Here is a 102,382-nt window from a genome sequence, read left to right on the forward strand (position 1 = left end):
ATATGTTTGCTTTTGTTAATGAGTAGTATATTTGGGTATGTGAATTGGTTAGATGATAAGAAATAATTGATTCCTTGCTTTGTTTCACACACTCTCTCTTTCGTTCTTCTAAAATGGGTATTCATGACTTCATGTATCTCGAATTTTCAGATTTGAAGAGTTTTTGTTACTCATTTGGTTATTTGGTGTGAGACTGCCCATGGTGCTTTGATGCATGTCGTAGTTCTTTAATTTTGCTTTTGGCAGTAGTAAAAGTAGAGGAAGTTATTGATGCACTGCAAAAAAAAATGATGAGATTTGGTTCGATTATAATTACAACTTGGTTATCTATTAGCTTATTGAATGTTTGAAGAAAGTCTTAGAAGTCAATCTGCATATGATGGTCAATGCACAAATGTATTCTACAAACTCATGCAAGTAATATTCTTAGAAAATCAACTATTCTTCTTCTTTCTCTTTTGACTGTTTTTCAATTCTAACTTTACCTCTTCCTATAACTTCAAATTTCTTTTAATTTCATCATTGCTTGCATTTGAATTCATCCAAAGTTAGGCTAATTTGGTTAAATGCTTTGTCGGGTACCAATAGATGTGTTGCTAATAAGAACTATATTCTAGCTCAGTATTGACTCAAAAGGTAAACTTCACACCACATAAACTAATTTCGACATCAAGGCTTCAAACTTCTAGATGTTTGAATTCTTGGTTAGTATTTTACTATATTTACATTTTTCTATTTAAATTACTGATTTACATTTGAAAACACGATGCACAACTCATTTTCTCTCTTTGATTTGAAAATTAATTCTATTAAATTCGATTTTTTTTTTTCCACAGTGAGCTAGTGTAGAAGAAAGGAGAAAATGGGTTCAAGGCAGCTCAAGTCATCAAGTTTGTTTCAATATAATCTACCAGGGATTCATTGTCGTCCTCCACCAAAGGGATTTTTCTGATCAGATTGATTTGAAGTAATACTGCCAACAAATTTGAGAAGAAGTAAGCCTATTTTTATTTTATTATTAATGAATTCTCATACTTATCTTATGTCATGAATATTAATATAGCTCATTATTGGAGTAGCAAAATGATAATGCATCTCATTTAGTCAGCCCAGAAGTAATGGGATTTCTTCTTTTGTTTTGGTAAAAGTGATGGGATTATGAGCTATTGACGACCTATATTAGATACCGATCGACACAAATTAATTCGGGCCACAATCGCCAACACGGATACAAATTGTTGCTTTTTTTCAAAATATGTACTTAGTTTCTTACAGAGTGAGAGAAATCATGCATCTTCTATGGCATATTCCTCCCAACAAGCTCTTTCTAAGAAGCTCCATGCTTCCCAAAGGTAGGCTACCTTCTTCATTTGTTTTAAGTTCAAATATCAATTGCCCATTTTTTCAGGAAAAGTCAGCTTAATTATTATTCTATAGCTCAAATGTTTGTTCAAATATCACTGGTCTGGACACACCTCAATACCACATTGTTTCATGAGTTACTAAGCTGATATCAAATGCAGGTTTATTTTCGGAAGGACTTGCACCCGTAATGTTTTCTAGGAAAGTACAAACAACCACCTATGAAATTGTGAAAGGAAGCTACGTTCCTGCCACCCGAGCTATATATATATAAGTAAATAAGGTGTGTCCATGTAACATAGAATAAACAAAATCTTTTTGACTTAGAGCTTTTGTTTCTGTATGGATATGACTTTGATATTCATATATATATATATATATATATATATAGTTTTTTACCCTCCCTTTCAATATTCTTATCAAGGAAACAACTCCTGTAACAATGGAAACTGTTGGTGCATTTCAAAGGTTACCTATGGTGAAGCCTCCACTTGATATTCTTTATTCAGCACTGAAGAAGGCAAAAAAGGTCCCTGCTTCAAAGGGTAATCACCTCATTAGTAATGACAACATTTCATTATTATATGAAAAGGGGTAGGGGACCTCTCTAACAACCTCGCTTACCTACCAAAAAACAAACTACATTTCTAAATAACGTTGTGGTCATTGTGTTAGTCGTAAGCAGAAAACTTTTACCCAATATTAGTACCGTGCACGTCAATCTATGTTAAATGCTATTCAATGGAGTGCATTTATTCTTGCAAGCTAAGGGTTCCTTTGAAAGGACAATGCATTTTGACAGTGTTTAAATTTTCGTACGGTGTACCTTTGTAGAGAGACTAATAGTTAATCTCACTATGGGAACTATGCAAATGCTTTACTCCATTAACATTCGACTTTATGAAATTGTACTTAGAGATAAAATTTGTGATGCTACTTACAAAAGGGGAATGCATATATAATCCCGTTCTTATAGTTTGATATTTGTAGTGGATTAGAAGTTGAATTGTTAGGTTCAAAATGTCTTTTTGGCATTAAGTCGTGACAACTTGGTTTAGTTTAGACAAAAACTCACATGTTTTAAATAAATAAATTCAATCAAGCCACCCATGCTCTTCAAGGGAAGGACAATCCTCAGATGATATGACTCTGTTAAGCAGGTACAAGTGATTGTTCATTCAATTCACTATAGCGTTGAGACCAACCATTTGAGAACGTGATTCATGGAAACTAACCTAGATTCCTAAGTAGATGACGTTACACAAGAAAGAACCATAGCTGTCAGGTACACCCGAGTTTTCTTATTTGTCGTGTGGTTATAGTTTTATAGACATTGCTCAGGAATGGATTCATGTAATAGACGGTTTCTTTGAATACCCGTTCTTTCCTTTATGATTTTCGATTCATTCTGCGCCATTTGATCTAACATGGGGTTCTTATTTGATTCATAATTTATTTTTCTCAATTGAAATTTGACTTTTTCGAATATCCATTCCCTGTTTTTCTGCATCTCATTTCTTTGACATTTGATATTCTGTACGTGTCTTCTCATTGATTCTCTCTAAAATCATATCAATTTTTTGGATTAGTGATAAAAATGTTGAAATTTTAACAAAACAACCCTCTGTCAATTCATTCTCTCACCTCTCTCAAACCATTTTCTATTCGGTTCCTTAATTTCACTGCTCTATTGCCAGTATGTTATCTTTCAGATGGTACCAATCATCTCGAGCACTCCGACACCATTAAATCATTTTCTTAATTGAAGAGACTGTTTGCAAAATCCAACAGGTAATTTTCCAAGCTTTACAACTTTTGAATTCAATTCTATTTATTTCCAACATGTAGAATTTATTTTTCTACTCTTCTTGATTCGTGAGCTCCTTTGCTTTGCATTTAGAATTATGTGGATTTCCTGTAAATGGTAAATGGTTTCAATACCCAAACAAAAGATAAAAAAAACAAAACCCCGAAAAAGAGAACAGATATACCTTTACATGATCACTAATAATGAGGGGTAAGATTTGCGAGTAAAGTAGTTATGACTTATGAACGACTAATTTTTTTTTATCAAATTCAATTGGTCTTTTGAACTTGGCAGTTTAGTTGTATTTTTAAGCACTTCAGGAGTCTATGGAACTTTAAGTTTTCTCCTACACTACTACTCATTTTTAATACTCTATATCTCCCTCTTCCGGTGTCTCTGTAACTTCAATTTTCTTTTAATTTCATCATTGCTTGCATTTGAATTCATCCAAAGTTGGGCTAATTTGGTGGAATCACTACTACAGAATGACACATATACCACGGTCAATAAGAACGTTTATACCACGGTTCTTCCAAAAACTGTGGGAAATACTTATATACCACGGCGGAAATTTCTTTGGTCATTGGTTTACTAGTATATACCACAGTTACATGAAAACCGTGGGATAAGTTGGGCCATATACCATGGTTAGTTTTTTTTTTCAGCATGAGAGTACTCCACATCCCCACTACCTTAAACATAAACAGTGGTATATAAATTTTCCACTTTCTACCGTGGTTTATGACTTCTTTATATCACCTCTCTCTATATTAAAGCATAGTACATCTGACGTGGATAATTTCTATCCTAGATGGAACTATCCCATGAGAGAGTGAAGCCACGTGGAAAAGGGTTTTAGAAACCGAAAGTCTCGCCTCTTTTAAAAGTTAAAACTTCTAAAAGTTTCACGTAAGTGGCCTCTCTTAAAACTCTCAAAACCGGTAGACCTCCAAATATTTTCCATACCGCCTTTGAATCTCCCTCTAGAACCGGTTTTAGTTTCAAACTCTTCTAAATTCAAAACTTAAATTCTAAATTTAAGACTTTCAACTCATCGGCCGGAACCGCAAGTTTTAAGTTTTTTCAGTACATGCATCAATTTTTATTTTTTTTTCTTCGGGATTTCTTCTGTTTATTTGACAATGATGGAGATGGTGAGTACGTTCTTCCTGTGTCCTATGTTTAAACTTCAAACTGTGCAGTTATTTATTTCATTACTCTATGTGAACTGTCTGGTTTGTATTAATTACTTATATGATGGATACACACAAATAAATCTTCCCTTGAACATTGTATGCAATATAATCTTAATACATTAAAGTGATCCCTACTGTCCTATAACATAAAAGCAGAACATGAAGTGTGTTAATTAAGCAAGTATGTCCTGAATTCAACTATATTTGTCTCTTCTTTTTGGTATTTCTGAATTATTTCCAATGAATTGATATGCTCTTTAGGTTACATTACTATTGAGGAGCTAGCAAAGTCATTGGATCAAAACCTAGCGCAGTGAACTCAAATGAGATGATTAGCGAAGTTTTAATATGACAAGCTTTAGAACTTTGTTGATGTCGAGAGCAATCATGACCGACAACAATGGTAAAAGTGAGCCACACAAGAATGCCAAACCTGATGCACAAGCCACCTTCCTTCATAGTGTTCGGTAAGGTTTCATAGTCATTGTCATCGTCCACGCTCTTTCTTCCGATCCTCGAAATCACCCTCATCAATGGAGACCTCGAGGCGACATATATAGCAATTCCGTTCTTTGGTGACATCCCCTCTCACAAGAGGGCGATTCTCCAGGTGATGTTGCATAGACGGATCCTCTTTTGGTTAGTTGCTTCTTTGCCTTGGTTTTTCTTTGCTGGGGACGCCAATGACAGCAAAACAAGCATGGAATTGGTGTTCATCTTATTAGCTGGACTAGGAATGAATTCAGGACGGATACTCTCTTGGCCAAACAAGTGAGGATCATAGTTTTTTGTTTGACCTACCCCCTCAATATCTCTCTGAGTAGCAAGTGACACATATTCTCCAACAGCCGTGCTACAAGCACTAGCAACAGCAAAGAACAACTCCTACCGGGGATCATATCCCACCAATCCTTGCTTTGCAGCTGCCATACCAAGCATAAGTGAAGTAGTAGAAAGCGGTCCATCATTTGAACCAAGTATAGCGGCTCTAAGCCATCAATTTAAAAGCTGAAAAAAGCTTTGAGTATTTGATAAAGATCAAAATGGCTTCTTCATATATGCTAATGAGGTAAAACTTTTTCTACTACGGTGTATGTAACGTTTTAGCTCTGTTTCGTTAGTTAATCACTTCTACTAGCTACGTAAAGGTATCGATCATTCAGTCCCATTGGACGACCATTTAAATTGTAATGTCTGGCTTCTTAAAGGTCATTAAGTCATTAACATCGTTTACACGAATTACGTTTAATTGGAAGAAAGAAATTCCATGTGCTTTTGCACGCTGTGTTGACATCATACATATTTCGTGTTGATACATACCAATAGGAAAAGCATCAGTCAATTCACATTGTTCAAGTCCAGAGTACCTTTTGTTGTACCTGACAACTCAATACAATTGAACTTCTCAAACACAAGAGTTAATGTTTTAATTGACAATAAAAATCATATAGGTAACAATCAGGTTATACAAAGCATATAAAGAAAGCTGGAAAGGTTCAGATCAAAGCAGGGTGGTTTCTATCACGCATGACGATCTCTCTATTAACAATATCTGAAATTAGTTTCAGAGCTGCATGACAGTCCTCGCAAATCCGAAGGTTCTTCATGATTCTAATTGGTGTGCCTGGAGGCGTATTTATCAATCCAAAAGAAACTGTCAACTTCTCACTATGGTGATACAAAACATACATGCTCCTTTTTGTCCTCATCCATGTCCAGAAGTACAACTATGATATCTGGGATCATATATACCGAAAGTATATTGATACATTAATATCTTACCATTCTGGCATTCTGGCAGGTTGAAGTTATTTCTCTTGGCAACCTCCTCCATCCTTATTTGGCTAAATTGATCGGTTACTGCATTGAAGGTGATCAACGGGATGTTAGTGTATGATTTCATGCCTAGAGGAAGCCTGGAGAACCATCTATTCGAAGTATATTCTTTGTTCACATCTCAATCACTTGCAATATTGTTTACCATATAGTTCTTTATCATTGAAGGTGATCGATCAATGGGATGTTAGTGTATGATTTCATGCCTCGAGGAAGCCTGGAGAACCATCTATATATTCAAAAGTATGTTTTGCTTTAATCTTTCTAGTTTCTTCGATTCTCTTTCAATCCATCTATTCTCAAACCTCTTGGCAGCCATGTGTGAGGTGAAAACCTGTATGTACAAACTATGTGGGAGTGAATCATGTTTCGCTTAATAGAACGTAGCTTAGTTTCTATTGGTTGTCTCTAAACCTTGTGAATTAAATGTTTTGCATTTATCTTATTGTGAAGTGCGGTCCTCATATTGCAAAGGGTTGATGGGAAACGAGTTCCGCTGAAGTGGGACAAGATCAAGGTAAACAAATCATACACATTATTGTCTTTTTCTTTGAAAAGTATATGTTTACATATGTTGTGAGTCTATATGTTAGGGCCCATATCAACCGGTGGCATGAGAGTGTGGGTATTATACAATGAAGTTTATGAAGGAAATAGTAGAAGCTTGTTCAATTTGGATCATTTGAAAATAAGGTATTGAAAGTTTTGACAAACACTTTATTTGGCTCAACGACTTAGCCTTTATTCTTATATAGTAACTCCACATGTTGTGCTTTGACTCATCCGGATAACAAATTTAGAACTGAAGGAGACATACACGCAAGATGAACTTGACGGTGTTCGACTTGATATTATTCAGTTCATCCAGAAAATGGGGTGTTTCAAATGGAAGTGAATAAGGATGAGTTTTAGCTATGTTGGACCCTCCGGTTTAATTTATGAGTCTTACCTTTTAATTTATGAAAAGGAATTTGAAGTTTGTTTTTCGGTGCACTCAAAAAATTAATGGAAGTTTTTTATTATTATTATTATTATCTTTTTTGCAATGTTTGATAGTTTATTGTACATTTTGAAATTTGTTGGGAAGATGGAAATGTTGTATGTAGGCGTGTCAGATAAATTTTGTTATGCAGGTTCGGGTTTTTACTAGCATTATTATTATTATATATATATATATATATATATATACCACGGTTTGGCATAAACCGTAGTGTTTAGTATAACTATATACCACGGTCTTATAACATATACACTAATATAAACCACGGTTTCAATAGTTTATATGCCACGGTTATGTTGACAACCGTGGTATATAATGGGCATTACAAACCACGGTTCTTTGAAAAATCGTGGTATCCGGTAAACATATATACCACAGTTTTGCTATTATTATATACCACACCACCTATTGTCACGGTTGTATAACAGTGGTAAATATATTTATACCACTTAAAAACAGTGGTATAAGTGTCATTCTGTAGTAGTGAATGCTTTGACGGGTACCAATATATGTGTTGCTGATAAGAACTACATTCTAGCTCAGTATCGACTCAAAAGGTAAACTTCACACCACATAAACTAATTTTGACATCATGCTTCAAGCTTCAAGATATTTGAATTCTTGGTTAGTAATGTGAGTTGACTATATTTACAATGCAAAGGTTTAGCGTTGAAACTTAATTACCTCTCCCGTAGTTAAAGAGCAAGTATCAATTTCTTTCTCTCCCATAGAAGACAAAATTTAGTCACATATTTTTTGCAATTCATCTCAATCCATCGCTGGAAGGTATGTACTCACAAGTAAATAATCTCCTCTTATGTGTTTTGTTTTCACCTGAAAGTCTAAACCCAATCAAATGTATACTGATTGAGTTATTCTTCATCGAACTCATGATTACAAATCTTTTGTTGCAAGAATTCTTGAAGAAAGTGAAAAGGTTCAGGTATAAAATGTCAAATGCTTTATTACAAATATAATTCGTGTTCTCGCCTCTTTTTTTCTGGAAAACAAACAGTTCATTGTGCGAAGGTGTTCAAAAGGGCCTACAATTACCGGCATACTGCACTGGTAGGTATGCTCCCACCGTTGAGAAAGCAATGTTTCATTGCATGTTGTTTGAGTTAAATACTAATTTATGTAGTTATTTGATGTTTCATTAAGTACATATTCTATGCAAATCACATGTATATGATTAATTCGTTGTATAAACACCTAATTTTCGTAATTTTAGTGTAACCCCCAATGCATACCAAAAGTTTACAAAGCTTTTGATACTTGGTTAAGTTAAAGATTTTGGATACTCGGAACTTTTATAGACTTTGAGTTCTGTTTAATTGTCATCCGAGTTGAATTCTTCACACCAACTTTAATTTCTTTAACTTAAATGTTTAAGTACTTTGCTCTTCGCTTGAAAGTTACCTTTTAAATATTTTCCTATAATAATTTTCCTTCATCATTTTCATCTTCTATTTCGATCATTTACATTTATTTTGGTTCCAATTTGAAATTGCATACATGTAGATGGCTGTGATTTTGATCGTATGACCTTAAGTATATAGGCTTTTTTTTAGATTGACAAGGATTCATGAAATTCATGCTTTTCGGTTGGAGAACTATAAGCAAGGGAAGCGCAGACACTAATGGTTGTTTGAAGGTGATTTGCACTAATGTGGAGGTTAGTTCAGACTCAATATAAATATGCTTTGCAGGATGGTAAGTATACTAACATTTTTGTAAGGGTAGATTACCATATAAAGATTTTTGGACAAAGTAAATCTATTTTATTTGTTGAATAACTTTGATAAAATGACGCCTCACACTGTATAGAGGAACTAATAGTCATGATGTAAATTATAAAATGTATTTAGTACATTTTAGTCATGCTAGAGAAACTAATGCCTTCTAAGGGAAAGAACTAAATTGTCTCGAGTATGTAAGGGTTATTTAAGCGTTCCCGACATTCGCCGAGACGGTTAAATAACTGGATTAAACAATGAGATATCTATATTGTTATGATTTTCAGATTATGACAGGATTTAAGTTTATGAAATGTTGAAAATACGGAGGAGACTCTCACGAAATTTTTTGTAAGATTATTATGTTTTTTGTTTAGTTTGGGTTTTGCTTAGTTGGTCCGATCACGCCCCGAAGTTTCATAATGACTGTAGATGTCATGTGTCTTTGGTAATCAGTCATTATGAAATTTGGGGCATGATATAGTTGATGGCAGATGACATGCACCTTGGTATTATCTTAATATGGTAAAATATATAAGTAGGAAGCTAGCAGTTACATGATTCATCATGGGTTAGGGGGTAACGAATCAAGCAGTAGCTAGACTTGCTAGCAATGTTTTTGAGTGTGGTTGATGATGCTATTTTGAATTTTGCCCCTCTAATGAATGTATAGTGGAAAAAACTCTTTGGGGTATTTAATTTATGATACAAGTCATTGAATGCAGCTGACAAGGTGTTCCTCTCTACCTATATTTTCTTATACTACAACTTTGGCTATGTGCACAATTAATAATACAATTAAGATTTGATCGACTTACTCTTAACTCTTAGGAACAATAGTTGTACTCAAATAGGAAACAATCTTCCAGAAATAATATTTAGGAAATGTACTCAGAAAAATCCCTTCGTTTGATCGTTTCAAACATACTAATAGAAGACGATGCATGCTTTCTCCTTCCTCTTAAATGTTTTGCTTCTATATCCTTCTTCTCTCTACGCTCCAAGCATCTTCAACATGTGTAGTTATTTCACATATTAAATTAACCAATCGGTAATACTATAATTAACTTATAGCTAGGCAGTATTAACCATATAATAAGCTAGCCCAAAGCAGCTGATTGTTTTATTGTTTATCAAATAAACATTACATGGGTAGTATAACTCATTATACTAAGTTAATGTATAGGTAACTTTTCAACTTTTGGGATCGAGATTAAATAGCACTTTTAATTGCTATGCAGTTGCGTACAAGTATTTAGTTACTTTGTACTTCGGACAATTATGGGTTTGTAAACCAACCATAAAGAGAGTAGGCGGCATAGTGAATGAGGTATGCCCAAGATATCGCTTGTGAGATGGTTCAATAGACCCACCCTCCAATGGTCTTGGCCACTAAGCTGCCTCCAATATTTTGCTATGCTAACTGCAATCTGCTATGTTCCGTTCTTCAGTTAAAGTTGGGAGGTTGTCAATTGTCATATTATTTTTACGATAACTAAGCGAGTAAATAAAATTTTGTAATTGGAGTTTTCTACTCTTTAGTTATTTTGATTTTAAAATATGTCATGTTGAGATTGTTGATTGTTACAATGTTATTGCCAGTGGTGTTAAGTTATTCACATAGTATAATGACTTTGCGTTTACTATGTTATTGTGTGGTAAAAGTCTTTGATTATGTAAACTGTGTAGTAAAAGTCTTTGATTATGTGTTGTTGATTTTCTCAAGTTATGTCTGACTAAGTCCTTTGCACCCATTGTATCCGACTTAGTGCCAATTGTAAAAGTAAGGCTACTTTCAAAAGGTAGCAAGAATGAGTTCCTTCTTGAATTGTATTAGAATTTGAAAGTTCCTGTCCATATACAACTACTAATATCTAGGCATATGAACTCTCATTAATTAATGATCTCATTGTGATTTGACACAATGAATTCACTAGATAATAGCACATTTGCAATGAGATGTATTTACTGATTCTTGGTCGTCTTAAACAATTATAAAGTTTAATTGTATTACCTCTGTTTGATAATAGCACATTCACCTAATTAATTAATTTTAGTCATATAGCTTATGTAGATATACATGCATGGTTAGCATTGGCATATTACTTTGTAGATTATTAGTCCATAGTAGTTTTTCCTCATCCAGATTTAGTAGCTTAAGTTATGAGTCATTAGTTTTGAGGCTTCAATACAAACATAACTAATAGAGACATCGTCTATTTTGTCCATTCAAGTGATTACATAGCACACTTTAACTTATAAAGGTAACTGCTTTTAAGGGGGTCTGTATATTCTTATACCAATGACTCAAATAGTGAATAAGCAGTAGCTTTGAGGGCATGTTAATATCATAGCACACATTATATTACTTATGAAGCTAACTGGGTCTGTATATTCATATCATGGATCCCCAAGATCAGTTTTACTTTTTACACCTGATGTAAGTTGATAAAAGTAATTATTACAATCCTGATACTTTATTAGTCTTACATTGTTTAATTTTTCGGTATACTTTTGTACATTTATGTTTTGTGTTGAAAACACAACCTTGCACGTCGGAAGGATCAAACATGTAGGCACAGTTGAGTCAGATTCAGGAGGAACTTAAGAACTCGAAAGATCAGTTAAGCATCTGTGGAGAAAGAGAATGCTTTAGCTCTTGAGGAGTTGAAAGCCGCGGAGAAATTGGCTAAGGAGGCTACTGAAAAGATTGGGAAGCTTTAGTTTCTCAAAAACGAGTGGAGGAGACTGCCGAGATTGAGAAGTTCTGGGCTACTCACAGGAGTATATACAACACAAAAGAGGATAGAGGAATGGTAGAACTAGATCACTGTTGTCCTACTCCAATATGATGTCGATGTCACATCCCTTTTGTCTACTATCAAACGAATGAAACATGAGATGCCCATGATGAGTGATGCAAATAATCAAGCATTGAGCCATGCCGATGATGCGACCAAGATTGCATAAATTCATGCCGAGAAAGTGGAATTGCTTTCTGCGGAGTTATGTCGTGTGAAAGCCTTACTTGATTCCAATGTTGAGTTAAAATCCAATGAGAACACTGAATTGATGAAAGAGCTGAAGTCCGAGATAAAATTCCTGAAAGAATAACTTGAGAAAGCTAAAGCTGCCGAAAAAGGGTCACAAAAGCTGAAGCTTTGATTCAACAACTAAAATAAGAAGTTGACTTCATGAAAATGCAGAGTTGGTAATGCTATACAATTACCTTAAAAAAATTGTTCTATCTTCTATTGCCCAAGTCATTGTCGTGTTTTGTTCATGAACTTTCATTGTTACAATATTTTGTACATTTGTGATTGCACACTTTCTTTTAGTAGTAGTCATGTGGGGAAGGAAGTAAGAGGTCGGGTGGCACTATTCTATACACTTTTTTTTCTTTTTTTTTTTTTTAATTTGGATGCATGCATTGGTTGTTTGACTCAAAACTCAAAAAGTCACTGCAGCTACTACAAACCCTAAAGGGGACTCAATCGATTGTTATAGAATAGTGCATGGTGGAACCCATGCATGCATCCAAATTAAAAAAAAATGATCTGGGCTACCACAAGGATATCCCTATAGGGATGAGTGTTGCGAGACCGTTGGATTCGAGATCCAACGGTCCGAAAATCAAAAACAAAAAGGAAGAGAGAGAATATGGGTTTGTTTTTATTTTGGACCGTTAGATCTCGGATCCAACGGTCTCTACCGGGCGCCTCTATAGGGATATCCTAAATGGTAAACTAACTCAACAAAATATATATATATATAACAGTTCCTATTCGATGAATGGGTCCAAAAATCTAGTAACTACTTATATGTCAAACTCATAAATTTTTCTATCTATAAATTTATCGTAAACTTTAGAAACATGGTATAATCTTTAGTCACAAAAACTGTCTACTTACCCTCTCGTCCCGATTTTAAACTGCGGTTTTACGGGTCCGCGCTCTCTAAGTTTGGGTGCAAAACTTGATTAAATTTCCTCACACAATCAAATTATGTTTTTCCAGGCTTGTAAAGATCAAATCTATGCGCCGAGATGTATGGTCCATTACATTCGCCACTCATCAAGGGGTGGTGTGTATTTCGAGGCAGAAACTTTTGAAAAAAGGCGCGACCGCGCGCCTTACGACCTGCGCACTGAAGAAGTGCTCTGTAAAGATGGGTTTTTTTAACAAAAAAGTTAATGATCCAAGTTTTAAAAGAGGTCATGGTTAAAGCAACAAATAGTTCACGTTGAATTTGTTGATTAACTAACAAAATCAAGTACGTACAGAACCAATTTTTGTAGAGCTGTAAAGAGATAAAAAGAGAATAGTATAAAGAAAGTGGTTTTAGTGTTTGGGTTTAGTGTTGAAGAGTGGTTTTGACGTTTGAAGAGTAGCATCCTATTTGATGTGCCTCGTCACAATTTTATGCATTTTTCATCAAAAACGACTAATAAATTGGGTTGGAAAGAAGGGTTATTCAATTATTTAATCCCTCTTTTATAGTTACTTTTTTCTTAAGTATGTAAAAATATATAATTGTTTGCAAAATATGTGGCGCTCCGAAGACGCTCTAGATCATGGAGCTTTTCAAGTTAGCCGCTTAGGCGATCTCACTCCCTCTCACTCCCGGTCTCCCGCTCAACATTCTGGTGACGAAGGGTATAATACTATAATACCTTAGAGCCAGTATTCTTGCCAACTAGCCACCGCGCATGATGTGCGAGATTACAATCTATTTCTTCGCGGCACAAATTCTAAGAAGCACTACCTGAATAGCTACACTTATCTTTGTAGTCAAGTTGTATGAGCATATATGGACTGCATCGATATCATTCCGAACTTTTTCCAATTGCAACTTCCCAAATGATTAGTCCAGGCCCTAGACAATGGTTCAGGATTTCGGTTTGGTTGACTAGAATGAGTACTGAAGTTGGGTTGTGTATTACAAAAATTTCATCCAAAGAATACAAAAGGAACATGTGCCTCCCCGAAAGAAAGTAGAAACCCTAAACCGATATCTGGGCTAGTATAGTTCGACCCAAATGAAGCTCTCTAACGAATAGCGGTTGTGTAAGGCCGACCGAAATCTTTACAACGGGAACACATCAAAGATTATAAATGTTGTGGGATAACCGGACCCACAATTTTGGGATAGCAAAACTCAATTCACGGAAACCCCTGAAAACTTGGAAGGTCCATTTGAAAGATTTGCATTGAATCCAATAATTTCATAGCACTCGGCCAGGGCCCAAACTATTTGCATCTATAAGCGATGTCTCTTTGTTATTTTACAAAGTCTAACTTTGGAAATGCAGGTCCAATGGCCCAATCTATTTGATGTGGAGAGCATTGTAGTCACCCACTACCCTACCCTAACTAGATTTTTTTTTTTTTTTTTTTTTTTGTTTTTTAAAACTTAGGCTGTATTTGATAGCCCTACTATTCACTTGTTTGCACTAATATTTGATGTGTTTTTTTTAGTCATGACAATTTTGTTTTTGGATTTGACACAAGTTGTTATTTGCCGTGATTTTGGTGCCAAAATTTACTCTGGGGTCAGTAAATTTTGCCACGACAATTTTGTACACAAATTTGCCGCCAATCAAAAAATGGAAAAAAAAAAAGCCCGATAACATCTCTCTCTCCCCTTTCTGGTTCACAGTCTCTCTCTTTCCTCTCTCAATAATCTCTCTTTAATCGATTTGGAGGGGCGAGCTATTTCATCGATTTGCACGGCTCAGGTACGTTTATCTCTCTCCATCTCTCATTCTTTGTTTATTCTTTTTCTTTTCTGTTTATTCTTTAGATCATTAGTTTAACAATTTAATTGGATGTATTTGTTCCCGATTAAAGTGACTGATGCGTAGGAGAGGATGAAACCTAACAAGAATCGTCGATACCGGACAAGTGGTCACTATTTGTTCCCGATTAAAGTAAGAAATTGCTCCTGTTGTGTATGAACTTCTAATTCGCCTATGCCATTTCTGATTGCTTCAAAAGTTAAAGATTATTGAGCAATTTTGTGTAAGGATGTCTAAATTGTTTCTCCTTGTTATCTTGATTTTACAAGGTCTTCTACGCTTTCTTAACTTCAACTTGGACACTCAAGTTTCCATCTGAGTATGTAGTATCTTGGATTATTTATTTATATTTAATGTCGTTGCTATTTCTTTATTGTTATTATAATTAGTATTAATTCTAAATCCATAGTTATTCATTGTTTATTTTTATATTCTACATGCATTCTTTTATAGTATTTCTTTTGGTATTATCTTAGTCTAATACTCTAATAGATATTGGAGCATAGGAATTGTTACTTTGATTATATATGGGTTGTGTTTACTGCTTGTGTTTATTTGAGAAATCAGTGAGAAACTAAAAAAAGTCAAGACTTGGTTGCTTGAGGTGAGCATGTTGTCAGGAACTAAGTTAGTTAGCAATTACTTGGTGTTGGTCCGATGAGAGTGGGTAGGAACATATGGTTATATCTGGTGGTGTAGAGGTATTATAAGTTAGAACAAATTGAAGCAAACATTAAAGGTTGACACTTGAGTGAAGTGTTGTTAAAAGAGAGAGTTTGAACTAGTCAAGACTAGAGTCCTAGTAACTTGGGACTCTTGGAACTAAACTTGAAAAATGGGATAACGGCAATGGGGTCATGCATACAGGGCAGTTGGTTAGAGGAAATATAGGCGAGCAGAACAATTAAAAGGAGATGAATGCTTTTGGTGATAATCTCTTGGAATGTTGAACGAATTGCTGGGGGTATTGGGTTAAAGTAGTTTAGTTGCAGTTCGTAGGCACGATTATTCATAGCTTTACTGAAGTTATCCTTTCAATTGAATTCCTATTGATCTAGTTCTCATGAGGTGAGTTGTACTTCTCTTGTTGTAGTCACTAGATGATTTTAGTATGATAATATTATCCCTATGTAATTTCTGACATGAAAGAATATTTAGTTTGAAAGTATTATGGCTATGTTAGTCAAATGATATTGAAATTGGTGTTTTTCCTTCCTAGAAACTTTTGGATTATGTTTTCAATAAAATAGGAGGGATTATATGGACTATTACTTATTCAAAGAAGTATTGAAACAGATTTTGTTTGTGAGAACATGTCGGTAACCGTTGTTATTTCATTTAAATGAGTTGTAAATATCATGCATAGACTAGTAATAGATTTCAGTGTAGGTGTGTGTGCTTGTTGAGTCCCTGTGTGCGTGTGTAGTGGGCTGGTGTAGGTGGTGTGTGTGGTAGTGTGTGTGTGTTGTTGTGTGTGTGGTAGTGGCGGACTGTGTGCAGTGTGTGTGGTGTAGGTGGTGCGTGTGGACTGTGTGCAGTGTGTGTGTGCTGATGTGATTTTTGGTGGAGTGTGTGTGTGTGTGTGTGCTACCTCTGTGGTGCGGTGGTCTCTGTGTTGCTGTTGCTGCTGGGTGGAGTGTGCTGGGTGCTAATGCGGCTGCTGCTGCTGCTGCTACTGTTGCTGGGTGTTGTGCGCTGCTGTTGTTGTTGTTGCTGCTGGGTGGAGTGCGTGCTGGGTGCTGCAGTAGTTGCAACTAGTAGATTACAAAATAACGGATCTTTAACTCAAATGGTAGAGCACTTGGGAGATTGCATCTTCATGTATCCCAAGGTGGTGGTGGTTCAAATCCACCAAGATCCTTCATTCATTGGTCTTTTATTATGTAACAATAGTGTTAATGGATAAAATTATATGGTTGAATATGTTTTTAGTACTATTTTACACAATAGTACATAAAAATTATTTAGTATTGTGTATGTTATCGTTGGTAGATTGTTGAGAAGTTCGAGAGAGATATTGTTTATAATTTTTATTTTTATTTTTGCTTTTTCTTATATTTTATTGAGTTTGAAAACAAAAACAAAAACTAAAGGTTGAAATACTACTTGCCGTGGGAAAAAACCACACAAATAAAACCATATTCAAATAAAATAAATTTACTAGTAAGAGTAGCTATCATTTTTAAATCTTAAATATTTTAAAAACACGAAAAAATGAAATATTTGCCTCGACAAATTTGGATAATCAAATAGCCGTAAATGGTTGCAAATCAGAGCAAATGATATTTACCACAGTATCATTAAACAGTGGTAATTTAAATTTGCCACAAGTTATTTGCAATTGTCACATTACAAATTTGCCAATGATAAATGGTGACAAAATTTGCCTTTGCCACAGCTCCAATCAAACATAGTCTTATTATCTGAAGAATCCACCAGATCAGGATATATTAAATGTTCCATGTCTTGGTTCGGAGACAAAACTCGATAATGGGCTGGGCAGAAGGCCTTGGCACACAGCCACACGGGAATCAAATAATTGGGTTGAGAGCCTAATTTTCTAATTTTTTTCGCCTCAAGTCCATCTTGAATTTTCATTACGGATTTAAAAAACACGGGCTTACGATCAACAACGTATATGTAAATTTAAATTTATACATGACAACTATGTAAATATAATTTTACAGACTTCTTCAATTGCGAAAAATACTAGGCAAATTTAAATTTCCACATGTAATGATGTAAATGTACATTGTCATATGCAAATACAAATATACATATGTAAAATACTGTGTACATTTACATTTACATAGGGTAAACAAAATTGTGTAATTTTATATTGTTATATGTAAATACAAATTTACATATGATGACATCAGTCCAGTTTGTTATTGAGCCAAAATTATTAATGAAGATTTGTCATAAAATCGAAATTATTAATGAAGATAATTGACATCGGATTTACCTTAAAATCCGTAAATTAAAATTTAGGGTGGACTTGGGGTAAAACTATTATTGGGCTTTGTCCTTTGGTCTTAATCCCTATACAATAATTGATTATGCTGGGCTCACGCTGAAAGGTTAGACTGCATCAGTGCACCACTGTTGTGTAGTTGTGTGGGATACATAGTTGAATAAGTGCAATTGGCGCAGTTTAATTAACGGAGGTTACGGCCCAAGGACAAAGCCCAATAATAATTTCGCCATAAGTCCAAAATGAGCTGACGTTATTACACATCATAATTTTTTACTTCCCTTCCTAATATAGTGAATAAAGATTTTCCACTATAACCAAAATGAAACATTGAATAAGGTGTGAACTTCTGCCATGCATAACTTCTAGCTCGGTGTTCCGATTTAGGTGTTCAACCACTCTATTTGGGGTGTCTCGAAATGCGCGCTCGAAAAGATGAGACACGAATTGAGAGCAACCGACTTAAGATTTGACTAGAAGTAGACTTTATTGGCACGTAATGTTTTGATATGTTTGGACCTCCAATTTGGCATATTTTAGTTCATAAATATCACCCCATGACACATAGCCCCATGGATTCCAGTCCAGTTCATATAACCCCCAATTACGCCCATACCTATAAAACCTCCTCGTTTTTTTATCACTCATCAAATAACCTCCTTTTTAAAAAAAAAAAAAATAGCAATCATAATATGGTCTAATTTTGTTTTTCCTAGTTTTTTTTATATACTTATTTTCCATTTAAAAAACAAAACATTTGTTCAGCTTGGATTAACACGATTTATCTTCTCATTGTTTCACCATTGAAGAAATCATTAATTTTCAAAAGATGCAATATTGAATATGCTAAGTTCATCTTCAATTTGTGAAGTTCTTCTTCTTCAAATGGTGGGTTTCTATTGAATTTGCTAACTTCATATTTCCAATTCTTTTTAATTTTTAAATTTTATTCTCTCTTAGATTTTTATCTTTTTTTTTTTTTTTTTCAATTTTTGCTTTAAATTGGTCTTTACAATATATAAATTTATTTTCTCATACAAATCGACTATGCAAATTTAATTTTACATATGTAAATTATTTTTACATACAAATATCACTATGCAAATTTAACTTTCATTACATATGTAAATTGATTTTTACATACAAATATCACTATGCAAATCTAACTTTACGCACATATGTAAATTGATTTTATTATTATTTTTATTTTTTCATAAAAAACTATCACCGATTGAGGTGCCATTAGCAAAGAAGTCGGTAAAAAGAGTGGTGATGATACTAGAAGTGCGGAGGTCGACCCCCTTCAACATCAAAAGATTCTTGATCTCATTTAAAAGCGAACTGCTAAAATAAAAAAAAAAAAAAAATGAAAACAAAAAATAATAATAACTACCTCATTTTGCATATATAAAAGTAAGATTTTATTTTTTTGCTTTTAAAAACTACCTCATTCTCAAAAAAAAAAGGAAGAAGAAGAGATTATTTGTAATATTATCGTTTAGATCAGTCCTTATGAAACCTTACAATTTTTTAATTTTGAAATCGCTTTTCTTTTTATAATTTTTAAGCTAAGATCTGTTTTTCTTTTGTTCTTTTTTCAATGAAGAAGATGAAAAAAATCTAGTTTGTTAACTACGGAGGGTATTTTTGTCTATTTTTACTTTCTTTTTAAACCACAAAAATAAGGAGGTTTGGTTGGTATGTTTGCACCCAGTGGTTTTTTAATACAAATGTTTTTCCGTACTAGGGAGATTTATCCTAAAATCTGCTTTAAAATTTCATGTCATCAATTTTATTAAAACGGAAATTTTTTCCTATTGAAAAAAAATTTAACTTTTCTAATTAAAAGCAGGGAATCATTATCATCATATTATAATGAGAATTCCTCTCCTATTGAAAAAAAAAAATAAAATAAAAATCTAATACTTCTAATTAAAAGCGGAACCCTCTCCAAATTAAAAAAAACTGTGTTTTAAAAACTTAATTAAAACAATTTATTGAGAAATTAAAAGCGGATTAGTATTTAAAAACAATAATGACAACAATTTGTTAAAATTTATATATATATATATATAGTTATGATTTATCATGAACAAGTTTTTAAAAAGCGATGCATATGCACCCACGTCTACTTTCTAATATGAATTAAAAGTGTACACTGGGCATTAAAATTTTAACCAATCCTCACTGTATAATGACAGGCAAAAATGTATCCTCAGTCCTCACAGACACGCACACAAAACCAGTAAGTTACTACTAGGAAAATTTGAAACCTGTGAATTATTAAAGTAGTACCATGCATAACTCCGTAAGTCCATACTACTATCCTTTTTGTTACTAAAGGGCTAGAAATACTAGAAATACCCAATCAAGAATAATGATGTTTTCATAAAGTAAAATTTCCTTTTTATCACAGGTTTCTCCCTTCCTCCTCTACTCATCTCTTATTGATTGATTCTGAAACCCATGTGATGAATGAAGACAATTACCCACCTTTCTCAACTAAAACCATGCATTTCACCAGACGCTCCTTTTAGCTGTATTTTGTCTACATTTAACTACCACTAATAATAATGCTTTTTTTTTTTTCATAAAGATTTCGATTCTTTACCCTTTTTCTGAAGTTCATAGTACTTTGGGTAATGTGAAAACGTAACAAATTGACAAAATATTCTCTCTAAAAGATGTTAAGGTTTCTTTTTGTTTCAAATCAAGTTCCTAGAAGAATTATTTCTTGTACGGTTTATATGCTGAATCATGCATAACTGCTATTGTACTGATTATAAATGATACGACAGTTAACACTGTATCATATAATTTGCCGCGGAAAATTTTTTTCTTTGAATTTGAAATAGTGCTAGGAGCCCATGACAGTATGACACTAGACAGTCGACAGTAGTCTTGAAGTTTATAACATAGTCTAATCACTAAAGAACAGTGAATTGAAGTTAGAGGGAATCTGCCGCATCTAACCAAAAATGACGTCAAAAGTGGGCCTTCGTGCGTTTAATTGTAGGACAAAGAATAGAACTGCAGCAGTTTCCGTACTTGAAAGATAATGCTATTTTACATTCAAAGGGAATGAGTCCTATGAGAGACATGTGATGTGTACACTAACAGTTTTAATTCTTCTTACTCTGTGTGCAAAATACAAATCTGAAAAACGGACTTAACTGGATGGAGATGGCATGGTAGCATGTACGTGATTTTCTTATCTGATTAATTATTATTTGATTAAAGAATATAAATCAATGGCAATTTTATTACAAGTTCCATATATGGTCTTATTTCGATTTGAATTCATATTGTTTTGGCAGTATGTATCTCCAGTGTTTACTTGACCACTTGGGTGATGCCTATATTTCATTCGGAAGGGTTTGACGCATAAACAAAGACTAGTGCAGTTAGTTGGATTAAAACTTTAGAAATGGAGAGACGTTATAAAACTTTAGGGTGTCATCCAGGGACAGACCAAGGTAGGGCAGAGTTGAATCAACATTGTCAAATATATAATCTACTTTCTAATAGGACCAATCAACAAATGTTATAAGCCTATGCTATTCTTTCCCAGTTTGATAAATTAGAGAGAGATAAATTTGAGAGAATATTTACTTGATTGATTTTCCACTGTTTACACCTTGTTTATATAGAGTTTACAAATTTCCTGAAATCCGTGCGTATTGTTCTTTATCTCTCCGTTAATAGAAATCCCTAAAACAAATAGAAACAAAGCGGTACAAATTGGCGAGAGTAATTTACTGGAAAGAGCAGGTGCGGAAACACTCTAATTGTACTTTCGAATAGAGGCGTGCGCGATACATGAAACTACTTCTAATACAACTACTTAATATCATCTGAGTTATTACATCTATAACTACATACCTATAAAAAAGTGACTACATCTATAATAGAAATTTTTGTATGTTCTAATTTGGAAGTTTCTCATGTCTGATGTCTCCAAAGTCAAACAGCAAAAATTATATTACTTTCAAACATTTCCAACCAATGGAAGTTTTCGAAAACAAAGGATTGTAAAAACTTTTTCTATTCGAGTTAATTTTCATTCAGATGGTTGAATTTCTCAAACAAAAGGGAGGGGAGTTAAGAAAAGCCGATAGATGGAAATCCCCAAAGAGATAGCCCTAAACAATTCAGAAGAAAGTGTCACGATGTGGGACGTGATTGCTAACCATGACTCGAGAAATTGTCCCGAGAAAATAATAATGCAATCTGCCGATTGTGGGTATAGATTTATTCAAAAACTCTTTGATTCTAAATGTTCACTAGTTCTAATGATATTTTTATCCGCATACCATGGACTTCATTGATGTCCGGACTTGTTAAGAGTGGTTTAGATATGGCAGCCTTGTTAGAGTTTTATCAAGTGTTGTTAAGTTGAACTGCGGTCGGTGGGTTGTGTTCCATTGCATCATTCCATTGATAGTATCTAATGTTGTCCGCTAGCTAGGCTCTAGATAGGAAACATCATAATGATAGACCGCGCTTTTTGATAACTTTTCTCCCTTTTTATTTTCAAATTTTAATATTGTCGGGTTTAGGTTACATTTGGGGAGTTTAATTAGATCGAAGTTCTAATCTCATTGATATTGTAGAAAAGAGAAGTATGGCTCAAGGAGAAATGGAGAATGAGGCAAAGCTTTGCTTTAGGTAAAAATACCGCCTACTCATCCGCTCGCTTCCACTCACCTTTGCATCAATCGATCTTCTCTTTTTTTCATCATTCTCTCATGGGTTATGTTTCTATCGCATACGCTCCACAAGATGCCACAAGATCACCCGCCATCTTGACTATGCACCATTCAAGAAAGTGCGCCAAAATTGAGTTATTAGCTATAACGGAGAAATTGTCGAAAAGAGCTGTAGAAAAAGCGTAAGTGTCGTTAAGGTGGAGAAGTTGAAGAGCTGAAACTTGGAGGAAAGGCTTGAACAAGCCAAAACTAGGTGCGCAGTGCTATACTTGTTGCTAATTCATTCGATGTGCTTAAATGTTGTAATACGTAACAATATTTGGGATTGCATAAAGCATTTTGATGTGCTTATTATAAATGTTACCGTTGTTACAATAAGCGCGTCTTAATTTGCAATTTTGTTCCGTAAGTTGATATGATGTATTGATGCGCATACTATACCACCAAAGATAATGCCAACGCTTGTCAACAACAAATTTACCTCAACTCATATGATCATCAATGAACATCAACACAAACAAAACCAAACCCATAAATTGCCAAAACATCAACATCAACGATATGGACTTAAGACGGCGATATCGCTTTGATTTGATTTGATAAAAAAATGATGGTTGTTGATTTGTCCCCAACGCATTGCCACACCGCTTGGCCTTTTAGTACCAAACGGGTGCGCTATGCCGCTTGGGACAAAGTCCAAACAGACACTCTATTTTTTTGCAAGTTCAAAGTCCAAACGACATGGGCAGATTGCTTATCTTTTGTCCTAACGGCATGGCCACACCGCTTGTCCTTAGTACCAAACGGTGGGGCTATGCCGCTTGGGACAAAGTCCAAACAGACACACCACCATTTTTTTGCAAGTTCAAAGTCCAAACGGCATGGCCACACCGCTTGTCCTTAGATCAAAATCGCGTGGGCATGCCGCTTGAGACTAAGGCCAAACGGGGTTATGCCGCGATTTGAACTCTTGCAAAAAAAGCGCAGGTCGTTTGACTTTGTCCCAACGGCATGGCCACACCGCTTTGACTTTGTCCCAAACGGCATGGCCACACCGCTTGGTACTAAGGACAAACGGTGGGCTATGCCGCTTGGGGACAAAGTCCAAACGGTGGGCTATGCCGCTTTGGGGACAAAGTCCAAACAGACAAACCATTTTTGGCAAGTTCAAAGTCCAACGCATGGCCACACCGCTTGACTTTAGTCCGAAACGGCATGGGTTACAACCGCTTGTCCTTAGTACCAAACGGTGGGCTATGCCGCTGACAAAGTCCAAACGGTGGGTACGCCGCTTTTGGGGACAAAGTCCAAACAGACACGCTTTTTGCAAGTTCAAAGTCCAAACGGCATGGCCACAACCGCTTGGTACTAAGGACAAACGGTGGCCATGCCGTTTGGACTTTGAACTTGCAAAAATGGCGGTTCGTTTGATTTTGTCCCAAAACGCATGGCCGCATTTTTTGGACTTTGTCCAAAACGGTCGCCACAACCGCTTTTCGCTTAAATCCGCGCCAAACGGTGTGGCCATGCCGCTTTGTACAAAGTCCAACGGTTCCGCCATGCCGCTGGGGACAAAGTCCAAACAGACACGCCATTTTTGACGCAAGTTCAAGTCCAAACGCATTAACGCCATGCCGCTTAATGCAAGTTCAAGTCCAAACAGCATTACGACATATAATGCATGACGCAGTTCAATTGTTAGATTACTACATTGTTTGTAAGCATTTCAACCGATCAAGCAATGTATACTAAATAAGCCCGAGTGAATATACTAAATAAGCCCTGAGTGAGAATGCCAAGCTTTCCAGATCATAATTTCAAGATGTGACCGCTATGCTATCAAGGTCTTACTCTTTATTCCTTGCCAATCTTATTAATGAATTCATCACATGAACAAGGTTGATAATGCCCCGTAATCCCTATACATCACCTGTCACTCGTCCGCTTTAATCACCCGTGATTGTGGGCGTAAAGCATATATGGAAACATACATCCACGTGAGAAATAATTCAGTTATAAGACCATCGAATCGACAGATTACAAAATGTAAGGAAGAATTGTATTTCCATTATTTCAAAGTAAAACATATGAGTCCACAAAACTGAAGTAAAAAGCCGGATTATCATATTTTTACATATTGATCAAGAACATAAAACCATATGGAGGTATCGGTTACAAATGTCTTAACCCTTTTCTTTGGTAATTTACACGAAAAGATAATCTTTGACAAAACCTAAAATAAATGACTTCGACAAAGACTCTATCACAATAACCTTTTCCCTACCAAATTTTACTTTTCATCATGCTATTATTATACCAATGAGAGCACCCCCAACCGCGTGCAAAGATCGCATCAATTTCATCACCGCCCTCCATTTCGAAGCTACAAACAAGATAACATAAAATTCAAATTTCAAATGCAAAATCATGATTTCTAAGATTTTCATATATATGCCATTGTCCAAAAATATCAAACTCATAGTTTGGGAAATTATCGCTCATGAGAAGTGGCAGCTTCACATTGAGTAGACTAACTACACTCTAGACCCCTGTAAATACATTAAGTAATTGCTGATCATGAGAAACACCAATCGTTACATGACCTAATCAAGACTTAACACTATCATATTTAAGTGATCTAAGAATGACAAGTCGCAATCCTATGCTCAACATTTTCAAGAGCAAAAATGAAGCAATTGATGTGATACTAGGGAAGTGACTATATGGACACCTACATATAGGACAATGAGATTCTCCCATTCCACTCATTGCCCAAAACACACACCAAAAACAAGATATATGGCCACAAGCTGCAATCCTATGCTCAACACACCAAAAACAAGATATATGGCCACTAAAACCCTAAACCCTAAACTAACCAAACTCAACATACCTAAATCCTATGCTCCTTCACGATATCGTCCCGCCAAATGAACTTGCACCGTCAAATTGTATGCCTCCATGAACTCGCTTCAGGCATCCTCGAATCGCAATTCCACCCAATTGCAGTGCCTTGATTGAGCAAGCGAGAAATTTCATCGACGACGGGTGGTGGTGTCAAAATTAAAACACAAAACTACATTAGTATATACATTTACATTTATAAAATACCAAAACAAAACAAAACAAAACAAAAATTAACGCTTGTAAGATATTAACTCACCGATTATGATATGGAAGACTCTCAGAGGAGTAGTGACTAAGATGATCGGTTTATCATTCTCATATGACTATTATTTTCGCATCAACTCATGTATCTACTAACACACCCCCATGGATAAGACGGAATGGGTCCGCTGTTGTTCAAGTTGAATCAAGTGATTCCGCCAATTACTCCAAAAGAGGGAAGACGCAATATTAAATTTTACATCATACCCGTCCGAAGTAGTTCGCCGAGCTCTTTTGGTTTTGGGGATCCGAGGGTACAAACCGCATATGACCCAACCGACGCGACAACCCTCGCAACATTGTAATCGCCGACATTATCAAGAAAGCATATAAATCCCTCGAAAATGCTATTTCATCCACCGCCCGTAGCTCGACTTCAACATAGGGATACCATTCAACCTCACAAATAGCATATGATCGAGGAAATTAATCATTAATCACATACTAATAATATTAATTAATAAATAAAACTATTTACATACAAAAATACTTACATCGGTACAAGTCATATTATCAATGGTGGCTCGGTATACTTCAATGCAAAATTTGTTGTGCTAGCATAAAAGATCGAAAAATCGAAAGTACCTATTAGCATCGACATGCTCAAATGATAGTCCTCATTTGGGTATGGCCTGAACACTGAAGTACTCATAAATCCATGCCTACATTAATATAGACACCGAAGTTAATATTGTAATAGATAGATAAAATTGACATTGAAAAGAAAAACAAAAACTAATACCGTAGGAGAGTGAAATAGCCCGAACACCTTTCACCTTTGGCACTTGTGGCAGTCCCAAGACTTCCCATAAAGTAAGCCGCGAAGGTCGCACCCCACGCCAGAAGTCTCTCGATCTCGCAAATTTCGAAAGCGCCTCAGATAACAAACGGAACCGCAGTTCCTGACGCCTCGGTAAAGGCGTACATCCAAAGAAAAATAACAGATAAGCTCTCACAAAGAACCGCACTCTTTTGGGTTGACGCCTTCTTCACAACAACCCCATTTTCATCACGAAATCTTCATCTCTTACCTTCCCAAAGAAATCGCTTCATCAAGAAATCCATCCTAACTTTGGAAGTGAACTTATTGGATTTCATCTCCGCGATCTATCTTATCCACGGGTATGCCAAGATTTTTGTGGAGAAGTCTTTTGTTCTGTTTCCAAGGTCAAATCGTTGTCCCCACCACCGCTTTTGCTCGATCGGAACTCCTAAGAGTTGAAACATCATCCAACGTGATTGTCATCTCTAAGCCCCACGGAAGATATGAAACGTGTTGGTCTCGATGCCACCTCTCCACAAACGCAGAGACCAACACAGATCCTCGATGCCTCAGATACACCTAAGACCGTGAGCACATAAGCCGGGTCCTTTGAAGCTCCACGGAAAAGTAGAACAAATCAACACTCTCTCTCCGATATCCCATTGACCAACTTGTTGAGGGTGCCCATGGCACTTCAACACCCCTCGCCCCGCCTTAAAACAACAAAACTTAGTATTAATGTATGCACAAGTTTCAGAATACAAAATTTAAATACTAATAGACACTATATGATAATATTACCTGCCCCTCCCAAACATCGCGAGCTACGCGGTAATCGCATAGTCATACAATAGATGTGACACACGAGGGCCACCTCCATAAACACCTCTCTGGAACTCCAAGTCATTGTTGGACTTTCTCACAATATTCACTGGAGGTACAGGTACAGGGACTTCAGGGACTTCCTCGTCATCATCCTCCTCCTCCTCCTCATCATCCTCCGGCCCTCCTCATCCTCCGCCATCAACACCCTCTTCGGCCATCTTCTTCATCATCACCTACAGCTACACACTCTTCCCACGATCCATATTTACATCATCTACATCTACATCTTCATCTTCATCTAAATCTAAATCTAAATCTACATCTACATCTACATCTAAATCTACATCACTCATAATTGTTTGTTTTCTTCTTTTTGATTTCCTAACTCTACACCACTTACTACATTACCGATCATCCGCTTCCGATCCCCTCTACGACTGATGCCGAGGTAGTTGTTGCCCTTTCTTTTTTTCTCGTGGCTCCTCACCCGAACTACTACTCCCCACCTAACAACTTCTTAGCACCCGCGGAAAACACTTTTTGCTGCATTCTTCACATTCAGATTCTTTGTTCGAGGCATTGCTACAAAATAAATAGGAGTTAAAAATAAGACATTCAACTAATTCAAGCATGCTAAATCGACTAGGAAAACTTTACAGAAACGACTCATGTAAAACTTTAAAGCCGCCATGGAGATAATGAACATCGAAAAAGAAGCACATTTGTAAAACGAAAAATAGTCGACGCATAAGAGAAAGACAATATAAGACATGTGTGATTCGAAAACTAGCAAGTCGTAACCTCTTTTAGTTTGTACGCTGCGTGTGAGTTGAAATTTTACAACATCTAAACTTAAAAGAATTTCTTAGGCCATAAGCTTTTATTAAGGGTGGGACTTTTTCAAAGCCTTTAAAGCTTTGTGGAATATCGCTGCTAGCAATCAAGGTATGTCATCAAGCATCAATAAACCAACTTTGAAAGCCCGGGCGAAGTTCAGCTTATTTATTTGAAAGCCCGCCTAATCACTTGAGATGTCAGGGTGCCCTTAGAATAGAATTCTAAACCAGCGGGCTTTTGATCAATAGGAAGAGGATCACTCCGCCATGGTGAACGTAACTCTTGGCAACTTCCATCTGCCGAAGAGAAAAACGCCTCGGCTTAAGCCCGACCTTTAGGAAGGCCTATATGAATGAGGCTAAATGCAGGAGCTTACTCTCTATCTTTCTTTATGGTTTAGAGAGGCGCGATACTATATCTTTTATACTTATTTTGGCGATTTCCTATTGTGAGTAGTGATTCATTTCCTGCAATATAGTTCGCCCCTTCCCTTTGTTAGAGTTGGAGTCGCGAGCTCGCCCTAAGTCCCTGAAGCTCTCCGTAACCAAGCGCTCTCTCTACCCCTAAGGGTCGCTTTTCGCTTCTATCGACCTAAGAAGTTAGTGCTTTAGAGAGAGTTATGAGAAAACTTCTCATCTCAAGACCTATAAGTATAAGCATAGTTCTCCATTCTCCATTAGTTAGTAGCTTCGCTTTTATCTTCGCCTCAAGAGCTTTCTGTCCTCTCCGCCCCTTTCCTTGCTTACCACTGCTCAACTAGGGAAGCGTCCCCCGCATGGGTTACATACAGATCCAAATGATTATATAAGATATAAGATCCCCCTGCATCGCCCCCTCGGTCACGCCACGACGAAAAGAGTGATTGTGGGGTCACCCTTTAGCTGAAAAGTCGCAGCCCTTCTCCGGCTTTTAAGATTTTGAAGTCATCGTGGATGGCATGAGTTGAGGAGTAGAATAGGGTAGACGCGTTGAAGGCTCTCTTTCAGAAAAATCCCTTTTTGTGAAATAATAGGTTCTCCCCTATTTACTTTTATCGTGCAAGCTACTTTCTCGCTTCACCCCTTTTATACACGAAAAGCAAGAGAAATTGAGTCTATAAAGAACGAGCTTGATGACCTAAAAAACCAGAGCTTCTTTCCCTAACCGTAAAGAAGATCGAGGTATACAAATTTTCGCATCAACGAAGAACGACACAAGATAACCTAACAGTTTAACGCTTAACGTAGTCCCCGCCTTTGCTTGAATAGGACTCATAATAACAACAAAAGCTTACTCCAACTACGCTTGCAAGAATGACAAAGCCAAAGCCTGTTCGCTCACTTTACTCGGTCTGACGGCTAAACCTTGCTTTAAGACAACTCACGAAGCACAACTAAAAAAGAATGTGCCTGAAGGCACTCTTTCGGATATTGCACTTTTGAACACATATATCCTTATATGTATATATAACGGTAAAAGTGCCTCTAAGGATAAAGTCTATCGGAATCCCTAAACCGATAGAGCTTAGACAAATTATGCTTGTTTAGATGCGGTAGCTACGGAGCAAGCGTAGCCTTGAGGTCATTAGGTAACTAGCCCACGTCAACAACGCAACCGAGACTGGAACTTCGACTTCTCCTTTTTTTCAATAAATAAATAAGAAAAACAACAACGAGGTTGGAGAGACCTATCGGGCAGCACTTTCTCACTTATTTAGTTAGAGAAGTGCGAATAAGCCTCCAACCGAAAAAATAACGGCAGACAGTGGAAGGCAAGGAGCCAGAGATGTAATCTCTTTCCTTTGCTTTCCGGGGGGAGTGAAGTGAGAGGAGACAACCAACCCATTTTTATTCCAGCCGAGAAGACTAGTAAAAGGAAGGATCCAGAATGTCATATATCTCGGAGCTAGATCGGTTCCCCGATAAACAAGTAAGAATTGCCTCAACCAAAATTGATGGAATTGGACCTAAAAAAGCCATTCAGTGTTCGTTATCGATTAGGTATCATCGGGAACATCAAGATAAAAGAGTTAACTAAGTATCGATCGATCAAATGGAACAAAATGATAGGTCAAGATCATGTTGTTCATTGGGAATTGAAGAGGGGAGAACGAGCAGACATCGAACGATTCATTTCTATTTCTCGTTATCGTGGAATTCGTCATCAAGATGGATCGCCCTTACGTGGTCAACGAACTCATACTAATGCACCTCAGGTTTCACTATCGAGCTATCAAAAGAAAAAGTAGATCATACTCTTAGACATTACGCTCCTCCCTCTAGATAGAGGAGGGACCTCGCTTCACTCCCCTTAGAGAACTGCAAGCTAGATAGAGAAGTGAAGTTTGTGCTTGTATTTATTTCCTATTACACCATTCTAAATGGTGTCACAAAGAGCTTGTCTAACTTCACTTCTCTGATTATCAACTCCATTTATCCTTCCCGAAGTTTGGTGAATGCAAAACTTCGATATCATTTGATGTGGATCTTACTTTAACGATCTCTATATATATCCGCTATACTTGCGAAAAATATAAATTTTGTTATACTCAAATCTTGTGAAACTTGTGTTAGATGGATGACCACTAGCTAGGTTCAAATTTTATTTTGGTTTTCATGCATTCTTAACTTCATTTTAAGAATGGGTGATATCAACGTAATGGGTGATATCAACAGGAAAGTACAAAATGGGTGTCTAGAATTCAAAAGAATTGAATCAAACATAACATTATATATATATAAAAAAAGATAGAAAGATAGAAAGCTAGCATACAAAACGAGAGCTATATATTTATTTTGAATCAAGCAAAGCAAGATCTCCAAATGATATGGCCTCAAATAAAAATCTAGTGATATCAACAGAGAGACAATAAGTTCATAACTTCATTGTTTGATTTAATGATTTATTTATTTTGAACTTGGATAAACATAACATTGATGTCTATGTCTCCATTTCTATAAATCGAAAAAATTAAAAATATAAATAACTTAAATAAAAAAAAATAACAATGTACATAAACAAAGTGTAAATAACTTAAACATCTAAACTCGACAGAGTTCAAAACTCGACGAGTTAACCAAATATGCTACTTCATCAACTCGTTAGAGTTCAAAACTCGACAGAATTCAAAACTCGATGCAATTTAGAACTCGACAGAATTCGAACTCCGACAGAGTTCAAAACTCGACGAGAATTCAAAACTCGACGAATTTAGAACTCGACAGATTTGAACTCGACGACAGAATTTAGAACTCGACAGATTCACCGAACTCGACGAATTCACCTAACTCGACAGAATTTAGAACTCGACAGAGATTCATCAACTCCCGACAGAGTTCAAAACTCGACAATTCATTCAACTCGACAGAATTTAGAACTCGACAGACTTCAAAACTCGACAGATTCATCGAACTCCTCGACAGTTCAAAACTCGACAATTCAAAACTCTGACAGAATTCACCGAACTCTGACAGAATTTAGAACTCTGACAGAGTTCAAAACTCTGACAGAATTCAAAACTCTGACAGAGTTCACCAACTCCCACAAATTCACCTAACTCGACAATTTTAGAACTCGACAGAGTTCAAAACTCGACAGATTCAAAACTCGACAGAGTTCACCGAACTCGACGCAATTTAGAACTCGACAGATTCAAAACTCGACGCATTCACCTAACTCGACAATTTAGAACTCTGACAGAATTCACCGAACTCTGACAGAGTTCAAAACTCTGACAGAATTCACCGAACTCTGACAGAGTTCATCAAATATGTTAACACCTAATTAAACACATTTAGCTCCTTGAACTACTAAGCATAAGAGTAGTCGACATTTCAGCAGCTTAAAACGACTCTAAAGCTAATACAAATATGGGTGGTGTGGTGTCGAGTATTCAAGGATATTGGATAGGTTAGTTGTTGCTTCTAGTCATATTGCATTTGGATCTTCCAAATAATACAGTAAGCAAAATGCTCGAATCCAATATTTCTATCAGTTATTAGTTGTTGCTTCTAGTCATGTGACATAGATGCAAGTTAAATCACATCCACTTCATAAGTAAATTTACATTCTTAAAACAAAAAAGAATATTACTGGTTTAATTTTTATTACTAATAAGGTTCAGTTTAATATAAGTTAAAGATATATGAAATGCTATCGAAAAAAAGGAAGTATCAAGACTAACCTTTTGATTTCAACGCTGCGCATCTTGAGCCACCAAATATACCGCTGCAACAAAAAATAACCTTTTTAGAACCTAACAACATAAACGGAAAACAGATCTAAATTAGATGTGGTGAATTAGACCAGTAAGTTCACATACCGCAGCAAAAGAAGAGATGGAAATCAAATCTGACAAAGCAATATATGGTTGTTTTTGTAGATCGCTCAGATTAGTCGATCCCTCTCTTTTTTTGGTTAGATCGGTCTCTTTTTTTGGTTAGATCGGTCTCTTGGTCTTAATTTTTGGTTAGATCGGTTTTGAATTTCGGTTTTTTTTTTTGTTAGATCGGTTTGAACTCTTTGGTGAAGATCGGTTTTTTTTTTTTTTAAGAGAAGATCGGTTTTTTTTTTTTTAAAGAGAAGATGATGAAATATCGAAATATCGGTAAATATCAGTAAATTGGGTGAATTAGATCTGAAGATCTAGAGGGCTCGATCGGACGGCTCAAATGAAGAGTGAGATAAGGGTGGCACTCTAAGAGTGGCACCCTAGACAAACCGATATATATATATATATATATATATATATATATATATATATATATATATATATATATATATATATATATATATATATTTTTTACCCTCCCTTTCAATATTCTTATCAAGGAAACAACTCCTGTAACAATGGAAACTGTTGGTGCATTTCAAAGGTTACCTATGGTGAAGCCTCCACTTGATATTCTTTATTCAGCACTGAAGAAGGCAAAAAAGGTCCCTGCTTCAAAGGGTAATCACCTCATTAGTAATGACAACATTTTATTATTATATGAAAAGGGGTAGGGGACCTCTCTAACAACCTCGCTTACCTACCAAAAACAAACTACATTTCTAAATAACGTTGTGGTCATTGTGTTAGTCGTGGCGAAAAACTTTTACCCAATATTAGTACCGTGCACGTCAATCTATGTTAAATGCTATTCAATGGAGTGCATTTATTCTTGCAAGCTAAGGGTTCCTTTGAAAGGACAATGCATTTTGACAGTGTTTAAATTTTCGTACGGTGTACCTTTGTAGAGAGACTAATAGTTAATCTCACTATGGGAACTATGCAAATGCTTTACTCCATTAACATTCGACTTTATGAAATTGTACTTAGAGATAAAATTTGTGATGCTACTTACAAAAGGGGAATGCATATATAATCCTGTTCTTATAGTTTGATATTTGTAGTGGATTAGAAGTTGAATTGTTAGGTTCAAAATGTCTTTTTGGCATTAAGTCGTGACAACTTGGTTTAGTTTAGACAAAAACTCACATGTTTTAAATAAATAAATTCAATCAAGCCACCCATGCTCTTCAAGGGAAGGACAATCCTCAGATGATATGACTCTGTTAAGCAGGTACAAGTGATTGTTCATTCAATTCACTATAGCGTTGAGACCAACCATTTGAGAACGTGATTCATGGAAACTAACCTAGATTCCTAAGTAGATGACGTTACACAAGAAAGAACCATAGCTGTCAGGTACACCCGAGTTTTCTTATTTGTCGTGTGGTTATAGTTTTATAGACATTGCTCAGGAATGGATTCATGTAATAGACGGTTTCTTTGAATACCCGTTCTTTCCTTTATGATTTTCGATTCATTCTGCGCCATTTGATCTAACATGGGGTTCTTATTTGATTCATAATTTATTTTTCTCAATTGAAATTTGACTTTTTCGAATATCCATTCCCTGTTTTTCTGCATCTCATTTCTTTGACATTTGATATTCTGTACGTGTCTTCTCATTGATTCTCTCTAAAATCATATCAATTTTTTGGATTAGTGATAAAAATGTTGAAATTTTAACAAAACAACCCTCTGTCAATTCATTCTCTCACCTCTCTCAAACCATTTTCTATTCGGTTCCTTAATTTCACTGCTCTATTGCCAGTATGTTATCTTTCAGATGGTACCAATCATCTCGAGCACTCCGACACCATTAAATCATTTTCTTAATTGAAGAGACTGTTTGCAAAATCCAATAGGTAATTTTCCAACCTTTACAACTTTTGAATTCAATTCTATTTATTTCCAACATGTAGAATTTATTTTTCTACTCTTCTTGATTCGTGAGCTCCTTTGCTTTGCATTTAGAATTATGTGGATTTCCTGTAAATGGTAAATGGTTTCAATACCCAAACAAAAGATAAAAAAAACAAAACCCCGAAAAAGAGAACAGATATACCTTTACATGATCACTAATAATGAGGGGTAAGATTTTATGAGTAAAAGAGTTATGACTTATGAACGACTAATTTTTTTTTTTTTTATCAAATTCAATTGGTCTTTTGAACTTGGCAGTTTAGTTGTATTTTTAAGCACTTCAGGAGTCTATGGAACTTTAAGTTTTCTCCTACACTACTACTCATTTTTAATACTCTATATCTCCCTCTTCCGGTGTCTCTCAGAACTTCAATTTTCTTTTAATTTCATCATTGCTTGCATTTGAATTCATCCAAAGTTGGGCTAATTTGGTGGAATCACTACTACAGAATGACACATATACCACGGTCAATAAGAACGTTTATACCACTCGGTTCTTCCAAAACCGTGGGAAATACTTATATACCACGGCGAAATTTCTTTGGTCATTAGTTTACTAGTATATACCACGCTTACATGAAAACCGTGGGATAAGTTGGGCCATATACCATGGTTAGTTTTTTTTCAGCATGAGAGTATACTCCACATCCCCACTACCTTAAACATAAACAGTGGTATATAAATTTTCCACTTTCTACCGTGGTTTATGACTTCTTTATATCACCTCTCTCTATATTAAAGCATAGTACATCTGACGTGGATAATTTCTATCCTAGATGGAACTATCCCATGAGAGAGTGAAGCCACGTGGAAAAGGGTTTTAGAAACCGAAAGTCTCGCCTCTTTTAAAAGTTAAAACTTCTAAAAGTTTCACGTAAGTGGCCTCTCTTAAAACTCTCAAAAACCGGTAGACCTCCAAATATTTTCCAATACTGCCTTGAATCTCCCTCTAGAACCAGTTTTAGTTTCAAACTCTTCTAAATTCAAAACTTAAATTCTAAATTTAAGACTTTCAACTCATCGGCCGGAACCGCAAGTTTTAAGTTTTTTCAGTACATGCATCAATTTTTATTTTTTTTTCTTCGGGATTTCTTCTGTTTATTTGACAATGATGGAGATGGTGAGTACGTTCTTCCTGTGTCCTATGTTTAAACTTCAAACTGTGCAGTTATTTATTTCATTACTCTATGTGAACTGTCTGGTTTGTATTAATTACTTATATGATGGATACACACAAATAAATCTTCCCTTGAACATTGTATGCAATATAATCTTAATACATTAAAGTGATCCCTACTGTCCTATAACATAAAAGCAGAACATGAAGTGTGTTAATTAAGCAAGTATGTCTGAATTCAACTATATTTGTCTCTTCTTTTTTGGTATTTCTGAATTATTTCCAATGAATTGATATGCTCTTTAGGTTACATTACTATTGAGGAGCTAGCAACAGTCATTGGATCAAAACCTAGCGCAGGCGGAACTCCAACAGATGATTAGCGAAGTTTTAATATGACAAGCTTTAGAACTTTGTTGATGTCAGTAGCAATCATGACTGACAACAATGGTAAAAGTGAGCCACACAAGAATGCCAAACCTGATGCACAAGCCACCTTCATAGTGTTCGGTAAGGTTTCATAGTCATTGTCAGTCGTCACTGCTCTTTCTTCTGATCCTCTGAAATCACCCTCATCAATGGAGACCTCTGAGACGACATATATAGCAATTCCGTTGCTGGTGACATCCCTCTCACAGTAGGCGATTCTCCAGGTGATGTTGCATAGACGGATCCTCTTTTGGTTAGTTGCTTCTTTGCCTTGGTTTTTCTTTGCTGGGGACGCCAATGTCAGCAAAACAAGCATGGAATTGGTGTTCATCTTATTAGCTGGACTAGGAATGAATTCAGGCCGGATACTCTCTTGGCCAAACAAGTGAGGATCATAGTTTTTTGTTTGACCTACCCCCTCAATATCTCTCTGAGTAGCAAGTGACACATATTCTCCAACAGCCGTGCTACAAGCACTAGCAACAGCAGCAACAACTCCTACCAGGATCATATCCCACCAATCCTTGCTTGCAGCTGCCATACCAAGCATAAGTGAAGTAGTAGAAAGCAGTCCATCATTTGAACCAAGTATAGCGGCTCTAAGCCACTGACGAAAAGCTGAAAAAAGCTTTCAGAGTATTTGATAAAGATCAAAATGGCTTCTTCATATATGCTAATGAGGTAAAACTTTTCTACTACAGTGTATGTACGTTTTAGCTCTGTTTCTGTTAGTTAATCACTTCTACTAGCTACGTAAAAGGTATCAGTCATTCAGTCCCATTGGACGACCATTTAAATTGTAATGTCTGGCTTCTTAAAGGTCATTAAGTCATTAACATCGTTTACACGAATTACGTTTAATTGGAAGAAAGAAATTCCATGTGCTTTTGCACGCTGTGTTGACATCATACATATTTCGTGTTGATACATACCAATAGGAAAAGCATCAGTCAATTCACATTGTTCAAGTCCAGAGTACCTTTTGTTGTACCTGACAACTCAATACAATTGAACTTCTCAAACACAAGAGTTAATGTTTTAATTGACAATAAAAATCATATAGGTAACAATCAGGTTATACAAAGCATATAAAGAAAGCTGGAAAGGTTCAGATCAAAGCAGGGTGGTTTCTATCACGCATGACGATCTCTCTATTAACAATATCTGAAATTAGTTTCAGAGCTGCATGACAGTCCTCGCAAATCCGAAGGTTCTTCATGATTCTAATTGGTGTGCCTGGAGGCGTATTTATCAATCCAAAAGAAACTGTCAACTTCTCACTATGGTGATACAAAACATACATGCTCCTTTTTGTCCTCATCCATGTCCAGAAGTACAACTATGATATCTGGGATCATATATACCGAGTATATTGATACATTAATATCTTACCATTCTGGCATTCTGGCAGGTTGAAGTTATTTCTCTTGGCAACCTCCTCCATCCTTATTTGGCTAAATTGATCGGTTACTGCATTGAAGGTGATCAACGGGATGTTAGTGTATGATTTCATGCCTAGAGGAAGCCTGGAGAACCATCTATTCAGAAGTATGTTACTGTTCACATCTCAATCACTTGCAATATTGTTTACCATATAGTTCTTTATCATTGAAGGTGATCGATCAATGGGATGTTAGTGTATGATTTCATGCCTCGAGGAAGCCTGGAGAACCATCTATATATTCAAAAGTATGTTTTGCTTTAATCTTTCTAGTTTCTTCGATTCTCTTTCAATCCATCTATTCTCAAACCTCTTGGCGACCATGTGTGAGGTGAAAACACAGTATGTACAAACTATGTGGGAGTGAATCATGTTTCGGCTTAATAGAACGTAGCTTAGTTTCTATTGGTTGTCTCTAAACCTTGTGAATTAAATGTTTTGCATTTATCTTATTGTGAAGTCGCGGTCCTCATATTGCAAAGGGTTGATGGGAAACGAAGTTCACACTGGCGGGGACAAGATCAAGGTAAACAAATCATACACATTATTGTCTTTTTCTTTGAAAAGTATATGTTTACATATGTTGTGAGTCTATATGTTAGGGCCCATATCAACCAGGTGGCACAGAGTGTGGGTATTATACAATGAAGTTTATGAAGGAAATAGTAGAAGCTTGTTCAACTGGATCATTTGAAAATAAGGTATTCGAAAGTTTTGACAAACACTTTATTTGGCTCAACGACTTCGCCTTATTCTTATATAGTAACTCCACATGTTGTGCTTTGACTCATCCAGATAACAAATTTAGAACTGAAGGAGACATACACGCAAGATGAACTTGACGGTGTTCGACTTGATATTATTCAGTTCATCCAGGAAAATGGGGTGTTTCAGTCGGAAGTGAATAAGGATGAGTTTTAGCTATGTTCGGACCCCTCCAGTTTAATTTATGAGTCTTACCTTTTTAATTTATGAAAAGGAATTTGAAGTTTGTTTTCTCAGTGCACTCAAAAAATTAATGGAAGTTTTTTTATTATTATTATTATTATCTTTTTTTGCAATGTTTGATAGTTTATTGTACATTTTGAAATTTGTTGGGAAGATGGAAATGTTGTATGTAGGCAGGCTGTATAAATTTTGTTATGCAGGTTCGGTTTTTTACTAGCATTATTATTATTATTATATATATATATATATACCATACCACGGTTTGGCATAAACCGTAGTGTTTAGTATAACTATATACCACGGTCTTATAACATATACACTAATATAAACCACGGTTTCAATAGTTTATATGCCACGGTTATGTTGACAACCGTGGTATATAATGGGCATTACAAACCACGGTTCTTTGAAAAATCGTGGTATCCGGTAAACATATATACCACAGTTTTGCTATTATTATATACCACACCACCTATTGTCACGGTTGTATAACAGTGGTAAATATATTTATACCACTTAAAAACAGTGGTATAAGTGTCATTCTGTAGTAGTGAATGCTTTGACGGGTACCAATATATGTGTTGCTGATAAGAACTACATTCTAGCTCAGTATCGACTCAAAAGGTAAACTTCACACCACATAAACTAATTTTGACATCATGCTTCAAGCTTCAAGATATTTGAATTCTTGGTTAGTACGTAGTTGACTATATTTACAATGCAAAGGTTTAGCGTTGAAACTTAATTACCTCTCCCGTAGTTAAAGAGCAAGTATCAATTTCTTCTCTCTCCCATAGAAGACAAAATTTAGTCACATATTTTTTGCAATTCATCTCAATCCATCGCTGGAAGGTATGTACTCACAAGTAAATAATCTCCTCTTATGTGTTTTGTTTTCACCTGAAAGTCTAAACCCAATCAAATGTATACTGATTGAGTTATTCTTCATCGAACTCATGATTACAAATCTTTTGTTGCAAGAATTCTTGAAGAAAGTGAAAAGGTTCAGGTATAAAATGTCAAATGCTTTATTACAAATATAATTCGTGTTCTCGCCTCTTTTTTTCTGGAAAACAAACAGTTCATTGTGCGAAGGTGTTCAAAAGGGCCTACAATTACCGGCATACTGCACTGGTAGGTATGCTCCCACCGTTGAGAAAGCAATGTTTCATTGCATGTTGTTTGAGTTAAATACTAATTTATGTAGTTATTTGATGTTTCATTAAGTACATATTCTATGCAAATCACATGTATATGATTAATTCGTTGTATAAACACCTAATTTTCGTAATTTTAGTGTAACCCCCAATGCATACCAAAAGTTTACAAAGCTTTTGATACTTGGTTAAGTTAAAGATTTTGGATACTCGGAACTTTTATAGACTTTGAGTTCTGTTTAATTGTCATCCGAGTTGAATTCTTCACACCAACTTTAATTTCTTTAACTTAAATGTTTAAGTACTTTGCTCTTCGCTTGAAAGTTACCTTTTTAAATATTTTCCTATAATAATTTTCCTTCATCATTTTCATCTTCTATTTCGATCATTTACATTTATTTTGGTTCCAATTTGAAATTGCATACATGTAGATGGCTGTGATTTTGATCGTATGACCTTAAGTATATATGCTTTTTTTCGATTGACAAGGATTCATGAAATTCATGCTTTCAGTTGGAGAACTATAAGCAAGGGAAGCAGACACTAATGGTTGTTTGAAGGTGATTTGCACTAATGTGGAGGTTAGTTCAGACTCAATATAAATATGCTTTGCAGGATGGTAAGTATACTAACATTTTTGTAAGGGTAGATTACCATATAAAGATTTTTGGACAAAGTAAATCTATTTTATTTGTTGAATAACTTTGATAAAATGACGCCTCACACTGTATAGAGGAACTAATAGTCATGATGTAAATTATAAAATGTATTTAGTACATTTTAGTCATGCTAGAGAAACTAATGCCTTCTAAGGGAAAGAACTAAATTGTCTCGAGGCGTAAGGGTTATTTAACTGTCCTGACATTCGTCGAGACGGTTAAGTAACTGGATTAAACAATGAGATATCTATATTGTTATGATTTTCAGATTATGACAGGATTTAAGTTTATGAAATGTTGAAAATACAGAGGAGACTCTGCCGAAATTTTTGTAAGATTATTATGTTTTTGTTTAGTTTGGGTTTTGCTTAGTTGGTCCGATCACGTCCCGAGTTTCATAATGACTGTAGATGTCATGTGTCTTTGGTAATCAGTCATTATGAAATTTGGGGCATGATATAGTTGATGGCAGATGACATGCACCTTGGTATTATCTTAATATGGTAAAATATATAAGTAGGAAGCTAGCAGTTACATGATTCATCATGGGTTAGGGGGTAACGAATCAAGCAGTAGCTAGACTTGCTAGCAATGTTTTTGAGTGTGGTTGATGATGCTATTTTGAATTTTGCCCCTCTAATGAATGTATAGTGGAAAAAACTCTTTGGGGTATTTAATTTATGATACAAGTCATTGAATGCAGCTGACAAGGTGTTCCTCTCTACCTATATTTTCTTATACTACAACTTTGGCTATGTGCACAATTAATAATACAATTAAGATTTGATCGACTTACTCTTAACTCTTAGGAACAATAGTTGTACTCAAATAGGAAACAATCTTCCAGAAATAATATTTAGGAAATGTACTCAGAAAAATCCCTTCGTTTGATCGTTTCAAACATACTAATAGAAGACGCATGCATGCTTTCTCCTTCCTCTTAAATGTTTTGCTTCTATATCCTTCTTCTCTACCGCTCCAAGCATCTTCAACATGTGTAGTTATTTCACATATTAAATTAACCAATCAGTAATACTATAATTAACTTATAGCTAGGCAGTATTAACCATATAATAAGCTAGCCCAAAGCAGCTGATTGTTTTATTGTTTATCAAATAAACATTACATGGGTAGTATAACTCATTATACTAAGTTAATGTATAGGTAACTTTTCAACTTTTGGGATCGAGATTAAATAGCACTTTTAATTGCTATGCAGTTGCGTACAAGTATTTAGTTACTTTGTACTTCAGACAATTATGGGTTTGTAAACCAACCATAAAGAGAGTAGGCGGCATAGTGAATGAGGTATGCCCGCATATCGTTTGTGAGATGGTTCAATAGACCCACCCCTCCAATGGTCTTGGCCACTAAGCTGCCTCCAATATTTTGCTATGCTAACTGCAATCTGCTATGTTCCGTTCTTCAGTTAAAGTTGGGAGGTTGTCAATTGTCATATTATTTTTACGATAACTAAGCGAGTAAATAAAATTTTGTAATTGGAGTTTTCTACTCTTTAGTTATTTTGATTTTAAAATATGTCATGTTGAGATTGTTGATTGTTACAATGTTATTGCCAGTGGTGTTAAGTTATTCACATAGTATAATGACTTTGCGTTTACTATGTTATTGTGTGGTAAAAGTCTTTGATTATGTAAACTGTGTAGTAAAAGTCTTTGATTATGTGTTGTTGATTTTCTCAAGTTATGTCTGACTAAGTCCTTTGCACCCATTGTATCCGACTTAGTGCCAATTGTAAAAGTAAGGCTACTTTCAAAAGGTAGCAAGAATGAGTTCCTTCTTGAATTGTATTAGAATTTGAAAGTTCCTGTCCATATACAACTACTAATATCTAGGCATATGAACTCTCATTAATTAATGATCTCATTGTGATTTGACACAATGAATTCACTAGATAATAGCACATTTGCAATGAGATGTATTTACTGATTCTTGGTCGTCTTAAACAATTATAAAGTTTAATTGTATTACCTCTGTTTGATAATAGCACATTCACCTAATTAATTAATTTTAGTCATATAGCTTATGTAGATATACATGCATGGTTAGCATTGGCATATTACTTTGTAGATTATTAGTCCATAGTAGTTTTTCCTCATCCAGATTTAGTAGCTTAAGTTATGAGTCATTAGTTTTGAGGCTTCAATACAAACATAACTAATAGAGACATCGTCTATTTTGTCCATTCAAGTGATTACATAGCACACTTTAACTTATAAAGGTAACTGCTTTTAAGGGGGTCTGTATATTCTTATACCAATGACTCAAATAGTGAATAAGCAGTAGCTTTGAGGGCATGCTAATATCATAGCACACATTATATTACTTATGAAGCTAACTGGGTCTGTATATTCATATCATGGATCCCCAAGATCAGTTTTACTTTTTACACCTGATGTAAGTTGATAAAAGTAATTATTACAATCCTGATACTTTATTAGTCTTACATTGTTTAATTTTTCGGTATACTTTTGTACATTTATGTTTTGTGTTGAAAACACAACCTTGCATCGCCGGAAGGATCAAACATGTAGGCACGCTTGAGTCGATTCGTGGAGGAACTTAAGAACTTCGAAAGATCAGTTAAGCATCTGTGGAGAAAGAGAATGCTTTAGCTCTTGAGGAGTTGAAAGCCGCGGAGAAATTGGCTAAGGAGGCTACTGAAAAGATTGGGAAGCTTTAGTTTCTCAAAAACGAGTGGAGGAGACTGCCGAGATTGAGAAGTTCTGGGCTACTCACAGGAGTATATACAACACAAAAGAGGATAGAGGAATGGTAGAACTAGATCACTGTTGTCCTACTCCAATATGATGTCGATGTCACATCCCTTTTGTCTACTATCAAACGAATGAAACATGAGATGCCCATGATGAGTGATGCAAATAATCAAGCATTGAGCCATGCCGATGATGCGACCAAGATTGCATAAATTCATGCCGAGAAAGTGGAATTGCTTTCTGCGGAGTTATGTCGTGTGAAAGCCTTACTTGATTCCAATGTTGAGTTAAAATCCAATGAGAACACTGAATTGATGAAAGAGCTGAAGTCCGAGATAAAATTCCTGAAAGAATAACTTGAGAAAGCTAAAGCTGCCGAAAAAGGGTCACAAAAGCTGAAGCTTTGATTCAACAACTAAAATAAGAAGTTGACTTCATGAAAATGCAGAGTTGGTAATGCTATACAATTACCTTAAAAAAATTGTTCTATCTTCTATTGCCCAAGTCATTGTCGTGTTTTGTTCATGAACTTTCATTGTTACAATATTTTGTACATTTCGCACACTTTCTTTTAGTAGTAGTCATGTGGGGAAGGAAGTAAGAGGTCGGGTGGCACTATTCTATACACTTTTTTTTTTTTTTTTTTTTTAATTTGGATGCATGCATTGGTTGTTTGACTCAAAACTCAAAAAGTCACTGCAGCTACTACAAACCCTAAAGGGGACTCAATCGATTGTTATAGAATAGTGCATGGTGGAACCCATGCATGCATCCAAATTAAAAAAAAATGATATGGGCTACCACAAGGATATCCCTATAGGGATGAGTGTTGCGAGACCGTTGGATTCGAGATCCAATGGTCCGAAAATCAAAAACAAAAAGGAAGAGAGAGAATATGGGTTTGTTTTTTATTTTCGGACCGTTAGATCTCGGATCCAACGGTCTCGGCTGGCGTCTCTATAGGGATATCCTCGTGGTAGACGAACTCAACAAATATATATATATATATAACAGTTCCTATTCGATGAATGGGTCCAAAAATCTAGTAACTACTTATATGTCAAACTCATAAATTTTTCTATCTATAAATTTATCGTAAACTTTAGAAACATGGTATAATCTTTAGTCACAAAAACTGTCTACTTACCCTCTCGTCCCGATTTTAAACTGCGGTTTTACGGGTCCGTTTGGGTGCAAAACTTAAATTTCTCTCAAGTTTGGGTAAAGATGGCAAAACTTGATTAAATTTCCTCACACAATCAAATTATGTTTTTCCAGGCTTGTAAAGATGGGTTTTTTTAACAAAAAAGTTAATGATCCAAGTTTTAAAAGAGGTCATGGTTAAAGCAACAAATAGTTCACGTTGAATTTGTTGATTAACTAACAAAATCAAGTACGTACAGAACCAATTTTTGTAGAGCTGTAAAGAGATAAAAAGAGAATAGTATAAAGAAAGTGGTTTTAGTGTTTGGGTTTAGTGTTGAAGAGTGGTTTTGACGTTTGAAGAGTAGCATCCTATTTGATGTGCCTCGTCACAATTTTATGCATTTTTCATCAAAAACGACTAATAAATTGGGTTGGAAAGAAGGGTTATTCAATTATTTAATCCCTCTTTTATAGTTACTTTTTTCTTAAGTATGTAAAAATATATAATTGTTTGCAAAATATGTGGCGCTCCGAAGACGCTCTAGATCATGGAGCTTTTCAAGTTAGCCGCTTAGGCGATCTCACTCCCTCTCACTCCCGGTCTCCCGCTCAACATTCTGGTGACGAAGGGTATAATACTATAATACCTTAGAGCCAGTATTCTTGCCAACTAGCCACCGCGCATGATGTGCGAGATTACAATCTATTTCTTCGCGGCACAAATTCTAAGAAGCACTACCTGAATAGCTACACTTATATCTTTGTAGTCAAGTTGTATGAGCATATATGGACTGCATCGATATCATTCCGAACTTTTTCCAATTGCAACTTCCCAAATGATTAGTCCAGGCCCTAGACAATGGTTCAGGATTTCGGTTTGGTTGACTAGAATGAGTACTGAAGTTGGGTTGTGTATTACAAAAATTTCATCCAAAGAATACAAAAGGAACATGTGCCTCCCCGAAAGAAAGTAGAAACCCTAAACCGATATCTGGGCTAGTATAGTTCGACCCAAATGAAGCTCTCTAACGAATAGCGGTTGTGTAAGGCCGACCGAAATCTTTACAACGGGAACACATCAAAGATTATAAATGTTGTGGGATAACCGGACCCACAATTTTGGGATAGCAAAACTCAATTCACGGAAACCCCTGAAAACTTGGAAGGTCCATTTGAAAGATTTGCATTGAATCCAATAATTTCATAGCACTCGGCCAGGGCCCAAACTATTTGCATCTATAAGCGATGTCTCTTTGTTATTTTACAAAGTCTAACTTTGGAAATGCAGGTCCAATGGCCCAATCTATTTGATGTGGAGAGCATTGTAGTCACCCACTACCCTACCCTAACTAGATTTTTTTTTTTTTTTTTTTTTTTTTTTTTTTTTTTTTTTTTTTGTTTTTTAAAACTTAGACTGTATTTGATAGCCCTACTATTCACTTGTTTGCACTAATATTTGATGTGTTTTTTTAGTCATGACAATTTTGTTTTTGGATTTGACACAAGTTGTTATTTGCCGTGATTTTGGTGCCAAAATTTACTCTGGGGTCAGTAAATTTTGCCACGACAATTTTGTACACAAATTTGCCGCCAATCAAAAATGGAAAAAAAAAAGCCCGATAACATCTCTCTCTCTCCCCCTTTCTGGTTCACAGTCTCTCTCTCTTTCCTCTCTCAATAATCTCTCTTTAATCGATTTGGAGGGGCGAGCTATTTCATCGATTTGCACGGCTCAGGTACGTTTATCTCTCTCCATCTCTCATTCTTTGTTTATTCTTTTTCTTTTCTGTTTATTCTTTAGATCATTAGTTTAACAATTTAATTGGATGTATTTGTTCCCGATTAAAGTGACTGATGCGTAGGAGAGGATGAAACCTAACAAGAATCGTCGATACCGGACAAGTGGTCACTATTTGTTCCCGATTAAAGTAAGAAATTGCTCCTGTTGTGTATGAACTTCTAATTCGCCTATGCCATTTCTGATTGCTTCAAAAGTTAAAGATTATTGAGCAATTTTGTGTAAGGATGTCTAAATTGTTTCTCCTTGTTATCTTGATTTTACAAGGTCTTCTACGCTTTCTTAACTTCAACTTGGACACTCAAGTTTCCATCTGAGTATGTAGTATCTTGGATTATTTATTTATATTTAATGTCGTTGCTATTTCTTTATTGTTATTATAATTAGTATTAATTCTAAATCCATAGTTATTCATTGTTTATTTTTATATTCTACATGCATTCTTTTATAGTATTTCTTTTGGTATTATCTTAGTCTAATACTCTAATAGATATTGGAGCATAGGAATTGTTACTTTGATTATATATGGGTTGTGTTTACTGCTTGTGTTTATTTGAGAAATCAGTGAGAAACTAAAAAAAGTCAAGACTTGGTTGCTTGAGGTGAGCATGTTGTCAGGAACTAAGTTAGTTAGCAATTACTTGGTGTTGGTCCGATGAGAGTGGGTAGGAACATATGGTTATATCTGGTGGTGTAGAGGTATTATAAGTTAGAACAAATTGAAGCAAACATTAAAGGTTGACACTTGAGTGAAGTGTTGTTAAAGAGAGAGAGTTTGAACTAGTCAAGACTAGAGTCCTAGTAACTTGGGACTCTTGGAACTAAACTTGAAAAATGGGATAACGGCAATGGGGTCATGCATACAGGGCAGTTGGTTAGAGGAAATATAGGCGAGCAGAACAATTAAAAGGAGATGAATGCTTTTGGTGATAATCTCTTGGAATGTTGAACGAATTGCTGGGGGTATTGGGTTAAAGTAGTTTAGTTGCAGTTCGTAGGCACGATTATTCATAGCTTTACTGAAGTTATCCTTTCAATTGAATTCCTATTGATCTAGTTCTGCGAGGTGAGTTGTACTTCTCTTGTTGTAGTCACTAGATGATTTTAGTATGATAATATTATCCCCTATGTAATTTCTGACATGAAAGAATATTTAGTTTGAAAGTATTATGGCTATGTTAGTCTGCGATATTGAAATTGGTGTTTTTCCTTCCTAGAAACTTTTGGATTATGTTTTCAATAAAATAGGAGGGATTATATGGACTATTACTTATTCAAAGAAGTATTGAAACAGATTTTGTTTGTGAGAACATGTCGGTAACCGTTGTTATTTCATTTAAATGAGTTGTAAATATCATGCACAGACTAGTAATAGATTTCAGTGTAGGTGTGTGTGCTTGTTGAGTCCCTGTGTGCGTGTGTAGTGGGCTGGTGTAGGTGGTGTGTGTGGTAGTGTGTGTGTGTGTTGTTGTGTGTGTGGTAGTGGTGGACTGTGTGCAGTGTGTGTGGTGTAGGTGGTGCGTGTGGACTGTGTGCAGTGTGTGTGTGCTGATGTGATTTTTGGTGGAGTGTGTGTGTGTGTGTGTGCTACCTCTGTGGTGCGGTGGTCTCTGTGTTGCTGTTGCTGCTGGGTGGAGTGTGCTGGGTGCTAATGCGGCTGCTGCTGCTGCTGCTACTGTTGCTGGGTGTTGTGCGCTGCTGTTGTTGTTGCTGCTGCTGGGTGGAGTGCGTGCTGGGTGCTGCAGTAGTTGCAACTAGTAGATTACAAAATAACGGATCTTTAACTCAAATGGTAGAGCACTTGGGAGATTGCATCTTCATGTATCCCAAGGTGGTGGTGGTTCAAATCCACCAAGATCCTTCATTCATTGGTCTTTTATTATGTAACAATAGTGTTAATGGATAAAATTATATGGTTGAATATGTTTTTAGTACTATTTTACACAATAGTACATAAAAATTATTTAGTATTGTGTATGTTATCGTTGGTAGATTGTTGAGAAGTTCGCCGAGAGAGATATTGTTTATAATTTTTATTTTTATTTTTTGCTTTTTCTTATATTTTATTGAGTTTGAAAACAAAAACAAAAACTAAAGGTTGAAATACTACTTGCCGTGGGAAAAAACCACACAAATAAAACCATATTCAAATAAAATAAATTTACTAGTAAGAGTAGCTATCATTTTTAAATCTTAAATATTTTAAAAACACGAAAAAATGAAATATTTGCCTCGACAAATTTGGATAATCAAATAGCCGTAAATGGTTGCAAATCAGAGCAAATGATATTTACCACAGTATCATTAAACAGTGGTAATTTAAATTTGCCACAAGTTATTTGCAATTGTCACATTACAAATTTGCCAATGATAAATGGTGACAAAATTTGCCTTTGCCACAGCTCCAATCAAACATAGCCTTATTATCTGAAGAATCCACCAGATCAGGATATATTAAACGTTCCATGTCTTGGTTCGGAGACAAAACTCGATAATGGGCTGGGCAGAAGGCCTTGGCACACAGCCACACGGGAATCAAATAATTGGGTTGAGAGCCTAATTTTCTAATTTTTTTCGCCTCAAGTCCATCTTGAATTTTCATTACGGATTTAAAAAACACGGGCTTACGATCAACAACGTATATGTAAATTTAAATTTATACATGACAACTATGTAAATATAATTTTACTGAGACTTCTTCAATTCTTGAAAATACTAGGCAAATTTAAATTTCCACATGTAATGATGTAAATGTACATTGTCATATGCAAATACAAATATACATATGTAAAATACTGTGTACATTTACATTTACATAGGGTAAACAAAATTGTGTAATTTTATATTGTTATATGTAAATACAAATTTACATATGATGACATCAGTCCAGTTTGTTATTGAGCCAAAATTATTAATGAAGATTTGTCATAAAATCGAAATTATTAATGAAGATAATTGACATCAGCCCGATTTACCTTAAATCCGTAATTAAAATTTAGGGTGGACTTGGGGTAAAACTATTATTGGGCTTTGTCCTTGGGTCTTAATCCCTATACAATAATTGATTATGCTGGGCTCACGCTGAAAGGTTAGACTGCATCAGTGCACCACTGTTGTGTAGTTGTGTGGGATACATAGTTGAATAAGTGCAATTGGCGCAGTTTAATTAACGGAGGTTACGGCCCAAGGACAAAGCCCAATAATAATTTCGCCATAAGTCCAAAATGAGCTGACGTTATTACACATCATAATTTTTTACTTCCCTTCCTAATATAGTGAATAAAGATTTTCCACTATAACCAAAATGAAACATTGAATAAGGTGTGAACTTCTGCCATGCATAACTTCTAGCTCGGTGTTCCGATTTAGGTGTTCAACCACTCTATTTGGGGTGTCTCGAAATGCGCGCTCGAAAAGATGAGACACGAATTGAGAGCAACCGACTTAAGATTTGACTAGAAGTAGACTTTATTGGCACGTAATGTTTTGATATGTTTGGACCTCCAATTTGGCATATTTTAGTTCATAAATATCACCCCATGACACATAGCCCCATGGATTCCAGTCCAGTTCATATAACCCCCAATTACGCCCATACCTATAAAACCTCCTCGTTTTTTTATCACTCATCAAATAACCTCCTTTTTAAAAAAAAAAAAAATAGCAATCATAATATGGTCTAATTTTGTTTTTCCTAGTTTTTTTTATATACTTATTTTCCATTTAAAAAACAAAACATTTGTTCAGCTTGGATTAACACGATTTATCTTCTCATTGTTTCACCATTGAAGAAATCATTAATTTTTCAAAAGATGCAATATTGAATATGCTAAGTTCATCTTCAATTTGTGAAGTTCTTCTTCTTCAAATGGTGGGTTTCTATTGAATTTGCTAACTTCATATTTCCAATTCTTTTAATTTTTAATTTTTATTCTCTCTTAGATTTTTATCTTTTTTTTTTTTCAATTTTTTTGCTTTAAATTGGTCTTTACAATATATAAATTTATTTTCTCATACAAATCTGACTATGCAAATTTAATTTTACATATGTAAATTATTTTTACATACAAATATCACTATGCAAATTTAACTTTACGTACATATGTAAATTGATTTTTACATACAAATATCACTATGCAAATCTAACTTTACGTACATATGTAAATTGATTTTATTATTATTTTTATTTTTTGCATAAAAACTATCTCAGTTACAGGTGCCGACTAGCAAAGTCGGTAAAACCTTTGGGTGATGATACTAGAGGTCTGGAGGTCGAACCCCTTCAACATCAAAGAGTTACTGATCTCATTTAAAACAGGCTTGCTAAAAATAAAAAATAAAAAAAAATGAAACAAAAAAAATAATAATAACTACCTCATTTTGCATATATAAAAAGTAAGATTTTATTTTTTGCTTTTAAAAACTACCTCATTCTCTCAAAAAAAAGGAAGAAGAAGAGATTATTTGTAATATTATCGTTTTAGATCAGTCCTTATGAAACCTTGCAATTTTTTTAATTTTGAAATCGCTTTTCTTTTTATAATTTTTAAGCTAAGATCTGTTTTTTCTTTTGTTCTTTTTTCAATGAAGAAGATGAAAAAAAAATCTAGTTTGTTAACTACGGAGGGTATTTTTGTCTATTTTTTACTTTCTTTTTAAACCACAAAAATAAGGAGGTTTGGTTGGTATGTTTGCACCCAGTGGTTTTTAATACAAATGTTTTCCGTACTAGGGAGATTTATCCTAAAATCTGCTTAAAATTTCATGTCATCAATTTCTATTAAAACGGAAATTTTTTTCCTATTGAAAAAAAAAATTCTAACTTTTCTAATTAAAACAGGAATCATTATCATCATATTATAATGAGAATTCCTCTCCTATTGAAAAAAAAATAATAAAATAAAAATCTAATACTTCTAATTAAAACGGGAACCCTCTCCAAATTAAAAAACAGGTTTTTAAAACTTAATTAAAACAATTTATTGAGAAATTAAAACGGATTAGTGACGAAAAACAATAATGACAATTTGTTAGAAAATTTATATATATATATATATAGTTATGATTGCCGAACAAGTTTTTGAACAAGTTTTTAAAAGAGCCGATGCATATGCACACGTCTACTTTCTAATATGAATTAAAAGTGTACACTGGGCATTAAAATTTTAACCAATCCTCACTGTATAATGACAGGCAAAAATGTATCCTCAGTCCTCACAGACACGCGCACAAAACCAGTAAGTTACTACTAGGAAAATTTGAAACCTGTGAATTATTAAAGTAGTACCATGCATAACTCCGTAAGTCCATACTACTATCCTTTTGTTACTAGAGGGCTAGAAATACTAGAAATACCCAATCAAGAATAATGATGTTTTCATAAGTAAATTTCCTTTTTTGATCACAGGTTTCTCCCTTCCTCACTCTACTCATCTCTTATTGATTGATTCTGAAACCCATGTGATGAATGAAGACAATTACCCCACCTTTCTCAACTAAAACCATGCATTTCACCAGACGCTCCTTTTAGCTGTATTTTGTCTACATTTAACTACCACTCAATAATGCTAATTTTTTCTTTCATAAAGATTTCGATTCTTTACCCTTTTTTCTGAAGTTCATAGTACTTTGGGTAATGTGAAAACGTAACAAATTGACAAAATATTCTCTCTAAAAGATGTTAAGGTTTCTTTTGTTCAAATCAAGTTCCTAGAAGAATTATTTCTTGTACGGTTTATATGCTGAATCATGCATAACTGCTATTGTACTGATTATAAATGATACGACAGTTAACACTGTATCATATAATTTGCCGCGGAAGAAGTTTTTTCTTTGAATTTGAAATAGTGCTATGAGCCCATGACAGTATGACACTAGACAGTCGACAGTAGTCTTGAAGTTTATAACATAGTCTAATCACTAAAGACAGTGAATTGAAGTTAGAAGGGGAATCTGCCACATCTAACCAAAAAATGACGTCAAAAAGTGGGCCTTCGTGCGTTTAATTGTAGGACAAAGAATGGAAACTGCAGCAGTTTCCGTACTTGAAGATAATGCTATTTTACATTCAAGGGGAATGAGTCCTATGAGAGACATGTGATGTGTACACTAACAGTTTTTAATTCTTCTTACTCTGTGTGCAAAATACAAATCTGAAAAACGGACTTAACTGGATGGAGATGGCATGGTAGCATGTACGTGATTTTCTTATCTGATTAATTATTATTTGATTAAAGAATATAAATCAATGGCAATTTTTATTACAAAGTTCCATATATGGTCTTATTTCGATTTGAATTCATATTGTTTTGGCAGTATGTATCTCCAGTGTTTACTTGACCACTTGGGTGATGCCTATATTTCATTCGGAAGGGTTTGACGCATAAACAAAGACTAGTGCAGTTAGTTAGTTAGAAACTTTAGAAATGGAGGAGACGTTATAAAACTTTAGGGTGTCATCCAGGGACAGACCAAGGTAGGGCAGAGTTGAATCAACATTGTCAAATATATAATCTACTTTCTAATAGGACCAATCAACAAATGTTATAAGCCTATGCTATTCTTTCCCAGTTTGATAAATTTGAGAGAATATTTACTTGATTGATTTTCCACTGTTTACACACTTGTTTATATAGAGTTTACAAATTTCTAATCCGTACGTATTGTTGCTATCTCCGTTAATAGAAATCCTAAAACAAATAGGAAACAAACGGTACAAGTGGCGAGAGTAATTTACTGGAAGAGCAGGTGCGGGCGCACTCTAATTGTACTCGAATAGAGAGCGTGCGCGATGCATGAAGCTACTTCTAATACAGCTACTTAATATCATCTGAGTTATTACATCTATAACTACATACCTATAAAAAAAAGTGACTACATCTATAATAGAAATTTTGTATGTTCTAATTTAGTTTCTCATGTCTGATGTCTCCAAAGTCCAAACAGCAAAAATTATATTACTTTCAAACATTTCCAACCAATGGAAGTTTTTCGAAAACAAAGGGTGTAAAACTTTTCTATTCGAGTTAATTTTCATTCAGATGGTTGAATACCATCGAAAAGAATTCTTGGTCCGCCACTGGTATCATCCTTAATCATTGTTTTGAGTTAAGTGACAAAGTTGAAGGCGTCAAGCTAGGCGCCTAACATCCTCTAAACAAATGTAAAAAGGCCATTTGAAGTTATATATATATATATACTTAGCTACCAGCACCTGACTAGAAACATTTCTAACAGCATCTTATACAATTGGACATGGTAGTATGCATGGACACATGGTGAGGTAGTATGGTACACAGTAGCCACTTACCAAATCAGTTGGCAATCAATTTGTGGGCTTCAGAGTACACCAATTACCTTTAGGGCTTTAGGAGTTAGTTTCCGAAATCTGAACAATGCCAGAGTGACCCACAAATGCAATTGAAACAGTCTGTTTAATACCCTGAAATAAACTCAACAAATGTATCTAGAACTAGAATTAAATATCTAAAGAAGGTGCACATGGTCATGAAATGTATTGGCAGTTTGGCACATCTAAGAGACTTAATTTGAAGTTATTATATTTGCATCTTAGAATTCATTAATAATAGATTTGATTACAACCTTGGACTTGACAGGGCTATTTAAACAAGTAAAACTTCAAATTTCCCAAATTCATGGAAAGACATTTCAAATCTAATATATAGTTCAAACTAGGTAATTAAGTCAATCGATATAGCACTGTTGCATCTAGGCTACTGTGCTAAAATCTAGAAGAACATGGTTAGCTACTTAGCTGCCAAAAAGAAAAGAACATCAAAGAATCTAGTCTAGTACTCTAGTGTCCGAAATAATGAAACTATGAATATAATAGGATAAATGTTAGGGCGTTGAGGATCAAAATAAAACATATGAAAAAAAATCCTTTTCAAACTATCAATTAATACCAACAGTAACATGTACATAAGTACATAACTAAAGTATGGAAAACATAAGATGATAAGATTATTGGAAAGAAAAAAGTATGGAAAACATAATTTGTGGACTGTTTTTAAGGACGGTATCTTCTTAAAGTCAAAAGAGATAAACAGTAAAGCAATTAATGATAGTATCCTTTTTACGTAGATACTCAAGAAATCATCAAAGGTATATGGAACTGTGAGTAACACGTAGGGAATCTAGCCCATTTTTAACCATGGTCAGGGTGGAGGGCCTGTGGAGGGGGGGGGACAAACGCGCTATAGACATTTCTTTAAAACTTTCCCTTACCATAGATCTATTCATATGCTCCTCAATCTATTAAACATTTACATTCCTTATATCAAATATGTGCCACATCTCCAATCGAGATTTAGTTGGACATGCGAACTCTACCACGTTTATAAAAGCACCCGAGTGTAGAATACATGAGTAACCTTACAATGTACATGATCACAATCATGGGGGAGTTGTGGACATGAGAGTGTGGATCCCAAATTACCGGTTAGCATTTAAAACGTAAGAGGAAGAGAGAATCGTACATGGGGAACTGAGCACTAGTGTCAAATGTGGTATGGAGTTCGTGGTAATTTCGTCATCACACAATTCCCAATGAGAGAGGAAAAGAGATTCAGATATTGCTGTTGGTCTTGTTGGTTTTGGTGTTGTGTTGGTGTGAGAAACTTGAGATAAGATAGATAGAGAGTTAAGATACTCTGTTGTTGTTGTAATTGTTGTTCTCATTGATCCGTTTTTCACGCCTACACTTCTCTCAGTCTCATCATGAAAACCTTTTTTGCTTCTCTCCTACTAAACTCAGTTTTCTTTTAGTTTTCTAGCTCTCCTGTCTTTTTCATTGTGATTCTCCTTTTTCTTTTCAATTCAAAAAAAGAGAGAAAAACACCAAGTCCAAGTGATATGGGTAGAGACTGGTATTGGGGTGGTAAGAGTAGCAGTAGCAGTATCAGTAGCAGTAACAGTATCAGTATCAGTAGCAGTAGTAGTACAACAAAGAAGGATGAGATGAGAGAAACTCCTGGATGCATGAGTGGTGTACTTCATCTTTTTGATTTCAATCAGTTCCAGTTCCCAATAAGCCAGCCACCATGCTTCAAAGCTCCTAACTCCATACTTCAAGAAGACCCCACCTTCATCAAAGGTACATTTTCCACTAGCTAGTACTACTACTACTACATTTTTTCTTTTCTTTTATGGTTTCTGTTGAAAGTACATTTGTTTTAGAAGAAGTATTCTGAGGTTGTGCAATTTAGGTGCAGAAGCACCAAGGAATAGCTTGGAAAGAGATGAAGGAAGGATCATGGAAAGTTCATTAATGTCGAAAGAGCTGAATGAAGATTTTCAAATACCGGTAAGTGAAAAATGTTTATATATATATGTTCAAACAATTCATCATGTTCAATGTACTAATAATGAACGTGCAATACGTGTTTCAGATGGAGATTAGAGTTTTAGCTACAAATGCAATGGGAAAAGGAGCTGTGAGAGTTCTTCAAACTAGAACTGATGAATTTTCAGCTTCTTCAGAGAGTTCTAGCTCTCCTGGTCCAAAGACTCCAAATCTTGTAGCTCGTCTAATGGGTCTTGATCTACTGCCTGATTCACTCTCTCCAAGTCCATCCTCATTAACACCAAGCAAGTTATATCACCCAAATGAAGGACGACAAGAGCGCCATGATGTCACACCTTCTAAGCAATCCCATAGTAAATTCGACAACCAGCACAAGAAGAACCGAAGTAACTACATTGTTGAGAATGAAATAAAGTATGAAACTACAGGCTCGCGATCACTGCCAGACACACCAAGAATATCATCAGCAAGGCGATCAGATGTAGATCCAAGATTTTCACTTCAACTCAACAAAGAGAACATGATGCATACTGAGGAGTTCGATTATTTTAGTCGAATTTCAAGAGATCAAAAATCAAGAAAAAGAGAGTTGAAAAATGAGGTCGAGAACCGAAGCCCAGGTCACTATGCTAGACAGATTGTAAAGCAAGTCAAAGAGAGTGTTAGTAGAAGAGTTGGTTTAGATATAACAAACACCAGCAACAACAGACTTAAGTCCAAAGAAGTTGAGGTTCCAATGCTCAAGTCCAAGAAACCAAAGCGCCTTTCAAATATCGGTGATGAATCAAATTCAAATAAGCACTCGACATCTTCCTATTCATCTCGGTTAAGACTACACGAGGAGCGTAAAGGCGAGGCGGTATTATTGGCTCACGATCACGTATCAATCTCTCCAAGACCCTTGTCAAAACCTCGCGCATTACCACCAGAACAACCACCACGGCCATCACCAAATTCGCTCAACTCCAATGGGCTCAAACCGAAGTTTTCAGCCAAGCCAAAATCAAAGTCCCAACCAGTACCACAGCATCAAACAATAGAGAAGTGCAAGAAAGCAAGTTGCGAGCGATTCAGTCAACGTAAAGAAGCACATATAGTACGAGGATCAAAACCACATCTCACTATTTCAGATAAGAAGTGCAACAACATGACTCAGCTACCAAAAGAAATCACTACAATCACCACACAATGCTCTACTTCAACACCATTACCTGAGTCTCAAAATCAGGTGCGAACATTATTTTTATTTTTTTTTAACTTGATTATTATTATTATTTTTATTTTTGAACTACTGTTTTATAACTGAAAAATGATTCTATACGTTTTTAATTTATTTCACAGCAATCAAAACAAAGTTCACGGTTATCTAGTTGTTCGAGCCGGACATGGTGCGTGACTCCCCCGCTCAATGACCGAGACGATATTGTCCTCCTAACTAATTTTGCCGATGAAATCCGGTACGTATCGGATATCCTTACATGTACGGGTATCAAAAAGGGTACCCTCGTTTCTTTCACTAGATGGTACTCTCCTTCTCATCCACTAGACCCATCCTTATTTCACCATCTCGAAAATTCATTGGATTTCTCCATTGGGTCTTCACTGAAACAACGGTGCAATCGAAAGTTGGTATTCAATTTGATTGATGAAATGTTGGTAAATTTTATCAAGCCATATCTCAATATCAAACCATGGCTAGGGTGTTTAGCTGGAGATGACCATTTTCTTCGAAAAGAATTGCGCGGAGATGGGCTTTTACAAATATTGTGTTCTGAGATGAAGAAGTTTCCATCCACAAGTTGTGAAACACTTGAAGACATAGATAGATTGATTGACAAAGATCTTCCTGATGCAAAAAAATGTACGTTGCCAATATTCGAAGAAAGTGAGTCAATAGTAATGGAAGTCGGTCAAGACATCCTCGACTCCCTCGTTCATGAAATGGTCGCTGACGTCATGCAGAAACGGCGCCACAAAACGCCACATGGTACTTCACGTGACGAGATGCTGTCCCCTGTGTGGGACCGCAAGAGTTTGAGATATGAGCCGTTGGATGAGATAATCAAGATGCTGAATGGATGATGTGGGAGGGTGGACCAGCGTTCAGAGAATATAATTAGTATAGTCGTGTATTTTCTCCTCTAGTCCCGAGAGATGACGATTGATGACGTATTGATTTATTATTTATTTTGTTTGATGATATCTGACATGTGTCTGTTCATGTACAACCGGATGACGGTACCTACACTTACTGACTGACCCCAGCTGACCCATTTAATAATTATTATTCTGATGAGCGTTATGGGGGACCATGTGGAGTGTTGAGCGGGGTATTCAAATGTCTGTGTAAATGTGAATATATGTGTTTTTATTTCATAGAAAAGTATTTGTAATCTAAAGTTATGTCATTTCCAGTTACTCATTAAGGTTAGAATCTATTTGGACGGGTACTTTATACCTCTAGGTGGTCCTTTACACAGTCATTAAATTTGACATTTAGCGTTGAATACGTGAATAATGGGAAACGTAAAACAGGAAAAGGGTATTCTCACATGTAGGCCTGTGCTGATTTGACTGAAAAAATTTCTATTTGCACTTGAGCTAGAATAGACTAATAGAGTAGTTTTCAGTTGAAATAGTGCAAATTTGAAAACCACCGAAAAACTAATAAATCTTAACTGTATTTGCATCTGAACTTGGAAGCAGAACACCCCTTCTAGATCATTTTCTACTTCAAAACCATCCCCAAATTTAGACGGAAATTTGTATTGCAAACAAGCACATCCATATTAATGAAAAGAATTAAACAAAACGAAAAAACATACATATAAGAATACAAAACACAGGAGGTGATACCAGGTAAAGCTGTAAAGGCATAACAAAACAGCCGAAGAATTCTTTTTGCAAAATCTTTTTAGAGCACCATGGAAGAGCTTTCTGGTCTACAGCCCTTATTAAGTTATTAGTTATTGCACCTGGTTACAACAACAGCTAATCTCCTAATCTATTATAAAATCAAGGTTTGAATGCTCAATTAGTAGTGGGATGCCCAAACTTACAATTGGCTTGTGCCGTACAACTGAAACAAATTTTTTCTTTCAATCATCCATTGAACTGTAAATGCCAATATCATCATAATCAGTGATTACATTATACTGCAAGGCATAAAGTGTGTTTTACAGAAAAAATATTCAACTAAGTCCTTGGACATTCTTCAATTACAATGAAAGTGGACACTGGAAGTTGAAATAGCAGAGTAGCATTAGAAACAAACAAACCAATACATGGAGTGCCTCACAGCAAGGTTTCAACGGTGCCTAAACTACTATGTTTCTTCCTTGATGGTAATCACCCAAAATGAAACTTCTGATTAACACTTTTCTTATGTCCTGCCATCCACATCAAAACCAGCACCTGTCCATCCAGATCCAGGAGCTCCCCTACCCTTGGAGAGAAAGCCAGTTCCTTTACCCCTTCCTGGGTTGAATACTTTCTTTTTTCCTCCTCCATCAGCAGAGGGCTGCTGATTTTGGCCATTCAAAATAGGTGGATGTCCTTGATTTTCGGCATTTACAGCTAGCTTGTAAGCTGATTCAGTCGTATGAGGGAAGGAGGGAACATCTGGGGTGTTCGTACTGCTCTGTGTGCCTTGCACTGAGTTCTCCTACACACATAATACATAGCTCGCCTCTATCATCATCTACCCCAACACTTGATCCATACATGTAGATATTTCGAGAACTTTCCAGTTTCACTGCTTTTAACAACTCAATTACAAGATATGCAAAATGGAAATGACCAAAATGTACTAGTCCAGGAAAAATATTAGAGAACCCACCCCCCAAAGTTACAAGATCCAATGGCTAAGAGATGAAGCTATGCCTGTTGGATATTGCAGTGGGGGTCATCCTAACCCAAAATAAAATTTATAAAAGTGAAACTTTGCTAATCAGTAAGAACACTGGGTGGGCACCGACATACTAATTACTAAAGCAAAGTGTCCAGCCTCAAAAACCTGATAGGCTGATACAGCCACCTCATATCAGCTGGACACCTGCTTCCAAGTAGCACTCCAAATAAAAGAGGTCAAGAAAGAAGTACTGAAACCAACTCAATTGGCTGGATACTTGCTTGATAAGAAATTTTAAACACATGAGAATGGTCAAAGAAAAAGTGTTTAAACCAATGTCAGCGAGGAGACTACTGGTGTGATCCTACCTTCTATAGGCATTCCACAAGTATGGAACGGGTATGATGGAACATACTAACACTCTACAGTCCCAGCACCCTTAGTTAGTACAAGCCAATTATAAAGAAGTTCCCGGTGTTATGGAAACTGATTCAGACAATCAACAGAGAGAGAAAAAGACATCATACTTTTTTTTTACTGGTAGCTAGAGCTATATTCCCTTATCCCCTCAATCCCATTTTTCCCCGGCGAAGGTGGAACTGAAACTAAGACCTCGGGCCCAACCTCCTAAGTCTTAACCAGTATGCCGCTGTACAACTTCAAAAAAACACCATACAAAAATGTGAAAAATACTTACATGTAGGCCAGATATGGAAGGCCTGCTTGGATTCAGCGCTTCAAGTCGCCGTTTTAGCTCCTCCAATCTAGAAAACTGAGTGGAACTGCTCTCCTGAACCTGTAAAGGCAAAAGAATAATGATATCAATTTACATATTAACAAAAGTCTTTAATTGTAACACGGATAGCGGCATACCAACTGGTTTAGATCATCACAGAGCTTGTTCTTAGTTGCTTCCTCATCTTTCACAGCCTTCGAAGCTTCTTCCCACATCTAAAATGAATAAGGTAAGCCTCAGATCAAACTCTAAAAGAGGGAAGTGCAAAAGTTTCATTTAAATCAACAACTTTCATAACTAATATTGCAAAGCCTCGATATAACTCTCATTTAAATCTAAAATTTCATTTCAATTTCACTAACATAACTATATTAAACCAAAAAGATTGTTAATTATTGATCTAGAAGAACCACATCTGTGAACTTTCAACAATAAAGTTAAAAAGAGTGGACTTCTGGTTTTCTTATAGTACGAAGACCAGCTCATACACTACTTTAAAATAGTGCAGGGAAGTACCCAGAACTACTTCACTAAAAAATTTATTACCAAGAAAGCAACTAGAAGTCTAGAACCAACCTTCCGTGCTTCTTCTTCCTTGATCTTAGCAAGCCGTATCTTCTCCGTTGACACTTCTATTTTCTTTCGCAAGTGTTCAAGTGCTTAAGAGAACAAAAGATAATATGTCAGTCATGCACAAGCTCTAAAGCACGGACACAGCAAAAATTTCACTGTGTCGGTGTCAGGCATGTGTCAGACATGGATGCGGCACATGTGCGTCCCATGTGACACAGCAGTTTGGACGTGGATTAGGACTGGAATGGAATAAAAAGAAATGAAAAATCCCAAAAGAAAGGCCCAAAAGTAAGCCTGAAATGAAAAAAAAAAAAACAATTCTAATTTTGACGACCTAATAATAGTCAGTCTAAAGGACTAAACAAACTTCATAAATCGCCTCCAAAAGTCTGTAAAGTCTCTCTCCCACAACAACCACTCTTTTTATTGTTCTTGTGATTTTGAATCTTGATAGATTATGATGTGACCCTAAACCCAATGCTACATAAATACAAATAAATTTTAAAATTTTATTTAATATTTGCGTCCTTGATGTGTCCGTGTCCTACTTTTTTAAGATATGCATGCGTCGATGTCCACATCCGTGCTTCATAGCGAACAAGCTTAGCTATGCAATGTCAAGTGGAAAAAGTAAAATATGAAAGTCTGAAGTTCTAAAAGTACTAGAAATCCCTGATTATAATAACCTGCTTTCTTTGGTCCAGCAGTGAGTTTCACCTCCAATGTAAGATTTTGTAGCTCCCGTTCAACATCTCGAATTTTAGAATAGTTCTCTTGAATATATCTAAAAGAATCCAGGAGAATGCATTAGAGAAATACAAGGAGTTCTTTGCCACTTATCAAACCACAGTGACAAGATTTTAGAAGACAAATGGTATTATAAGCACTACTAGTTGCTAAAACAATAATAAGAGTCTCTATACTAAATCAAACTCAGAAGCAAAAAACAAAAAGAAATGCTGGTGTATCCATGTGATCACACTTATGTGCCGCATAATCGCATACATGGATGTTTATGCATGTGGGATACGACGACACACAGACATATCGAGGGTTATCTATCTCAGCTTTTCGTGTTTTACCATGTTGGATACTTCATATTTGTATCGAATGCCATGCCGATATAAATTCCCTATTGGCCTGTCATTGTCACATAGGCCCACACAAATGGTTCGTGAAATCAAGCAACCACTAGGTCTACATTCATCATCAGAAATACATTCATTGCAATTTTTTTGATACAACTCATTTAATTCATTTCTAATAAACCAATTTTCGACATATCAAACACACCCTAAAGATGTAAATTAACCTTCCAATATCTCAACCAAATAAATACACAGAGTAATTTAAGCCAAAAAAAAAAAAAAGAGAGAGAGAGAAAGAAGACTTACTTCTTCAATTGATTCTGCTCTTCCTCTATTTTCTGGAAAACAAAATAAAAATAAAATAGTTAGTACATTTTCATATGGAATATTCTATAAAGAAAAAAAAAAAGGGAGAAAAAGGGAGGGAGTAACCATTTCGGTGTAAGCAATAACAGGAGATTCTCTAACGAGACCATCTGGTCCAATTTCAGCAAGGAGAGAAGAAGGGTTCTTCTTATTATTATTCTCCATTATTCTTTCTTTGATCTACTTCTTCCTCAATCTATTTTCTTTCTCCAAGAAAATATATCTCAAATCCAGTCAACGGGTTATTTCTACGTGACCGTAAAGCTAAAATTTTACTACTGCACATCTCGTGCCCCACAAACTCAGGCGTTTCTGCCGGGTGATTTTATTTTCATGCTGTCGTGTTGGGTCATATTGACTTGTGGACTGCATTTTCGTGTGCTTTGAACTTTTTTTAATTTTTTATTCAGCACAAAGTCACGGTTAATCTTGATCACTAAAAGTATGCTCATTCAAGCGGTTACGATATTCAGAACTCAAACCAATTAACCAACTAGCCCGAAACTGGCTAATTGTAATCTTGGGTACATGCGACTCACATTACATAATCCAAAATGGGATTGTTAGATTAAATTAGGGAAAGTGTTTTGTTATTGCTTTTGTAATGAAGTTGGATTTGAGACTTTGAGTTAATATTCGTTTCCAAGCAGCCAACGCCAGGTGCATTTTGGAATATAAACAAATCACATGCCTATGCTCCCCTGGTCGGGTAGTCGCAATCCATATTTTAAAGTCCTAGTTTGCTGCGAAATAAGACACACACACATCATCACATATCAGGCTATGTCCACTTTTCACCAAACTTAAATATCCATCCTTGGAGAGAAAAATCTGAGATTCCAATTTCGATATATCTGGTAACCCCAAATATCTGTATGAATTATTTTGGTTATCCCAGCCTGAACCTATTATATAACCAGTGATGATGATTCCCTCTGATAAAAATTTCAATATGGGTTGGCCATTTCATCTTTCCTTACGTGTGGGACCTGACACAATTACACAAATACTCAAATAGTGACTATGAGACAATAAAAACATCAAAAGAAACATTGCATGGATTACTCCATGGCATCTTCACATTTATTTTTATTTTCTTACGCATACAAGCAACACGAACCTGCCTAAGACCCATAACCCATGCCGGGAATGGATTGTCTTATGCAACCTACTCTTTCACGAGAGAACTAGACACAACTGGAACAAACAGGACAGATACCTTGTTACTTCAGAGAAGAGATCCTATTTATAATATGAACACAAAGAAAATACACAGAAGAGAAGTGGGTTTCTATCTGTCTTCTCATGCAGCAACTTTGGGCAAGACCTGGAGAACTGCCTCTCTTGTGGGCAGTGCTGGAATTGCTCCTCTCTCCGTGACTGTAAGTGCACCACAGGCATTTGCAAACAGAAGAGCGTCTCTTAATCTCTGCTCGTCCTGCAAATAACGAATGACCCTTGTGATAGTTGAAATCAATTATCAGAGGCTAACGATTTAGGTTAACATTTATCCAGTAACAGAATTACACAAAATAGATATGCTCGACATTCAGAATACTAGCAAGTTGTAAAGATTCACATGTATGTTACATCATATGTAAGATGAGGACATACTCCACTCAACTTATCCAAATTTGGCTACAAAAGTTTGGGAGTATATTGTCAAGCATCCCATTCCTAATATTTTAGGACAGTGTCGACATCATACTTACCGGGACCCATGCTTTCTCTAATTCACATATTCAATTCTCGACATGGACACCTTTATTCCTAATATTAGAGGAGCATTTGCTTAGCTGTTTGAATAAGTTAAAAGAGAGAAGTTTCATATGTGTTGTTATAACTATAAATGTGATGGATCTTGTTGGCGGAAGTTTCAACAATGGATGAACATCAATAAGATTTAATAAATCAAACACCTAAATCTAGGGTTTAAACTTTCAAACATGAAGAATTCAATTCACAAAGAATTAATAATCAATAATAAACCTCTAACAATGAAGGCCTAGATGCCTTTATATAAAAACCAACTACTAAACCTGATTGGAAACCAAATTGGAAACTATCCTAAATTCTATTCCTAATTGAATTAGGAAACCAAATAAATAGAAACTACTAATTAATTAATAATCCATGCTCATGCATCATACTCCCCCGCTTGAAAGAAACTCGTCCTCGAGTTTGTTGTCTTGAAAATCTTCAAACCCGTAAAAGTTCTTCATAATCGAATGCGGCACCCTCCTCGGGTTGCAGAAAATTCGGCCTCAAATTTTGGCTTTGTATTGGCTTTCAATCGGAATCAAGTACCACAATGATATTATGGTGTAATTCTTGGAATAGTTGGTAGGCTTCCATTCATGATACAAGCACCAAAAGAACTTGTTCGTGAACCAAGAAATATTCTTTTCCTGAACCGAGACAAAAAATCCACATATTGGTTAAAAGTAACTTATGGAATTGGATCAAATAATTGGCGGACTTGAGGCAAAAGTTCCTTGGTAGTGGACTGGTTCTCCTCATCATCAATAGTAGTTTCCTGTGCTGAAAATTTCACATAACTGCCATTTTCCGCTTTTTCTATGCACATATATGCACTATAAGGCATTATGACCCAAGCATCATCGTCAGTTGGTAAGAAAATAGGACCTTTGGAAACATTACTTGGTTTTGCGGGTCTTATAGTTGAAACTAGTTGTGCAGATAGTGGTGGTAGAATACCATGACAAAGTTGGTGTAGTGGTGACGGTGGTGGGACTGGCTTGGTCTTTTCACCCTTTTCTCCTTCAACTAACTTTAGTTTTGGAAACACGATAACCTCGACAACATTAATGGATAGAATAGCAAGAGACAGTGATGAGCACTGCTGCTGGTTTGAATTAACGTCCCGCACTGTCGGTTGCCAGCATTGATGTTGCTGATTTTGACAGAAAGGTGTTTGTTGTAACGGCTTGTCGTCATGGCCATGGAGATGCTGCAGTTATGTTTCCATAAGACTGAAGGGAAACCTGCTGTTAAAACCAGAGTTCCAAAGAGAAGGTTCATTGAAACAATGACCAATTGGTGAAGCAACAGATGCAACGTCAGTCTGTTTAGCTGCTGGATGTTGACTTAGCAGATTTCCGCTGACAATTTATGCCTGCCCTGCTTGTCTTCTCTCAAATTTTCTGGCCTGTTCTCTTCTATTACGCTCCCATATTCACTTTCTAGTGCTAAAAGATCAATAGTGAGCTGGGGTGGTGGGCTTTGAACATGGGGTGATGGGCGGTGATAACTTAGACCATGTTGTAGGCTTGGAGCAACTACTGGGGTGGGCTTGTCGCATAGGGTTTGAGGAATAAGTTGTGCGCAGGATGATAGGTAGGCATTTTGAAACAAAAGGTGTTGACATTGCCATTCACTTTCATAGGATTGAGGTGGAGGAATTTCCCAAGCAGGTTCATCACAATGGCGAGGTTTTCTTACTTTAGATGACTTACTAAGTTGATCAAAGAAAAGAAGGTGAGGGAGTTCGCTTGACCAACAAAGGTAAATTTTTTGTGTGGTGGTGGTAGTGACAAATTTTAAGAGGGGAAACATCATCCCTCTTTGGGTGCTCAGAATCGAAATCATACATTGATTCGTGGGAAAGAAAATTTGCATCCCTTCTTTGACTTGAATTTTCGTCGCAAACTAACAACCGGTGATGGAAGAGGGAAAGAAGGTTCATACCTTCTTGAAAGAGTAAAACTCTTGCGGCGGCTGCAATCCATATCGTAAGTTTTCCCATAATTGTGATCGGTATGGTACTTCGACCCATGGAAACTTCGATGGTCGGGAGGCGGCGTTAACTCTTTTCTATTTCTCCTACGATACTCCATAACAATTAACCAAGAAAATTGAAGATTTTTTTTTCTCGCAGTGAACCACGGTGAACAGTGCTCCGGTGAATAGTACTCATGAACAGTGTTTCTTGAAAAAAAAAAAAAAAAAAAAATCGATTGACTCTTGATACAAAATTTGATGTATTTTGTTGGCAGAAACTTCAACAATGGATGAACATCAATAAGATTTAATAAATCAAACACCTAAATCTAGGGTTTAAACTTTCAAACATGAAGAACAATTCACAAAGAATTAATAATCAATAATAATCCCCTAACAATGAAGGCCTAGATGCCTTTATATAAAAAACAACTACTAAACCTAATTGGAAACCAAATTGGAAACTATCATAAATCATATTCCTAATTGAATTAGGAAACCAAATAAAATAGAAACTACTAATTAATTAATAATCCATGCTCATGCATCAAAATGTCTTCTGTTAATTCGAATAACACACTTGAGAGGGTTTTAAGATACTCCAAAAACCGGACATAAAAATAAAGTTTATTAATTAAAAGAGAATCACTGTTGCAAACCAATGCCATTAGCAGCCAACCTCAACTGCTGGCTTGTCTCGAGAACTATAGAAACTATAAAGGAGAAAAAGGGAAATTGTAAACACAGAACAGGGCCACCTTCTACTAATAAAGGATATCTACCTCTCCTATGAACAGGAGAGGAAGCAAACATGTATTTTAAAACACACATAGAAAGTGAAAAAGTTTCAGGAAAGTAACTCCATATGTGACAGGACTTTACTCAAGAACCAAGAGATTAAAGGATAATGTTCAAATCATAATTTAAAACCAATTCCACCAAAAATCATGTGAAGAATAAAATGTACCTGATACAGATTTAGGTCAGAAGCCAGACTGCTCAGTATCCCACTTACAAATGCATCACCCGCACCAGTTGTATCAACAGGTTTAACTTTAACACCAGCAACCCTACCATGAAAATTCTGCACCATTTTGAATGTGAAGAGAGATTAGAAATCCAAAGATAAAAGGAAAATCAATATCCACAATCACAAAGCCTCTGTGATAGTGACGCTGAAAAGCAACATTTTTCAAAATTCTATACCAAGATTGCCTATCAGACATACACACAGAATGAGAAAACCCAAAGTAGATCCACCCCTTCTACTAATAGGTATTAGGCAACTCATTTTAATATCAATCCTCAATAATAAATTCGGCCTCCCAGTATCAGTAGGGAAATCATCAATAAATATAGAGTTTTACCATTTTGAAGAGGTGAATCACAAACTCAACCACTGGAACCCTCCATATATTGGAAACAAATAACCCGGACAAAAGTGTGCAACAAGGCCATTAACATATGAAGTCCTTAGATATCATTGTCGGTGACAGCTCGAATTAATACCAGACACCGAGAAGGCTACATATCAAAATTTATTTCACTGCAGAACAGGATTAAAGTTCTCCACTCAATGTCTTGGCGAGTACATCATGCCCCATATTGAAATGTTAATAAGTAAAATAGTTACATGGAGATATTTAATCATAATTGAACAAAAAGCTTTGCTATTTGTTTAATTTATCCAGCAAGATGACTTAAATTAGAATTTGGATAGAATCCATATGCTTACTTTGGTGTAGTATCTGCAGCCATCTGGTCCTTCAGTTACCAGCAACAGCTTTAGATTAGGATGGAAAAGCTTAGTTAACACTACATTATCATCATTAGGATCATCACCTCCGGTCAAAAATGAAATTTCTTCTTCACTAATCTGCACCGCCAAAAGAAAGATGTAACAGAACAAGGGGGAAAAACACTTTTTACACTTCAACTTGTTTGCATTCTGGGGTGCAGTAGTTTTGAAACTTCAGAAGTGAATTGACGATGGCATACTTTGTTGTACCTTTATAATATCTGCTTGGTCCCAAATGCTCATGATGCCTTCCCGAGCAGCCTTTGCTGACGGCCATAGCGGTAATCTCAAATTAGGATCATAAGAAAGGATGGCACCTGATTTTTTAGCAATATCCATAGCAGCAAGATGTGTTGACTTGCATGGTTCCTCAATCAAACTTATTGAACCATAGTGAAAGATACTTGCCTGCCCATATGGATAAAATAGCTTAGTACAAATGAGTTTATGCAATACTTTCACACCATATTTTATTAATGAAAGAACAAACTTTTATGTACCCAAGTAAAACTAAAAACCTAGTCAGTCTAATTTTTACCTGTTTGAGTAGCCCCAAGTCAAGTTCTGATTCACGGAGAAGCATATCTGCACTAGGATTGCGAAAAAACATGAACTCACGTTCACCATCTGCTCTAAGAGTTACAAATGCAAGAGCAGTCCTTGCACCGGCATCAAAACGGATGCCGGAGTTATCGACGTTGTTTTGTTTCAAAATGTCAGCCAACATATACCCAAATTCATCTTGCCCTACCTGAAATACATATCAAAGAGAATAATTAGTGAATCAGATTCATGTAAGAGCACAGAGATATACCTCTGTCCTTTGGTAGCTTGACCATAGAGGAGGAAAATAGAAGGGTTAACACTGAAGTATAAAATCACAAGCCACTTGACGCTGACATAAGAATTCAGCTATGGAAATGAAGCATGATACATTGATACAGGGCATCAAACTACATGAATATGCCAACACAGAAAAGTAAAAACAGTGTACAGAAGTTAGACTATAATTTACATGAACCATTTTGACATATTGCATCTAGCATAAAAGAACTCATTGAGCTCATTATATTTTCATCTCCATGAGTAACATGACACATGTGCTTCTTACAAAAATTTCATACCAATTGGTCAACTACCATATCAACAGAAATTGAGAAGAACTGAATTGTATAACGAGATGGGGAGAGAAACATTTAGAGGGTTAAAACTAATAAGTTGATAATTTTTACCTTTCCAATAAATGCCGACTTCCCACCAAGTCTAGCTATACCAACAGCAACATTAGCAGGTGCTCCTCCAGGAGCCTTTTTAAATGCAGGAGCTTCTGCAAGTGACACTCCACCAACAGTTGGGACAAAGTCAATCAACATCTCCCCAAAGCTGACGACTAGTGAACTCTTCTCTTGGTTACCCCCATTTACACCATTCGGAAGAGCTTTTGCAGCACCTACAACATAATTCCTCTTAGCATCAGTAATCCTTAATATGCAATCCTTATATCATTCAAAATCCATTAATATAAGATATCCTAGATCAATTATTTGAAAAAAAAAAAATAAAAAATAATTCTATACTGATTGATTTACAACATAAAAAAAATATCCTAGTTTAATTATTTGAGAAATTTAGCTTATATTGATTGATTTAAACATGAACAAAGTCATAATTCAACCATCTGACAAATCTAGCCTGTAAGTCACACAAATTTAGAAAAACAAATGTAAAACAGGAAAAGTAAAAATCCAGAGTACTGCAAAAACTGGGGAAAAAAAATAGCATGGGCCAAAAAGAATATACATATATCATTATCTCAGTATCAATTTGATTCTATCAGCCTAGTATCAGGGATCATAATCTCAAAAGAAAAATAAAATAGACAGGGCACTACTAGTTTAGCAAACACTTTAAATTGAATCTAGTCTACATCACTATGGTCTAGCTGTTCCCATTTCCCTGGAACCCAAAAATCAATCTTTATTATAAATGATCTGATACTGAAGTCCACTAAGATCTTTACATCTCAAAAATGTTTATCCAAATTCCAAGATTTCATCTTTTAGATAACCAAATCCAAGAGTAAAGTATACCCATTGTTTATAAATTATGAACAGAGTGAGAAGTGGAAAAAAGAGAGAGGGTATGTAAGAAATGCTAATATGCACACCTTGTGGAGATTTAGACATCTTGAAATTATGTTTATAGGGACTTAAAGAGTGGACAGGATAAGAAAAAGTACAAGAAGAAGAAAGAAAAGAAGGTGGTTGTTGAAATCTTGAAAGAGAAAACAGAGTATGAGATGTAATAGTAGTAGTTGTTGTTATTGTTGTTGTGTTGTAGTGGAGTTTTAAGTTAAATGAAGACTACTCTTTTAAGTCTTAAATGAATAGGAAGAAGATGAAGTAGAAGGTATTAATAGTAGCATTTGTCACCTTTCCTAATTATTAGGATTTAAATATGGTAAGAAAAATATTGTGTTTCTCTTTATCTTGTTTCTCTTTTGACTGAGTCTCACCCCTTCCCTCCAAGTCTCCAACCCACCAAAACACACTCATAGTCTCAAAGTACCAAACAAATACTCTAAAACTTTAAAAAAAAAAACAGATTTAGACAAAAATACATTTTTTTTTGTAACTATTTACAAAAATAATTAAGAAATACAAATAAAACCAATAAACTGTAGAAATAAATTATTATTTTATTTCATAGGTCTGGTAACTTGAGATTCCTCCTTATAGTTGTAGTATTTATACTTTTAACTCCCTTGCTCCTTGACTTTGTGAATAATACTGTTAAAAAATACAGGTGTATTTTTACTTAGAAAAATGCTTGTTACATGCCCATCATGCTTCCCTTACATATTTGACCAGATTTTACCAGAATATAAAAAGTAAAAATATAAAGAATTTATTTATATTACATACTTGAACAGAAAATACCTTGATTGAAATCTATAATTAATTATAGAAAAATATATTAAAAAAAATCTATAATTAATGAGGGGTGTACCGTGTACTTGAGCAGCCAATATTTATTTTGGTTTTATTTGGAGAAAAACAAATAATATATATCAGACAACGCAGTTTTGTCAATTTAAAAAGAGGTAAAAAAAATAGGTACGTTACAAAGTTACGTAGGTAGAGATAATCGACTAGTGACTTAGTGAGTAGTGATGGATTTGTATGGTTGTGCGTTTTGTTCTATATCATTTTCTGAATTTTATGTGTTTTTGCTTTTGTTTTCTCATTTGAAGCTGTTTTATTAGGTTACACTGATTTGTCAGGTTCAATTAGCATCATCATTAGGAGTTAGGACCTATACTTACCCACCCACTCCAAACTCTTTTGGCCCCATGTAGCTATACTATTATTTATGAACTACAAAGAACAACATTTTGGAAAAATATAGATTTATTATGAAAACATAACGTTATAAGAGCATCATTAACGCGCTGCTATTTCTGATTGCTAATGTGACAGGTAGCAATTTTTCTAGCAATATTGTTTACCAACGTGCTGCCAAACACCTGTTTCTATTTCAGTAATTGTTAAATTATCGATCAAAATACTCAAAAATTTAACAGCCACTCACACAGGACAACTTTAGCCGTCCAGATGTTAGACGAGTCAATTTTTGCCGTCCAGAAATTTTCCAATATTTTTTTAATAAAAAATTAAAACAGTTGTAATAAAATTTGCATCATCATTTTTGAACAGGTTAAGTTTTGCCATTTCAATGTTTGTTTGTTTTTTTAATAAAAAAAAATTGAAATGTATAGGACAAGTTCTGTCGTCCGAAATAGAAATAAAAAATATCAAAAAAATGCATTTGTCATAAACTGGTTTTAGCAATTTTAACCGAGCTAAAATGCTGATGTGTCACAATTTTTTTTAACAGCACGTTGATGATGCTCTAAGAATAAGTAGTATACTATTGGACTAGGCAATTCCGGATATCTTAATGAATGTAAGACTGCTCCATTGTTCGGATTATGTTTAGAAGTTGAAACTATACAATCGGCTCAACTTTCATCTGGGCCGGCTGATTCGCTAACTTGTGCTGATCATCCAATAAAATATATAATGATCTAAATGAAAACAAACCAATTTAGTAACATTAAGCTTTGGTGTGTTGAGTCGGATTTGGCTGATGCAATTCATACTCATTAGTGGAGCTAAAGTTTTATGGTGCATGAAACAAAGATTAGAAAAATGCAACTATGCAAGCTTAACTTGGAATATTGTAAGTTAAGCCCTGCTTGGAGGGAAGCAAACTTCACGGCAGGTCGGGTGGCCAAACATATTCTGTGGGACTACATATGATATGCAAGTGGTGTACCATGAGAAAACCCGAGGATTACCAAAATGGGAGTGTCCCTAGTTTGGTTTAGATTTGATTAACAATCTATAGTGGTACACTGGTAGTCTGGTACTATCAGTGGATTACATGAAACCCTTCTGATTTGTACCTTTTCTTTTCTGTTCAGTACAGACATTTTGCTTAGGGTCCTGCTAATACACTCTCCGGTTCCTAAAATCCTAAGAGGGCATTTCTTGACCCGAAATCGTTTAGGGTCATAAAAACCAGCCGGTTCAAGAAAAAAAATAAAATAAACAAATTATAATCTTAAAGTTTTAATTAACGTGGGATATCATTTGCAAAAGACTTGAATTTGGATTAGAAGACACCAACCACATGTTGGGTAGGAATCCAAAGGCCAAGAGTTAGCATGGCAACTCAAAAGCAAGTCTTTACTGCCATTTCTCTTAAGCCAAAGTCAAGCTAGCCAAAAGCATACTTTCATACCCACGCCATCTCTCTCACTAAATGTCAAATGTATATGTAAAATCTCAGTAAAAAGAGGAAAAAATAGTGTGTAAAATAATGTTGGCAAAATAAACGGGTATAAAATGGAAAACGGATTCAGAACGTAAAAAATACAATAAAAACGGAGGGAAAAAAAATAATAACGATAGACATTAGACATGAGAATTTTGTTTGTCTATGATTAAAAGAAATTACAAATGAAAATATAGTGAAAATGTAGCATACTTCAAACTAAAAGTTTTAAAAATCGTTATTCTACATATGATGTTTAAGAATTTCTTGCCTCAACACTACAACAAATTGACAAGTACCAATTGAAACAATTTTAGAGGATTTAAAATGGGTTTTAATCGTTAAATACTAGTTTTAAACTAAATCTCGGATTTTAAACAGATATAAAACTTATTTTCATCTTCTCGGATTTTAAACGAATCTTTTTCAAAAAAACACAGAATACTTGTGACAAACTGACCAATAGCTTATATAGGAGCTCCATTGGTGATGCCCTAATGAAAAGGCGACAAGTTCAATACACTCTCATCCCAGCCCTCAGTTAAAACTTAAAAGAGCACTTACAAAGTTGAAATGGAACAATGGAATGGGCATGGGTTAAGAACGATATAATAGGGACCTGGCTACGAGTGAAAGATCTGTTTTCTCTACTGTTGGGCACTACTTGGGTCTTCGGCCAAATTAGTTGAACCAAAGTTGATCGATATTGCATGGTGCGCTCCCGTATTATGTGTTATGACACGTGCGCCTTCTTATTCCCAAATTCAAGTTCCACTTCCAAATCGCACCAATATAATAAGAAACACAGGGATAGAGTTTAATATTATATATCTTGCTTGCTGATTTCTGTCTTTGGTATTGCTTTCCAGTTTTAGTATTTGCTTTGTAAAAATCAATGGAAATAACTTCTGGCACTTTGGGTGAAGATCAAGAGAGATGTTTAGAGGTAAGCTCACATATTTTGCTATATTGAAATCAAATTTTATAAGTCTTTCTGCAGCATATGATATGTAAAATTGTTCTTTACGTGGTAGTAAGCATGATTCATGAAGCACTTAACTAAAGAAGAACAGGAAATATGGCGTCATATAATAGATTCGCTAATAGTTTAGACAGTAAATCGGACAGACGAATGTAGTCCTCTGTTCCATGCCAATAGTCTTCTATACGAATATCTAATATTATATGCATGTCAATAGCAGATTTCTCTCGATAATTCGAACAATGGTATTTACTATAATGCTTGAATGATTGAAATATTTCTAAGAAACTGCAGTCTTCTCTTTGTCAGGTAGATAATACTGTAACAAAGGATCATATTAGTGAATTGCCAGCGGACATCATCTCTTGTATTCTCTCTCTTTTGACTATGAAGGATGCTGTTAAGGCAAGGGTATTGTCTCCGAGATGGAGATATCTATGCACAGCTCCATCCAACCTCCACTTTGATCTATTATCTATATTTGGAATAACCTATGACCGCAGATACCGGAATAAAATTTCAAATACTCTGTGGGAAGGTAAGTTAAAATTTGTAAGGGCAGTGGATCAGTTTTTGCAGCTCTGCACAAGTCCTAAAATATACTCCTTTGAAGTTTGGTATTGCTTAGGAAGTGAGTCTGCTTGTCATATCGATAGGTGGGTCAGTTTTGCAATTAGAAAGCAGACTAAAGAGCTTTGTTTAAACTTTTCATTGGTTCCCCAAAGTTGTGAACTATACAGTTTCCCCTGTCATCTACTTCCTCAAGGTAAAGCTTGTCAGTTAAAGCATTTGAACCTAAAATCATGTGTGCTGAAGCCTTCTCCTGAGTTCGCAAACTGTCTCAACTCCTTGATAAAGCTTCGGTTGAATAATGTGCCCTTGGATCAGAGTGATTTTTCTGACATCCTTTCGGGGTGTGTGAACCTAGAATTTTTGAAACTTGAAAAATGTAGCCTACCAGCTACTTTTTTCATCAGGCACCTCCGGTTACGGGAATTGTTTTTGAAACGTTGTGGCCGAGCAAAGAAAATTGATATTTCTTGTATCAACCTCACTACATTGGATTTCTTCGGCAAGCTGCACAAATTACGTTTTATTGATGTTCCGTTACTCAAGGATGTATTTGTGTATCCATCTTTCAAAGATTCCATCTTCAATGGGCCTGCGGACGATCTTCCTCAGATTCGAAATCTCAAACAAGTTTTATATGTTGCTCGGGTGAGAAATAAGCACACACACGCACACACACACAAAAAGAAGAAGAAAGGTCTCCAACTTTAACTATTTGTTTATGAATGATAGTAACACGTGTATTTCTTCTTTTGCTCTTAGGTACGGCCAATACCTGCAAATATGACTAGATTCCGCCATCTGATAAAACTAGATTTGATCGTCTTTTTGATAAAAATCTTCAACCTCCTCTCTGTTGCTTTCATTCTAAATGCTGCGCCCCATCTGCAGAAGTTTCATTTGGCAGTGAGTCATCTAAATCTCCCTTTACTATTCTTAATTCACTTGGTTTTATTTTCTCAATCGTTTTTCTTGTATATGCAATTCGTATTTTGTTGAATGTCCATAATGTGGTTTAGGGGTTTGTACTTCTCCTAGTATATAACAAAACAACCCAAGTTGTACTTGTAATTAACTTCTTTGCTTATGTGTTAAACACAACTATAATGGCTTAGATTACCTTGAGGTGCTAACAGTTTATAAAATTCTAGTTGTACCAAAAAAAAAAAAAAAAAAAAAAAAAATCCAGTTGTTAACTCAACTTCTGATCTAGATGCACTTTTGCAAGAAAATTAGAAGTTGAATGATGGGGAACAAGGGTTTAGACTAGAAGAAAGGATATGGAAAATCCTTAATAGAATAAAAGAGCGAAGGAGATTGAAGAGTTTAGGTAAATAAGAATTTAAGATTGAAGAAGATGAAAAATAATTGGAGAAGGAAAATATTAGGTTTGGGATAATTTTGATAATTGATTTGACTGAATAATGGAATATCTTAAACAACTAACATTGGTCTTCTTATATAGATAAACCAAACTTGATATTCAAGAAATCTAACATTTCTAAATCTAATTAAACACAACAAAGGAAATTACTAAATAAACTTAATAATTCTACTATTAGAAATACCTAAAAGTTGACATTTTCATCCTACATCATTCGCCCTTTCTTTCTAACGACTCAACCTTGAGTTGATAACAGTAAGAAATAGTCGTGCTTGCTCAATAACAGAGTTGCCCTGGTCTTTCCAACGTTTCTTTCTACTTTTTATGACATTTTCGTAGTCTTCTTATTGAAATAAACACATTTCCAAAAGAAGCTTCAAACACTAACCATCTGCTCACAATTTTTTTTTACGAGACTTAATATGATTTTTCTTGTGATTCTTTCAAAACAATTTAAAGAACTCTGTAGAAAATCCTTAAGAACTCATAAATTGAACTTGTGTAAACTTGACATAATTCTTCAACTTTCCATAACATGTAACCATTGGTGAAGAAAAAAAATGCAAAAGAATCTTCATATGTTGGGAATATAATAATTGGTGTGCACTCCCTTTCTTTAGAGAACTATGTCTGCTGAAAAATCTCACATTTTTGTTCAAACTGTATACTTCAAAAGTCAAGGTCTTTATCTGGATTATGTGGAGCATTTTGTGTAACTTGTAATTTTTACTCTGTTTCATCATGGATACATTAGTAGTTTTTATCAGTTAGGTCGGACGTAGAATTACCTGACATAGGTTGCGAAAAGCAAAAGCTATTCTATACACCTCTCATCTGGAACTCCCCATAGTCAAAACAAGTTTTTCCTGTAGTTCTTTCTTTATAATAACTTCCAATCCTTGTTATCCTTGTTTTGGTGACAGTTACAGAGTATGAGGGTTCACGATGATAACGTGACATGGGAGTTTTCTGAGCAGCTCTATCCTCAACTGAAAGAAGTCGAATTAAGTGGGTTTTGTGACCGATGCTGCAATTTAATGGGGCTAGCTACCTATTTACTTAAGAATGCAGTTGGACTTGAGCGAATGATTATTATTAGCAACAAAACGAAGATGTATTGTGGAGCTGGCAAGTGGAAATATTCCACAGTTGATATGATGACTAAAGCAGAAAAGGATCGGGTCCACGCAGTGCTCTCAAAAGAAAAAGTTAGAGAAAACGTGGAATTAATAATTGTCTAGTAATTCCTGTATTTGCAAAATATTTATATTTACAGGGGATACATTTTATATTTATGTCTGCAATATGTAGTAGATCAACTACTTCACATGTATTTACCAAAAAAAATCTACTTCACATATAACTTACATATACCTTGGTATGGGATCAGGTCCCAACTCCCAAGGTTTCTTTACGTGATTTTGTACTTGGTTTTATAAATGTTGTTAAGAAATGTTCCTATATTAAAAAAATATGGGGTTGGGGGCATTTTTGTCATTTCTCAATTTTGTTTTAGGTCTTTATATGTTTTATATAAACTATAGAACAGTTCCTAATCTTTACAGTAATTACAGGACCGTTTTCTATACTGTACGACAATTAAACAACAGTCTATATATTTTTGTTTAAATTAAAGATTAGTCTCTATATTTTATCTAAATTACAAAAAAAAATTATTATGTTTTTCTACTCAATTTAAATTACAGAAGTGTCACATACTAAAAATTACAAAATTATCTCTATACATTTTTTTTTAGTGTGATATTGCCACTGCACATGTTCTGTATTCACGTTCAAAGTCTGTTATATAGCTCAAGGAGTGAGTCTTCTAATCATATCGATTGGTGGGTTAGTTTTGCAGTTACAAAGTAGATTGAAGAATTTTCATCTAAACTTTTCATACGTTCCCCAAAGTTGTGAACTATACAATTACTCCTGTCATCTACTTCCTCAAGGTAAAGCTTCTCAGTTAAAGCATTTGAGCCTAAAAACATGCATGATGAAGCCTTATCTTGATTTCACGAACTATCTCATACTCTCATCTCCTTGACAAAGCTTCAGTTGAATAATGTGTTGGAATTTCTTGTTTTATATTTCAAAATACTTATGTGTGTGCAAAGTGGAGAAAAAAATCATTGAGTGTTTCTCTTCACTTTGTGTTTTTGGTAGTTCCACATTGGTAAGAAACTACTAATTTTGGAGCATGCCCTTTAGGTACAAATGTTTTTGTGTTAGGAGGGACCGCATACACATCCACACTCGCGCACGCCCTCCCACACCGAATCGTGTCGGCTTGGGCTTGGGTTTGGGTTTAGGTGTGATATGTTAGTGGGCTTGGCCAATTCCCTAAACTATTTTTTGCTTCTCCACCATGTTTTAGTTAGGTTTCCTATACTGTTTTGGAAACTAAACCAACTTGTTCCCTGTGTAAATAGGACTTACGTCCATATCAAAATACAGTATTAACAAACCCTAAACCGAGTTCTTTTTCTTCTCCTTTAAAACCGCCAGAGAGAGTTGTGTTGTTGTTTTAGAAGAGTAGTTTGTTTGAGTGCATATTAGTCTGCTATTACCATTGAATCATGTGAGTGTTGCATGCTGAAGCATTTTTGCACCATTTGAAGGGGCAAAATCTTTCCTTCAAGACAATATCTAACACGTCTTGGTAGTTCCTATTCATTATGTCCTCGTCTCTTTTCTAATTCCTAACCCCAAGTGGCCATGTACAACATAATGTATCCTTGGATCAGAGTGATTTTTGTGACATCCTTTTTGGGTGTGTGAACCTATAATTTTTGGAACTTAAAAATTGTAGCCTACCAGCAGCTTTTTTAGTTGCTTGGCACCTCAGGTCAAGGGAATTGTTCTTGAAACATTATGGCCGACAATGAAAATTGATATTTCGTATTTCTTTGATAAGGTGTACAAATTACGTGTTATTGATGTTCCGTCAATCAAGGAGTCAAGGTGGTATTTGTGTATCCATCTGCGAGAGATTCGATCTTCAATGGACCTCTTGATTAAGAATATTCTATCTAATAAAAATGTTTGGTGTTAACGGTTAACATTGTATTTCACAAGTTGTGACATGGCACTTTCAAGTGAGCTCAAGTAGTGTGCTGCATCTCTAAGCAACAAACGGTTCCATTGTATCCCTTTTCTCTAATTTAGGGTAAAGAGAGAAATTTCCATCGTTCTCCACCGAGATCAAATCTGCCGCCTCTCTCTCTCTTTTTCACTAACGTCTCAGTCTTCCTTTTCTTAACACTATAAAGATTTTTTTTTTTTTTTTTTTAGGTGGTGTGCTGCTTTAATTTGTGCCTGAGTTTTATTTTCCTTTTTTGGCGTTTGTTTTTTCGTTTGTAGCAGAATATTTAATCCGACTAGCATTTTGGCAACTACTACGCATTCTTCCCCGAAGGTAATTGTGTTGTATATCCTCACTAATTGAATTGTAAAGGTTATATTCATATTACTTTGTATTTTGTATTGTATATACTCTAAGAATGCTAAGTTATGCAGGTGTCAACTAGCAAAGTCGGTAAAACCTTTGGGTGATAATACCAGAGGTCTGGGGTGTAGGAACCGTTATGGTTTTATGTAATCGACTACAAACAGTGAAAACCCATGCGCAGCAGAATAAGGGGTGTTCACGATTTTGATTAGAAATCATACCTTTGATCAGCTGTGATATCTCTGAGAATCCAAGCTCTACGAATCAACAACCTCTTGATCTTCTGTTGTATTCATATTCTTAGAACGGACGTTGTGTGGGTAACGATCTTCTAGCCCTTTCTTTCTCTATTGGCCTCTCTCACTCACAAAGTTGGAACCGAATTTTGGAACTCACTTTTCTTGAGCAATCAATCAGTATTTCGGCCAGAGAAGAAGGGTTTCTTTATATATGCTATAATAGGGACCATGAGGAGAAATTAGGGTTAGGTCTCCTGACGGGCTTGGGTTTCCCATGTTCGCCTAGAACACACGACCCAAGTCTGTCAACAAATGGCTTATTCCACTAAAGGTCATTGTTGCACTACCGCCCTAATCCCAAATTACGTGTATTAGGTTTATGGGCTCCATATTATATGCTTATTGATCTCCCCGTGTTAAGATATCGAATGCCCGTTGATTAAGTCAAGTTACTGACAACTACATTAATCAACTTCTTATGTCCTTGAGTAGTACCACTCAACCTCATTGTCATGTCGGATTAAATCCACCTGCAGGGTTTACATGACAATCCTTATGAGCTCCTCAAGGGGACATCATCAACCCAACTTCTTGCGGGTCACGAATTCCTTCTATAATCAACAACACACCTTACATACAATGTTATTACCCAATACATCGAGTTTGTTGATTCACAAATGAATCTCACTCATTGATAATTTAAAACAATGTACAATGCACGTAAGTGCCCATTATTATATCCGGATTAAGAGGACAAACATCCATAATAACAGAAGTGTTTGTTCTCTTATATAGTCAGTATAAAGAGAAACAATCTCACTTTGTCCTGTTCAATACATACAAAGTGTACTAGTGTAATCATGTAGTCAAGATAGACTAATACCAGATTATACTACAATCATACTAATGGTTTGTCCAAATCCATCTAGGTTGTGAACGTTTACTTATACTTTATAAGGTACTGATGATATGATCTTCTGTGTGTCACCACACACCATATCATCTACAACATAAAGTATTAGACGTATGCATATAACTAATAACATATATAATATGCATAACATTTGCCCATATGATTCTCATTCAAAATATAAAAAATTAGAGTTAATTCAAAAGTAATGTTTTTAGTATATAACCCTATCAATCTCTCACTTATACTCAAATCATTGCTTTTTAGTATACTACTAACAAATCTCCCACTTATACTTAAAGCTATGCTGCCAAGCATCTGATTCCCATCCCCTCAACATGCCTGTCAAAAGACTTAGCCGGTAAGCTCTTTGTAAAGGGGTCAGCCCGGTTGTCTTCTGATGCTATCTTGGTAACAGTAACATCTCCTCTTTTTACGATTGATCGTATCAGGTGGTACTTGCGCTCAATATATTTACTTGTTTTATGGGCTCGTGATTCCTTCGAGTTAGATACCGCACCAGTGTTATCATAATAAAATGTGATACTCATAGGTAAACCAGGTACCAACTGGCAAGTCCAACAAAAGTTTGAACCAAAGCGCCTCTTTAGGGTTCGGTGGTACCACATATCGCAGCCTTTTGCATGGTGGAGTCAGACACACATTTCTGCTTGATACTCCTCCATACTATGGCTCCACCTCCCAAGGTAAACACACAACCTGAGGTAGACTTACTCTTGTCCCTATCCGACTTAAAAACATAATCTGTATACCCTAAGAGAACCAAACTATATGCACGGTATACTAACATATAATCCTTAGTCCTTTTTAGTTACTTCAGAATATGTTTTACCGCAGTTCAGTGCCCTTGTCTTGGTTTCTTCTGATATTTGCTAACCATGCCAACATCAAAGCAGATGTCTGGCCTCGTGCATAGCATATCGTACATTAAGCTTCCTACAGCCGAAGCATAAGGAACCACTTTCATGTCCTCTATCTCTTTTGGTGTCTTCGGACACATATCCTTTGATAGAGGAACTCCCAAGGACAAGAAATACCACTACGATCCCATCAAAATTCTTGTACACACAAGATTCGTCTAGGCTTTGATCGAATCCATAAGATTGGATTACCTTATCAAAACGAATGTTCCAAGATCTAGAAGCTTGTTTTAAGTCCATAAATGGATTGTTTAAGCTTACAAACAAGATGCTCTTGACCCTTTTCAATGAATCCTTCTGGTTGTTTCATATAGATGGTTTCCTCAAAACTTCCATTAAGAAAAGTTGTCTTGACATCCATTAAGGAAAACTGTATTTTCCTTAGAAAAATGCTTGTTACATGCCCTTCATGCTTCCCTTACATATTTGACCAGATTTGACCAGAATATAAAAAGTAAAAATATAAAGAATTAATGTATATTACATACTTGAACAGAAAATACCTTGATTGAAATCTATAATTAATTATAGAAAAATATAATAAAAAAAATATATATATATAATTAATGAGGGGTGTACCGTGTACTTGAGCAGCAGCCAATATTTATTTTGGTTTTACTTGGAGAAAAACAAATAAAATATAGCATACAACGCAGTTTTTTCAATTTAAAAAGAGGTAAAAAAATAGGTACGTTACAAAGTTACGTAGGTAGAGATAATCGACTAGTGAGTAGTGATGGATTTGTATGGTTGTGCGTTTGTTCTATATCATTTTCTGAATTTTATGTGTTTTCGTTTTTGTTTTCTCATTTGAAGCTGTTTTATTAGGTTACACTGATTTGTCAGGTTCAATTAGCATCATCATTAGGAGTTAGGACCTATATCTTACCCGCCCACCCCGAACTCTTTTGGCCCATGTAGCTATACCATTATTTATGAACTACAAAGAACAACATTTTGGAAAATATAAATTTACTATGAACATATAACGGTATAAGAGCATCATTAACGTGCTGCCAAATGGTATATATGAGGATGATGCCAAAAGAGAAGGTATGTGACTATACTGTTAGAGAAGGTATGTATGAGGATGAGGTGATGAGGATGATGCTAAAAGAGAAGCTATGTGACTATATTCTTAGAGAAGGTATGTATGAGGATGATGCCTCAGGAACTCCATATGTAATAAGTTGATTATCAATAAAACAGGTGAGGGCCAGCTTTAATCCCAGCTTAACTTTTCAAAAAAAAATCATTAACATGCTGCTATTTCTGATTGCCAATGTGATAGGTAGCAATTTTTCTAGCAATATTGTTTACCAATGCACTGCCAAACACCTGTTTCTATTTCAGTAATTGTTAAATTCTTGACCAAAATACTCAAAAATTTAATAGTCACTCGCACGAGACAACTTTAGCCGTTCAGATGTTGGACAAGTCAATTTTTGCCGTCCAGAAGTTTTTCAATAGTTTTTTTAATAAAAAATTAAAACAGTTGTAATAAAAAATTTCATCATCATTTTTTGAATGGGTCAAGTTTTGTCGTTTCAATGTTTGTTTGTTTGTTTTTTTTTTTAATAGAAAAAAATTGAAATGCATGGGACAAGTTCTGTCGTCCGAAATAGAAACAAAAAATATCGAAAAAATGCGTTTGTCATAAACTGGTTTTAGCAATTTTGACCGAGCTAAAATGCTGATGTCACCATTTTTTTAGCAGCACATTGATAATGCCCTAAAAATAAGTATACTACTGGACTAGGCAATTCCAGATATCTTAGGCTAAGTCCAATGGTGCGGCAAAACATCAAATATTACGAAAATTGTTATCCAATGATGCGTCAAAATGCTAACCCGCCAACGCTATCGGTATAAGTTTCGCTATGTATATCGCCAATTTTAACGATATAGCGTATGCTCTGCACACCAGAACGAGTGGCGTCCAAAGAAATAAATCTACACGCCTTTGTGTGTAGCGGCTAGAATTTCCAAATAAATCGATTTAATTTCCAAATAAATCTACACGCCTATCACAGTGGCGGCTATAATCGAAAAATCGAAAAAAGACAAAAAATAAAGTATTTTGCACCCGCCATTGCCAATGGCGGCTAGAATCGAAAAAAATAAAATTGTTTTACTGTTTACGCTAAAACCCATTGGGCACCTAAACGCCATCCCTCTTAACCTATCTACTGTACTATTGTGATTTGGTGTTTTCAGGCACCAAACCATTGGACTCAGCCTTAATGAATGTAAGACGACTCTATTGTTCGGATTATGTTCTTTTTTTTTTTCGATAACTGCCTGATTGTATTCATTCAAAGGTAAAAACATTACATTCAGGACAACAAGCTGAAAGTAAGATTATGTTTAGAAGTTGAAACTGTACAATCGGCTCAACTTTCATCTGGGCCGGCAGATTCGCTAACTTGTGCTGATCATCCAATAAAATATAGGGTTAACGAATATTACCCCCCACTAGATGAGCCAATTAGGATCCCCTAGATGGGAAATTAGGGTCTCCCCCCAAATACACACGAAAAAAACACGGTCAACCCAAATTGACTTTTTTTTTGTGTACCCCAGGGGAAAAACCTTAATTTCCCCATCTAGTAAGAGGGAAATTCTAATTGGCTCCTCTAGTAGGGGGGTAATACTAGTTAACCCTAAGTATATAATGATCTAAATGAAAACAAACCAATTTAATTAGTGACATTAAGCTTTGGTGTGTTGAGTCGGATTTGGCTGATGCAATTCATACTCATTAGTGGAGCTAAAGTTTCATGGTGCATGAAACAAAGATTAGAAAAATGCAACTATGCAAGGTTAACTTGGAATATTGTAAGTTAAGCCCTGCTTGGAGGGAAGCAAACTTCACGGCAGGTCGGGTGGCCAAACATATTCTGTGGGACTACATATGATATGCAAGTGGTGTACCATGAGAAAACCCGAAGATTACCAAAATGGGAGTGTCCCTAGTTTGGTTTAGATTTGATTAACAATCTATAGTGGTACACTGGTAGTCTGGTACTATCAATGGATTACATGAAACCCTTCTGATTTGTACCTTTTCTTTTTTGTTCAGTACAGACATTTTGCTTAGGGTCCTGCTAATACACTCTCCGGTTCCTAAAATCCTAAGAGGGCATTTCCTGACCCAAAACCGTTTGGGGTCATAAAAACCAGCCGGTTCAAGAAAAACAAATAAAAATAAACAAATTATAATCCTAAAGTTTTAATTAACGTGGGATGTCATTTGCAAAAGACTTGAATTTGGATTAGAAGACACCAACCACATGTTGGGTAGGAATCCAAAGACCAAGAGTTAGCATGGCAACTCAAAAGCAAGTCTTTACTGCCATTTCTCTTAACCCAAAGCCAAGCTAGCCAAAAACATACTTTCATACCCACGTCATCTCTCTCACTAAGGGTGTGTTTGTTTAGTGGCAAACCTCTAGTGGTAAAATATTAGATTTGCCAGCATTTTCCCACTAGAGTTTTGCCAGGCTAATTTGTAGTGGGAAAATTTCAGTTTGCCAGTGTTTGTTTGCAAAAATTTCTGGTGGGAAAATATGGGATTTGCCAATTTTACCAGTGTTTGTTTATATGGTTTTTTTTCCCATGACAAATAATTTTTCAACTTTTTGGATTTTTTTTTTTGTTTTCAAACTCAATAGTCTAAAAAAAAACTAAAACTAAAATACAAAATAAAGATAATTAAAAAACAATACAACTCAACATTAATAGTAATAGTGTCTTTTGAAACAACCATAAAATAAAGTCAAAGTGCAATACACCTTAACAACCATTGTTATCCAAACACATATAAAATGTCATTGTGCCTTGGATAAATTTTATTTCTATACTTTCCCATACTCGGATCACGTGCTATGGCTTGATCCCAAACCTCATTTCTAGCTATGATCTTATGTTCTTCATAACTCCATTCAAACCCCTGTTGCATAGTTACACTAGCAATATCGTGTGTCATCCATCGTAAAGTCTTCACTCGCTGAGTTACATGACTAATAGTCAAGTCGATACCAAATGTAAATGTGTTTTGGAGTGTTTATCTTGCATGCTCTTTTCATATTGGAAGAAATCCGTTCTCATTCTTATGACCTAGAAGTAGCTCGTCATGGAATATATCGATAAGAACATTGTCCATCGCATTGCCATATCTAATTAATAAGCATACAAATTTAGTTAATATACTTAAAACAATGACAAGTTAAGAAAGTGCATTAGGATAATTAGTAAAACAAACTTGGTCCAAATGTCGTTACAGCCACATAAACATAAATTTAATTAGAAGACTCCACAGACATATCAGACTAGTACAACTACAAGACGAATAGTAATTTGATCATTACAGCAATTAAAATAACTAAAAACACCATGACCAATTAAGTAGCGGACGTAGACCCAATCATCGCATTGCTCAGCTATATGACCTCTCATATTTTCTATGTGAGGTGCATATGGAACTTCTATGTGAGGTGCATGCGGAACGTGAGAAGCTAGCACTTGGGGAGGTTGTGAATTTGTCAATTTGGTCTCTTCGATGGGTGCATATAGAACTTCTATGTGAGGTGCATGTGGAACGTGAGAAGCTAGCACTTGGGGAGGTCGTGTGCACCTACGAATAATGGATTCCGAAGACATCTTACGCTGAAGGTGAGTGGCCAATCTATGTTCAGCTTCTTCTACGGACTTACATCCATAGTAATCTGCGTTACTATAACCATTCACCTGGGCTTTACAGTCATCCCAATTTGTGTACACTCCGCGATTCTTTCCCTCGAATACTACGTAACACACAAGTTTTTCCATTCCTGTGATCATATTAGAAAATGGCCATAGAACATACAATTATTTTTACAACATACAAAAGGCCATAGAAAACAATTATATATATAAATAATGCAAGCCACATGCATAAAATAAATGAAAACACAACTATATATGATATTAGTGGTCACTTGCTAAATATGCTAAATATGATATCAGTGGTCACTTGCTATATGCCTATATACGCTAAATATGATTTTTACTAACAACATATATGATATGTCCATAGAAATAGAGATGGCTTTGAAGAGAGCAGAGGAAGAGAGCATAGAAATCGAAGTGGCCGAGTATTCTTCTTTGGATTTGGAGAAAGAGATGGCTTTGAAGAGAGCAGAGGAAGCTGTGTCCGCATCCATAGAAATAGAGAAGACAGTGGAGGAGCTAACTCTGTCAGAAAATTACTTATGTCAGCTTGGATGGTTGGGTAACTCAATTTCGGAATGGACAAGATTTGGAACCAAATGACTGAGTGATCTCTGAGTGTGTCTGTGGATCAAGCTACTAGTGCCAAGACTAGTTCTCATGGATAAGTGTCACACCCCAAATTTCCAGAAAAATTAAAACTGATATTCAATCATTTGAAAACCCGGAGTGAAACAAAACCCATTAACATATTATCAACCACGATATTAAAATCTAAGATCAAATTAAAACTGAAAGAACAACGCTTCATTTACAAATAAATTTTTTACTAACCAATTCTATTACATCTTTTCCAATTCAAAACCGTACACTTTCGAAAAACTTAAACCATAAGACTCCAAGAGCAAATCCAAGTCACGTGTCTTCATCCACTGCACTCCATCATCTATGTTCCCAAGAACATACCCATGTTGCAAAACAAAGCAAACATGGGTCAGCAAATTGAATTTGCTGGTATGAGTAGACTAACAACAAAATATATATAATAATCTTTCAAATGAATAAATATAACATTACCAACCATTTCAATTTGGAAGACAATATAGTTCCGTTTTCCAAAAACGGCGTGTAGTTTCTTCTCAAGTAAGATTTCACCCCTAATATAAAATTCCAAGAATCTCATATAACAGTACTCATCATTCCCACTTTCCAAAATAACTCACAACATAAATACCACTTACATTCCATTTATTAAATGCACATATGATAACCTAATTAAATATGAGTTTGGTATACCTTACCTTTAAGCCAACATGTCGTCTTAGGGTAGGATATTTACGTCCCTGCAGAAAAGATTAATAGATCCTACCCTCCTGCAAAACAGAGTTAGACATCACAATAAAATGATTTATCTCTGCCAGTCAAATTTCCATTCATAACCAAACCTCATTTAAGACATTTAAGTCTAATTGATATAACCTGGTTCGTCCCGCATATTCGGGAAATATCACTTATCATAATACCTATATTAAGGGTAGTCATTCATATGACATCATTACGTTATAAAATTTCTGCGTGCATAACCATAGATCTCAGACTATCACAAGTCATTAATATTTTCGTAATAACATATCAAGTTATAGTCATTTCGCAATCACATAGAAATCACCATAATTTATTAATATTATTCACAGTCACACTTCACATCAATAACATCACACAATTGATATACTTTTACTTAAAAACCACTCGTGATACGCTCCTGTTGCCAGCAAATCCCCCAGCAAGAAACCTCAATTTCTTCTTTGAGTAAAACTCTCTCTCTCTCTCCACTCAAGCACTCTCCCCCAGTAAACACTCCTTCTCTTTTTCTCTTGCACGTCTCTCTCTGTTTTTCTTTTCTTTTTTTCAAAAACCAGAAAAAACCAACAAAAAGGGAGAGTTCGGTTGTAACCAAACCCCTCTAACTCTCCCACGTTTTTATCTTATCTTATTTTATCTTTATCATTTTCTTTTCTTTTTAATATTATTATATTTTTTTTAAACCCTAATAAATAGGGAAAACAAAGAAAATAAACGAGGTGTTATAATATACACACCTTAATGGAATCTCGTCCCGAGATTCTAGGAAAGAGAGTAGATCAACCAAGCAAACACTACACCAAACAATAAATCTTCAAAGACTCTAAAGTTAATGGATTATATCCTAACAACTAAGCTTCAAGAAATAATCTAAAACATGCCAGCAAAATTAATTAAACACGTTATTTATAGCTTGCACCCAAAGGTCATAGTAAACAAATATTAAAAAAGATATAAATGTATACCCAAGTATACACACCTTAAAAGGAATACACGTATACAATATCGTATAATCTTATATGTAGACATAAATAGATACAAACCACATAATGAGATGCACCACCCTTTAAAACAATGTATAAGACCAAAATCCAAAATGAGAACAAAGCAAACATGAAAACAACATCGGAACTTAACACAAAAAAAAAAAAAAAAAATCACTCTTACCACCCATTACCACAATCCGAGGATCACCTAGACTTTCTCATTCTAGGCTAACCTAAGCTCTGATACCAAACTGTCACACCCCAAATTTCCAGAAAAATTAAAACTGATATTCAATCATCTGGAAACCCGGAGTGAAACAAAACCCACTAACATATTATCAACCACGATATTAAAATTTGAGATCAAATTAAAACTGAAAGAACAACACTTCATTTACAAATAAAATTTTTACTAACCAACTCTATTACATCTTTTTCAATTCAAAACCGTACACTTTCGAAAAACTTAAACCAGAAGACTCCAAGAGCAAATCCAAGTCACGTGTCTTCATCCACTGCACTCCACCATCTATGTTCCCAAGAACACACCCACGTTGCAAAACAAAGCAAGCATGGGTCAGCAAATTGAATTTGCTGGTATGAGTAGACTGACAACAAAATATATATAATAATCTTTCAAATGAATAAATATAACATTACCAACCATTTCAACTTGGAAGACAATATAGTTCCGTTTTCCAAAAACGGCGTGTAGTTTCTTCCCAAGTAAGATTTCACCCCTAATATAAAATTCCAAGAATCTAATATAACAGTACTCATCATTCCCACTTTCCAAAATAACTCACAACATAAATACCACTTACATTCCATTTATTAAATGCACATATGATAACCTAATTAAATATGAGTTTGGTATATCTTACCTTTAAGCCAACACGTCGTCTTAGGGTAGGATATTTACGTCCCTGCAGAAAAGATTAATAGATCCTACCCTCCTGCAAAACAGAGTTAGACATCACAATAAAATGATTTATTTCAGCCAGTCAAATTTCCATTCATAACCAAACCTCATTTAAGACATTTAAGTCTAATTGATATAACCTGGTTCGTCCCGCATATTCGGGAAATACCACTTATCATAATACCTATATCAAGGGTAGTCATTCATATGACATCATTATGTCATAAAGTTTCTGCGTGCATAACCATAGATCTCAGACTATCACAAGTCATTAATATTTTCGTAATAACATATCAAGTTATAGTCATTTCGCAATCACGTAGAAATCACCATCATTTATTAATATTATTCACAGTCACACTTCACATCAATAACATTACACAATTCATATAGTTTTACTTAAAAACCACTCGTGATACGCTCTTGTTGCCAGCAAATCCCCCAGCAAGAAACCTCAATTTCTTCTTTGAGTAAAACTCTCTCTCTCTCCACTCAAGCACTATCCCCCAGTAAACACTCCTTCTCCTTTTCTCTTGCACGTCTCTCTCTGTTTTTCTTTTCTTTTTTTCAAAAACCAGAAAAAACCAACAAAAAGGGAGAGTTCGGTTGTAACCAAACCCCTCTAACTCTTCTACGTTTTTATCTTATCTTATTTTATCTTTATCCTTTTCTTTTCTTTTTAATATTATTATATTTTTTTAAACCCTAATAAATAGGGAAAACAAAGAAAATAAACGGGGTGTTATAATAAGGGTCATACTCAAAACCCAATTTAAAAAACTGTGTATGAACCATTTTGCATACATATCAACTAACGTTGTCAATGCATAAGGGTCATACTCAAAACCCAATTTAAATAACTATGTATGAACCATTTGCCCTTTTTGTCGTGACAAAAGGGAAGCACAAGCTGCAAAAAGGAAGGTAAAAAAACCCTCCCAGATAATGAAACCAGCAGTAACAAGGTCCAAAGTTTTGTTTCAAACTGGTTCTGTCCTGACTTGTAGGAGTTATCTCATGGATCAAATAACTCCTGACTCAGCACACTCTCTGCACTCAGCACACTCTCAGCACTTAGCACACTCTACACACTCAGCACACACAACACACTCTCAAGACACTCAAAGACACTCTCTACACACACTTCAAAGACACTTTCTGCACTCGGCCGCAACACACTCTCTACACTCTCAAGACACTCGGCCAGACACTCCTCTCACACTCTCAGAGACACATAGCACACACATCACACTCAACACTCAGCACTCAACACTCATCTACATTCAGCACTCAGCACACTCAGCACTCAGCACACACAGCACACTCAGCACTCATCTACAACTCAGCACTCATTCCAACTCTGACAAACTCAAAACTACCAGAAAATCTATTGTTACTGATCTACAACTCTGGCAAACTCCGACAAAATTTGTGTGTGGCATGTTCCAGCAGCAGCCACCACCACTAGCACCAGCAGCAATTGACAACTACTAAACTACACCATACACCACCACCAGCAACACACCACACACACACACTTCACCACTCCACCAGCAACAGCAGCACACACACATACACACACACACACACACTTCACCACTCCACCATTCCTCCATACTTCACCACTCCTCCACACTTCACACCACCACACACACACTTAACGATAATATATCATAGTAATAGTAATACCCAACATATAGTTGCAAAAAGACCTATATAGTTAACAACAAGTCCACTTAAAATATAGTTGCAAAATATAGTTAACAACAAGTCCACTTAACATAAATAAATAAAAAACAAAGTAATAACCAAAATATAGTTGCAACTTGCCAACATAAAACCTTTTTAACAAGGTCGGCTCAAAGACCTGCTTGGTGTAGCTTCCTAAACAACCAACCAGCCTTGATATCCTCTTCAAGGCCCAAGAAGACCTCCATTAGTGGCAAATCAACTGCCAGCAAGTCAAGTGACCTTAGGTAAAGTTCCGGATTCATATCCGGAAGAGAATGCAAAACATCCTTCAACAATTCTATTGGCTTTGGGGCAACTACTACTGGTACAGGTTCTGGTGGTTTCAAGGCCTTGGCTAATTCAACTACCGCATCAGTGAACACCTTAAACGAAAGGGGTTTGGGTATATCCTCAAAGAACCGAGACTTCCTAGATTTCTTGGCAGTAGGTGTAGTGGTATTCTGAACACTCTCAGTTTGAGAAGTAGCAGCACCATCAGCTTCGCTCTCAGCAACTTTAGGTGCATCACCCCCACCTCCTTGGGTTTCTTCAATATTATCTAAACAAGTTATAGAAACAAAAAGTTAATTTCATAACAAGTTAGATGCACAAAAATCAACTCTATTTACTTCAAAATCAGCTAACCTCCCGAATCTGTTTCCATATCATCGAACCCAGTATTACCCCTTCTCTAGTTGCATGGTCATTCCCAAATTAAAAAGAATACAACATTCATCATAGAAGGGAAACATCTTCTGCTTAAGACTACTTGCCCCAGGATGAGCCTATATCCTACAATATATCAATCAATACGACACCCCAAAAATTTACAAAGAAAATATACCCACTAGCATCGACTGCATGTTTGGCAACTACCCAAGCAGCCTTCATTATTTTCAACCTTGATCTTACATTGTCAGATACAAGATTCATGCCAAGTCGTGAATTGATTTCATCAGCAGTACACTTCAAGCTGTCTTTCCTCCACCCATTATCAGCCCTCCTGCCCCCATTAGCTAACTCCTCTAACAATACCTCTACCAAAATGGTTTCCATGTTGGGAAATCATCTAATTTGGGCTGATCTCTTCCATTTTCTATTGTCAACACCATTCAAAGGAGTACTCACACCACCTACCATACCTAGTTTGAAGCAATAAACCAACAATGAACATAGCAAACAAACATAATCAATAAACAATATTATATATCAATAAAAATACAAAGCCGTAAAAGAAGGCCGAGACAATAAAATATTATAAGTAGTTAAACCATTATCCAACAAAACAAGAACACCATAATAAAGTCATAATGTCTATTACAAAAACACCCTACTAAAATCATAATGTTTATTACACAATCTTAACCACGATTACTCCACATCGTTATCTTCCCACATTGCAATTGACAACTCATCCCTAAAATTAGTCCACCCAGTGGCTGGTTGCATATCAATATTCATATTTGGAGCATTAAGAGTGTTGTCATCCTCTTCCTCCTCACCACTGAGCTCCTCATCACTCAAAGTACTGTTAGGATCTTCTTCTCGCAAAAAATTGTGCAATGCACAACATGCAAGGATTACCTTTGTGTGTGTCTTGGGGTCGTGGAAAGCTGGATGCCTTAGATAAGCAAATCACTTCTTCAAGATACCGATTGTCCTTTCAACAACAGTTCGCAAGGAAAAAGAGGAAAAAATAGTGTGTAAAATAACATTGGCAAAATAAATGGGTATCAAATGGAAAACGGATTCAAAACGTAAAAAATACAATAAAAACGGAGGGAAAAAAAATAATAACGATAGACATTAGACATGAGAATTTTGTTTGTCTATGATTAAAAAAAATCACAAATGAAAATATAGTGAAAATGTAGCATATTTCAAACTAAAAGTTTTAAAAATCGTTATTCTACATATGATATTTAAGAATTTCTTGCCTCAACACTACAACAAATTGGCAAGTACCAATTGAAACAATTTTAGAGGATTTAAAATGGGTTTTAATCATTAAATACTAGTTTTAAACGAAATCTCGGGTTTAAAACAGATATAAAACTTATCTTCATCTTCTCAGTTTTTAAACGAATATTTTTCAAAAAAACACGGAATACTTGTGAAAAACTGACAATAGCTCATATAGGAGCTCCATTGGTGATGCCCTAATGAAAAGGCGACAAGTCCAATACACTCTCATCCCAGCCCTCAGTTAAAACTTAAAAGAGCACTTACAAAGTTAGAATGGAACAATGGAATGGGCATGGGTTAAGAATGATATAATAGGGACCTGGCTACGAGTGAAAGATCTGTTTTCTCTACTGTTGGGCACTACTTGGGCCTTCGGTCAAATTAGTTGGACCAAAGTTGATCAGGCTAAGATATTGCATGGTGCACTCCCGTATTATGACACGTGCGCCTTCTTATTCCCAAATTCAAGTTCCACTTCCAAATCACACCAATATAATAAGAAACACAGGGATAGAGTTTAATATTATATATCTTGCTTGCTGATTTCTGTCTTTGGTATTGCTTTTCAGTTGTAGTATTTGCTTTGTAAAGATCAATGGAAATAACTTCTGGCACTTTGGGTGAAGATCAAGAGAGATGTTTAGAGTTAAGCTCACATATTTTGCTGTGGGAGAAGAAAGAGACAGCGCGTGCGCACTTCAGTTGCACATAATGAAGGCGTATGCACGCTCAGTCGGTTCATGACAAGTTCGACCGATATTGGTGTTTCTATTCAAGGGAAGACTCCATTCTTAGAAACAAGAGACGATTTTGTGCACTTGTGTTATGCCTATATATATCTCTGTAATGGAACCCTAAGAAATTAATCAAGCAATAAAACCTTTTCTTCTCCCGTGGACATAGGCTGCCGCATTAGCACCGAACCACTATAAATCTTGTATTTTGTCTCTTTGATTGATTATTTAATTCTACATGGTATCAGAGCGGAGCGCTTAATCTCTTCTCTAAATCAATCTAAATAAACACAAAACATTATGTCAGATCCAAAACCAAACCCAAAGTCTGTTGTAACAACAGAGACTGATTCTAATCCCGATTGGAAGCTGTCATCAATTCTCTTGAATGAAACAAACTATATACCTTGGTCTAGGGCTGTTTCGCTATCTCTGGGTGGCAAAAGGAAATTAGGGTTCATTAATGGTGCAAAGGTGTGTCCTGCCATTGATGATGCCGAATATGAGAATTGGGTTTCTAATGATCAGCTGGTTCGATCTTGGTTACTCAATTATATGGAGTCAACTATTGTTGGAATTTTTACTTTCTCTGATTTTGCAAAGGAGATGTGGGATTCAATTAAAGATTTATACGGAAACCAGAACAATTCTGCCCGTGTTTTTTAACTTCATCAACTCACAATCGGTGCTTTGCAATAAGGTGAGAAGACTTTTACAGAACACCTTGGGAATTTGAAGAAATTATGGGATGAGTTAAACATATATTGTCCACACACCACAGATGCTAAGACTCTTTTGAAACGGGCTAAAGAGGATAAAATCTTCACAGTATTTCGTAGTCTTAAACCAGAATATGAAAATCTGGAAAACAATATTCTAATGGAAAACACTCTTCCATCACTTGTTGATGTTTGTGCAACTATTCAGAGAGAGTAAACAAGGAAGAAAACCATGAACTCCGAGGTGAAGTCCTCAATCTCTGAATCCATCAGACATTTTGCGTAAAACGATTTTCAAAAGAAGTCACAGAGATTCGAAAAAGGTAAGGGAAAAAGGGAACCGTCTCACTGTGATCATTGTGGAAAGAACTAGCACACCAAAGACCGTTGTTGGGAATTATATCCACATCTTCAAAAGGAAAAAGAACTATTCAAGAAAGAGCATGCCGCAGTAGCCGAGACATCAATGTCCAACTCAGATATTAGTCATCAATTGAGTCAAATTCTCCAACAACTCACTAAGTCCATGCCATCTAGCAAAGGTCAGTATGTCTCAACTCATGTGTCAGGTAATTTACATGCCGATTTTACTATGCCAGAAAATAGTAACTCATGGATAATTGATTCGGGGGCTACTGATCATATGGCTAATTGCCCTGCCTCTGTCCATAATTTTGTGTCCAAAAATTAAAAATATAATATTTCCATCGCCAATGGCTCCACCGTTCCCATTCTAGGTAGTGGTCAAGTGGATTTTTTTAATCAAAGTCTCAAGAGTGATGCTCTTGTTGTTCCTTCCTTCCGTGTCCAACTTCTATCTGTTGGCAAACTTATAAATTCTTTAAATTGTGATGTTATTTTTTCTCCTAACTCTGTCGTCTTTCAGGATCAAAAGTCGAAGAGAACAAATGGTGAAGGAATTTATTCCAATGGACTCTATTTGTTGAAATCGCATTAGAAGGCATGTCAAGCTAGTGGTTTACTTGAGAGTTGCATTTTGCATAAAAGATTTGGGCATCCATCTAGTCATGTCCTGTCAAATTTGTTTCCGCATGTTTCTTTAAACTCTGATGATGTTTGTGATGTTTGTTAATTTTCTAAACAAACTCGTTTATCTTTTCCAAACTCGCATTCTATGTCTAATAATTTGTTTGAGTTAATTCACTCTGATTTATGGAGACCTGCTCCCGTTAATTCTTATGATGGCTATAAGTATTTTGCATTGTTTATTGATGATAAATATCGTGCTACATGGTTATATTTGTTGAAATTGAAGACTAAGGTTGTGAATGTTTTCAAGGATTTTCATAATATGGTTACTAATAAGTTTGGTGGAAAAATCAAGACGTTTAGATTTGACAATGGCACTGAGTTTTGCAAAGGTTTGTTACTTGAGTACATTCGTAGCCAGGGGATAATTCATCAAACTAGCTGTGTTGGCACACCTCAATAGAATGGCGTGGCTGAAAGAAAAAATAGACACCTTTTGGAGACCACTCGTGCTCTTATGTTGGGAATGAATGTTCCTAAGCAATACTGGTCTCATGGCGTCTTAACTGCTGCTTATTTGATTAATCGTCTCCCCAGTTGGGTTCTTGGTTTTAAATCCCCATTGGAAGTGCTCAAATCTAGGCCACTGGATCTCTCTCATCTGCGAGTTTTTGGGTGTGTTTGTTATGTGCATCAGCAAGCTATTCATCGAGATAAATTCGATACTCAGGCTACTCAATATGTTTTGTTGGTTATTCTACCACTCAGAAAGGCTACATATGTTACAATCCTGCAACAAGAAAACCGGTTGTCTCTCATGATGTCCGATTTGTGAAATCTGAAACTTTCTTTCAAAATCCAGCTATGCCTGGGAATCGGTCCCAGGGGGAGTGTTTGGCAGATTTGGTACCTCTCTCAGCAGTTGGTGAAGATATAGTTCCTATCCCAACAGTTGGTGAAGATATAGTTCCTGCTGCAGAAGTTATTGAACCCACTGAAGTTATGGGTTCTACTGAAGAAAGGGCGCGGGCGCCGCCAAATCGAAAGCAACTAAGGGAGACGCGCGCGCTAGCTCCCTACCGACTTTCCAAGAATCGAGGTGTGGGCGTGCTCACAGAATGAGCTAACAGAGGCGCAGGTGCGCTCTAGTACTCCTGACTTTCTAGTAACGAAGGCGGGCGCTCGCCATAATACGTATCGAGCTAAATGCGCTGGGCGTGCTCCTCCGTGTTTCTCCACAAATATAATCGAATCCGAGATAGACAACCTCTAGTAACTCTCAAGGATTACTATAAATCTGATAGAGAACTGCATCCTCTAGTGATTCACAGGAATTTTTATTCATTGCATGACATTTCATATCCGCTATAGGAGTATATAACGTATGCCAATATCACTTCATCTCATCATGCTTTCTTGAGTACAGTCGATGGCAGTTCAATCAGAGACAGAATTATTGGAAACCACAAAATACAAATCAGAGGAATTTTCCTCCAGGATTCTAGAATCAGTCTAATCAGTTCCAGAATAACTAGTAACAGTTCCAAGACTGCCAACAACCATACAAAAATCAGCAGTCATATCAGAACCAGCAATACCAAGCCAACACAAACATAGAGTTAATACCAAATCTTATGAGTGGATACATTGCCCCTACGCCTCAATCGAGCAAAGCAGTTATCCCACATCTGGAAGAAGCTATCACCACCATTGTCAATGAGCTGAAACAGACAAATCAAAGAACCCAGAAGTTGGAGAATATCTTTAGTGTCATTCAAGGCCAGATAGGGCAAATGGATGCCGCCTTGACGGAAAGATCAAAAGGAGCATTACCAAGCCAGCCGGAGCCAAATCCGAAAGGAAGAGGTGTCTTGCAGGTGGATAACTTGGAGATTACTCAGTCGAATGATCAAGTTAATGGTGTCACCACTCTGAGGTCAGGCAAGAAGGTTGATAACAAGATTGTCTATGAACCAGGGAAAGATTTTGCAGAGCCTGAGGTAACTTATGTTCCTACCATCCTATCCAGTTCTAACATTCCAGATATATCTAGTGTTGTACCACCTGCTAAAGAACCTGTTGCAAAAGAAGCTGAAGGAACTACTGTAGAAGTAAGTAAGAAGAAGCCATCACGAGTGACTCCACCTGTCACTCCACCATCTGTTACCAAGCCAACCAAAGCCGAAAGAAGAGAACCAATATTGAAGAATCCGCCAGCACCGTTTCCTTCGAAACTAGTGAATACCAGAAAGGATGACCAGTACAAGGAGATTTCTGATGTCTTTTCAGAATTCACAGATTAATATCCCATTTCTGACACCATCAAGCAAGTTTCCTTGTATGCCAAGTTCGTGAGAGATCTAGTGAAGAAGAAGACCAACATTTCTAAAGAAGCTTTTATCGCTCAAAGATGTTCATCGTACCTACATAATCTAGCGGTTGTGAAACTGAAAGATCCTTGAAGTCCCACTGTTACATGCAGAATTGGAGATTCTTTGGAGGAGCAAGCTTTATTAGATTTGGGTGCAAGTATGAATCTTTTACCATATTTCGTCTACAAGAAGTTAGGCTTGAAGGATCTTAAACCGACTGATGTTACTTTACAGTTGGCAGATAGATCAGTGAAGATACCTAGAGAAATCATTGAAGACGTCATAGTCAAGATCGAAGATTTCAATTATCCGGTTGATTTCATAGTACTCGACACAGAACCTACATCTGGTAGGCAGATACCAATCATTCTAAGCAGACCATTCTTGGCCACTCCAAATGCACTCATCAACTGTCGAAACGGTAATATGACATTATCCTTTGGTAATATGATAGTCGAGACCAATGTTTTCCATATGTTACAGCAACCACAGGAGGTGTGTGCTGTGAACAAAGTATGCATGATTGAAGCGTTCACAGGATTATCTGACTCATTCATATCCTACTGGCGAATTGTTAAAAGCTCTGATAGACTCAGACTGTGAGGAACTTAGTGTCTAGGCAATCAATGCAATTTTGGATTTATCACCTGTCATGGATAACAACAAGTTCAAAGAAAAGTTTGAATCGCCTATGCCTGATGGACCATATAAAGAGCTTAAGAAATAGCCGCCTAAGCTAGAATTGAAGCTTTTGCCGTCTACACTCAAGTATGTTTTCTTGGGAGATTTGGGAACCTACCCAGTAGTCATTGCATCAGATTTGACTAAGGAGTAGGAATCCAAGTTAGTAGCACTTTTAAAGGAATATAAAACAGATATAGGTTGGATAATTAATGATATCAAAGGGATCATCCCTATGATAGTTCAACATAGGATTCATTTGGAAGAGGATTCCAAGACTTCTAAGCAACCACAGAGAAGTCTTAATCCGAAGATGAAGGAAATAGTTCGAGAAGAGGTCATCAAACTCCTTAACGCCGGCATTATCTACCCTATTTCTGATAGTCAATGGGTTAGTCCAGTTCAAGTTGTGCCGAAGAAGTCCGGAACCACAGTGATCAAGAATGAAAACAATGAGTTGATTCCAACCAGGATTCAGACTGGATGGAGAGTTTGCACCGATTACAGGAAGCTGAATAGTGCATCATGAAAAGATCATTTTCCATTACCTTTCATCGATCAGATGTTAGAAAGATTAGCTGGACAAGCTTACTACTGCTTTCTTGATGGTTACTCAGGATATTTTTAGATCCATATTCACCTTGAGGACCAAGAGAAGGCCACATTCACATGTTTGTTCAGAACATTTGCCTACCGTCGTATGTCTTTTGGTCTATGTAATGCACCGACCACTTTTCAACGATGCATGATGAGTATTTTTGACGACATGGTGGAGAAATACATGGAAGTTTTTATGGACGATTTTTCAATTTTTGGATCATCTTTTAAAGATTGCCTGCAAAATCTCTCCTTAGTCCTTAAACGTTGTTGCAATACCAACTTAGTTCTGAACTAAGAAAAGTGTCACTTCATGGTAAAGGAAGGGATAGTGCTGGGTCACCAAGTTTCAAAGGAAGAAATTCTAGTAGATTTAGCGAAAATTGATATTATAAAGGATCTACCCGAGCCGAGAACTGTCAAAGATATTCATGCCTTCCTAGGTCACGCGGGATTCTACTGTCGATTTATCAAAGATTAATTTAAGCAGAATTGCAAGACCGCTATCACATCTATTAGGGAAAGATGTTGTCTTTGATTTTGATGACTCATGTGTCGAAGCTTTTATGAAATTGAAGGAAGCACTCACTTCAGCACTAATCATTCGTGCGCCCGATTGGAGCCATCCGTTTGAGATCATGTGTGATGCATCTAATTATGATATAGGAGCCATTCTAGGACAAACAGACAAGAAAGTGTCGTACGCAATTTATTATGCTAGCAAGACTCTAAATGGAGCTCAGATTAATTATTCTACAACTGAGAATGAGCTCTTAGCCGTCGTCTATTCTCTTGACAAATTCCGTCAATATTTGATAGGTTCAAAGGTAATAGTCTATACTGACCATGCTGCCTTGCATCATTTACTCGCTAAGTAGGATGCCAATCCTAGGTTGATCCGATAGATACTACTTTTACAAGAATTTGATTTGGAGATACGTGATAAGAAAGAAACAGAGAATGTCGTTGTTGATCACCTTTCTAGATTGCTAGTGGAGAATACGGAAGACAACTTATAAATCTGTGAAACTTTTCCTAATGAACAGTTGTTAAGTATATCAGAAGTACTATGGTACGGCCACATCGCAAATTTCTTGTAACCGACAAGGTACCATCGCATTGGAGCAAGCAAGAAAAAAGATTTATTCTACTCAAAGGGCAGATATTATTTTTGGGATGATCCCTACTTATTCAAGAAGTGTTTGGATCAAATTATTCGAAGATGCATCCTAGAATCGGAACAAGAATCCATTCTATCATTCTATCACGATCAGCCTTGCAGAGGACACTTTGGCCCGCAACGTACTGCAGACAAGGTATGACAAGCTGGATTATATTGGCCTACTATTTTTAAAGATGCAAATGTTTATTGCAAAGCATGTCAGAGATGCCAATTTTTGGGTAAGACCTCGAAAAGGTCCGAGTGGCCTCAACAACCGATCCTTATCTCAGAAATTTTTGATGTATGGGGTATTGATTTCATGGGACCATTTCCGCCTTCTTTTGGTTACACCTACATTCTACTGGCTGTGGACTATGTTTCAAAGTGGATTGAAGCAGTTCCTACAAAGACCGCCGATCATAAAGTCGTCGTGGACTTTCTGAAGAAGAACATTCTACCAAGATTTGGAGCACTGAGAGCCATCATCAGTAATAACGGTTCTCACTTCTGTAACCGTATATTTAGGAATCTTATGGCAAAGTATGGAGTAATTCACAAGCTAGCTTTACCATATCATCCTCAGACTAATGGTCAAGCAGAAGTCTCGAATAAGGAAATCAAGAGTATTTTGGAGAAGACAGTTAATCCTTCTAGGATAGGAAAGACTGGTCTCTTAGACTCCAAGATGCACTATGGGCATACAGAACATCATTCAAAACGCCCATAGGGATGTCACCCTATCTCTTGGTATATGGAAAAGCATGTCATCTACCTGTAGAGTTAGAATATAAAGCCTATTGGGCAGTGAAAGAGATGAATTTCAGCCTAGATCAAGCAGGAGAAAGGAGGAAGCTTCATATCAGTGAATTAGAGGAATTGAGAAGTGATGCTTATGATAAGTCAAGGATTTACAAGGATAAGACTAAAGCATTACATGACAGAAGAATTCTGAAGAGAGAATTTGAACCTGGACAGAAGGTTCTGGTCTACAACTTTCGTCTAAATTTTTTTCCTGGAAAGTTAAGATCTAGGTGGACTGGACCATTTGCGGTAAGACATGACACACCTTTTGGAGCTATTGAAGTAGAAGACATAAAGAGAAGGACTCGTTTCAAAGTTAATGCTCATCGACTGAAGCCTTTTCTGGAGTTACCTACTGGAGACGTGGAGGCCGTTTTTCTCAAGGATCCGGTTTATCAGACCACTGTTGAAGCAGAAAATTGGGGTAAGTTACCTACACACCTTAAAAATTACATTCTATGTCTTGCTGAACCTATTACTATGTTTAGTTTAAGTTTTTTGCATGACGAAACCAAGCGTTGTAAGCTTGACTCCTTAGGATCTCATTAGTATAAGTGCCACCGATAGCCGGGTCGGCCCTCAGATTTTCATAACTTTATCCTTTACTGAGAGGAGTTGCAAGCGCCGGAGTCAAAATCTCATCACTCTAGTAGAGCGAGTATATATAAAATGTCTACAGGAAGTAAGCATGTTGTCGAGAGATCAGTTTTGAGATGGGAATACTAGTCTTGAGGATCTGACTATAAAGGACTCAAAAGTCTTGATAATTTGACTTTAAAAGACTCACATTACGACTTGGGGATCTAACGTAAAAAGACCTAAAAATATATATATATTGATACATGATTATGAGGACTAATGTTGATTATGAGGATTAATTTTGATTTGAACTAATTGTATTTGATTTTCTCTATTTTGTGAGCTTAACCTTTATATGACAGAGAAAGATCAAAATATTGATATTCGGCATCAATGGTAATATCCTACCTTTTTCTCATCCATTTCATTTATTTCTTTATACATTGAGGTCAATGCATGCATAAGTAAGGGGGGGGGGGGGGGGTGTACTTGAGAAATGAATTTCGAAAATTAGTTTTCAAAAACAAAAATATTTTTATTTCTATATCAGTAGCATGAGAAAAATAAATTTTAATGATGAGTCTGGGATATATATTTTATACTGCTTAGTGTTGAGTTTGATAGATAGTTGATATTATTGATTTCATTACCACTTAGACTATTTATTATGTTCGAACATAGTTCTTGTTGATAGAATTCTTTATTAAGGCACCACCATAGTACTTTGTTAGTTTTGTGTACTTTTGCTAGAAGAGAGATTTAACCCCTAGTAAATTGGACGTAGATTTTTTAGACTTAGCCCGTAAAACTTGAGCTTTATACCCATTCTTTGGAGAGTTCTTACGAAAAATCCGAGTCTTAGTGACTCAACATCTTTAAGTTCTTTATGTCGTTGTAATATAGTCTCATTATTCGTTGATTTGGTTAATCACGAAGTAACATCAACTGGGGAGATAGCCATTAGGTCTTGTAGTCTATTCAAAACAGAGTATCATACTGATAAGTCAAGTAGTGAACCCATTCAACCTTTATCGGCTAGTAGGACCATCTTGTTAAACTCTTTTGAGCCTTACAATAAGTCATTTTCTTTAATAAAACCCTTTACCCTTTACCCTTTACCCAACTCCAGACAAGGAGTATAGCCAAAATCTTTATCAGCCATATACATATGTTTCTGAGAATACAAGGGGCACAAGGAGGAAGAAAGAGCACAAAAGGAAGATTATAAGGAAATATCAGAGAGATACAATGAAGACCATCATTCTGTTCTAAGTGAAAGAAGCTAGTGGAAAACAAGCATATCCAGTACTAATCAAGGATATACCACTGACCTAAAGAAAAAAAAAAGTTGAACAAAATGGATGGAAAAGCTAAGACAAAGGAAGAATTTTCTTTGCAATACAGAATTTGAATAAATCTTCCAAAAAAAGAAGCAAAACCCTTAGTGTTTTCAGAAACAACCTTTGAATCATTTTTATCTTTCCTTCATAAACCAATACCCAAGCCAAGTTACAGCCCATGACTTATCACTATAGTATGGTACGATGTCTAGAATAGGTGAGAGGATGCTAAAGCGAAGGACCCAACACTTCATATATGA

At 35.8% G+C, this 102,382-nt stretch overlaps 7 protein-coding genes and 2 long non-coding RNA genes across 12 annotated transcripts; 6 read left to right on the forward strand and 3 right to left on the reverse strand.

Moving 5' to 3' along the window:
• The first annotated feature begins 6,314 nt into the window (after nucleotides 1-6,314).
• On the forward strand, nucleotides 6,315-38,226 carry LOC147513810 (uncharacterized). Its single transcript, XM_086597096.1, has 4 exons — nucleotides 6,315-6,444; nucleotides 6,655-6,718; nucleotides 37,832-37,930; nucleotides 38,025-38,226. Exons 1-4 carry the CDS (start codon nucleotides 6,386-6,388, stop codon nucleotides 38,148-38,150), a joined length of 348 nt encoding a protein of 115 aa, XP_086453222.1. The 5' UTR covers nucleotides 6,315-6,385; the 3' UTR covers nucleotides 38,151-38,226.
• LOC147513811 (uncharacterized) lies at nucleotides 14,609-15,492 on the forward strand. The gene is made up of 3 exons (XR_015217422.1): nucleotides 14,609-14,674; nucleotides 14,787-14,866; nucleotides 15,004-15,492. It is a non-coding gene; the product is annotated as an uncharacterized LOC147513811 (long non-coding RNA).
• On the reverse strand, nucleotides 35,595-47,682 carry LOC147513812 (uncharacterized). 2 transcript variants are annotated; one of them, XM_086597095.1, is made up of 3 exons: nucleotides 47,267-47,682; nucleotides 37,181-37,258; nucleotides 35,595-36,406 (listed from the first exon to the last, which is right to left on the reverse strand). In XM_086597095.1, exons 2-3 carry the CDS (start codon nucleotides 37,230-37,232, stop codon nucleotides 35,739-35,741), a joined length of 720 nt encoding a protein of 239 aa, XP_086453221.1. In that variant the 5' UTR covers nucleotides 37,233-37,258; nucleotides 47,267-47,682; the 3' UTR covers nucleotides 35,595-35,738. The 2 variants fall into 2 exon arrangements, 1 of the variants encoding a protein (XP_086453221.1); XR_015215678.1 differs by lacking the exons at nucleotides 35,595-36,406; nucleotides 37,181-37,258 and adding an exon at nucleotides 38,376-40,979.
• Nucleotides 44,685-46,987, forward strand: LOC147513813 (uncharacterized). 2 transcript variants are annotated; one of them, XR_015215680.1, is made up of 3 exons: nucleotides 44,685-45,613; nucleotides 45,726-45,805; nucleotides 45,943-46,987. It is a non-coding gene; the product is annotated as an uncharacterized LOC147513813 (long non-coding RNA). The 2 variants fall into 2 exon arrangements; XR_015215679.1 differs by having other exon boundaries at nucleotides 45,726-46,987.
• A 6,493-nt stretch (nucleotides 47,683-54,175) lies between the features above and the next one.
• LOC147513814 (uncharacterized) lies at nucleotides 54,176-57,399 on the forward strand. 2 transcript variants are annotated; one of them, XM_086597097.1, is made up of 4 exons: nucleotides 54,176-54,790; nucleotides 54,903-55,000; nucleotides 55,086-56,228; nucleotides 56,342-57,399. In XM_086597097.1, exons 1-4 carry the CDS (start codon nucleotides 54,550-54,552, stop codon nucleotides 57,080-57,082), a joined length of 2,223 nt encoding a protein of 740 aa, XP_086453223.1. In that variant the 5' UTR covers nucleotides 54,176-54,549; the 3' UTR covers nucleotides 57,083-57,399. The 2 variants fall into 2 exon arrangements, with proteins under 2 accessions (XP_086453223.1, XP_086453224.1); XM_086597098.1 differs by having other exon boundaries at nucleotides 54,909-55,000.
• An 838-nt stretch (nucleotides 57,400-58,237) lies between these two features.
• Nucleotides 58,238-62,175, reverse strand: LOC147513815 (junctophilin-like protein). The gene is made up of 7 exons (XM_086597102.1): nucleotides 61,680-62,175; nucleotides 61,554-61,585; nucleotides 60,846-60,943; nucleotides 60,163-60,245; nucleotides 59,724-59,801; nucleotides 59,548-59,646; nucleotides 58,238-58,664 (listed from the first exon to the last, which is right to left on the reverse strand). Exons 1-7 carry the CDS (start codon nucleotides 61,776-61,778, stop codon nucleotides 58,383-58,385), a joined length of 771 nt encoding a protein of 256 aa, XP_086453228.1. The 5' UTR covers nucleotides 61,779-62,175; the 3' UTR covers nucleotides 58,238-58,382.
• Nucleotides 62,176-62,653: 478 nt separating this feature from the next.
• LOC147513816 (pfkB-like carbohydrate kinase family protein) lies at nucleotides 62,654-69,540 on the reverse strand. The gene is made up of 7 exons (XM_086597101.1): nucleotides 69,320-69,540; nucleotides 68,385-68,602; nucleotides 67,691-67,903; nucleotides 67,363-67,560; nucleotides 67,090-67,230; nucleotides 66,322-66,438; nucleotides 62,654-63,051 (listed from the first exon to the last, which is right to left on the reverse strand). Exons 1-7 carry the CDS (start codon nucleotides 69,336-69,338, stop codon nucleotides 62,917-62,919), a joined length of 1,041 nt encoding a protein of 346 aa, XP_086453227.1. The 5' UTR covers nucleotides 69,339-69,540; the 3' UTR covers nucleotides 62,654-62,916.
• Nucleotides 69,541-72,726: 3,186 nt separating this feature from the next.
• On the forward strand, nucleotides 72,727-76,341 carry LOC147513817 (F-box/FBD/LRR-repeat protein At3g26920-like). The gene is made up of 4 exons (XM_086597100.1): nucleotides 72,727-72,937; nucleotides 73,283-74,191; nucleotides 74,306-74,449; nucleotides 75,851-76,341. Exons 1-4 carry the CDS (start codon nucleotides 72,887-72,889, stop codon nucleotides 76,166-76,168), a joined length of 1,422 nt encoding a protein of 473 aa, XP_086453226.1. The 5' UTR covers nucleotides 72,727-72,886; the 3' UTR covers nucleotides 76,169-76,341.
• A 16,840-nt stretch (nucleotides 76,342-93,181) lies between these two features.
• On the forward strand, nucleotides 93,182-93,547 carry LOC147513818 (uncharacterized). Its single transcript, XM_086598963.1, has one exon. It carries the CDS (start codon nucleotides 93,182-93,184, stop codon nucleotides 93,545-93,547), a length of 366 nt encoding a protein of 121 aa, XP_086455089.1.
• Nucleotides 93,548-102,382: the final 8,835 nt, after the last annotated feature.

This window comes from Coptis chinensis, chromosome 3 (genome assembly GCF_015680905.1).
Source record: "Coptis chinensis isolate HL-2020 chromosome 3, ASM1568090v1, whole genome shotgun sequence".
In the NCBI taxonomy this organism is placed as follows: Eukaryota; Viridiplantae; Streptophyta; class Magnoliopsida; order Ranunculales; family Ranunculaceae; genus Coptis; species Coptis chinensis.

What these genes read in the sequence shown, in the direction of transcription:
- LOC147513810 (XM_086597096.1), top strand. Translation starts at nt 6,386, where the DNA reads ATGTTAGTGTATGATTTCATGCCTCGAGGAAGCCTGGAGAACCATCTA. An exon ending in AACCATCTATATATTCAAAA is followed by an intron (nt 6,445 to 6,654) that starts GTATGTTTTGCT and finishes CTTATTGTGAAG; the next exon opens with TGCGGTCCTCATATTGCAAA. An exon ending in CTGGATCATTTGAAAATAAG is followed by an intron (nt 37,931 to 38,024) that starts GTATTCGAAAGT and finishes TGACTCATCCAG; the next exon opens with ATAACAAATTTAGAACTGAA.
- LOC147513812 (XM_086597095.1), bottom strand. Translation starts at nt 37,232, where the DNA reads ATGGAGGAGGTTGCCAAGAGAAATAACTTCAACCTGCCAGAATGCCAG. An exon ending in CCTGCCAGAATGCCAGAATG is followed by an intron (nt 36,407 to 37,180) that starts GTAAGATATTAA and finishes AGCTTTTTTCAG; the next exon opens with CTTTTCGTCAGTGGCTTAGA.
- LOC147513814 (XM_086597097.1), top strand. Translation starts at nt 54,550, where the DNA reads ATGGGTAGAGACTGGTATTGGGGTGGTAAGAGTAGCAGTAGCAGTATC. An exon ending in AGACCCCACCTTCATCAAAG is followed by an intron (nt 54,791 to 54,902) that starts GTACATTTTCCA and finishes TGTGCAATTTAG; the next exon opens with GTGCAGAAGCACCAAGGAAT. An exon ending in ATGAAGATTTTCAAATACCG is followed by an intron (nt 55,001 to 55,085) that starts GTAAGTGAAAAA and finishes TACGTGTTTCAG; the next exon opens with ATGGAGATTAGAGTTTTAGC.
- LOC147513815 (XM_086597102.1), bottom strand. Translation starts at nt 61,778, where the DNA reads ATGGAGAATAATAATAAGAAGAACCCTTCTTCTCTCCTTGCTGAAATT. An exon ending in GAGCAGAATCAATTGAAGAA is followed by an intron (nt 60,944 to 61,553) that starts GTAAGTCTTCTT and finishes GGATTCTTTTAG; the next exon opens with ATATATTCAAGAGAACTATT. An exon ending in GTGATGATCTAAACCAGTTG is followed by an intron (nt 59,647 to 59,723) that starts GTATGCCGCTAT and finishes TTGCCTTTACAG; the next exon opens with GTTCAGGAGAGCAGTTCCAC.
- LOC147513816 (XM_086597101.1), bottom strand. An exon ending in GCTGCAGATACTACACCAAA is followed by an intron (nt 66,439 to 67,089) that starts GTAAGCATATGG and finishes AAAATGGTGCAG; the next exon opens with AATTTTCATGGTAGGGTTGC. An exon ending in CTGACCTAAATCTGTATCAG is followed by an intron (nt 63,052 to 66,321) that starts GTACATTTTATT and finishes CGTTATTTGCAG; the next exon opens with GACGAGCAGAGATTAAGAGA.
- LOC147513817 (XM_086597100.1), top strand. Translation starts at nt 72,887, where the DNA reads ATGGAAATAACTTCTGGCACTTTGGGTGAAGATCAAGAGAGATGTTTA. An exon ending in ATCAAGAGAGATGTTTAGAG is followed by an intron (nt 72,938 to 73,282) that starts GTAAGCTCACAT and finishes TCTCTTTGTCAG; the next exon opens with GTAGATAATACTGTAACAAA. An exon ending in TGCAGAAGTTTCATTTGGCA is followed by an intron (nt 74,450 to 75,850) that starts GTGAGTCATCTA and finishes TTTTGGTGACAG; the next exon opens with TTACAGAGTATGAGGGTTCA.
- LOC147513818 (XM_086598963.1), top strand. Translation starts at nt 93,182, where the DNA reads ATGTCAGATCCAAAACCAAACCCAAAGTCTGTTGTAACAACAGAGACT.